Here is a 144179-nt window from a genome sequence, read left to right as displayed (position 1 = left end):
CAAACTTCTTATGCCACAATCTGAATACAATGCCATAGATCTAAATACATATAATGCTATAGTTAACCTTGTGAGCTGTAATAGTAAAAATGAGCTAAAAGTTTTTTAAAGAGTTTAACATGTAATACTATTTCATGTGCAAAGATGTCAGCCAATCACAGCAGTGGGCGTTTACACTGTCTCACAGCAGACACGCCCCTTCAAACAGAGCGTTCAAATCAGAGGATGAAATCGGGGCAGGAAAACATGTCTTTTATTTCTAAATCAGGACAATTCTTGATGTAAAAATAATAAATTATAATAAATATTTATTAATAATTCCACAATTGAACAATTACACACTTCACCTTAAATTATATTAATTGGATGCACATTTTCTCATTGTATTCTGATGTAAAATACATACTTAAAATATAGGAAGTGGCTATTTGCACTAAGTGTAAATCGAATCTAGTTGCTATTTACACTAAGTGCAAAAAGTGATAGATACTATTTACACCAGGATTTAATAGCAACTAGATTCTATTTACACTTAGTGAAATCAACATATTTTCTTAGCAATAGATGATATTTACACTAAGTGCAAATGGTTGTATATTCTATCTCAATTCAATTCAATTCAATTCAATGAACTTTATTGTCCCCAATGGGGAAATTTGTCTTGGACTCTGGTGCCCACATACACATATACAATGATCAAAAACATAATACAAAAAAAAAAAAAAAAAAAAAAAAAAAAAAATTACATACATGCTACTTATTTAAAAGTCTAATTGACGTTGGTAAACGATTTCTTAAAACGATTATATTTGCACATAGGCATCCTATATCTTTTGCCAGAAGGCAACAACTCATATACTGCACTTAAAATATGTGAAGAATCAGATACAATCTTGGTAGCTACACTGATGACCGACTGCTCATATGAATACTCCAATGATTGGTATTGCCTTTTTCCCATAATTCTCATTGCCATTTTTACCAGACGAGCAAGTTTAGCTTTGGACTGAACTGTAATATTGCCAACCCACACAGTATATCCATAGTGTATTACACTTTGAATTACAGCCTGGTAAAAGATGTACATTATTGTCTGTTCTACCCCAAACAATCTTAATCTACGTAAAAAATGTAAAATTGCACACGACAGCATACACTATCCACTTATCTACTAAGTAAAAACTATGATATATTCTATTTACACCATATAAAACGTCCCTGGTTACGACTGTAACCTTAGTTCCCTGAGAACAGGGAACGAGACGCTGCGTCAGCTGACGCTATGGGGAACGCCTCCAGCGTGACCGGTGTCTGAAACGTTTATCCAATCACATCAGTCCTACTGACCGGCGACAGCCTCTGACGTCATAGACGTGCGACCAGGAAGTATAAAAGGGCGCCTTGCAAACACAACCGCATTCAATTCGTCTGAAGGGACTGTTTACAGGCAGGCAGGCCCCGAGGTATGGCAAAAGTGACGCAGCGTCTCGTTCCCTGTTCTCAGGGAACTAAGGTTACAGTCGTAACCAGGGACGTTCCCTTTCGAAAGGGAACTCGAGCTGCGTCAGCTGACGCTATGGGGAACGATATACCCACGCCGCCATGCCGAGGGGAGTGCATGCCTACTGGCAGTGACCACTGTCAGGACAAGCAAATTCAACTGAAATGCCTGAACCACTCCCCCTCTGGTCACATTAGGCTGTCAGTGACAGCATTCCCTACGGTCATAGCCCGAGCTGTGGCCTTGGGGCACCTTTATGTACCCTACCCTGGCCGCTCAAAGGCCTGGAACCAACCTGTTCGACAGAAGGGGTTCCTTTAAGGGAATGTGGCTAGGGGACCCGAGGGCGCCCCAGCCAGTCACTATTCGGGAAGAACTTCACCGAATGCCACCAGGGAGGCTTGACCTGGCGTCACTATGCGGGACGCTTCCGTCTGCCAGCCCAGTCTGCTAACAACAGAGCCTCTGGAAACTCGCCTCTGGAGAGGCATCAAGCTGAGGGACTGCGAACTGGCAGTGTCCGCCTCAGGCCGGAACTCAGAGACGGGCTATCCTGGAGAACAGCGCTCAGCGTAATGCTTTCCCACCCTTGCTAGCGAGGGGAGTCAGCTGCTCAATCCTAGGATCTACCGAGCACATACATTACAGGGGTGCTCAGGAGGCCTGAGAAGGCCTACAGGCTGATCTCACAGGGAGGCCCCGAGGGGCCTACGACCAACTGACCAGGCCCAAGCGGCCGTAAGCTCACAGACAACCCTCCTAAGAGGGGAGCTCTTAAGCCTGCCTGGTAGGTACCATGCTGTAGGCAACCTATGCAGGTCCCTGTCCTGTAAGGACCGCATAGCAGCAGTGTAAACTCGTCGTGCTAGAGTATGCACCTGCCATCAGGTGCTGCCGGCTAGAACCGAAGCCTGACGGCAGGAACCACTAGCTGTCAGCTTGAGTTCCAGTTCTGCTCCTTCCAAGGAACTCGTTCCCCCAGGGAGGCCCCGCAGGGCCTACTACCTGCCAGGCTACTCGTAGCCGGCACTTCGGCCGGGGAATGACCTCAGGGCGGCCTGGTGAGGCCTGCTACCTGATAGCAGATCATGCTAACCGCCCCGGCTAGCAACCATGCTCCCTGCTCACCTTCCGGGGAGGCCTAGCGAGGCCTAACCCCTGTCACCCAGAGGCCGAGGCCCTGGCCCCCCCCCTCAGGGGAAACCCGATGAGGCCTGCTGCAACCCAGCAGGCCCTCCGGGAGGCCTGGTGAGGCCTGCTACCTGCCATCTGGTGACTGGAGCCCGGGAGCTGTTATCCAGCGCTGGTTCCCTGGAGTACCCCCTCAGGGGAAGCCAGATGAGGCCTGCTGCATCCCAGCAGGCCCTCAGGGAGGCCCCGCGAGGCCTACTACCTATCATCCAGTGACTGAAGCCCAGGAACGACCCCTTGGGGGAAGCCAGACGAGGCTTACTGTTACCACAGCAGGCCCTCAGGGAGGCCTGGTGAGGCCTACTACCTGCCGTCTCGCACCTGAAGCACGGGAATACCCTCTCAAGGGAGGCCCGGCAAGGCCTGCTGCACCCCAGCAGGCCCTCAGGGAGGCCTAGGGAGGCCTACTAACTGGGCTTGTAGCCATGCCAGCGATGAATACTCGCTGGCAGGTCGGATGAATGCTGGCCGCTCCATGTCGGGCTAACCATGGCTGTCTGCTTGGCTGACGAAGCCTGTTGACGAGACAATACTGTTTGTGACAACAAAAGGGAGATTTTTTTTTTTTTTTTTACCATCCCGCACACGGGCCCCGATGTCGTCACTCCAACTAGAAGGCCCGTCGAGGCCTCCTGTTCAGAGACTACTGCCTGGACTGTCCGGGCTGGCTGCTCACAGCTCACAGCTGGCTTCATTCGGAGGCTCACAGGGTCCTCCCTGCGAAGCCCAGTCCTCCGGCAGAACCTACAACACAGACCTAATTGCATCGCCAGAGCGGTGTACTCAACACATTGCTCTTACAACCCCTTTAAGTAAGGGGAGTTCATTCCTTACCACACCAGCCCCGGGGAGACCGCTGCTATTTCCAGCAACCCGCAGTTTCCTCCAAGGCGTCGCCGTGGTGATGCTTGGCTTCCCAGGGGAGCATCCAACGCTGGGCCCTCAAGAGGCACACAGGTTGTGCGTGTCGCTCACCCCGAGCCCTACGAAAGGTGGAGCAAAAAAACACAGGGCAAATTATTGCAATATGCGAATAATGGTTACCACAGTCCCACATCCCTTGGATGGGGTAAAAGTATTTGGCCCAGATGACCCACAAACCTTACTTACCGCCTTACAGGCTAGGTTGCAAAACTATAATGCTCTCACCTTTTCCCATCTGTATTACCGCACCCCCGAGCGAAGACCCGGGGGCGGGCCCTGGCCAGGCGACTCTCACATGAGAGGGGGCTGAATAGGGGTTTTTATCATCCTGTAAAAACACAGCCTAAGCTATCTGCCTGTATACCAGTCTCTGCTAAGGCTTTCCACCATAGCAACTTAACATCCCAAGCCCATATCTCGAAGGTTGGGTACACATATCTTCGTTCGTGTGTTAGCCTACTCACCCTCGCGCTTACTTACGTCCGCAGGGGTTAATGCTACAACACTTGCCCTCCGGTGGCCCGGAGCTTTTAGCCGAACCGCTAGGGACACCCACTCTCGCTTAGTTTCCCTCTTGAAACATATTTCCGCGAAAATGAGCGGTAACCGCTCTCAACGCACTGAGAGAACACACCAAGTAACATGTTTACTTTACTGGCTTAACGTGACGGCTACTCTCCACTAGCGAGGCTAGCTCTCACCAGCCGTCTCACGGCTTCCTTAAATAAATCGTTCCGGCCACCAAACGGGGACACCGTACAACACACCCTCGGCGGGGAGCACACAGCATTTTAAGAACATAAAACGTCCCTCATACTGAGGCTTACCCGCTGTCCACCGGCGCGTGATGACATCCGTGCACAGGCATATACTCACAGTATCCATTGCGCGGACCCCGAGGGTTGTTTCCCGATGAGGCGTCCAACGCTGAATCTTCCTCCTCATGCCCACTCAGGGAAGCGGTCGAGTTTACTCAGACGACTCCTTTCACACAAGGAAAACGCCACTTTTCCGCTTCTAGTGCTTATGATAACTTCTCTATAAGCTCATAACGAACGCACCCCAAACCTGACGGGGGCGCCTGCTCACCAGACCAGACGGGCCGTCAGAGTCTCACGTCCGCTCATCATTGGCCCCGCCCGGCCTGATGTCAAGCGCCAAGGAAAAGGGTGGAAGGAAGGGCTCACCTACTACCTCCGCTTCGCCCTCGTAGGCGGAGTTTCCCCCCGCCTACGCTGGTTCCGGTCTTCGGCACCGGCACCCTTCCTCCAGTTCCGGGTGTCCCGCCTCTTTTGCGCCCTACTCCGCCATGGAGGGGGCGCCCGAGAGGCCACGCTCGCTCGTTGGTCTTGTCTCCGGTCCTCAGACCGTGACGTACCAGGGACACCCGCCTGCCTGGGCGCGGCCCGGACCTCAGTGGGATGCAGGTTTTAAAAGCCGCTGAGCGCGCCTTCGCCTCTCTAAACCTTCCCACCACCGCCTCGACGGAGGTGCCGAAGAGCTCAGAGGGCGAAACCGGGGCATCGAGGAGAAAGGACCTCTCTTTCCCCCCGATGTCCGCAAGGTTCAGCCACAGATGTCTCTCCGTGGCCACCATAGCCGCCATCGACCGTCCGATGGCGACTGCTGTTTGCTTGGTGGCCCGGAGAGCTAAATCTGTGGTGCGGCGGAGCTCAGCCATCGCCTCAGGGGGTAGGCCACCCTGGCGTTCCCCCTGATCGAGGTCCCTCAGCAGGTCGGCTTGGTAAGCCTGCAACACCGCCATGGTGTGCAGCGCCGCCGCCGCCTGACCTGCTGACGTGTACGCCCTGCCGTTTAACCGTGAGGTCGTTCTCAACGGCTTAGACGGCAGGGTGGGAGTTCTCAACGTCGATGCCCGGCCGGATGCGAGATAGTTCGCAAACGTCTCATCAACCGGCGGCATCGACACGTACCCCGCCTCGGCCACTCCCTCCACATCAGCGAAATTCGCCCGCTGATGGCGGAATAAGCGAGCCGAGAACGGGGTTCTCCATGCCCCCGCGATCTGCTCGTGGAGATCGGGGAGGAATGGAAGGCTCCCAAGAGCCGGGGGGTTATGGCCGGAGAGAAACCGATCGTCCAGGCGATTTGGACGAGCGGCTTCTCCCCTAGCGTGCCGCCACGGCAACTGTAGCCGCCCGGCAGCCCGCTCCATAACCTCCAACAGCTCCCCGTACACGGGGCAGGATGGCTGGGAGGGTTCGGCCTCGGCCGCTTCACCACCCTCCACTTCCATCCCTTGCTGATGCGGGAGCTCCTCGGCCGACGATAAGGAGGAGTTATCACCCAACTCCTCCTCCGGCGGCCGCCCCTCGTGATCTGGCCCTTCGCCGAGCACAACCTCCGTCTCTAGACGGCGGGCCAGATCCAGCTGGGAGCCCCAGGACATAAGTCGCCGCTCGGCCTCGGCCGAAGCGGGACCACTCCCAGCCGCTGGACCCTCTTCCCTCGAGAAGAGGGCCAGACGAGAGCGGAGCGTCTTCAGTGACAGACGCTCACAGTTCGCACAGGAGGCACTCTCCTCCAGCACCTCCCGTGCGTGCTCCTCACCCAGGCAGAACACGCAGAGTGTGTGTGTGTCCTCAGGTGTGAGGAACCTGGGACCCATATGGAAAAGTCTTGCTAAAAACATATGTGATTCTTATATGTTCCAACAGAAAACTATAAGGATCATATATGCTGCAAAAACCACATATACAAATTGTACAATATTCATGTATTTTCAGTCATATATGTCCTACACTGTAAAAAAAATATATGCTGGATTGTGTTAAATACAACCCCTGCAAATCAGTGAGATTTTACTTTAGTAAATTAATTAGCAAGTAAAACGAATAAAAATGGGTAACCCTAACACAAAGAAAATATTTCCTTATATATGTGAATGATAAATATATTAAATTATTTAACTGCATATTAAAAATATACAGGATAAATATATTACAATATTTAATAATACATGAGGAATTGCTGCTTTCAATTAGAAAATTATGTGACAATATATTTACTTATATATCATAATGTATGTCATTTTATTTGATGTGCATGTGATGATATACCCAAAAATATATTGAACAAAATAATATATATTACAAAATAAAAGGAACTGTAGTCCGTTACTGAGAAAGTGCTATTATATTACAGTTACTTATGAAAATGTTAACAATTACAAAGGGTTATATATATATATATATATATATATATATATATATATATATATATATATATATATATATATATATATATATATATATATATATATATATATATATATATATATATATATATACACACACACACATACAGTTAACAATAACACAACTCAAGCACACTGGCATGTTCCTACATATTAAGCAAAGAGCTGTAACTGCTGAAAAGTGCACCAACATTATTGTTAATAAAAGTAACAGTTTTACAGTTTTTTTTAAATTGAGCAAAACACATGAAATAACAATTAATTTTAACATTTAACCTCCTTTAAATCAGAAGTAAAGCATGATGGGAAGTAGAAATTTGTTGTAGCTCATTCTGTAAAAGTGTTTATGTGTTTGTACATGCATTCACATTAATATGGGAAATTCAATATACAGTAAGGCTACACAATAAAGGATACAACTTAATGGATATTACATGTAATACTATTTATATCTTAATTACTAAATATTGTATGTGTTAAAATATAGCCATATTTTATAAATAAAGTCAATATGCATACATTGCAGTAGCTATATTAAAAAAGGCTTTAGTTTCCTTTATTCCAAATATTTCCTTTAATATAGGCTATTTTGCATATAATTGCAGTATATTCCCATATATTTGTTTCGTAATGTTCTACCCATACAAACTATTTGTTAACAGCAATATCAACAATATTAAAAAAAATAATAATTAAACACTCACTCTAAGCGTTAGGCTTAGACGATGAAGATTTCTGTAACAAAAATAGCCTTAGTTCTGTCATCGCAAACTGCGCATGCGTCAACGCGCCGCGGCCAGGCGGAAATCAATCGCGGGTTCTTGTTGTCCCCGTGATATGATTGCCTCCCAGCGGGACCGCGAAGTGTCGAGCTCCAGGTAAGATTTGTGTTTGTCATGTCGTTCTCAAGGCAAATGTTAACTTATTTAATGGCAAGATTTGCTAAAAGATTTGTAAATTGTTCGTTTCTGTTATCATGTCGGTGCCACAGCCTTAGTGTTAGGTAACGTACAGGTAACGTTAAGCCTAATTATGCTGCGCGCACGTGCAAAAATTAAATTACAAGTATTTAATGTGCAAAAACAAGTGAAAAATGCTTATATTTGTATTAAAGTTATTAAACTATATGATTGGTCTCATCATTTGTTAGTCCCTTTGAATAAAAGCGTCTGCTAAATGATCAAATGTAAAACACAACTATTCTAGTTGTAACTATGTAATTTGGTAACTAAGTTAAACCCTAAAGCTCATGGTTTGCATAGATAACGTTATACAACGATTGTGTGACACAGTGAAAGCTGTGTGACACTGACAAAACGCAAAGGTTAGAATAAATGTAATGTGATTTGTTTACCGGTATGTTCCTTTTGTCATCATTAATAGTCTATTTTGTGCCAATTCACTTTAAAAGAGTTAATGTTTTAGTGAACTTGAGTTTGCAAATTGCTGTAATGTAGTTAAAATATAGCTAAAATATAAACTTCTATAATTTGCATTCATGTAACTGCAACATATATGAATCTAAATGATGTACAATATTACAATTTTGTAATAGAAAGTAAGTAACTGTATAAGAATATATTGTTATACTGGAAAAAACATTATAATGAAACGTGTTTCTAATATTCATGTATGGGGTGGTCAAGAAGATTTTCTTTTTCTTCCACAGAAAGATCTTCATGAAAACATTTGAAGACCAAGCAAGAAGAACAGGTTCAGCCACAGACTGTTTCATCCCATCAGGACTGGTTCAGTTCTGAATGGGAAGTGTTGAAGACGTTTATGTAATGTGAGTTGTAAGACTTGAACTAATGTTAACAAATGAGACTTTATTGTAATGTATTAACTAACATGAACTAACAATGAGCAATACATTTTTACAGTATTTATTAAACTTTGTCAATTTTTAACGTTTAGTTCACCCAAAAATGTATGTTGTTAAAATGACCCTCATGTCGTTCCAAACCCATGAGACGTTCATTTATTTTCAGAACACAACAAATAAAGCTTTAATATGTGTACTATAATTACTATGTGAAATAAGTTAATATAGTAATTGATATAGATACTGATATAGATATCCATATTTATAACCTTATTGACTAAAATAACCAGCTCATGGCAGACGACTTGCGACCAGAGAGTGACCTGAGTGATGCGATGTAGGAGTAGCGTAAGCTTCAACGTCTCTCTGGGCAACAAAATCAAGCGCTTCTCTTTTATCGAATCCTCTTTAAATTCAAATTCGTGACCAGTGTTTTGTTTTCCTCTATTCTCTGCATAACCGCATTCATCAATACATCATGCTTCAGGTCAGAGGTCACTCTTTTGGTGTAAGTAGACCCGCACGGTTGACTGCCAGAAGATAGATATTTTAGTCTAAAGTCAAAAATATGGATATTTTTTTAATAAAAAATGCATAGCTTCTCTTCAGAAGGCCTTCATTAAAAGATTTTTTAAAATGTCCTGATAATTTACTCACCCCCATGTCATCCAAGATGTTCATGTCTTTCTTTCTTCAGTCGAAAAGAAATTCAGTTTTTTTGAACAAAATATTCCAGGATTTTTCATCATATAATGGTTTTTAGTTGCAACCAAAATACTGAAGGTCCAACTCAATGCAGTTCCACCTCCGTGTTTACAAAGCACTCATGTGAAGACTAATACAAATGCCCTCTAGCCAAAAAAAATAATATAAAACAATGATACTGGATGATTTTGAAGTTGAAAATTGAGTGTTTTTGCTAAAGGGCGTTTGTATTAGTCTTCACATGAGCGCTCTGTAAACACGAGGGCGGGACTTCTGCCTACGTCTATGTGACCATTTCCACGTGATTACGTCATCCTTGGCACCTCGCAGAGCTGAGCAGGTTGAAAAGTATATTCATTTTTTTAAATGACAGATCGTTTGACTAGATAAAACCCTGTTCCTCATCCGGGATCACACAGAGGCTATGAAGCCCTTTGAAACGGCGTTGATCTGGACCTTCAACATTTTGGTTGCAACTGAAAAGCATTATATGATGAACAATCCTGGAATGTTTTCTTCAAGAAACGTAATTTCTTTTCCACTGAAGAAATAAAGACATGAACATCTTGGATGAGATGGGGGTGAGTAAATTATCAGTCAATTTTCATTTTGGGGTGAACTAATCCGTTAATTATCTTTGATTGATGGCCATGACACTGTGTTCAGTGTATTTTGTTGTTGTTTTTTGGGTTTTGTTTTTTTCCTGAGCAAAGTTCAGTTTGCTATCAAGTTGGAATTGTAAATTACTCATGTGGAGTATAATTTGATTATTTTATTTTGTGTTGAAATAAAAGTGTTTCCATCACAAATTTGTGTATGTCATTGATTGAAATCATATATGGTTAGTATATGCAGAGATGTAATATTGACTGAAATCATGTATGATTATTATATGTAGTTTATATGTATATTATATAAACTTGAAGAGCTAACACACCATTTCCCTATTAAAAAAATATGAAATCTGTATAAAAACCATATAAACAAATGACACAAAATATAAATAAATCCTATATGACTAGCATATGATTCAGTATAAGAACTTTATATGATTTGTATATGAATATCATGTATTTTCTACTAATACCATATACCATTGCATACAGTTTACATGTAAAACTTTTGCAGGATTCATACATGACCCAAAAGTTTTCTGTGTGTTTTTTAGTATGAAATGGGCCATAAACGGTCTGATTTTGTGTATGACATATATGGGACTTACATTAAACATATAAGATAATTCTGACTGATTTAAGTAAGGAACATATATGGTCGCATATATGAACCATATAGGTTTTTTTCATATGGGGACACGGGTCTGCACACTTTCTGAAGCCGTGCTTTGACTTGTGCGTGCGCTTAGACATGATGCTTTTTTCCTCTCGAATCAGACAAACAGTCCCTGAAGACGAATTGGATGCGGTTGTGTTTGCAAGGCGCCCTTTTATACTTCCTGGTCGCACGTCTATGACGTCAGAGGCTGTCGCCGGTCAGTAGGACTGATGTGATTGGATAAACGTTTCAGACACCGGTCACGCTGGAGGCGTTCCCCATAGCGTCAGCTGACGCAGCTCGAGTTCCCTTTCGAAAGGGAACTAGCAGTTCTTTGTCATATAAATAGTAATTATTACTTTTTATTATTTATGCATCTCAGTTGTTGTACATTAACAGGATGCAATAATAACAGTGTGAATTATTATTTTTATTTAAACTATTAAATGGATGCTGCCGTAAAGGGATACTAAAAGCCCTCCCTACACCTATCCCTACCCAATAAATGCTTTTATTATAATTAAATATTTTGTTAGGCACTTTATTTCCACATTTAGAACATTTTCTTAATTTTTATTGAAAATAAATGCCTTTCCCATGTGATTTGTGATGAGAAAAGAGAGAAGAGCCAGTTCTGCTAAAGGCCGATTCGACCTTTGTTGATCTAGCCTGACAAGCCAGACCCACATCAAGATGTTTGGTCTGGAAACTCACCATTGACAGGGCGCAATCCGAGGGGCGGGATAAACGGTTGTCTTTCAAACTCCGCTCGCTGACAGATTAAACATTCGCTGTATCCGGTCGGCAAAACTCTGAACACATGTTCCCTTTTTAAGAATGACTTCAGTGCCGTTCTTTGTTCTTTTCTCAGAGAAAAGCTTAACTCCAAGTCTTCCAGGATCGCAGTCAAAGCTGATTCGAAAGACCGGCGCCGTTCGCCAGTTTCTGTGTTTACTAGAAGCACGCAAACGCAACTCGGCCGTCGTCATTATGGCCCCGCCCGCCGACTCTATACGATGTGATTGGGCCGTCCAGATTCTGAGGAATACAGCTCAGAAGGGTATTGAGAGTTCCTAGACGACACTTGCGGGCAAATTAAATTTGCTGCCGCTAGGGTGCGTCTAGATTTCTAGGCTAGTGTTGATCGTGACAAAATAATGATTTATTAGCCATACGCTTTACTGATTATGCCAATGAGGATGTTGCATTAAGAGCGATTCTTTAAAATCTTGTTTGGCACAGCCAGGCATTATTAGTCGGAGCTAGTGCGAATAGCACTTGCAAACAATGCACGCTATTTGCACTTAGTGTGAATAGAGACACTCCGTAAAATACATAGCTACACCTTTGTCAACAAAGTCAAAGCAGAGCAAAAACAGAACAAATTATTGCTCTGCTTTGCATCACCAATCTACATCTAAATAAAGTTTAGATGTAGTTCTTTAAAGCTTAAACAAACTCTGATTAAGCAAATGATTATCATGGTTATCAGTACTGTAGAAAATGTCCATTAAACAACATTCTTTTCAACTAACCCTTCATCTACACCTAAAATAAAAGGACTGATAGAAGAAGGACAATGAAAAACCTCCTGGTGTATGGTTAAGGCAGAAGTGTGCAACTTTTTCAAAAAATACATTATCTGAGGTTAATGTCCAGAGACAACTACAAAAACAAGTCATTTGTAGGCTGATTTCCCTGAAGGTTGTAAACAATAACTCTGTTTGTTTGAGCATCTCAATAAAGAAACATTTAGCTCTGTTTGGCTGACCAATGGCAGATGAAGAATGTGCTTACAAAGCTGTTCAGAACAATCATTAGTTTTGCAGAAATTCAACTGCAAACCGGCATCAAAATCTCTTAATAAATTACATTGTGGTCAAATTATCTTGTATTTCCAACTGGAAAGTTGTTTCAACCTCATAAAGCTCATTAGCAAGCAGCCGTATTACCACAAACAGGCCTTTGAGAGGTAATTAAGTAATACGCACAGTCAGTATAGAGACAGTTTTGACACTATATATAATCTGTGCAGAAGTGTGGTATTAATAGTATAGAGCAGTGGCTTTGCTTCCCGCGAGTCCTTTTGTTTTGTGCAGCAAGTCGCTTCTAAAGCGTTTGAGGCTGGTAGATTCACCGCCTCATGAGGTATAGTTTCTGTACCAGCGTGCAGGGAAAAGATAAAGGAGAAAATCTCCTTTGCCTTTTTTAAGGAGATCCATCTCAACTCCTTTTCGCAGGAGATGACCTGGCAAAAACGCTACTATTTAGAGATTAATCTCTTACATTAAATCTAAAGATTAACATTTACAGCTGCATGACATATTCACCGTTTAGCATTCCTGGGAGTGCATGGGACGGGATGCAATGGCTGATGTTGAATGATAAACTCAACAGGGAATTCCCATGATTCATTCTTCAGGGAACGCTGCACATTTTCCCCATCCACTGCTGCATGACATGTGTAAAATAAAAGCAATGATGGGAAAGTGATGGATGCCATTGGGTGGATGGCTTCATTACATGTTGACACTTCCCAGATAGAATGTCCTTAGAGAACCTATTCGGACTGTTTTGCGCATGATTGATAGGTTTTATTAAGAGATGTGGAAATATCATTTCTGAATCTGTTTCTAAAGCAGCACATATCATAAGAAGAGTGAACCAGACAGCATGATTTTCATTATTATTTCATAGGGCAGGTGTTGTGCATTTTTAACATTAACATATAAAGTGTTATGCAGTCTATCTTACGGGGTGTTCAGATACTACAATACAACATATTCTTGTATGTACACAACATTACATTTTCTGTATATCCATTGCATTTGAAAATACAAAAACACATCTTATAAAACAGAGCCCTGAAATACTAAATCCCATAATGCAAAGCATTTGATTCAGTGCTACATTTATTTCATTAGATCAGACTGACAAATAAAAATAGATGCAAAATAAATGGAAAACAACAGCTTATATAAAACATAACTGGAATAGGCCTACTCCATTTTGATTGGGTTAATCATACAATTCTGTGGTCAAATTTTTGTTTGTATAATGATAATAAATTGCATAGTTTACATAATCTTAAAAAGCAAACTTTTTAAAAAAACTAAAATTAACATGAAAATGAAGAATAAAAATGAAGGCTAATTCCAAATTCCAAACTATATCAAACCATACCACTTTATTTCAATGGTCCACTTCAGACATTTTCCTATCTTTGCCCTCACATCCCATTAGAGTATTAGTAGACTGTCTGCTTATTATTTTCTAACTATAATTGCAATATTACAAATATAATTATTTTGATGCCCCCTTAAAAGACATTCTACTGACTAGAAGTAACTTTTCCCAAACTCTCGCCTCACCCGTCTCAGTCTACTAATACTCTAATGAGAGTTAGTTGACAAACAGTTGCAAAGTTACTTATAATTATTAGAATGTTTAAACGGGACAATCCAAATAAATTGTAAAGTGTAAAATAAAAAAACAAAATAGCATTGATGTGGCATAGCATTGAGGTGACATTCAATGCAGCTGATCAAACTATTAAAGGAAGTGTATGTAAGTTTGTGGCCAAAACTGGTACTGCAATCCCTTTCAAATGACTGTAGAGCGGTGTCTCCCTCTCCCCCTCCCCCTGACTCGAGGTTGCCTATAGGCTGCAGGATCAGCAGGAACGTTTGTTGCTGTGGTAACTAGAGCAGATCTGGCAATCCAACATTTTTGAATTTGAATTTGAAATTAACATGATTTCTTAATGTCTAGCGACATATTTTATGATTATTTGAAATACTTTTCTTACATACAGTTCCTTTAAATGCTGTTGTGCTAGTATATTGCATTCATGAGTTAGAGCACCACCAGACAATGCAATGTGAGATTTTTAAACCAACCATTTCTACTTGAATGTAATGTAGAACCGTGGCTCTGCAAAGTGAGCGGAGCTCATCTCTGGCATGAGAATTGAGTTTTATTTAGCTAGCTGCATCCACACAGCCGCTCTTCCCAGACACCAATTGAGAAAATCACATTTTCAATTTGTCTGGCCATTTGTGTCAGAGGCAATTCTGAACTAATGGAGCCCTACAGGTGGTATAAGCGGGCGTTCAAGACATTGATGAATTTGGCTTAGCGGAGGTTTGTGTTTAATCTCAGGATTCTGTGACAGCCATGAGCGCTGGGCCTGCTAAGAACTTGCACCGTGGTTAATGACTTCAGCCTCTGTGTTGACGAGCAGTGGAATAAAACACTACATTTGACATTCAATACAGGATGAGAAATGTTCTGTAGCGTTCAGGTGTCACTCAGTAGAGTCAAGATGCTGACAGTGAGAGACAAAAACGCAATGTATGAATTGTATACAGAACTTACAATGGCCCCAAAAAGTATTGATAGTTGGATGTATATATAATACATCTTTTGACCTCCATGCCCCCTATCAGGACTCGGGACGTTATCTCCTGAAGCCAAATGTCATCTTCACCCTCTGAAACCACTGTGGAACGATGCAACAGCTTCATTGACTTTTTTAGATCTAAAGTCAATAACATTCGCTTTTCAATATCTGACTCTTCCTCCCTGTCTTCAGTGTCATCCAACAACTCACCCAGGAGATTGCCATTCCTTTCACACTTCACTGAGGTTCAGCAGAGCCACGTTGAGGAAACCATCAAAAAATGAAGCCGTCCACCTGCCCCTTGGATCCCATCCCAACTGTTCATTCGTTCCCATTGTCAGCCCAATCATCACCCAGTTTGATAATCTCTCTCTCTCTCAAAACTACGGTACTTTTTGGTTTATTCCCTCTTACCCCTAAAGCTGCTGTCATCTGTCCAATACTCAAGAAACCAACCCTAGACCCGGATGTCCAGGCTGATCTTCAACCTCACCTTCCTGTCAAAGGTTCTAGAGAAGAGAGTCGCCCCTCATCTCCACAACCATAACACAACAACCTATTTGAGATTTTTCATTCAGGCTTCGCTCGGCCCACAGTCTTATTTATCTTCTACATGCTTCCCCTCGGTCCTGTCATCAGCAGACATGGACTATCTTTTCATTGTTACGCTGATGACACGCAACTTAATATCAAAATTGCCCCGAGCCCCTCCACAGCTGTGTCACGACTCACCACATGTCTTGAGGAGATTAAGGCATGGATGGGAACTAACTTCCTCCAGCTGAACTCTGAGGCACTACTGGTTGGCACCCCTCATCAGATCCACTCCTCCCCTTTATTCCAGCTCATCTTTGACGGCCAGGTCATCACTTTTACACAGTCACAAATCTAGGGGTTCGGTTTGACCCACAACTGACCTTCAATGACCACAATAAGCACATTTGCAAAACCTCCTTCCACCAACTTCGAAACATCTCCAATCTTCATCACTTTCTAACCCTTCCAGATGCCGATAAACTTGTCCATGCCTTTATCTCCACCAGGCTGGACTACTGCATTGGACTCTTCAGTGGGATTTCTTCAGTGGGCAGCAGTGGCTCAGTGGTTCATGTAGGTTGTCTACAAACCGAAAGGTTGGTGATTCTATCCCCGGTTCCACCTGACCAAGTGTCGAAGTGTCCATGAGCAAGACACGTAACCCCAGCTGCTCCCGACGAGCTGGATGGTGCCTTACATGGCTGACATCGCCGTCGGTGTATGAATGGGTGAATGTGAGGCAAAATGTAAAGCGCTTTGGATGGCCATAGGGTCTGTTAAAAGTGCTATATAAATGCAGTCCATTTACCATTTCTGGCAGAGCTCTGGAGCTACCATTACCTCCTTCCCACTGAGCTGAGAGCAGTACAGAGCCTGGACCAGTTTAAAGCAGAACTGTAGACTTTTATGTTCAGAAAGGCTTTGATATGTTGATTGTTTTTAGTATTCTCTACAGTATATAAGGTCTCTCATTTGTGCATAAGTTTTAAATATATTCACCCCTGAAGCTAAATTCATATACATGTTATTTTAACACAACACACGTTCATTTTTTCAGGACGTCATATTTTTCCAGATTTTTTTATATTCCCTCTGACATATTTGGGTCCCTGATACCCCCACCAAACAATCTATTCATGTTTAATGTCTGCAAACATTTTTTAGTGAAATTAGGCCATGTACTTGAAACAATATGACTAATACATGGTTTTGGTAAAAGAGGTGAAGACATGCCAGGTTCTTATTATTCAAAAACCAAGCCATTTGCATGAGACAAAATATTACAGTAAGGATTTCTGTGAGACATACAGAGCCACAGCTCATTTATTATTCACCATAAATGCCACATAACAAATGTTCAACAATGCCGAAATTTACTGCCAAATTACATTTTGAGGCTACTTCTAAATTAGAAAAATATTGCGTACGCCTTACAAAAAGGCTTTTGTTTCAATACACTCTACCAAACAATTACCACATAACACTTATCTCCACAGACACACTCCTAAAGACAAATCTCACAAGATGTAATGCACACAAAAGAGCAGGGCTCTGCCCAGCAGTGAGGTTTTGTATTGTGAGTATGCATCATACCAGTGCGGTTTGCAGCTTGGATGCAGTAGATCCTACAAATAACCATATATAAGAGATTTAGGGCCAGATATATTAAAAATGACAAGTTAGTGTGAGAGCGCAATGCCACAAAAAGTATACGAGTGGAAAGTTCTGCGCATTATCTACTGATACAAATGAAAGAATACAGATGCAGTCAGATCATTTCCACAATGACCAACACAATCTACCAAGGGCAGCACAAACTAGTGTCTGGTTTAAGACATGATTTTTATGGACAAATAATGGCGCAAATACCAGTAAATTGACTAACGCAAATTACCTTGCATAAGGTAAATACATGAGTCTGAAATGGGAAAGTCATACAAAAGCATATGCAATAAGGTCAGCTGTAAATCACGTCAGTCTTTAGTAAATACTGACAGGATGTAAGTAAAACAAGCTGTTAGTAAATATGGCCATAAAAAAGAAAAGAGCCTGTCACCTCTTCATGAGTATAAACATATTCAGTTCTCTAGTTTGATAAGTGTCAAGTTTGACTTACTTTTCAGAGAAACACACACACATTTGCATGAAAGGCAATAGCAACACTGGTGAGAAACATTTTTACTGAAATCACTACAAGCTATATGTTACATGTTTCTGTAGTTAACAACCCAGAGGACTGAAATAACCCATCAGGAGGAGGAGAAAGAAGAAGCAGCTTAGCTAGTCTTAATGATGTCATAAGGGAGGCTTAGGCTTATCATGTTGATAAATCAGGGGCGATCCAAGATGGCAGACAGTGTGGTCGCAGTTTCTTAGCAAATTTTACTTTCCATTCCCTATATTTTATCTATATTTAACCCCGGACGGATAAAATCATTTGGATATGCATTAGGCCATCTTTCTGTTTTTTTTTCTAGTGGACAAAACTTTAAAGTTATCTTAATTTTTTCTTAATTGTGCGATCCTTAACTGGCGCACATGGAAACTTGGTGAATGGTGAAACGCAAAGGGAAAAACAGGAACTCTACCTCCAAGATGCTTGTGGAAGAGTTGGAATTTGACGTCCCTGTGGCTGTTGGTAATGGATCTACTCAGCACATCGAGGCAGACCATCAATATCAGCAAAAACGTTCAGTTGCTAGCCGGTCTGATAGCCCAAGTCTCGAGCTCGTAAACGACTCAGACTTTATAGATATGCCTTTGAAACCTCAACAAAAGAAATCTCGAGCTGAAATTTCTCTGACGGGGTTTAAGGCTAAATGTTAAATGTAAGGCGTTATTTCTATTTGCAAAACAGCAGGAGTCTGAATTTTGTTTCTTTCAAGAAGTTCATTCAACTCCCAAAGAGTAAACTACTGGAAAGCACAATGGGGTAATGATGTTTGGTTTGCTCATGGGTCTGAGCATAAGGCTGCTGTTGCAATATTAAAAAACACATTTTCTGGGGACATTTTATTTATGGATCCCCTTGGTCATTATATTATTTTAGTTATTAAACTAGATCTTGTGAGTGTAATTATAATACATTTTTATGGGTACAAGTCTAAATCTGAAAATTATGTTTTAATTAAAAGTTTAGAGAGTCAAATTACATACTGTTTGTCTAAATTACCAAATTCACTTATTCGAATAGGAGGAGATTTTAATATCACTTTAGATAACTCCCTTGACCGGTGACCGCCTCACAATGTACCTTATTAATACACTGAAGACCTTTTTGAAGAAATTTGGAGTAATAGACATTTGAAGAGAAAAATTCCCTTGGATTAGGTCTTTCACATGGAATAATACAACTTGTACTGCTGTCCTGTATTGACTAACTCCCTGCAGTTTACTGAAAGAAGATATTTATGTTAAAGGGTTACTTCAGCGATTAGCATATGGCTTTGTATCAGTAGAAACCCTGGAGTATATTTGAATGATTGTGCCCCCCCCCCCCATCCCCCTCAAATATCGTCAATTTGAGCTATCGGATGAATTTTTGGTCAGAGGCTAAAGACTACAGCCAGCAGAGGGAGACATTTCCACATGTTTTCAAGTCGCGCGTGGGTGATGGGAGATCACACTCACAACACTCAGCTCGCAGCCTCAGGCATTGATGGAAATGGTGCGGCCAGCAGAGCAAAGTAAGTCTTTCAACTTCTCAAACTAACTCCTATGAAAGTTAAGCTTTTAAAGACATGAACTGAAAACGCGCCAGACTGAACACGCGCTGTGAATCTATGCCGCGGACGCGTTTACCTCAGCTCTCATCACAAGCTCATCCATGCCTGTCAATATATCTGACTCCTGCAGCATTTTGGGCTGTGAGACTCCCTCAGCGGCTAAATTACATATTTAACAGACACGTTCAGTTTTTAATTGTAGTCTCTTTTCTCTAACTGAACTTATTTTATGAAAATGAACACAGTTGAGTTGGCGGTGGGCCTCGTAGAGCAGCGAAACATTCTGGGAATTGTAGTCTTTCATCCCCATGAGACAAAAATACATTTTCTGTCTTATCTCAGTCTAGAAGGCACCAAATTCAAAAAATAATTTCACATTTCTACTACATTAATGACCCAGTTTAAATACAGATTCATCTTCCCAGCGCTGAAGTACCCCTTTAATATTCTTCCCACTCCATTAACAGTTCATAAGGCGGCGTTTATCAATATCTCTTTACACTCCTCTTTTTGCTTTAACTTCCATAACTCATATTGGAAGCTCAATACATCTTTATTGAAACATGAATTTGTAAAGGTGACCATAAGCAGTTTGATTGCACAATATTTGAATATAGCTCAGATTCATAATAACTATTGTTCTAATTGGGAACTGTTTAAATTTGAGGTTAGTTAATTTTTTTCTAAAGCTAAAAGACTTGAAGAGCAGATGACCATTTCTAAAATTACAGCTTTTACTCAGAAATGTCCTCTGATTTTTCTGATAGTGAATATTTAAATGATTCACACTTCAAAGCCAATAAGATGATATTTATAAAAGGAAGGCAGAAGGGGTCTTTGTTAGATCGAGACAAAGTTGGTTAGAAAAGGGTGAACAGATATATTTCTTTCAACTAGATAAATTCTATGCAAAAACAAATACAATTCTGCATTTGAATAGCAATAGTACGTTAACACATGATTTAAAGGACATTGCAAATTACTGTTCAACCTTTTATAGGAATCTTTATGAATCAAGGTTTAATGAAAATGATTCTTCTAGTTTTATAGATAGTATGGCTAATTTGAAATCTGTAACTGAAGACCAAAAAGAACATTGTGATAGTCTTAAGCTTGGAACATACTCTGCAAGAACAAAGAAATTTGTTTTCTTGAGGTGGCAAGAACAAGAACAAAGTTCGTTCTTGCCAGTACATTCCATACTTCACGAGAAAAGCAAGCGCCGATCATCTGCATTTCTCCGCATTAACTACGCTCACTTTAAATGTATGACCAATCACACAACTCGGACACCCACAAGAAAAAAATTCTGCTCTGGCGATGTGTCAAGAACAAGCTGCGAGAACTCCCAAACCAGGGCTGCGAGAACAAAATGACGCCATTTTGTTCTTGCAGCCTTGGGAGCGAGAACTTTTTTCTCTGTTCATGTGGAGTATGTTGTAGCCTTTAGACATATAGATGAAGTCCTTCACACCATTTTAGAGCTTAAATCTAATAAGTCCCCTGGTGTAGATGGTTTAACTTCTGAATTTTATAAAACATTTTCAGAAAAACTTGCTTCTTTTCTTTAAATCTTTTCTTATAAAGTATTGAATATGGTAAACTCCGGCCTACCCTGACACAAGGCCTAATTATCCTTGTTCCCAAACCAAAAAAGACACTTTAATTTTAGATAATTGGCAAACAATGTCCCTATAATAATGATTATAACATTTTAGCCTCTATATTTGCTTCTAGAATGAAAAAAACTTTGGATTCAGTAATTGATGACACAAAGTCAGGTTTCATGCGTAACAGACATATTTCTAATACTATTCCCTTGTTGATTACCCACATATATACCCAGATGATAGTTTCGTCCTTTTCTTTGACTTCCATAAGGCCTTCGACACTGTTGAACATAATTTCATATATTCCGCCCTAAAAAAATTGGTATTATTTAATTTTTTATTAACTTCATAAACACCCTAGCCTAGAAATCTAGGCGCACCCTAGCGGCAGCATATCTAATCTGCCACGAGTGTCATCTAGCAACTCTATATACACTTCTGAGCTGTAAAAACCAACTCTGGTCGGGCCAATTACATCGTCTATAGTCGCAGGGCAGAGCTTAACATAATGACGGCCGAGTTGCGCTTGCGTGCTACTAGTAAACAGAAGCTGGCGAACGGCGGTCTTTCAAATCAGCTTTGACCGCGACTCTGGAAGACTTGGAGTTAAGAACAAAGAACGGCACTGAAGTCATTCTTAAGAAGGGAAGATGTGTTAAGAGTTTTTCGACCGGATACGGCGAAAGTTTAATCTTTCAACTAGCCCTGCTTCACCTTCGTTGCTCTGGTTGGTGGTAGAGCTATCCTATCACGTGCAGAGGGAGTTTGAAAGACAACCGTTTATCCCGTCCCTCGGATTGAGCTGTCAATGGTGAGTTTCCAGACCAAACATCTTGATGTGGGTCTGGCTTGTCAGGCTAGAAAAACCCTACATTCTACTGCAAATTGTTCAATCAGGCTGCGTAATTGCACCTCACCCAGATTCAATCTCAGTCGTGATATCAGACAGGGATGCCGTATTTCCTCATATTTACAATAAGAACTGCTTATTAACTCATTAACTGCTTACGATGCTTTGCATAGTTACTTTTGAAGCGATGAAACATGTTTTAAAACTCACATGGTGTGAACTGATTCAAATAAACACAATTATGTTGATAATTCATATCTAAATGAATTATTTAAAAAAAACTGCTGTTCAAAATGTCTTCTGCTCAACAAGGCTGCATTTATTTGATCAACAATACAGTAAAAAGTATAAATTATATATTATTTGAATGTATAGTTCTAAAATAAGTAATGTATTCTTGTGATGGCAAAGCTTCAGTGTCACATGGTCCTTCATTCTAATATGATTTGATGCTCAAGAAACATTTATTATTAATCACAATGTTGAAAACAGTTGTTGCATTTTTCACATTTTTGTGGAACCATGATGGTTCTTTAAAGAATAGGAAGTTAAAATGAACAGCATTTATTTGAATAAATATACATATTTTCTAACATTATAAATGTATTTACTGTCACTTTTGACCAATTTCAATTTCAGTTTCAATTTATTCATATGACCAGTTTAATGCTTCAATAAAAGTAAAGAATTAATTTTGGGATATGTCTAAAATGGTACTTTTAAACAGTAGCACGAGTAAATAAAGAAATACAGCAACATTGATCAAAAATTTTGATTAAAAAAATGCATACGAGCCATGGTTTCAGGTATCAAGTCTGCAGCACAAACATTTTTAATATGTAGAGTTAGTGTTCCCTGTCCCCCAGAAAGTGAGAGTAACAGTGATTCATACCACAGCACCAGTAACTCAACTAGGCTTTAGGTGTCAGCAAATTACAGCACATATATTGTGTTCCTTAGAGAAAAATACTTGTCATCCAATAGCTGTTTCCTGGAGCTAACCAAATGCTCAGTAACATATAACCTGTCCAGAGATCGGCTCAGACATTCTCCGGGTGAGCCGCTCCATCTCACGACACATGTTTTTCATTCTGACACATAAAGGCAGTGACGTAAGGGAGGCCAGAGGTGATCTAATGTCACTGCGGAATCAGATGTGACTAAACCTTTCTAGTTCCCTACAGCACCTGTCCGCTCATGACCCTCAGGTCAGGCTGAGACTTATACTGCACCCTTTCCAAGACACACTGAGGAGTTTGTTTTCTAAGTAGCTTTTTGTCCATGTGGGAGCATTCAAAGAACTGTGACAAAAGTTCAGAGGTCAGCTGCTCAGGGAAATAAGATAGGAAATCACTGAAAGTTACATTCCTAACGACAAGCTGTAGAAAGACTCCCCTCCTCTCTTTTCTCTCTTCGCTAACCCAGCCCTGTCCATCATGTCTAAATGTATCTTATGGAGAGAAAAAAATATCTAGTTTTAATCACATTTTCATTACTCTTTTATTGCATGTTTAAGTAAAATGTAATAAAACAGAACACGAAACAGAATTTAAAAACCCATTTTACTTCTAGAACTTATGTAGCCTCGATCTTTGGGTTCGGACTTTCGGTTTGTATTTCCACAGCATGAAGGTAAGATCTTATGGATTTATGAATGAACTGTCCTTTTTAAAATCATGTGGCATCCAACCACTTCATCCAAAATCTACTTCAACCAGCAGCCATATCACCCTGTGGTCCAAGACTGGTTTCCCTGGATGAGCCTGGTCAGTACCTGGATGGGAGACCAACTGGGAAAACCAGATTGTTGCTGGTAGAGGTGTTAGTGAGGCCAGCAGGGGGCGCTCACCCTGTGGTCTGTGTGGGTCCTAACACCCCAGTATAGTAATGGAGACACTATACTGTCAAAGAGCACCATCCTTCGGATGAGACGTTAAGGTCCCGACTCTCTGTGGTTTTTAAAAATCCCAGGATGTCCTTCGATAAACAGTAGGGGTGTAACCCCGGCATCCTGGCCAAATTTGCCCACTGGCCTCTGTCCATCATGGCCTCCTAATCATCCCCATATCTTGATTGGCTTAATCACTCTGTCTCCTCTCCACCAATCAGCTGGTGTGTGGTGAGCGTTCTGGCGCAATATGGCTGCCGTCACATCATCCAAGTGGATGCTGCACATTGGTGGTGGCTGAGGAGATTCCCCCTTCTATGTAAAGTGCTTTAAGTGCCTAGAAAAGCGCTATATAAATGTAATGAATTATTATTATTATTACCAGCTAATTACTCTTCGACAGTGATGCCATAGAAATATACAGAGTTGTCGTAAAAACAGAAGTTCAAAGACAAAATTCTAAAGATGGCTGCATTCTTGTTTCTTTGGCTCATGTAGTCCATAATGTGATGTTTTTCTGAGTAAAACAGGATGCTGAAAAGGAAAAAAAAATGTAGTGCAGGACATAAAAGTTATGAGTCTTAAAGGACTTGTAAGACTAGGTTTTACTGCTAAGACAGAACACTGAATAAAACACCCAGCAATAAAACAATAAAACTCACTGTAACAAGGTTTGTTGTTCGGGAAAGAAGGAGGCTGGAACTGGTGAACGTTCCAAATATTTTAATAAACACCTTAAATAACACTTTATAAAAAGTGGCAGCCCCTCACGGATGACTGGTGCACACACATAATAAAACATAAACAAAACATTACATTAATCCAGGTCTGGTCCTCTCTTGTCCTTCACTGCCGTTGCTCCTCATTTTATGCTTCCGTAGTTCCTCCGTGAGACACGAGACTGGTGTGGCTCGCAGGTGACGCTCATAAGCAATCACTCCACCGGCCTTGCGCCGTTCTCTCATCGCTCTCAGCCCCGCTTTACCCCCATCCCACCTCGTACTACCATCCGAGAATGTGCTCATGGCCGCTGCGGCACCTGGGGGTTCCAGGTGGTAAAATATCTGGGGGCTAAATATCTAAAATGAAGATTTTGGCTTTAATCCCAAGAAACCTGGTGTCCTCCATATTCTTTCCAAGAGCAAAGCACTTGAATACGACAAGCTTGTAATCATGACTAATAACTGGAAGTAAGAAGTATTTCTGATAGCACATGAAGGCAGCTTTATTCCTTATTTCCTCGCAGGAATCCAGAAAATGTGCTCACCCAATTCTAGATGGAGTCTTACCATCTCACATGCATGAGAGTCACATGTCTTAACTGATAGGCCTACAGGAAATCAGCTGCCTAATAAAATTTATTGAAAATAGTATTTTGTATTTCAAATATGTATATTTTAATTACATTTGTTTGAAATACTGCCCATCCCTGTAATATATATATATATATATATATATATATATATATATATATATATATATATATATATATATATATATATACACATATATATATATATATATGTGCGCTCAAACTTGGCATCACAAAGCTATGCTTTTGTATGAATAGGCGCCATCTAGCGGACGGAAAAGTTACACAGTGTAGATTGAATGTTCATCAGCACCATATTTTCACAAGAAGTATGATTTCAGATCCAGATTTCACATGCAATTCTGCAAATTATTATTCATGAACATTTCATTTTAAAGAAAACAGTCATTGGCAATACATTGTTTGGGTGTAATGACTCTATAATAAATGAAAATAAATTAATATTGGATACAAATTTTATAATTCTAATATAAATAGGAAAACAAAATAACTCTTGTATTCTGTTTTGAACTTTTTCTTTTTTGCCATGAGCCTCTGTAATGTTGGAGCCGAACGTATAGTATCATAAGATTAGATTAAAAATGTCAAGATTACGAGTTTGATTCCCAGGGAAAGAATGTTGGACTGAATTTTTTTTGACAATGACACACGTGACCTGCACACCTGTGATGTTATCCAATACATTTCTGAAATTCTTACATTTTGATTACAAAGATTACCTAGACAAACATTTTTGTCCTCAATAAGACAAGGAATATGTATTAATAAAGTAAACAGTCACTTCTGACTTTATGTTGACTTTAAATGTCAAGCTACTATTTGAAACACGTTTCATATTTAACCTTGCACAGTGATGACTACTGTCCCTTGTAGCAATATAGCAGTAGGCATCCCCCAAGTGTGTATATTTGAAACTGTAATCATCCGAACATGTTCTTCCACCCTTCTGCAATAGCTCAAATAAGTCACATCATGGATATGCTCGGCATACTTAATTACAGAACCCTGTTGCCCAGCCCAGCAGAAGGCTCTCAGAAACTAATTGAGTCATGGTAAAAATTGGCGAGGTCCTGTATGAATAATTAATGAAGGCCAGGGCATGATTTCTCACCATACGGTTGGTTTATTATCAATGCAGATGTGAGACACATCCATTTATCCTGAAACTGGAAAAGGATGTACTCCCAAAAAAGTGTGAACATTATAAGTAAGGATTGGCGTGCCAGTTAAAGGGATAGCTCACCCAAAAATTGTGTCATCATGTACTCACCATCATGTTTTTCCAAACCTGTATGTGTTTCTTTTTTCTGTTGAACACAAAAAACATTTTAAAGAATTTTGGTAATCAAAGAGTTGGCGGTAGCCATTGACTTCCTTGGTAGGAAAAAATCAACAGGCTATTGTCAACTGTCTGGTTACCAACATTCATTAAAGAGGTCATAAACTGCATTTCTTTAATGTTTGATGTTTCCTGTTGTGCACTTATTTTGTTAGTATGAATTTGACATCAAAAAATTGTCATAATGTAAAATAAAAAAGGCATTTTTCATACTCTGAATTTTTCCTCTGATTTAACCCTTAAATGCATACCTCGGGTCGTTAGCGACCCGAGACGTCATTCACTACCCTGCTCCTCATTCATTTTTTAAAGTTAGACATCAACCTCTTTAGTATTCCTCAATCAATCCATTTTAAACAATATAGCAAGAAAAAAATAATAGAATTATAATTGAATGCCTGTTTTTTCACTATTTTTTTGTCAAAATTGTATAGGGTCGCTAACGACCCGAGGTGTGTAGGATTGTATGTATGTATTTTTTGCACTTTTATTCCACAAGGTGGCAATGTCTGATACGCAATGATGAAGTGACGTTACACTCATAGTTACCTCTGACAGAAAACAAAACAATAATTATAATCTGCAAAACTTGAAATGGCTCAGTAATTTACAGCAGAGAGCAAGTACTAAACACAATCAAATATTAGTGTCACTGTCTCTTGATGATGGATGTGGTCAAGAAGCTGTCAGTGATCAAAATATTGATTTTGAAAACATTGAAAATGAAAAAGGAGCATTCTTTGATTGCTTTCTGTATATAATTTAATCCCAGTTTAAATAAACGATTATTTTCATTCTACTAAGAAAAACAATGTGAAGTTGAACGTTTAGTCACTGGTTTGATTTACTAACACATAGAACAAGAATATCTCACTGCACATGAATCATTACATATGAGAAATCACTGATCACAGATCAAGCTTTTGAATTAACACAGTTTCATGTTGGGTCATTACTGTCGAGTCCATATCGTAAAAGTCTGGTTGCAAAGTCTGCTCCAAATACGAATAACGATTTAACAAATAATCCACAGTGAAATGTACCGAATACAAATTTATAATGCTCAACTGAGACATTCACAATTTTTAAAATAATAAAAATATAAAAATAATCCCATTCCTAGCATTGGGATCCTTTAGAAGGTAATGTTATTTATATTCAAGTGATCCTGTATTGCTCTTCTCTTCTCGCCATCTTACTAACACGTCATTCTCATGACCCCTTTAAAATATATTTTATGTTTAACAGAAGAAAGAACCTCATACAGGTTTGGAACAACACGAGGGTGTTGAATAAACAAAATAAGCATCATGCTGCAAGTTTACTCTTTCAGGAAAACAACTGTCATGGTAACAATCAAATACATCGTAGCAACTACAAATCACTCAACACCTTGAAATGAGCAAATGAAAGCAGCACTTGCAGCTTGATTTGTTTAGTATTGATAAAGAATATCATTAATCATAAATCATCATCATCATCACCATCACCATCATCATCATCATCATCATCATCATCATCAAATTGTGTGGAATCCAGATGGTGGTACTGGCTTATTTCATTGTGTCCAGGTGAGGCTTTTGGGTGTTTGGGGAGTAAGAATGTAATTTAGAGTATGAGGAATTAAATTGTTCAATGCTCCAGAGACATTAAGCAGCCAGTTGGACTTGACAGATTCTCTACAAACACACACACATACACACACGTACACACACAAACACACACACACACACGCGCACGCACGCACACACACACAAACGCACACACACGCACACCCGGTTCTGATTCACTATCTTTGTGAGGACTCTCCACAGACTGAATGGTTTTTATACAAACTGTATATTCTCTCCCTTCACACTAAACCTACCCCTGGTTCACAAATATGTAGAATACTTAAAGTCATAGTTCGCAAAGCAAAGAAAAGGTTCATAATAAAAATTCAGTCAATATTTTTCTCACTTCCCAATCTGTAAGTCCTTATTTTTTCCATGCAACGAGAAAGAAGAAATGGCACGTGCTTTCATATAACAATACTCTGTAGAGTGAAATTAAATTTGTTGATAAATAAACTTGGTTATTGACTCCAAACTGAATGTCAGAATGGGAAAGAAAGGTGATTTAAGCCAAGTTGGAGCCAGACGGGTCAGTCTGAGTATTTCACAATCTGCTCAGTTACTGGGATCTTCACGCACAACCATTTCTAGGGTTTACAAAGAATGGTGTGAAAAGGGAAAAACATCCAGTATGCGGCAGTCCTGTGGGCAGAAAATAACCACTCGTTACAACCGAGGTATGCAGCAAAGCATTTGTGAAGCCACAACACGCACAACCTTGAGGCAGATGGGCTACAACAGCAGAAGACCCCATCGGTTACCACTCATCTCCACTACAAATAGGAAAAAGAGGCTACAATTTGCACAAGCTCACCAAATTTGGACAGTTGAAGACTGGACAAAATGTTGCCTGGTCTGATGAGTCTCGATTTCTGTTGAGACATCCAGATGGTAGAGTCAGAATTTGGCGTAAACAGAATGAGAACATGGATCCATCATGCCTTGTTACCACTGTGCAGGCTGGTGGTGGTGGTGTAATGGTGTGGGGGATGTTTTCTTGGCACACTTTAGGCCCTTTAGTGCCAATTGGGCATCGTTTAAATGCCACGGCCTACCTGAGCATTGTTTCTGACCATGTCCATCCCATTAGGACCACCATGTACCCATCCTCTGATGGCTACTTCCAGCAGGATAATGCACCATGTCACAAAGCTTGAATCATTTCATTTGGTTTCTTGAACATGACAATGAGTTCACTGTACACTGAAAAAAATGACTTTGTGGTATGGTAAAATCTATTACATTAATTCATGTAATTATTACATTGTAAAATCAAGTTTAAGTTGGAACTATATATCTTAAGTAAAATGTACACAGTCTATTCATGTAATAACTTAACTGAGAAAAAAAGAGTAAATTTTATCATATATTTACAAATAATATTTAATGTTTTATAGTCACAGCACATTCACCTAAAATATTAAGTAAATTTTATTCTGAAAAGCAAAGTGCATTTGAAAATGCGCACAGATTTTTCGCAAAGATCCAACTTCAGTGGTGGCAGAGACGGTCATTTTGGGATGTTGCTTTTATTTGGCTGATTTATTCTCAATAAGTTTTAACTTTTCACTGAACGTGAGTTTTAATCACAATAACGGTAGCCAACGCTACATAAGTTCTTATTGAGAATTAATAGAGTTTTTTTATGTCACCATTATGGCGATTAGTGTTTTCTTTAGTTGGGCAGTTTGGCGACTTTTTAGTGTTAGTGTTTCTCTCACTGCTGAGTTTGCTATGGCAAGAGAAGCAGAGAAAACATGATCAGATGCTTTTGGCCGCTTGATGATCAGAATATGATCATTGTGTAGTGGCTTAATTCACCAATCTTATACGTGAATATGAGCAATATACTATTAACCTTGTTTTATTCTAGAAAAGATCCAGCACAGTTTTAACCAGAAAAGTTGAATATATTTTATAACAGACTGTACACTAAGCACTTTGAACACCTGAAAGCTTTTCTCACACACAGATATCAAGATTCAGCCTAAGAATCTCAACAATGGTGACATGCTTCATGCCACAATGCATTCTGGGAGCATCATGCAAAACTAAGAAATATCAGCAATATTCACTTGGGTTTGTAATTGGATGCAATGCTAATCTGAGTGAAAGTTACAATCTATAGATAAGTATTGCCAGTGCAATTTACTTGTGTATTTTACATAAAAAATAAGTGGTTCTAGTAAGTAAATATTACTTAGAATAGCCCGAGTAAAGATTACAAGGACTTTCTGTGTGGAAAAAGTTTCCTAGCTTTTTTTAAGTAAATGTCACTCCAAATTTTTTTCAGTGTACTAAAATGGCCCCCACAGTCACCAGATCTCAACCCAATAGAGCATCTTTGGCATGTGGTGGAACGGGAGCTTCGTGCCCTGGATGTGCATCCCACAAATCTCCATCAACTGCAAGATGCTATCCTATCAATATGAGCCAACATTTCTAAAGAATGCTTTCAGCACATTTTGAATGTAGCATTTGTGAATTAAATTTAAAGTCCTCTGAAAATCATACAGAAGAAACAGAAGAAACACATCTAAATTTGTTATTCATTCAACATGAGAACTGGATCATGGAATCTCTTAGAATTTAAAGGTGCAGTGTGTAGTATTTATGAAGATCTATTGACAGAAATGCAATATTATATACATAACTATCAGTTGTGTAAAGTAACGAATTACAAATGCTCTCGTTACTGTAATTGAGTAGTTTTCCTTTTTTAGGCGCATGTAAGGCTAAAGAAGACATACTATATTATCAAATATTAAGCTTATCTTGCCATCTCCTTCACAAATCGCACACACGTTATAATATTCATTCAAATCAGGTGAACTTTGCTGAAGACTGTTCGACTGCAAATTATAATTTCTTCATTTTGCGGCATTCTTGTGATGAGCTGCTGATTGCTGCTTTTTCATAGACAATGTCACATTGTCCCCTGTCATCTTATTCCTTATTCCTATAATTAAAACCCAGTGAAGTGCACAAAGGGGAAAAGGTTAGTTTTGGAAAAATGGACACAATTCAAGAAGGAGTCAGGACCCCAGTTAATCAAAATGCCACAATAGAGATAAAACTCCAATCCATCACTGATATACCATAGACACATTTAACATAGGATGACAGTCTGTTTGTACAACATTATCATTTGGAACTAATTGAGATTGCCAATAGTAAGACTGCCTGCGATATAAACAATGCATTGTCATAATTCTATAGCTTAATCAAAGCTTTTATTGAAATCGAATTATAGAGATGTCAGACACCAGCTTTTCAACAGACTCATTTATTCACTACCTGCGGTAAATGGAAAAAGAGTTCAGTGCTAATGAATACACTGACAACCATATAGCTTTGTTTTACCAATTCTCTAATTAAATACAAGTGTTTTATTTTATTTTATTAAGGTTACCCTCTAATATTTCTTGATCTAAAGGCATGCATCATTGTGCACAGAATATAATAATTATTCTCATGTTATGCCCAATATTAAAGATCAACACTATTTTTTTTAATAAATCACATAAAACTAAAATAAATAAAATACAACTGCTACAATTAAATTAAAATATTCAAATGTTGAACACTATCGTATAAAGTTTGGGAAGATTTGTACAGTTTTAAAAAGAAGCATCTTATGCTCAACAAAGCTGCATTTGAAGTAGATGGTCAAAAAGTAAAACTAGTCACATTATGAATTAATATTACAATTTAAAAGGGACCTATATTATGCAAAATGTACTTTTACATGGTGTTTGGACATGAATGTGTCGGCAGTGTGTGTACACAACCACCCTATAATGGTAAAAATCCACCCGCTTCTGTTTTTTGATCCCCATAAAAGCTATTTGCTAATTAAAGCTTTTGTGACATCACAAATGTCTAGGCCCCACCCATGACTTAACAGACCCCGCCCTCAGTGAGCTGTACACGCCCACCATGTTTATCTCCTCGCCAGAGCATTTAACAGCAGCATTCAAATGAAGAAATGCATTCTTATTAAAGGAACTGTATGCAAGAAATGTATTTCAATTAATCATAAAATGGCCCTGATATGTCACTAGACATTAAGAAATCATGGAAATTTCAAATACTTAGAGAAGCCAAAACTGTCTTTTTTATATTTTACACATAAATCCAACTCATCCGTTCAACAACTGTTCCATTTTCACTACTGATGCTCAAATCCCCAACTCTCATTGAAAACTAAACGAACGACCAACCTCTAGCAAATCATTGTCAATGTAAATATCAACGTGAAAGATATCATAAAGTTAAATCGCCTTGTTTTTTGGTTCAAGAATACTTGACTGAAATGATATGGGTGATACTGGAAGTATCACCTTTGACAAAGCACACCATTAAAGAGTTAAAATGTGGAGAAAAAAACAGGAACAGAACACAATTTATCAGTATCATGCAAGCAGTTCAAGGGGATCAAATTTGATTCGTTTTTTCACCGACACAGGACTGAGGAACTGCAAGTCCTCACGCAGCAGCACACCGGAATAAAAGAGCCGTATCCTACTGCAAAGCTCATGTGGGATCAGGTGTTTACCCCCAGATGGTATTCTCCACACGTTAACTCAACTGCAGACCAGAGCAAATAACCATTTACAGACCCATACGGAGAGACCAGTGAGCCTTGTTGAGTCCTGAGCATCATTCACAGACAAGAACAGCTCAGGTTCTTGTTGGCACAGGAGTACCATGGCGGAACAGACAAGCCAAGCATTGGGGACTGCACACACTATCCAAGAGATGGTAACATTATCCATGAAGGGCTTTACGTTTAGGTTCATTTCTCACAATTTAAAGGCAATATGAAGGCGGAAACACAACCATGCTCAAGATGTTGAAGTGCACCATGTCAAAAATGTAGTACTCTTGTATGCTACAGCTGACTTTTTTTCTTTGAACTTTGCTCTTATGCATATGAACAGCATGTTACATGTATGTACAGGACCTCTAATTATTCCCTCTGAGACCTATTAGTTCTTTGATGAACATATGCCATTGAATAATTCCATCCCAGTTGGTCCTACGATTTTCTTGATATCTAAATCCAACGAGTTTGACTGAGAAGTATTCTGATAAGGTTTAATTGTGAAATTAACTTTACATTTTAAGTCAGCTCTTTTTAATAACATTTTTGGCTATTCTAGTAAGTTCTTGTAAACCCTCCAATCATGCACAGTCAAAAAACTACATAATAGTATGCAGGATCCAGGTGGTTCACTTTTGACGGTTTGCTGATTATGCTAATAAATATGAATTTTTATTCAATGCAAGTATATTTGATGACATGTTTTGGGAGGCTGCATAACAACTAGGCCTCCAGGTACAGACTTTTTATTGGGAGCTGAAAGCATTAGGAAATTAACCAAAATACTGAATAGATTGAAATTCAAGGAGTAGAGGATGTACAGAATTTTGTACATAATAGGGAGTCCAATACTAGATATCAATGTAAAATGTAATTTATGATATGATACCATACACTCTCAGAAAAAAAGGTACAGTGCTGTCACTAAGGTGGTACCCTAAGGTACAAAAGTAAAAAGGTACATCTTTGTACCTTACTAACCCCTAAATGGTACATATTAATACCCTAAAAGGTACATATCAGTTAAGAGTGCGTATTAGTACCTTTAAGGTACATATTAGTACCTTTTCAGTTTTGTACCTTAGGGTACCGCCCCAGTGACAGCACTGTACCTTTTTTTCTGACAGTGTATACTTAAAAAAGTACCTAAAGCTATTTTATAATATTATGAATGTCTTTACTTTTGATAACTTTTCATGCATCCTTGCTAAATAAAATAATTAATTTCTTTTTTTTAAAACTACACAAATGTAACTACAATAACAGATTAGTATACAATCACATATAAGTCCATTTTTATAATAACAATGTTTAAAATGTGTGTGTGTGTGTGGGGGGGGGGGGCATGTTTTTGTGACATATGAGGACACAAATGTGTATAATGACATAGGTATGACATAGGTATTACAAGGAGAAGGTGACTTATGAAGACATTGGCCATGTCCCCACTTTTCAATTTTTTGAAAACATTTTTTTTTTAGAAAGTAAAAATGCAGAATGTTTCCTGTGATGGGTAGGTTTAGGGGTAGGGGCAGTGTAAGGGGATAGAAAATACGGTTTGTACGGTATAAAATCCATTACGCCTATGGAATGTCCCCATATGTCACAAAAATGTGCGTGTGTGTGTGTGTGTGTGTGTGTGTGTGTGTGTGTGTGTGTGTGTGTGTGTGTGTGTGTATGTGTGTGTGTGTGTGGGTCTGACATTCGTGTTTGCAAAAGAAATCTTGCTCCATCATGTATCTTTACTCAAAGTAGTAAGAATGATCTGCATTAATAGGTAATACTGCAGCCCACAGCTGATTTACAGTAGTATTTCATTAAGTCTGTAATAACACGAGTTAGCCGGTTAGCCAGATACTTGCGCAATATTAAATACAATAAACACATTGTAGAGCATCTAGTAGATCCAGTATCCACTGCATAGTTTGAGGTGGTTCAAGGTTTCCCTGCAGTGTTTTTGCGTGCAATAAGCCGACAGGCAATCTGCTAATGTTTCATTGCGACAGCTTGTTTAAAAAACAGTTAGTTTAACTCAAGAGTTGACCCTTACTTTTGAGAGACAATAACTGCACTTTCAGATTTAATACTTTGCAGGATGTTTTCATTCACTTAGAACTATGTTACACACTACATGAAAAGTCCTTTTTAAAAAGGATTTAGAGAGACTGATTCATCCATCAAGTCGTTTAAGAATCATTGAACATTGTGGCGATGTGCAATGTATAATATGAGAAAATTAAAGTGTTTTTTTTACCTTTAATGCATGGAGACTCCAAAACAAGAGCTTCTTGACTGCAAAAAGAAAGAGGTTTTGGATTGGAGCTGACACCAAGAATTGGGGCCAGAATTTTAATATGTCTCTCATTTTGGCATCTGAAGAGAGAACGCGAGATCAGAACTAAGAAACTCTCAAAAATCAATAGCAACGGAGCAACACGAACTGTCCAAGTGATAGCCATTGACACAAGCTAGCTATACCAATGATGAAATAATCACTTTGTTAGACCATGGAGGATACTTGCGTATTGCATGAAATATTCTCTGAGAAACCAAAATAAACCCTATTGCATCCTGGGTAATGTCCTGGGCATGTCTTTCCAGGTGTGTTCATTTATACCGTGAGTAAACCTTCAGGACTTCAACCATGAGCGATTGAACCTAAAATACTGTAAATAACTAATACTGATGGAATCTGATATCATGGGTGCCTGCTATTATAACCGTAGGCTGTTAAGTGGCAGCGAGGATCCATCTATTTCTGGTGCTTTTTCCACATGCAGTTAGATTCCAGATTGGAGACTAGGGCAAACTTGTCTACAAATGATAGCACTCCCTATTAATCCTCCACGGGGTCCCTTTTCTCTTCTCATTTCTCTCCCACAGGCTATAGAAAACACATATTTTCTACTTGGTCACATAAATCAATGTTATGTTGAATGGTTTGGGGGCTAAATAGTAATCAAAAGCCCCCATGATGGCTATAATCTGTCTTTGTCATACACAATGCCCAAGTGTGCCAATTTGAGCTGGGAAACAACACATTATAGACAAAGAAGTATTAAAAAATATATGAATATATGTGTAGTCCAGGTCACACACTGATCAGGCATAACATTACGCCAAAACAGCCCTGACCCGTCGAGGCTTGGACTAATGTAAAAGAAAACGGGATTCAAGTTGTGTGTCACTATATTATAGTGTGTGTCTTATTAGCTGTCTGATTGGAACATTTCTGTTTTTATTGTGTCTGTTTATTTTCGCTCAGTGCCAGGTGTTTCTCCAACAAAGTGCCTGAGCTGCCACTTTATTTCAAGAGAATGTCAGAAACAAAAGCATCCCGAGAAATCAAATCAGAGAGCTCAGGAGGAATCTGGGAGACAAAGTACCGTCTTGTAGGGGTTTCGTTTCCTCAAGTACATTTATTCAAAGATGTTATTTTTGCAGCATACAGGTTTAATCTTGGTAACAAATAGAGGATACAAGAAAAACAAGTTTTTGTCAGAAAATGCCCTGAGTTAGAGGTTTTATAAAAGTTATGGTCCTCTATATTTATTTCTCAGGGGAGGTCATCTCATGAAAAGTGCATTTTCCTTGATCTTTTGAGATAAAATAGTTTTATGTGCTGTTTAAAAAGTCTCACTTTTAGAACTCAAAATTATAACAGCTTGAAGAAACACAATTAGTTGTTATTTTGAGTAACACAATAGTGTAACCAAAAAAAGGTTCGGTGGAGTTCTATATGGGTCTCACGGTATACCGATACTATAGGGTAGTATTAGGCCATGTCCACACTAATAGGGTTTCGTTTTAAAACGCATCTCTCCGTTTTGGCCAACCATCCACACTGAGACGGCGTTTTAAAATCAACAAAAACATAGCTTCCATAGTGTGGCTTGTGAAAATGGAGATATCTGAAAATGATGACGCACGTTTAGACATTCGATGCATTGTACCAATAGATATGTCTGTTTATACCACTATTGTGCCAGCTATGTGCTATTCATTTCACACAGTTGCTAAAATACATGCACACTTCACATCACAGTGCAAGGGTGACAGAAAATTTGTTTGCCTTTGCTGTCCATTGGCAAAACACAAATGGAGTTGCGTTTTAGACCAAACATAATGGTTGACCGAGTGCAACCTGGACGCATCAGTGAATGGTGAATAAAATGGTCCTGCCAGAAAAATTGTGTGATAACTTTAATGATGTCTGTTTGTCTGGCTATCACCAGACCAAGCTCAATTTAAAATTGAACACTGTTCTAGGGAGTCTGATCGTTATTTTCTACTGCACAAGAGGAGTGATAAACGAGCATTATTTAAATGACTCTGTACGCAATTGGATAGTCCTTCAACCAATCAGACCACAAGAGGCGTGATCAACGGGCAACAACCCATTGCTTCTCTAGCTGTCATCGTGTAAAACCCGCCAATAGCGCACCAGGTGGATAAGCCAGTCTGTGATTGGTTCCTGCAAAAGTGGAACAGAAGCAGTATACTGTAAAAAACGTTTGTTGGTTTTTGTTGGTTTAACTTAAAAAAGTAGCCTGGTTGCCTTAAAATTTTGAGTTTATTGAAATATAAAATTTGAGTTGATACAATGACGGAAATTGGTTTAACAAAACCAAAATAAAAGAAATTCAAAATATTATTGTATCTGAACCACATAAAAAATTTGATAAATCATGAAAATAGCACAGTTTGGCATGTTTCACTGCGTCAACACAAATAAAACACACACAATTACACAATATGCTTACAAAATCTTTGAATATTATTTTAACAAAGGTTTCGAATCTCCATTTTTTTTTCATTGTATTAACTCAAAATCTAAATTTCATTGAACTCAAAATTTGAAGGCAACCAGCTAGGTAACCTTCTTTCTAAATATTTTTTTACAGTGTAGAAATGAGTGTACAGGTTTCCAGACTGAGTTGCAAGACATACCGGCCTCGACGACTGTGTAAACAATAACACGGAGATGAAACTGAACGCTTTGCTGACTTTGTGGTCCTTTTTAGGAGCCGTTGTGCAGTTAAATGCCGTATTGTATTATACTGCAGCTGTCTACAAGCTCAAGAGGCAACTGTTTACACGGCCAGTGTGCATGAACTGTCATATGACATGTATTTTCGATTGTGCAGTGTAGACAGATGGTGCGCTCATCCCCTCATGGGATGTTCGTATTTATGTGGTGAAAAGTCTTATGTTGTCTATTTACGACATCATGTGCGTTCAAGTCTCTTTAGTCGGAGCAAGATGGCGGTGTAGGGGAGCGCGGGGCACAACCTAACGCAGGGTTATTTATAACACGCATGGTTTAACACTTTCCACACATGCCAGGATGACGAAACTTTGTGTATTTTCTAGTTGCCAAATCAACACTATATAGAGAGAAAATAGCGCCAAAATTAAAAAAGCTTTGGAAGATATCACTGAACATTTATTTTGCCACAGCAAACGTAAATTTCTAACTTACGTTTATTTTTTTTATCTCTGTTTTTTGTGTTTATTTAAAATAAGACAAATCTGATAGTATTTGAATCTTATATCTGTTATTTAAATCTTTAATGCTGATCTAACAGCAGAAGACGCGAGCCGCGGTTTAAATCTCAGTCGCACAGGTGTGGTGTGTTGTCACACTGCGTTACATGAGCCCCAATTAGAACTATGATATATTCTATACTTTTATGAATTCTTTTGAGAAACCATGAGACAAGGGTAAAAAAGGACTGAGAGTCAATGTTCAGAAATGATTCATTATTATTCTGTTTTTATCTATGCTGTACAGCTGTATTAGCGATGTATTTGTTGTCCAAATCAAAAATGTGTGTATTTTTAATGATAAAGAAGGCATTATTTTATTTCAAAAAGTTAATAATTTTATTTTGTTGAAAAAATATTCGAGTTTTTTTTGGATACTTTTTTAATTATATCAGAGAACATTTTAAGCTGCCATTTGCTCATGTTACAATGTGCCCACCTATGGGTATGTTGTGACATTTCACTTCCATTCTTTCGGGTTAAATCAAGAAAATCCTACCTTCTTTTAATTAATTTTACAAAAATACAGCAAGGTTTGCTGTTTATAGAAAATAAACACCAAAGAATCCGCATCAGGTGAGTTTTAATCTTTTACGTTTTTAATTATCTGTGAAGCCACTGTAAACGGCATTGTTATATATTAAGCTAATATTTTTAGTATTACAATGCTAGCTTACTTTGTTGTAAATAACAAAGCCTGACAGCATCACTGCTAACTAAATACCCGTTATAGTCGACTACAGACATTGCATCAATTGATTCCGCCATGTTTCTCACTAACACATCTCCAACTGATACAGATCGTGGCTCAAAGAAAATCCCGAACTTCCCACTGGTATATAAGACTTTGTGGTGGCGTTCATGCGTGTTCAATTTGCAAATAGGATCTTTAAGACATGACTTGAATGCAGCAAGAAAACGTTTCTGAAACGCAATGGAAATGCCAGTGTGAACAAGGTTTTTATTTTAAAACGAAAACATAGTGTAAACGGGGCTTTTATAGATCAGTGATTGTAACATATTCATTTTAAAAGTAACATTCCCCAACACTTTCAGTCAGAAAAATATGAAGAATAAAAGGGTTTTTGAAACATTGAGACATTATACTAATATCCAGGTTGTTTATATATTTGCCACTTAACTTAGTTTTTTTTTTCATTCAAAGCTCCTAGGCCAGGGTTTGCAAGACAAATAATATAAAAAGTAAAAGCAATAATATATATATATATATATATATATATAAAACAATAACAATTTGAGATGAAAATTTCAAGGACATAAATAAAAAGCTAGTGGACTAAGTGTGAGGAATAGAAATGAGCCTCACACAGGTCTCTGCAGTGTTGATTTCTTGCGTGGCACAGAGGAACAAATCTGACAAAAGCTTATCGTTTATATTAAGAATTTATTCCATCAATCAATACGACATGCTGCCACATATAGTACAGAAAAGCAAGAAACACAGAAATGTTTTTTATTTATACATGACATATCTCTGTAAATCATTGGTGAAATAAAGGTAACAGGAAGCTTTCGTCTACAGAGGAAGCTGCATGCATTGGAAATAAGCTAAAAGTAGACATTTGAAAATGTTCTAAAGAAGGAATTCTCAGCTCCAGTGTCAATCACATCCACTTCAAGGTGAAATAGAGGCCATGTCTCAGTGACATGTACAGAAGCACTAGAAAATCAGAAGAACTGGATAATTTTCCATTCTTCCGTGGTTATAGAAACCTTCAAGCGGGAGAACTGTTACCTCCACTTCAAAAACAGTGGCAGTAAACAACAAACTCAAGGTCAGGTACTGAGAAGTGGGAATTCTTTAAATCTATTTGGTAGGACCCGTGTGCAGAAGCTTGTGGGAAGGAAAAGCCAAGCAGCAAATCCAAGCTCTCGAGAGGAACGCTTGGCAAAGGAAGAAACAGAGACAAAATGAGACCTGTAATGGAGGGATTACAGAATGAGGCATAAACAGGGAAGGAGAAAAGACAAAAGCTCAGAGGTATATGGAAAGGTGAGGCAACACATCAAAGTGCATGATTATATAGCGCTTAATACACTGGAGCTTCCTGACAACACAAACACATATCCGTGATATGGGAGACACAAGATCATAATTTAAATGCAAGTAGAGATGTAGGCTACTATATAGCTTGCATTACCATAGCACAAATTCCACTTCCTGAAAAGGCAATATTTTTTACCCAAATCAACAAAAATAAATACAAAATCATGAATACTGTTTTAGGATTAAAGATAATTGCATTCTGATATAATTTTTATGAGAATGAAAGGCATTCCCCTCAAATTCTAATCTTGTAGGACTTAGAAAATATAGACTACACTGTAGTCCTTTATATCTTTTAAAGTGTAAAATGTTCATTCATAATTACTATAGGCTATTAGCTACTGTTAAGAGGACTTAATTTGAATGTTTGAATCTGAACTAAAACGTTCTTATTTGTGACAGCGGTAAAGGACTCTATTGAAATCGCATACCTCCCTGGAAGGCAAAAAGCTTTGTGTGATAAGATCATGTTCGAATTCACAGAGTAATTCACAAAGTACCTGGATGACTTACTACTTCACTACTTCAGATTCTACTAAATGTTTTACTTCTGAAGGTTTACTCACAGTATAAATGAACACACCTGGAAAGACAAACCCAGGACATTATCCAGAATGCATTCAATATGTTTTTTTTATTTACTGCAGTGGAGAAGCTCTTGGTGACAAATTGTCTAATTAAAGCCTTAAAAAAAACTGTTTCCCATAAAATATTAAGCAGCAAAAAAAAATAATAATAATAATAATAATAATAATAATTATAATAATAATTTATATAACAATAACAATTTATAATTGTTTTTATTTCATAAATGTAAATGGACTGGACTGCATTTATAAAGAGCTTTCATCAGACCCTATGGCCATACAAAGCGCTTTACATATCGCCTCACATTCACCCATTCATACACAGACGGCGATGTCAGCCATGTAAGGCACCATCCAGCTCGTCTGGAGCCGCTGGGGTTAGGTGCCTTGCTCATGGACACCTCGACACTTGGTCAGGGACTGGGATTAAACCACCAACCTTTCGGTTTGTAGACAACCTACATGAACTTCTGAGCCACTGCCACCCCACATAAATGTTTAAATGTTTCATTTGTCAATTTTGAGATTTTGGGCTTTTTGGCATTTCAAAAAGTGTATTTTTCAGACAGGTGAAAAGAAACCATCTAAAATAGACTTTTAAGTGTACCTTTTATGGCACTTTATCTATTTGCGTCAGTAGATTTCTATTAAAGTACATATATTCAAAGGCTGTTTTCTCAAAATGAGTTTTTCTCCTGCACTGAGCCAGAAAAATCACTTACATACAAACTTTACAGATTTATTACTTTCTATATTCTGAAGGTTTTTACAGAGGGGATTGTTCATATATCATTTGCCTAATTTTGAACATTTTATTCCTAATGAACAGAGATATTTAATCCTCTCTGTAAAAACCTCTGACTCTAATATGTCAAAAATATATATATTTTTTAATCTGACTTCATCCAATGTTCAGTTTTTTGATAAATAATTAGATAATGCCTCATTTTGGAAAACTTGTAATATACTTTTTTGTTGTTGTTGCAATTCTTACTCAATTAACTGGGAAAGTATGGTGATATCCATTCGTTTTTTATTTAAATGTTTTATTATTTTATTCACCCGAGTTGTTTTGCCTTAATATGTGAATAGAATTGTTTGTTAAGTTCTTGCCCTTGAAAATGAGAAAATACCATAGAAGAAAAGAAAGGAAGAGGAAGATTGAGACAGAGAGAGAGAGAGGATTTATTTTCTCTTTGAACTGAGTATGACATTGAATCAGTGCTGTGCTTCGATTCATCTCTTGTTTATCACAATGGACTACGAAATTGATCCACCGGCTGCAATGAAGCACTAAAGCACTATTTAAAGAGAGTCAAGCTCCTTTCTGTGTGTATTAATTGAGGAAGCTTCACAGCTACATAAACAACTAGTTTGTTCAATGTTAACCTTGTGTATTCTTTGAGATTTAAGTCATTGCCTCTAAACTCTGTTTTTCTGCTCTTCCTTTTCTGTTGTTTCTTTCTTCTCTGCAGTTTACCATCAGATATCCATTAAGTCAAATCCAAAAAATTCGCAAACACAGAAAATTCGCAAACACAGAATTGTTGACATATTCGCAGGTTTATTAAAAAAGAAAAACTGAAATATCATCTGGTCCTGAGTATTCAGACCCTTTGCTCACCCTTTTGATCTAATACTACCATGAGTCGTTTTGGGAAGGATACAACAAGTTTTTCATGTCTGGATTTGGGGATCCTCTGCCTGTCACGATTCATAATATCATAGTCTCTTTCCTCTCTATAGCTGTGTCTCATTTCAGAAGGCTGTGTCCACCGGAGGTCGCATTCGAAGGGTGAATACGTCATAAGGCCGTCTCATTTCAAAAAAGTGAGTAGGACACTCCAAACGCGACCTTCGAATGCGTCCTTCTTTCACAGGAATTCGGAGTGTACATGAGGTGTAGCCTTCACGGCTGGAGATAACCCACAATTCTTTGCGTCTCCGTTAACAACCGTCATTTTTTTTCATATTATATGAAAAAATGGCACCACCGCCAGATATACATGCGAGCGTAGGTGTGGTGTTTAAATTAAGTAGTTCAAGCTTTTTTTGTTGTTTTAAGCTCTATTACCTCAAACAGATGGTTTTGGTAAACAGGATTACAACTGTTTAGTGCATTTTAAACGTTTAGAACAGTACATTGCTGTCAAGACAAGAAACATTTCATAGTCATTTTCAAGTTATAAATAATTTTCATTCATATAACTGCCGTGAGAGCGCAACGAGGCTGAACTTGTTGGAATAGCAACGTGATACTTCCTGCCTGTGTGTCCTACGAAGGACGTCTCGTTTAATTCTGATTGAGGACACTTCGTATACTGCATCCTACACGGACATTTTCCTGGACCGTTCCCACCTGGTGGAATGACCTGCCGATCTCAATTCGTGCTGCCGAGTCTGTAGCCATTTTTAAAAAACATCTTAAGACACATCTTTTCCAATTGCACTTTTTCTATTGCACTTGACCAATACAGAATAGCACTTACTGATCATATCTACGTCTCTCATCCGGATTTGTGCCTTCAGGCGGGTATGTTACATAGTTATCATAGCTACCAAAATCCAGTGTTCTGTATTTTGCGTACGTGAGTTTTTGCTGTCGATGGCTATTGCTGCGCGTTTAGCTAGAATGCCATACAAAACCAACCCATTGGGCCACTGAATCCGCATTAACGACAACGGTTGGGGCATCAGCCTTAGTCCTAATGGGTTGTTATCATAGCTATCAAAATCCAGTGTTCTGTATTTTCCGTACGTGAGTATTTGTTGTAGCTGGCTATATAAAAAAAATAATAATAATAAAAATAAAATGTTGTGTACTGTGCTAATTAATTGAGATTTCTTACAGCTCTTACAGGTTGTTGGCCTTGTTTGTTTCGTTGCTTCTATTGCTCTACCCTTTTTTGGTAAGTCGCTTTGGATAAAAGCGCCTGCTAAATGATTAAATGTAAATGTAAATGTAAATCCTACACAGAACGTGTCCTCCGGAGGACGCAGCCTTCGTAATTTAACGAAATGAGACACAGCGTATGTGTGTGTGGTTGTGTTGGAGGCGGGGTCACTGATTACTGGGATTGGATCACCGTCACCTGCTGCACTCATGATCCACTGCATATATACACGGAGCTCACATACCTTTGTTGTCGGTCGTTGCCGTTGTCCAGCGGGTTCCTGGCTGTCGGTGTGTCTTTTTCCTGAGTGTGTGCTTCGTTCCAGATTCCAGGATTCCTTCGGTTCCGTGTGCCCATTGCCTGCCTGCGCTGCTTTGCCTGCCGCCATTCATCTGGATTTATCTGTCTATCCGCTGGATTGGACCTGTTTCCAGACGCTGCCGTGACTTTTTGTGCTTTATGCATCTGTATCACTGAGAGTAATAAATCCTTGTTCTAACTTGCATTTGGATCCTCTGTTTTCTGCCTACGCACGTAACACTGCCATTCCTCCTGGCAGATCCTCTCCAGTTCTGTCGGTCTTCAGGATGCAAGATGGCGCCGCCGTGTTCGGTCGCCGTTCAGGTCGCTCCTCTGAGACTTTGCTTTTATTTATTATTCTACACTCTTTTGTTCTCGATTTTTACTAATCTATCATCAGCCTTGGTCTGCTATGATAGCAAAACACTTTTGGATATAGGTTATCGCTACACTGACCTGGTTCAAGACGCTTTCATCAATCCTCTGTGGCCACCTGAGATTCTTCGGAACGCCGAGTTGAACAAAGGCCACCCGACTCGTAGGCGAAGATTCAAAAAACACAGCGGGAAACGCGCTGGGATCCGCAACAGACTGAGGAAGAGAGCATTCAGTCCCCCTCTCCCGAGCATTCTGCTCGCAAATGTCCAATCCTTGGAGAATAAGATGGACGATCTTAGAGCCAGGATAAGTTTCCAACGGGACATGAGAGACTGCAACATCTATTGTTTGTCCGAAACATGGCTCACGCCCGCGGTCCCGGACACAGCTGTGACGCCGTCTGAGAACTTCTCTGTTTTCCGGATGGACAGAACAGCCGAAGCCGGTAAAACCAAAGGCGGCGGAGTGTGTTTCATGATAAACAAGAAATGGTGCGATCCCAGAAACATCTCCATCCTTTCGCGATCCTGCTCGCCTCACCTGGAACATTTATCAATAATTTGCCGCCCATTCTATCTGCCTAGGGAGTTTTCTTCAGTCGTCGCCACTGTGGTTTATATTCCACCACAGGCAGACACGGGACTGGCTTTATCTAGCCTCCATGATGCCATCAGCGGCTCCACAAACAGCCACCCCGATGCGGCTTTCGTCGTCGCGGGTGATTTTAACAAAGCCAACCTTAAGAAAGTATTGCCTAACTTTCACCAACATGTCTCCTGTCCCACACGAGGAGCAAACACACTGGATCACTGCTATTCTCTGTATAAGAATGCCTACAAGGCTCGTTCACTACCAGCCTTTGGTAAATCGGACCATGCCGCCATTTTCCTTACACCTGAGTACAAACAAAGGCTCGTTCAGGAACCCCCGGTGAGGCGGGAAGTTAAACGCTGGTCGCCTCATTCAGAGATCACACTACAGGCAGCTCTTGACGACGTTGACTGGGACATGTTCCGAGCGAGTTCATCGGACGTCAGCGAGTTCACTGATGTGGCGCTCTGCTTCATCAACACACTGACAGAGCAAGCCACACAAACAATAACTATAACGTCCTTCTCTAATCAGAAACCGTGGGTGGACAGTTCAATCCGCGCTGCAGTGAACGCCCGCACTGCCGCATACAACGCCGGTCTACTAACAGGGAATATGAGGGATTATAAATTATCCTGTTATGCTCTCCGACGCGCCGTTAAAGCCGCAAAGCTCCGTTATAGGGATCGCGTGGAGTCTTATTTCCAACTCAACGACTCCCGGCGGATGTGGCAGGGACTGAGGACCATCTGTGCTTTTGGAACGAAATCCTCTGCAGAAGTGAGAGCTGATCCGTTGCTTGTGAACGAGTTAAACTCTTTCTACGCTCGCTTTGATGGCAATCGCGGCAGCGCGACACCGCCGAGTGACGCGTCAGACAGAATCACTCAGAGCTGCAACAATCACGTGATCTCTGTCTCGGAGGATGACGTTCGTAGGACACTCAAACGTGTGGATGTTAGGAAAGCTGCTGGTCCGGATGGTGTTTCAGGTCGTGTCCTGCGGTCCTGTGCTGATCAGCTCGCTGGACTCCTCACATCCATCTTCAATGAGTCCCTTGCTACATCTGTGGTCCCAACCTCATTCAAAAAATCCACCATCATCCCTGTCCCTAAGAACAGTAAACCCTCTTGCCTAAATGACTATCGCCCAGTGGCTCTCACGTCTTTAGTCATGAAGGTCTTTGAGAGACTCATCAAAAACAACATTTGCACCTCCATCCCTGACACCTTGGACCCTCTTCAGTTCGCTTATCGTCCCAATAGATCGACTGAAGATGCCATCTCTCACGTCCTCCACTCCTCCCTCACACACATCGACAGCAAGAATGGGAACTATGTAAGACTGCTATTTATTGACTATAGTTCAGCCTTTAACACCATAGTTCCCATTAAGCTAACTAACAAACTCCTGGATCTCGGACTGAACTCTTCTCTCTGTCACTGGATTGAAGATTTCCTCACTGGCAGACCTCAGGTGGTGAGAGTAGGACAGTTCACCTCCACCTCCATCACCGTGAGTGTGGGAGCTCCACAGGGCTGTGTCCTCAGTCCCCTGCTCTACTCTCTCTACACGCATGACTGTTTGTCCACACACAGCTCCACCTCTGTCATCAAGTTTGCGGATGATACTGTTGTCCTGGGCCTCATTTCCAACAACAATGAGACCGCATACTTGGATGAGGTGGAGCAACTGACATCATGGTGCCAAGACAACTGTCTCCTTCTGAATGTGAACAAGACCAAAGAACTGATTGTGGACTTCAGGAAGAGACAGCAGCGGTCATATTCCCCTCTCATGATCAGCGGGACACCAGTAGAGAGAGTGAGCAGCTTCAAATACCTGGGTGTCAACATCTCCGAGGACCTGACCTGGACTGCACATATCCAGTCTCAGGTGAAAAAGGCCAGGCAAAGACTGTACCACCTGCGCCAGCTGAGGAAATTCCGGGTCTCACCAGCTATCCTGAAAACTTTCTATTCAGGGGCGATAGAAAGTTTACTAACTCAGTGCATCACAGCGTGGTATGGTAACAGCACCAGTCACGACTGCAAAGCCCTGCAAAGAGTGGTGCGCTTGTCCGAGCGCATCTCAGGGTCAGCTCTCCCGTCTCTGCAGGACATCTACATCAAACGATGCAGAGGCAGAGCTACAAAAATCATCATGGACATTAATCACCCGGCCAACCCCCACTTCACCCGGCTGCCTTCTGGTAAGCGCTTCCGTAGCCTGATGGCCAAAACTGAGAGACTCAGGAGGAGTTTCTTCCCACAGGCCATCAGACTCCTGAACGCTGTCACTTAACTACATGTGACTTCACCTCACTTCAGTATTAACAAACTCACATACTGATATTGCACTGCACTTTATTCTTGTGTTCATGTCACTACTCATTATAATGCTGTTTGCACATTACACTCCTGCACTTCTGTTATCCACAGATTTATTTTTATAGTCTCCAGTTTACTTTATCTCACTTATTTTATTCCACATCTCTTATTTCTTTTACTTGATTTATTCATAATTCTACATATGTATATATATATAGCACCTTATCCTATTCCTATTTTATCCTATCCCTATTTTATAATTTATTGTGCTTTTTTTGTTAATTGTTATTTGCTGTCCATGGAGCGGACCTGTTTACATTTCACTGCCGGTTGTATTCTGTATAACTGTGTATGTGACAAATAAAACTCTTGAACTTGAACTTGAACTTGAACTTGATGTCAGATGGTAAACGTTGGTGGACAGCCATTTTCAGGTCTCTCCAGAGATCCTTAATTGGGTTTAAGTCAGGGCTCTTTCTGGGCCATTCAAGAACAGTCACGGGGTTGTTGTGAAGCCACTCCTTCATTATTTTAGCTGTGTGCTTAGGGTCATTATCTTGTTGGAAGGTGAACCTTCGGCTCAGTCTGAGGTCTTGAGCACTCTGGAGAAGGTTTTCGTCCTGGATATCCCTATGCTTGTCCGCATTCATCTTTCCCTTAATTGCAATCAGTCATCCTGTCCCTGCCATGATCTGTGCCTTGCCATACTTCTGTCTTTGAGCACTTCAGGCAGTTCCTTTGACCTCATGATTTTCATTTGCTCTGACATGCACTGTGAGCTGTAAGGTCTTATATAGACAGGTGTGTGGCTTTCCAAATCAAGTCCAATCAGTATAATCAAACACAGCTGAACTGAGTTAAATATATGAGTGCCACAGCAAAGGGTCTGAATACTTAGGACCATGTGATATTTCAGTGTTTTTGTGTCTGTAAAAATGTCAACAATTGTGTTTCTGACAATTTGGAGTGCTGTGTGTACATTATTGAGAAAAAAATGAACTTAAATGATTTTAGCAAATGGCTGCAATATAACAGAGTGAAAAATGTAAGGGGGTCCGTACCCACTGTATTTAGGCTTGCCGATGCGCACTAGATAAACTGGTACTTATGCTGCATTCATGTTGCATTTACTTATGATGACAACATGTGACATTATATTCAGAGCTGTTCACGTCCTTTGACTGTGAATTATTCATTACTATACGTGTCTGACTTGAAGCAGCACTGTACTGCGCAGACCGATCAGTGTACAATTTCTTAAAAAACAATACCCCATAATGAAAATGGGATATATATATTTATATATCTATATATATCTATATATATATATATATATATATATATATATATAGATATATAGATATATAGATATATATATATATATATATATATATATATATATATATATATATATATATATATATATATATATATATATATATATATCTCCCATGTACAGTACATAAGTAACAGCCTTTGCCATGACACTCAAAATTCAGCTCAGGAGCATCCTGTTTCCACTGCTCATCCTTTAGATATTTCTACAACTTCATTGGAGTCCACCTGCAGTAAATTCAGTTGATTGGACATGATTTGGCAAGGCACACACTTGTCTATATAAGGTCACACAGTTAACAGTGCATGTCAAAGCACAAACCAAACCATGAAGTCCAAGGAAGATCTGATCTGATCTGTACACAACAATTTCTGCAGCATTAAAGAAGCACAGCAGCCTCCATCATCCATAAAGGGAAGAAGTTTTGAATCACCAGGACTTTCTAGAGCTGGCCAAACTGAGCAATCGGAAGGAAAGGGGCTTAGTCAGGGAGGTGACCAAAAACCTGATGGTCACTCTGACAGAGCTCCAGCTTTTCTCTGTGGAAAGAGGAGAACCTTCCAGAAGAACAACCATCTCTGCAGCACTCCACCAATCAGGCCGGTATGGTTGGGGGTATAACACTTCTCAGTAACAAAGAAACAAAATTAAAGGAAACTAGACACCGCTCACCATCTGGTCAATACCATCCCTACAGTGAAGCATGGTGGTGGCATCATTATGGTGTGGGGGTGTTTTTCAGCGGCAGGAACTGGTAGATTATCAGGATCTAGGGAAAGATAAAGGCAGCAATGTACAGAGAAATATACTGTTCCAGAGCACTCTAAAACTCAGATTGGGGTAAAGGTTAATCTTCCAACAGGACAACGACCCTAAGCACACAGCCAAGATAACAAAGGAGTGGCTATGGGACAACTCTGTAAATGTCCTTGAGTGGCGAGTCCAGACTTGAACCCGACTGAACATCTCGGGAGAGATCTGAAAATGACACAGATGCTCCCCATCCAAAACTGATGGACCTAGAGAAAGAATGGGAGAAAGTGCCCAAAAATAGGTATGCCAAGCTTATAACATCATACTCAAAAAGATTTGAGGCTGTTATTGGGGCCAATGGTACTTCAACAAAGTATTAAGCAAAGACTGTGTGTGTGTGTGTGTGTGTGTATGTGTATATATATATATATATATATATATATATATATATATATATATATATATATATATATATATATATATATATATATATATATATATATATATAATTCCCATGAACAGTACATAAGTATAAGCCATGACACTCAAAATTCAGCTCAGGAACATCCTGTTTCCATATATATATCTTTCTTCTTTTTCTTTTGGCTGTTCCCTTCAGGGATCGCCACAGCGACTCATCTGCCTCCGTCTATTCCTATCCTCTGTATCCTCTTCTCTCAGACCAAATACTTTCATGTCCTCCTTCACTACATCCATAAACCTAATCTTTGGTCTTCCTCTTGACTTCATGCCTGGCAGCTCTAACCTCAGCATTCTTTTACCAATATACTCTCCCTCCTCTGAATATGTCCAAACCAGCTCATCCTGACCTCTCTAACTTTGTTTCCAAAACATCTCACATGTGCTGTCCATCCTCATCACTCCCAAAGAGAACCTCAACATCTTCAGCTCTGCTACCTCTAGCTCTTCCTCCTGTCTTTTCCTCAGTGCAACTGTCTCCAAACCACACAACATCACTGGTCTCACTACTGTCCTGTACACCTTTCATTCTTGCTGGTACTCTTTTATCACACAACAGACCTGACACTTTTCTCCACCCATTCCAGCCTGCCTGCACAGGCTTCTTCACCTCTATTCCACCTACCCATTGCTCTGGACTGTTGACCCTAAGTACTAAAAATCCTGCACCTTCTTTACCTCTTCTCCCTGTAACTTCACTATTCCACTTGGTTCCCTCTCATTAACACACATGTATTCTGTCTTGCTGTGGCTAACCTTATTTTCTCTTCTCTCCAGAGCAAACCTCCACCTCTCTAGACTTTCCTCCACCTGCTCCCTGCTCTCACTACAGATCACAATGTCATCCGCAAACATCATAGTCCATGAAGATTCCTGTCTGACCTCATCTGTCAGCCTGTCCATCACCACCGCAAACAAGAAGGGGCTCAGAGCTGATCCTTGATTCAGCCCCACCTTCACCGTGAAGTCCTCTGTCTCACCTACGGCACACCTTCACTGTCCTACTGCTCTCATACATATCCTGGACCACTCTAACATACTTCTCTGCCACTCCAGACCTCCTCATACAATACCACAGCTCCTCTCTTGGCACTCTGTCATATGCTTTCTCTGAATCTAAAAAGACACAATGCAGCTCTTTCTGACCCTCTCCATACTGCTCCATTAACATTCTCATAGCAAATAATGAATCTGTAGTGCTCTTTCTTGGCATGAAACCACACTGCTGCTCACAAATGTCCACTTTTCCCCTTAGCCTTGCTTCCACTACTCTTTCCCACAACGTAATTGTATGGCTCATCAGCTTAATACCTCTGTAGTTTCCACAACTCTGCACATCTCCCTTGTTCTTAAAAATCGGCACCAAAACACTTCTCCTCCCTTCCTCAGGCATCCTCTCACTCTCGAAAACCTTGTTGAACAACCTAGTTAAAAACTCTACTGCCATCTCTCCTAGACACTTCCATACCTCCACTGGTATGTCATCTGGACCAACTGCCTTTCCTCTCTTCATCCTCTTCAAAGCTCTCCTAACTTCACCCTTGCTAATACTTTATACTTCCTGGTCAACAATATGTGCCTCTACAACTGTTCTCTCCCTGTAATTTTCTTCATTTATCAGTTTCTCAAAGTACTCCTTCCATTTTTCCCTCACACTTCTGTTACCTGTCAAAACATTTCTATCTCTATCTTTAATCACTCTAACCTGCTGCACATCCTTTCCATCTCTATCCCTCTGCCTCGCCAACCAATACACATCCCTCTCACATTCCTTACTATCTAACATTGCATACATGTCGTCATACCTCTATCTTAACCTCACGCTGGATCACCCTATTTTCCTGTCTACTTTCCTCTGTTCTCTCACTGTCCCACTTCTTCCTAGCTTCCTCTTCCTCTGGATACTCTCATGGACTTCCTCATTCCACCACCAATTCTCCTTGTCTTCTTTCCTAAAGCTTGTCTCGTCTCCTCCCTGAAAACCACACAGCACTCTTCCTTTTCCAACTTTCACCACTTTGTCTTCTGCTCTGCCCTTACTCTCTTCATCTTCCTCACCACCAGAGTCATCTTACACACAAACTTCCTATGCTGTCTAGCTACACTCTCACCTACCCCTACTTTACAATTGCTAATTTTCATCAGATTACAGCGTCTACATAAGATATAGTCCAGTTGTGTGCTCCTGCCACCACTAACAGCAAAGTCTACCAACCTGTGTCCTTCTGGGTTCCTTTCCTGTAGACCACACCTGCCCATCACTTCCTTGTTCCCACTATTCCCTTCCCCAATCACTACCTTCTCACCTCTGGGTGCAGTCTGCATCACTTCCTCCAACTCGCTCCAGAATCTGTCTCTCTCATCTTGCTTACAACCTACTTGTGGAGCATTGGCACTAACAACATTCAACATCACACCTTCAATATCCAGCTTCAGACTCATCAACCTATCTGACACTCTCTTTACCTCCAGAACATTCTTCACAAACTCCTCCTTCAGGATCACTCCAGCTCCATTTGTCTTCCTGTCCACACCATTATAAAATAGTTTAAACCCTGCTCCAATGCTTCTAGCCTTGCTCCCTTTCCACCTGGTCTCCTGGACACACAGAATGTCAACTTTCCTCCTCTGCATCATATTTACCAGCTCTCTGTCTTTACCTGTCATTGTACCAACATTCAAAGTCCCTACTTTCAGTCCTAAACTCCTGCCTTTCCTCTTTTCTATCTGCCTACAGACACGCCTTCCTCCTCTAACACGCTTTCCTCCTCTCCTTCTTTGACTAACAGTAGCCCAATTTCCATCAGTGCCCTGTAGGTCAACGGCACTGATGGCGGTTGTTGATAACCCGGGACCCAACCGATCCAGTATTCCTGACACAACCCTCTCTATTTATCCGGGCTTGGGACCAGCACAAATGGTTCACTGGCGTGTGACCTCCTGTGGCTGGTTTTATATATATATATATATATAAAACCATCTATTTTGCCTCATTTCATTTCAAACCACCAGCATGCTGTTCGCGTAGAATGCAAAAGAAGAATTTGGAAATTTAAAATATTCAGAATTGTACATTTTAAGGGGTCACTACATTTTTGTACCTCTAGAGGAAAAACCTCTAAGAGTTGGAAAAAATTGTATAATTGTACCCTAGGACTCAAATTGTGTGTCTTTAAAGATACAGTTATATGCTTTGTTCCCTTTTGTACCTTTTTTCTAAGAGTGTTTAAAACATCAAATATTTAGTAGGTTATAATGACTGCTGTAGTTTGGCTCCATTATTTAATTTATAAACTTAAAACTTCTCTTTTAATGATAGGCCTCCCCACCAGTGGCTAAAACTGATTCATCTCTGTGCTAGGAAAAGAGGAAAATTGAACAGCATAAAGGGAACTGATATGGAGTCTTTTGCTTTGGATTGAAAGTGAACTTGACAGTGTACCAGAATTAGGAAACTGATAGCATCATATATCTAGAACATGTGATCAGTAAACAGGCAGGTTATTCACAGAGATAAAGGGATTTTCATAAGAAAGAAATCTAATATGTCAGATTTGTATTGAGATCAGGATTATTTATCGTCACTGCAGTAAGATGTGGCAACATGTGATTGTGATTATGTCAAAGGATTAGGCTACAACAAACGTATCTAATTCTGGCAACGAACTGACAATTATGATTAAAAAAAAAACTCCTATGATTAAAAAGTTCCAAATGAAATTATGACTAGGCACTTTCCTGTGACTAGGGCTACTAAGCCTGTTTCCACCATGGAAAAAAAATAAAAAAAATAATAATAATAATTTTGACTTTTGCGAGTTTCAAGTTTATATTTCACAATTGTGTTTTTTAGAATTGCAAGATATATACTGGCAATTCTGAGAAAAATAATTTAAATTACACTAAACCCTAATGCTCAAAATAATTAAATGGTTTGAGTCATTTAACAAACTAGTTCAATTAAATAAACTTTTATGAGTATTTGGAACTTTTGTTTTCTTTTGAGTTCACAAAACTGACACATTTTAAGTAATCTCCCTTTTGTATTGTTTTGAGTTTTATGAACTTGTTTCTTTTAATTAGACACACCTAAATTGTACCTTCATGGTGATGAGTTGAGAATAAACTTAGTTTCAGTTCTTAGTTGGAGATCAGATATACAGTATGTTAAATGTTCTATGTTGCTGTACTCATTATGCTCACTATACTATTTTATGCTAATGCTATCAAAGCATTGTCTTACCAATTAGCAAGGTAGCAATTATTGAATTGACTAATGCTAGCCAAATGTTCCACTGAGTACAAATGTTGGATTTGGATGTTGGATGAGACTGATGTTGGATGAGAAGGCCTGGCTCACAGTCTCTGCTCTAATTCATCACAAAGGTGTTCTATCGGGTTGAGGTCAGGACTCTGCAGTCCAGTCAAATTCCTCCACAACAAACTCCCTCATCCATGTCTTTATGGACCTTACTTTGTGCACTGGTGCGCAGTCATGTTGGATCAGGATGGGGCCATTCACAAACTGTTCCCACAAACTTGGGAGCATGCAATTGTCCAAAATTTCTTGGTATGCTGAAGCATTAAGGGTTCTTTTCACCGAAACTAAGAGGCCAAGCTCAACCCCTGAAAAAACAACCCTACACCATTATCCCCCCTCTACCAAAATTTACAATCGGCGCAATGTAGTCAGACAAGTACTGTTCTTTTGGCAACCACCAAACCCAGACTCGGATTGCCAGACAGATAAGAGTGATTTGTTACTCACGTCTCAACTGCTCTATAGTCCAGTGGCAGCGTGCTTTACACCACTGCATCTGACACTTTGCATTGCACTTGATGTACCTTTTGGATGCAGCAGCTCGGCCATGGAAACCCATTCCATGAAGCTCTCTATGCACTGTTCTTGAGCCAATCTGAAGGCCACTCAAAGTTTGGAGGTCTGTAGCATTTGACTAAACTGCAGAAAGTTGGCAACTCAGAATGCGTTGAACCCCGGTCTGTGATTTTACGAGGCCTACCACTTCATGGCTAGAGTTTCATAGAGTTTCTGTTGTTCTCAATGCTTCCACTTTGTTTTAATACCCCAAACAGTTGACCACAAATATTTATTAGTGAGGAAATTTCATGAATGACCTATCACGGTACCACACTGAATTTACTGAACTCCTGAGAGCGACCCATTCTTTCACAAATGTTTGTAGAAGCGCCTGCATGCCTATAGTGTTTGATTTTATGGAAGTGATTGGAACACCATAATTCAATGATTTAGAGGGGATTCCCAATACTTTTGGCAATATAGTGTATTTTGACATAATCTGTTGAACTAATTTTCAAAAGTTATTTGTAATTAAAAAATTTGTATCACCAAAAAAGAAAATGTTTGCATCCTGAACTACCTTACCAATTACCAAAATGTATTTGTATAATTATTATGTTTTTTAATGTTGTGTATTTACTTTTAATTTTGCATTAATATTTATTAGGAAAATGACACAAATCAATGTACTTTTGACAATGTTAAATATTGGTAACAAGGTTGCAAACTGCAAACATTCTATATATATATATATATATATATATATATATATATATATATATATATATATATATATATATAATAAATATATATATATATATATATATATATATATATATATATATATATATATATATATATATATATATATGTTTTGTAAATACTGTATGCAGGTTGCATTTTGCAGAGTGCAGTCTGTAAATGAATACTTGTTTTTAAGTTTCTTCTTCCAGTGTATTTTGGTATCATCTTTATTCATTTGGAATACAGTACAATGTCACAGGTGGATACATAGATTTTATGCACTCGGTAAACACTTCACAAGGTGAAATTAATGTATAACGTTACATTGACCCTCCTCAGAGAGCACAAGTTACACTAATAAACATAAGTATGGCACATTGATTATCCACTTTCAAAAATAGTTCATCCCCAACAGAAGTATATTCAGACCTGATAGGAACACCATAGAAATGACATTACTGTAAACAATATTCTTTATGATCTGATATGAAAAACAGCATAAGGCAAAGTAAGAAATGTCACAGGACAACATTCAGCACGCTTGACGTCTTGAGTATCGAAACAGGCCGAAGGGCGGCCAAATACTTGATTACATAAATTAAGAGTGAGCAGCATTTGTGTGTACATCTCTTTAGAAATACACAGAAATGTGTCTCACATCTTCAATAAAGCCTATGTCATATATTGCCATCTCTTTAACAAAAATAATGAAGCTCTACATGTACAAACGTAAACATCTTGATAATTCATGTAATACAAAAAATCTGCCTATAATAAAAATGACTTCAATGCAAAATTACTAAAAATCCTGGATACTAAAGTGCTTTACAGATAATAAACTACTGGTCTCTATGATTAATGAGAAAAGAGAGCCATCTTCTTTTGCACAATCATGTACAAGTCAACATTCTCATCCACAGTACTTAGCATTTGTCAACCCACATTTCCTAGTCACTGTCATGTATTGCTTAAATATACACTCGATAAGTTCCTCTCCAGGAAACAACAAATCTCATAAAAATGTATACATATTTTAGATACCCTTTTTCATGATGCCAAGTAGACATGAAATACTTACATATAATATATGCTTTATATAGTATATAATGTACATTATAATGAACCATATACTTTGAATGTTTCATTTGAGTCCCAACTGAAAATGGAACATAAGATTAATATACAGGTGTCCCCCAGAAACAGGCATAATGCGTGCCTTGTCTAAAGGCAACATCAAGAAGGCATCTGTTTGAATTTCATGTCTTGGGTCATTTGCCAGCGCTCTCAAGAGAAGAGTGATTAAGTCTTTACCAGTGTTGGGGAAACGCATCACAAGTATTGTGAGTTTCATAATCAAATGACTTTTTCCAAGTAATTAGTAAAGTAATAGCCTAGAAATCTACACGCACCATTGCAGAAGCAAATCTATTTAGTCTAGCAGCTCTGAGCTGGAAAAACCAAACTCTGGTCGGGCCAATCACATCTTGTATAGAGTCGGTACGCGGGCTTCACATAATGACGGCCGAGTTGCGCTTGCGTGCTTCTAGTAAACACAGAAACTGGCGAACGGCGGTCTTTCGAATAAGCTTTGACTGCGACTCTGGAAGACTTGGAGTTAAGCTTTTCTCTGAGAAAAGAACAAAGAACGACACTGAAGTCATTCCTAAGAAGGGAGGATGTGTTCAGAGTTTTGCCGACCGGATACGGCGAATGTTTAATCTATCAACGAGCTCTGCTTCACATTCGTTGCTCTGGTTGGTGGTAGCGCTATCCTATCGCGTGCAGAGGGAGTCTGAAAGACAACCGTTTATCCCGCCCCTCGGATTGAGCTGTCTATGGTGAGTTTCCAGACCAAACATCTTGATGTGGGTCTGGCTTGTCAGGCTAGTAAAATAACACATTACTTTTAAATTTACTTTTTATAATAAAAAAACCTTATAAACCTGTAATAATTATGTTACACAAATAAATTAATAAATGACACAAATACTTTATGTATTTAATCTCCCTTTATTAACCAATGACTTTGCTTTTGAGCTTCAATTATCCAATTCAACCATACTAATAAGCAAAAATGATTTTAGGTAAACATACTTTTTTCCCCCTTCTGAATAACTATTGACCTATCTTCTCCAGCATCCTATCCTCCTGCGATCCAGAATAGCAGCACTACTGAAAGGTTTGTTTGAGCTGCCGCCTCTACGGTACAGACGTGCATTTGCATTTCCTTCAGCCTAAGGCCTGTTCATTTTACTTTTGGTGAAAACAAACAGTCATACTTTATTTTAAGGTATAAGTATACCTTATAAGTACTAACATTAATTAACTAGGTGTAATTACAATAGAGTTACAGTTAGGGTTTGGTTTAGGGTTAGTTGCGTGTAATTATGCACAATTTTTTGTTATAACTATAGTAAGTAAATGTAGTAACGTGCAACTGTGTCATCTTAAAATGAAATGTTTAGCAAACAGCCCATCCCAGATGAGAAAATGTAACACAAAAGTAAAGTAACGCTTTACTTACCACAAAAAGGGACTAATACAACTTTCCCCAACACTGGTCCGTACGGCAAGGCAAGAATACGGTCATCAGCTAACCTATATTTTTTAACACCTTACATTTACTGTTTTTATTCATGTCAAAAATCGAATCTCATTTAATTTAATTTAATTTAATGTTATTTGTTTTATTTAATTTGATTTAATATTAAAGTTACATTTATTAGATCTGATTATAATAAGTTATGCCAACAATAGTATTTTTAAGGACTAGAGCAAGTGGAAAGAGATCCAAATTAACACTATTCAGAGTGTGATACATCTAAAAAAAAAAAATTAAGCATTTAGCAAGGCTCTGCTTTTGTTCTATTTCTTTAATTCTACTTTCTTTCTTTTATTGTGAATAATTAATTATGTTGGATCTGATTCACTAAGCACAAATACAACTCTGAGGCAGATGGGGTTACCAGCCAATCGGGTAATGATATAATGAGAATTTCCTTATCAGCCAAGTGCTATTCTAGACGAGCCTTAATAATAGGCTATTCTCTGGTCACAGCGACTGCGGCTCGGGAACATTATTAGCTCTCCCATTTCTATTAATGAATAAGTAATCGTGCCTGTATAATAAGGAAAACCTGTATACTGTTGTCCTGTGACTCCTCTTTGACTGTCACTCGATCGTAGTGCTTGTGTGCGCGCTGACACTGGTGTTTCCATCCATTGCATATTTCATTTATACCTGGACATCCAAATGTAAGAGTTTCATGGTGCTGTAACTAACAGCTAAATCAATTCAGGCTCTGGGCAGAGTTGAAAACTAATGTTGTACCCTGGAAAATGCCCTTTAACAGAATGACACACTAACAGCTGATACAAATTCAAACCCTGACATTCATATTCATACCATTACCCACACCTTCGTGATCATCAAGTCAACCTGCTCACAAACTTATTATATGTTTCCCAGGAAAACACTGAACGACGTCACAAATGGACATTCATATGGACATTTGAACAATATATATTTTGAAATAGAAGTGAAACACTGATATACCACAGTGTTTGCTGTCAGGTTATATTAATACACATATTCCTTACACTGCAAATGAATAGAAACATCATGATCATCCATTTAGGTTAGGCCGTAAGCTTAAATGGACATCGATTTGGTTCAAAAACAACCATTAAATCATTTCCTGATATGTCAGAAACCAAATACTCATTTTATCCTGTCTTACGTAATCATTTGGTATAATTGCCTGCCATTCGTGTCACTTCAACTCAAAAGCTCCTCATTATCATCTCTGTGTGATAAGTACAGTGCAAATGTTTGCAAAATGTAACGGTTACATTTGCGCCGACGAGCGTTGTTGACCATTCCAAACAGAGAGCCTGAAAATGCATAGTGTATTTCAGGTGAAAAGAAAAGAAAATGTATACACATACTACAAACCTCTTAATACTGTATGTCACTAGTGGTATAGCATCACTTTTGGGTTGTTTAACGCCTCCTTTGACCATACGGAGTACTACTACAATCATCTCAGGCGTGTGCAACAGGTAAAAATCCACGATAGTTACTCGACAAACACAAGACTAACATTGCATGACATGAGCATGCCCTAAACAGCCCTTATTCTCATGCAAAGGGATCAGTATACTGGATGTAAAATGTCAGAAACGGCCTCCGCTCCATATCCAACTCTTCACAAGTGTGAGACGGGTCTTTCTCCGGGAAATTGGTTTTGGGATCTTATATATAGGTGAATGGATGCACAGCTGAGCTCTACTGGTAAGTCCAGGCTATTGTAAATCCATGCATCATCATGCATTGAAGAGTAGGATCCTCGGTTGGAGATGTCCATGCGGCTAAACTCGCCCAAAGCACTCTGAAGAGGGAGAGAGCGGCTGAAGGGGAGTCCATTACAGTATGCACTTCGTCTTTCTCTCTTTTCATGTACTTTTCATTTGCGGGTAAGACACGGCACGTGTGCATTTATATATTTGTGTGCGTTAGGTTTTGAAACTGCTGTCAAATATGAAACAAATCTGTCCAGTGGAAGCTGTAGCTCGTCTCAAAAATATTTCAGTCACAACATTTGGATTTTGCGTAAATAAAATGAACTCTTCAGTTGCTCCAGTTTGTGCGTGCATGTGTGCATGTTTTTTTTTTGTTGTTGTTTTTTTGTTTTTTTGCCATTTTTGTAAACTGTCATATGTTGAATTGAATCTACGTTGTGAGTGGTCCATATGTTACTTCATGCCACTGCGAAGCACCTGATTGGCTGCAATGAGCATGACACTGATGATGAAAGCAATCGCGAAGGCGCAGATCAGACTCTTCCGTACGCATGTTTGCTTCACCTGCTGGGTTGGACTCTCCGCTGAAGAAGCAGGGAAAAACAAATTAGGAGATCAGAAGAAATACGGTGGTAAGACAAGGTTTGGGGATGATGACTTGAAATTAAATGGAAAATGGTGTAGGTGAAAAAGTGTTTGAAAGATAGTAAACATTACTAGATGCTTCACAACAACAACAACAAAAAATATGTTTAATACAATTATGTGAATAAAATTGTGAATATATTGGACTCCAAGAAACCCCTAGTGAACCTTGTGAGCTGCCTACTTAGACAAACGTTCCTGAAAATCCATGATCCAGAGATTTATCCAATTGAGGGAAATGTACAAAATGTACATTTATTTAGCCAAGTACTAAAAAGTAATGATAAAAAAGTTGAATTAAAAATAAATAAATAAACATTTATGTATTTTTTGTTCTCATTAAAGCTGCACTATGCAACTTTCCGTCCACTGGAGGGCGCCTATTCAAAACAAATCGTAGTTTGATGACGCAAAGTGTGAGCGCAGCATCTTGGGAGATGTGGTCTTCACCTCACAGCCGGTGGAAAATAGGACTCGGGCAGAAATCACGTTCATGTATGCGGTTATAAACGTTACTGTAGTCTAAAGCAGAGCAGGACCGAGTGCTGTGGAGCTGAGCACAGCGATTGTTAAACAAATACCCGCCTCGCGAATACCGGGACTTTTATTATGACGGGACGGGACACAGTCGCCGGGCGCCTGCACTGATGTGCTCTTCCGGTTATGATTTTGAGGTAATGGAGCTCTGTTTATCATATTAGATACATTTAAGTGTGTTTAAAACGATGTTATGACATTACTCCGTGCGTTCACTTGTTCACACTGCTAAGAGTAAAGCGCTCCTGCCAAATTAAAGCCAAAACCGAGGGTAACGCAGATATGACGCGATTGACAGGCGACTCCCTCAAATGCTATGCTGAAACGTCCCGGTCCTTAGTTAAAATAGCAATTTTCTCACAATTTACAAATAGTTCGAAACAGCTGGGATATTGTAAGTACTCAACTGAACAAAATATATAACACCAGCCTAGTGGTTTTTGGATATTTTACTGCAAAAATACTACATAGTGCACCTTTAATTAAATGTGAGTTAGTCAAGTCTCTTTCATGTTTTGTAAGAAGCATAAGATGTCACACAAAAACTATTTGTTCAAAATGTAAGGGTCGGTAAGATTTCTAATCATTTACACAAATACATTTTGAAATGTAATTTCCTGTGATGCTGAAGCCAAATTTTCAGCATCATTCCTCCATTCTTCAGTGTCACATGATCCTTCAGAAATCATTCTAATATGATGATTTACTGCTCAAGAAATATTTCTTATTATTATCAATGTTGAAAACAGTTCTGCTGCTTAGTTTGGTTTATTTGTGGAAAATGATCATTTTGACAGGAAAGTAGCAATAATTCAACTTGTATCTCAGCCAGAGCTGTGCCTTATAAAATAAAAATCATTCTTACTGTCAATGTCAACCTGGCAGTCCTCGGGATTTTCGATGTGATTCTCCTCTGTCATGATGATATTCTCAATGTCCTTCATAGACAGGTGGTCACAGAAAGTGTCATATAAGAGTCTCTTCAGCTCTTCCACAGTCAGCTTCTGCATATCACACTAAAAATAGACACAAAGCTGTTTCATTTTATTCTGAAAGTCTTCATGCGATCTTCAAATACAAATAATAAGATTAATAATAAGATTAAAGAGTATGCATATTTTGACCTCTCCCTGGCTGGGATGGGGAATCATACAAGAGAGTGGCACAAAAGAGAAGAGATTGTTAAATAAAGTCTTTTTTTAGTCATATATGTTTTTTTTGCGCACAAAATGTATTCTCGTCGCTTCACAACAATAAGGTTGAACCACTGGAGTCACGTGGACTATTTTAAAGGTCCCATGGCATGAACTTTTTATTTTATGAGATTTTTTCAACATTAATATGATTTCCCCTAGTCTGAATATTGTCCCCAAGAGGCTAGAAATTTTGATCGGTGTAAACTGAGTTCTGGCTGTCTTTCTCTGCCTTTGAGAAAATGAGAGCTCAGAGGAGCTGATCTTGAGTTCTCCTGTTATGACGTCATATCAGGAAAGGTTTCCTCTCCTTCGCCCGCCCAGAGAATTAGTAGAGAATGGATTCAGGTTATTCGGATCGCCAGCGTCACGTGATTTCAGCAGTTTGACACGTGATCCAAATTGCTAAAATCATGTGACATTGGTGATCCGAATCATTGATCGAATCATTGATTCAAGGCCATTTGAATCATTATTTGGGGAACTCAGAAGAGAAAACAATGCTGAATAAAGTCGTAGTTTTTGTTATTTTTGGACCAAAATGTATTTTCAATGCTTCAAGAGATTCTAATGAACTAACTGATGTCACATATGGACTACTTTGATGATGTTTTTATTCCTTTTCTGGACATGGACAGTATAGTGTGCATACACTTAGATACGGTCTGGGGCTAAAATATAAAATATCTTAAACTGTGTTCCGAAGATGAACGGAGGTCTTACAGGTGTGGAACGAAATTAGGGTGAGTCATTAATGACATTTTATTTTTGGGTGAATCACCAAGTTCACACAGACTTTCTTTCTAAATCGTTTAATACTGTCAGTCCCGCCGCTGGCCGTCTTGATGCATCAGTGAATCAAGCCAGTGACTAAAACGATCAACTCCACGTCGTTTCTGTTAGCAGCATGAAACAAATCCGTTATTCAAATGATTAAACTACAGAGCGCGATCAAAGAACACTCTTTATAATGTTCGGTCACACATATATCTGCAGTGCACACTTGTCCAAACTGCCGAAATAATGAATGCACGTAATCTCATTTCAAATGCAAAGATGTCAGCCAATCACAACAGTGGTTGTCACTGAACACTCACAGCAGACACGCCCCTTAAAACAGAGCATTCAAGCCAGAGGGCTAATATCAGTATAGAAAAATGCCTTTTATTTCTAAATTATGAAAGTTTTTAATGTAAAAACCATAATAACAATATAAGTACACCTCAGGAAACATTTTAAAACAATGAAAAAAACACATACCATGGGACCTTTAACAATGTCTTTACTACCTTTCTTTCTAGGCCTTGAAAGTGGTCATTGTGTTGCTGTATACAGGATCACAGATTTTATCATAAATATCTTAATTTGTGTCCTTAAGATGAATGGGTATGGAACGACATGAGGGCGAGTAATTAATGATAATTTTCATTTTTGGGTGAACTAACCCCATAAGCAACCAATTTAACTTCTATAACATGACACATTTCAGAGTATACACGTGACACGTTTTCAGAGTATATATTCAATATAAAATACATTTTGCAAACATTTAATTAACAAAAACAAGTTTCTTTTCTCTAAAATAACATGAACTGATGATCCGCTTACCAAGAATAAGTAGCAAGAAAATAGTAAGGGGTGAATTGGATTTCATTGCACACATATTAATAGCACTGAACTCATAATTACACAGCGAGACGTTTAAGAGGGAGACCCCTGTAGCTATTTGGGGTCAAATGCACTGCTAAAAAATGCATCAGCAGCAAGCCAAGATTAGAGGAGCACGCCCTTTGGGGGAATCACAATATGGCCCTTACAAATCTCTTCTCAGTTGGAGACATAAGCGTAAGAGACACAGTTATAAAATCGATGAATGAATCTTGCTAAGTGATCATCATGTCACAAAGCAATATTATATATGCAAGTGTACTCAGAATCAACACCTTCTCACTTCCAACTCGTCACATATTGATGCTTGGCGTCACTTTTTAATGCATAGGATACCCCTTTAGCGTAATTTTTTTACAAAAAGTACAAATATCCCAAGTGTTCCTAGGACAAATTCCACAAATTCCCCAAAAGCGATCAGCGTCTCCATCCACCGAAGATCATACACACATTCTGTTACGTCAGCTTTGATAGTGAAATTGCATTTGCTCTCGTATATCTCTTGAACAATTGTGTCTTAACATCAGCTTTGACTGTAAAATGTCATTGGCTCTCACATAGATATGAATATGCATAGCTATCTATACATAGCTTGTGACTAAATGTGTCATGCTATAGAGTCGGGTGCATCTTTTGAACGCAATATAAATGAGTGTGTGCGTGAATATTTATAAAATCATGTCTACTTTTACAAATGCAAAGAAGTAAATGTGCCTTTATCTGATTCATTGGGCAAACAACTGAACTTAATGGAGTACCCTGCGTGTTGAAGAATGGCGTACTATAATGGGTACTAAAAATTGACGCTAAAGGGTCCTGACCAAGCATCAGTGTGTGACGAGTAGGGTGTGAGAACATGTTGGTAGAATTGGAAACACTATTTCAATAGACATTATAATAACTATAAGAAACTACATGTCAGCTAACTCTCTCAATAGAGTATTAGTAGACTCTCTGTTTTATATCTACTAACACTTTATTTTGGTGGTCTACTTCTAACATCTTAGACATACTACTACTGACTAAAAAAGTTTGCAACATGTCAACCTATTCTATAATTAGTCAACTAATACTGATGAGACTGAGCTAACATATAAATGCAAAGTTATAAGTGGATCATTGAAATAAAGTGTAACTGTAGATTTTACTCATGTTTAAAAGAAAGGAGTCCAATTTTTATAAAGCAATTCATGTCTGTTTGTGTGATTTCCCTTTTCCACCAAGGCAGTGCTGGTGCTGGTTCAGAGCCAGAGCCTAGTTTCAAATCGGTTCTTTGTCTTTCCACACCCAGTTTCCATCAGTCGAACCAACTCGGAACTGGCACTAGCACTGGCTCTGAACTTGCACCAGGTTCATTCTGGTGGAAAAGGGGTAATAAAGAGCAAATTAACCCTCTGCGAGGACCAAACGCGAGTAAAAGTCTGTTTTGGCGAGTAACAATGCAATTTTGTGAGAACGTGATAAACCATGAATGATGCGCGGGACAGTTGACGGGCCAGTGCTGCATGGTCATGAAAGTTTAAGCCTTGCAAATTTAAATATTTAAGCACAAGAAGCAAAAGGGAACACAGCTTGGAAACTTGAACTTGAACAGACAATCAAAAAAAACTAAATGATATCAAATAGCTGAGGAAAACCTTGACAACTTCCGGCAAATTTAGATTTGCTCAAAGACTCCTCAATATTATTTTACTTTCAAAATATTGCAAATTGCATTCTAATCGCGATACAAATGCCTTACAACGGGGGAAAACGCGATCAGAGCTTGATGTTTTCTGTTCAACCCTCAATCCGAGATGTTTCAGTCGGTCTGCGATGCCATTAGGTTTTCCAAATGTAGCTAAATTGCTGATGGAGTGGCGGTGGACACCAGCTATTATCATATTTCTTTTACAACAATGGCAAAAGTCGTCAGAAGCCATTGCAACATCTTCCTCGTAATCACAAACAGAGAATTTCTGTCTCAGATGTTTCTCCGTCGCTCTGCATACGTCATCGTCCGTTGGTGACGCCCCTTTGGAAATGATTTGTCTATGATGATTTGTCAGACCATAACTCAGTTACTACTGAGAATGCTCTGGTTTTAACCAGGCTAGTAAACATAGTCAGTTTTGTCTTTAATGTACATAAACAGCTGAGGGGAAAAAAGCATGTGTATTAGTATACGGGATCCGTTAGTTCTTAAAGTCGCAGCAACCTAATATTCAAGCCGCTATCTGTGTATTTAATGTTAATCAAGCTAAAAAAATTAAATAATCACTTACTGCTCTTGACTGAATAACTTTTGTAACATTATTAAGGATTAAACCATGTTTAATTTATAGTGAAGACTATGCAGTGTTATTTTGGATTTGATTGCTTTATTCAATTTTTGTAAATGAAAAGTGAATTTTAACTGGCATCTAAATTTCTTTCATTGCTGTTTGTTTTTGCAAAAACAGTTGCTGGTAAAGAAAAATATTTATGGCCAGTAAGGTTCATTTGACATTGGCAGGCGCGGTAAAAAGTTAGTTTCAGGCCCTGTTTGAAAGTGTCTGTAAAGTAGTTCGGTGTGTGTCAGGGACAGACAGATGCAGCAGACGTTGTGCCTGTTGTCACTTGAAATAAAAGAGAAGTGGCTAATAATCACCTTCCAGAACACGGAGTCAAAATCAGTTCCGTTGAACTTGTCAGGCATTCCGGCAGCTGAGAGTTTGGGCCCCAGGAGAGTCACGAATTCTTCAAAATCCACCTGGCCGTCTCCTGAAAAACAGACCGTGAACTATTAGATGCAATCTAGCATGATATTAAATTTCAATTGTTGGCTCTATGAAACAAGTATAGAAATTGAAAAATATATATGTTCTGTCAGGGCTGTGTGCTAGTTAGAATTGAATTGAGAATGCCTACATAAAAAATTCCTGCATTTGAATCAAATTTGCATTGAGGTGATGTACTGTGTGTGATGTGGAATTGTAAAATGGGATGAAAAATGTATTTCCCGTAAACATGTTATCGGGGGGTGGGGGGTAGGGGGACTTAATTACAATGTAAAAGAGTTGAATTGTTGTGCTAAATATGGCCAAAAATTCAAGAAAACGAGCTGGACATATGAGAGTATTTCTTTGCCAAATACACTCCTTGAGGATTCAAATACATTTGAATACAAATACAAGTTTTTTGTTTTTTTTAGTATAGCCCTGTATGACATCATAAAGGGTGAAATTCCTTGTATGGGCACTTCTCCCGGATGAGTGTGTGCGCACATCAACCAGAGCGAGAGAGAGAGAGCACATCCATCAACGATCTTAGACGGCAGCACTGTCTTTTTTTTTTTGAAACCACAAAATCGACAATGTCACTAAAGAAGTGTGTTTCTGGTTGTGAGGGAAAGATATCCTTGTTCAGCTTCCCAAATAACCCAGCATTAAGGAAACGGTGGATGTAGTTTGTTTTTTCGGAGCAGTAACAGAGTTGTGCAAGTGTGTTTGTTTGTCCGCGGTCATGAGTCGAATCCGCAGATGGTGAGTGAAACTGCATCAAATGTCTGTGTTTTGTTGGCAATCGGCGCACAAGTGCATATAATGTCGAAAGTTATGCCATGATGTATTTTGTGTGTGTGTGCGTGTGTGTGTGCGTGTGCGTGTGTGTGCGTGCGTGCGTGTGATCATGGTACCTCGGCCCTGCCCACTGCACACTGCAAGAGCTCGGCTATCTCGGGTATCTGTCTTTTATAAATCTGATAAAGACTCTTTGGAGTTATGAAGGATGCAATATACTTAACAGGTACTGTGTGTGTGTATGTGTGTGGGGGTGGGGGGTGGGGGGGGGTTAAATGCGTATAATGATATGGGTATGACACCGGTATTACAAGGAGAGGGTGAAATATGAGGACATTGGCCATGTCCCCACTTTTCAAAATGCTTATAAATCATACAGGATTTGTTTTTTTTGGAAAGTAAAAATGCAGAATGTTTCCTGTGATGGGTAGGTTTAGGGGCAGGTGCAGTGTAGGGGGATAGAAAATACGGTTTGTACGGTATAAAAAACATTACGCCTATGGAATGTCCCCATATGTCACAAAAACAAACGTTTATGTGTGTGTGTGTGTGTGTATCCTTTAATTAAATCCTGAAAATAAAAAATAACAATAAATTAATTTAAAAAAAAATCTAAATCAAACATATTTTTAATAAAATACAAATTATTAAGATATATATTAATTAAAATAATATTTTGAATATTTTGAAAAATCATATTTATGACAAAATCTGCTTTGCTGACTGTTTGCTGATGTATGTCTAACCAGTTGAGAAAAATATGTGAGAGTGAGCAACTGTATTGATGATAATGATGAATAATTATGCTAGAATTATACTATATTTATAAAGAAACTCTTCTGTTACATAATTTTACCGGACTGCAGTTCACAAATATTAATCAGTTACTGTTCAATATTTGTGAACTGCAATTGTGCAAAATCATTTCCTGTCATTCCAATTCAATGTTCTGTATGGTGTGAACAATTCACATTCAAACTCATTCATTAAAACAAAACCATTTCTTAAATGTTGCATGAATTTCCATGCTGGTCAACTAGTTCTTTACTGGATTACATCGATTCTTTTTTTATCGATTATCAAACAAGGTTTGGTTACTTTTAATATTTTTAAGTGTCAGACTTTATGGAGAGGGTTTTATCGAGCTGAAAGGCCCTTTCTGAGACGTTCTTTAAAGCACCGCCACTACAGCCATCAAAGCGCCGCTTTCGCATTCAATTAATTTCAAGACAATTACTGTCAAACTTCAAAACGCCTACTGTCAAACACTGTTCTCATTATCAGCCCATGCATAATTTGTATGTCTGCATGCGTTGTGAAGAAAATGATAGTTTGGAGCAATAAAAGGTTACCGTTAAGCTTTTTTATTTGTTGAATATCTGTCAATTTTGTTTAGCATCCCCACAGGACAGAGAAATACATCTGATCGGTGTCTGTTGGACTTTACTTCAAGGGATAATTCACCACAAAATGAAAATCCAGTCATTATTTACTTGTATGACTTTCTTCTTCAGCAGAACACAAAAGGTTTCTCAAAATGTTGTGGTCTAAGAAGAAAAAAGGTCATGGAGGTTTGGAACAACGAGCAAATAAGCACATATTGATTGAATATTATTGACATACACTTTTGGGGGGGTATGAACCATATCTTCAACTCTGTTCCCAGCATTGACAAGACTTTCCATCATTTATGACACAATTGCTGTGTCCCAAATCCCAATTCAAAAGCTGCATCCTTTGAAGGATATATACACTGTTTAACTATGTATTATTGCATCTTAGTAAGATATAAGTCAACTTTGAAGAAGCTTTAATCTGTTATATTTAGGGCTGTCAATCGATTAAAATATTTAATCGCGATTAATCACATGATTGTCATGAGTTAACTTGCGAATAATCGCAATTTAATCGCACATTTTTAGCAACTGTAAATCTATTTTAAATTAAGTTTTTAATACTCTAATCAACATGAGTATGGACAAATATGCATGCTTTATGCAAATGTAAATTTATTATTAGTGAAACCATACTTATTCAATAATAATCAATACAGCATGAAGACTAGACATATCAAAGATCACAGATGTTTATCTAAGAAATTGTTCATGTCTCTTAAGCCTAAACTTAAAAAATAAGAGTAAGTAGTGATTTCTCTCATTTTAAGAATATAAAGGAAGTTTTTACACTGGCAGTTTAATTCAGAGCAGGGCATTTTTCGTATGAAAAATTGGTAATGTGTACCAGTGAGCGCACCAGAACCACACCATACCTGGAGGAGGTCCATATTCCACGAGTAGGAATATAGTGCGGCCCCTTTAAGAGATCTGCGTTCCCTATTGAACTGCCGGTATTTTGCGTGTGCGCGCCGAACTGGGCCGCAATTCACGTGGACAGTGTGAAGAACACGGACTCGGGAGCGCGCTTGTTCAGGAAAGTAACCTGTGCATTAGTTTTAGCCGATTGTAATGTATTTAGTTCAATAAAACATGTGTACTGTAAGCGGTGATGGTGTTAACGATTTACCTCAGACATGAGCGAGAGTGAGCTGCAGTGCATCGCGCTCAGACTGCAGAGAATGTGCTCAGTGAAAAAAACGCACTTTTCTTTCTGGAGTCTAATAAAGTTAAACAGAAAATATGGTATCTTATGTAGGCAATAACTGCACTTTTGGTTTAGAATATTAATGTCAACCCTTTTCTTTCCCTATTAATGTTTGCTGCTGCATCCTTTGCCCTATGCCACGGACGGATCAAACAGAAAATGCGCACTGCGTTAACGCGCGTTAATAAATGTAGTGCCGTTAAAATTAATTTGCGTTAACGCCTTAACTTTGACAGCCCTATTTTTTTGGTTAATTTTTTACATCTGTTGAATCTCTCATTTCACAGGAAACTAAGGATCTATTTGGAGGCCGCATGTGAAGGAGCCTTTGAATTGGGCCAGCCTTTGTCGCGGTGTGGTGACGCAATCGGCCTTCAAAGCGCCCTTCGAAGAATGCTGCCTCTAAACTGGAATGCACCAAATACTTCCGCTATTTACAGTTTTTCCGCCAATCAGTAAAATCAGTTATACAGCAGGGAGCGCTGTTATGGATCTTTTGAAATAGTAGTACATCTCCGGATCAATAAGACAGGCGAAGAAGAAGATACGCATAAACCGGGTCAAAAATTGCTTACACACTAGTAAGCTAATGCGACCAAACATTTAACGGCATAGAAATCAAAACTGCCTAACGTTAGCAAGCAAAATGTTGAACCCACCAAGAGGTATTTGACTGTGACGTTTTGGTGGTGTTGATGGACTCAATCTATTTTTTCATCATTGTTCTGAATCTGATCCGGACAAAGTCTTTGACAAAAACCTGATTTTTGTGCTGGTGACCTGAGACCCAGCAATCGACTTTTAACATTTTAGCCAATTTCTCTGAAACCATACTGTGGCAAGCAGTATGAGAGCGAGAGCCGTGAGAGAATGGCACAAGGCCGGTGGCGTGATTGATAATGAGCGCTTGCTGCGTGCCATTCTCTCACGGCCCTCGGACTCGAACTGCTTGCCACACACAGGCCCTGTCTCAAATGGCACACTTCTTGTGCACTTTCGGTCTTGTGGACTTAAATGACTGCTGCGTGCAGTTGTCAGTTAAATCCGCAAGATCATAGAGTGTCCCATTCGTCATTTAAGCTTAAAGAAGGGTGCTCGTGAGCGCCCCCTTTGTGGCTGCTATGCACCCTCGATGCACACTTCAGCTGAGCATGCAAGTTTGCGAGCTACACCCTTAAAAATAAAGGTGCCAGGAAGAACCAAAAATGGGTTTTCACAGTGATGCCACAGAAGAACCTGTTTTGTTTTAGTCTAAAAAACCTTTTTGTGCCATGGAAAGGTTCTTTGGATATGAAATGTTCTTCATGGAACATACACCCTGCCAAAGAACCATTTAAGAACCTTTATTTTTAAGAGTGTAGGCTACAGAGAGGACTTCTACCCGGCAGTCAAAGCGGCATAAGGTTGTGAAAGTGTGGACTCAGTGGAAGACCTTGAGGGTTTAAACGGGGGGTGAAACACTCAGTTTCAGTCAATCTTGAGTACCTATAGAGTAGTATTGCATCCTTCATATCTCCGAAAAGTCTTTAGTTTTATTATATTTATAAAAGAAATATAGGCTGTACCGAGTCTTTCCGGAAAAAAACAGAGCGCCTGGAGGTGTATCGTGTGGGCGGAGCTAAAGAATGACGATCGCGCAGAAAGCGGTGACGTACTCAAGCGTGGAGAAGAAAACGCTACCCTAAATATACCATGGCTATCAATCAGATTCAACTAATACAGATATGATCTAGAATCAGATTCGGAGGCTGAAATAAATTGAACAGGAGAAACAGCAGCAGCAGGACGTCCGTCTCTGTGGTATGTACTGTATTTAGTGTCCTGTCAACATTTGTGTGTGTTTACTCGCAGTTTATGAGGACATGATTCGGTTTATGGACTATTGTATGCGACTAAACCTTAGCAGTAGCAAGCAAAAACGGTTTTGCACGTCAGACTAGTGTAACGTTATACATAGAACAACAATGGAGTAACCTTTAGCTTATTTGAATGATGAAGCACGATTTGTGAGAACGCTAGGTTTATGTTTGGGTGGTTTTACAATAATCAAACTGACACCTATTAATACCTTAAAAGGTACATATCAGTACTTTAAGAGTGTGTATTAGTACTCACTGTCTTTTTTTCTGACAGTGTATAAAATGTCTTTATTCAGTTTGTTTCTTATGCTCCAAACAAAGCAATGACCTAAAACAAATTAGGGGATAGTATGTAGTGTGTAATATGGCTATTTGTGAATGTAAAAGGTCTGCAAAGTTATAAAGATTAAAGTGCACAACAAAGAGTTATTGTCTCCCAGAAAAAAGTACTGATTCTGAGCTGCCTAAATCGGTCCTCTACAATTCCAGTCTCACTTCCGTAACATATCAATGGAAGTTTTTTTTCTAATGTGCATAATAGCAACTTATATTATTCATTGGGTGTCCACAAACAACAACTACTTTGACCTGCCCTCAAACACTGTAGTTGTAGCTGAGAAGAAACATGTTGTAGCAACATGTTGTGTTGTCTTCATGTCACAAAGATGCTGTTTTCTGCACAACGAATCCACTTTGCAAGCAGGACTCAGGCTCAAATGAATACAGCAAAACCAGCACCATTGTTACTGTTGGTATGAGTGTGTATGAAGTACTAAGGAAGCATCCGGAGCTGAAATTCAGTCATGCTAATGGCCGTTTGATTTCAGACACATGCTGTATTTCACAGCAGATTGGGCCATCTGACCAATCAGAGCAGAGTAGGCTCTCAGAAAGGAGGGGTTTAGAGAGACAGAATCAGAAAACATTTAAGCCGAGCTATTGATCAAACCATTAAAGTAACTGTGAGTAAAGAGGGGATGCTGCAATATGTATTTTATAGAAACAATTGTAACCTATTGTAGGAGACCTTTAAAATAGCATACTATGGGTACTTTAAGCAGCCTGGTGGAAACATTAGCACACCAGCATCCCATGGACGACTAGTTATTCAGTTCTTTCCTCATGGCAGTCTATTCACAGTCTTGTGTAAGTGTCTCCTCACCATCCATGTCGAGTCTCTGAATGATGACCTCTAGCTCGACCTCATTGGGCATGTACCCTAGAGAACGCATGGCCATGCCGAGCTCCTGCTTTGAGATGAAGCCATTCCCATCTCGATCAAACACCTTAAACGCCTCCCGGATTTCTAAGGGAAGAGAGTCACACACAGATCTGTAAGACGGTGCTTTATACTTCCAATATTAAAGGTATTACTCTGCAACATTGTTATAAGAGACAGATATTAAAATCATCACACCCAAGTGACTCAATGAAAAAGGATGATTAGAGTATATTGATTTCTCCCCACAATAATTCACTTTCTGCTCTTTAAAAGCATTTAGCAGAGCACAGCCCCTCTTGACTTGATTGATTTTAAACAAAGGAACAGGATGATTTCCGTTCGTTCGCATAGGTTTGTTAAAAGATGGGAAATTGCTAAAACGCATATGGTCGGTTGAGCCAACTTGTTTCACTGTATATGCATTATACATCATCATTAAGTCATTTGTAATTTTCCACTTGTCACGCCATGATGCCATATTCATAATTATGAAATATGAACCACACAGGCTGCAATATATTACTATAAATTCAGATAATATATTCAATTCAGTGTATGTACTGTGGCTTGCTCGCTGTGCTGTAGGTGTGATAAATGGCTATTTGGACATGGGGTCCAAACAAAATCAGCACATTAAATCTATCGCTACCCTGAGTGAAGGAAATTAGGGGGGGGATATAAGAAAAATACAAGAAATGCGGTCCAAATAAGCCAAACGCAACAGATGGAGAAAGCAACTTTATTCCTCATTACGGTGGAAGTAAGCAGATTTCAAACGGAAGTAAAGTGTGGCTCTAATTTGCTCATTTCAAAGCAAAACTATTTAGCTGCAAGCAACACATTTGGAAACCCCCCAAAGAATGAAGTTTAAGGAAAATAAGATGGTTCCAAGATGCCCTATCAACAAGATGAGAGAAAATCAAAAAGGATATTCAGACTCATTTACAGATTTTAATGATCATAAACATGTTTCTGTTATCACACATCACTCAAGAAGCTCAGCAGTAGATCATTTGTGTATGAAACACTAACAACCAATAACAACTGGACTGAAATTCAACGATTCTGCTTCCAATAACTTTTCACAGACTTTATAGAAGTGCCATGAATGCAATCCAATAATAGGCCTTAACCCCTTAATTGTCACCCCCCTTTTTGAGAATACTTAAAGTTCTGTAATTCATGAATGCTTTGGAATATAGACTTAAGTTTGGTCTTGATTTAAAGATGACAATCAGCAGATTATTGGCTGAAGTGAAATCATTTTAAAATATGAAGTATTAGAAAAGTTATGGAAGTTTAAATTTATTGAAAATGAAAAATACAGTACTAAATATTTCATATTTTATATAAAATAAATATTTTACAAAAAATGTTTAATCTAAAATTACTATGAAATTAAAGCCATATGTCTAACCAAATTGTGTTTCAAATTTGAAGTTGATATCACAAAAATTGAAGTCCCCATGAAATTTTGTTTAGGTGCTATACCAAAAATAGCCACCGGGTGTCATTCAATTTTCATTGATTGTTTATTTGATGTATTTTCCTGTAAATTACTGTCCAAATATCACTTCCATCAAAAAACAGTCACCAAATACGGAACATTGAGACTCAGACCTTTCAAATGATGTGTTTTGTCAAGAAATTATGTGTTTTGTGAAGATAAGAAAAGATTTTCATTACAAAGTAGTTAAAGATTTTTTTGAGGGGCACTCTTGTCATATATTACTATTTTACTGTCATCATGTAATTTTTATCATAAAACAATGGACAAGTATCTCTTCAGGAGGGTTAGACCTTTCCAACAATATATAGTTTGTCATGATTACATTCATATTTAATTGAAATATAGTGAAGTAAACGTAGGCGTCCCGTATACGGTTAAGGGGTTAACTATATATTAAATTGCAATACTAAAACATAAATGTGGTAACATATACTTATTAAATAATATAATGCAACAAACTTTTAAATTTGAACTGAACTAGTTACTGAGTCAATGAGGACATCTTAAATCTGCATAAATGGAACAAGACAGCAAAAGTGTACCTATTGTGTATCATCTACAACAAAAAACTATTAAAAATAATTATCTATTAAATCCCCTGTTATATCTGTACCTGTTATAAGTTAATTTATCTTTATTGATTTTTATATTTTTATTTTTATGATATTATAGTTTAACAGCGTCAAACCACTAACAATTTCTTTAAAAAGTATTTCAAACAACGCCAACAACCAAATGCATTAATATGATGCACTGTATTTTGAAAAGCAGCAAATATCAGAATAACTGTGAAATCATTACATGTAATTGTTTAGACATCCAGAACTACCATTGAATACTTAAACTGCAACTAATAAAAATGTATTAAACAAAATGCTACAGGACTGATTTCAATATTATTTGAAAATTATTTTATTAAATAGAGTGCGATTTCAGAGTGTTAAAACATTGTAATGTACAAATAAAATAATATTAATCTTGAAATAACGTAGCATGTCTGAGCACATTGCAAAAATGATCATTATTCAAGTCACCTTTATTTATACAGCGCAGATTGTTTCAAAGCAGCTGTACAGAGATCAACAGGAAAATTATGATTCAGTGATGTAAACAGAATTCAATCTAAAAAGACAATAGTAAACAATCATTATTCAGTTGAAATCAGTTCTGTATTAATTCAGTTCGGTTCAATAACTGTAAAATACATTAATTATGAAATGTTAATCAAATTCAGCTAAAAAGCAGCTCTGCAGAAAACAGGTGAGTTCTCATTCAACAGTGTCGGTGCAGTCAGATCCGTAATATTGCTTATAAAGAACACAAAAACAATAAAACTTGAAGTCTTCAACTGAACAAATAATAATTTCTTAGTCTACTACATTACAGAAATAGACAACAGGTCTCTTATCTAAATATATCATTGACTGGCAGTCAGGTAATTACTGCTATGCAAAGCAAATGTGATAATTATATATTATAAAGACTTCTCAAAGTGCCCCTATTACAGTTTTTCGAATATCCCTTTTCAAACAGTGTGTAATATAGCCGTTTGTAATTGTAAACGTTCTGCAAAGCTGAAAATTTGAAAATGCACAATAAATAGAGTTATTGTCTCTCAAAAGAATCGAATTTGAATTTCCTGGCTTTCACACTTCACTAGAAAATCCATTCGCATAATACGCATCTACACCATCAAACAACTTGTCCCGCCTTCATTTCTCTGAAAACTGCTTCACAAATCGCTAAGTTCAACGCACGGTTCGCAAACCGCTTGCTCTGGAAAGATGGGTCAGTACCCAGCTGGTTATTTGGACCAGCTTGCTCCCCAGAATCACAACCTGTAAGTATGAATAATTATTGATGTTTTCTACCGGGTGTTCAAAATACTTAGTTTTGTGTTTTGTATTGTGCTTCCAGCTAACTCACGTTGTTGAAATACACACAAAAAATGCACTTTTGTTAATTACACTCAAATCATACTTGTTCACATTACTTAAAAAACTCATGTAACGAAATTAACTTAAGTTTACCAAGTTGTTTCTACTAAAAATCAGTATTTTCAGCTTTACTTAATAAGTGTTTGTTCGGTCAGTTTAACATTGTTGAGTGAAACGAACAAACTGGCCAGTGGATCTACACTGTAAAAAATGTCCCTGTAAAAAAAAACGGTAATCTACTGGCCGCTGTGGTTGCCAGCATCATACTGTAAAAATACGGAGCACTGCTGTTTTTTAAATTAACAGCTCAATACCGTTTTTTCAGCTACAGTAGGCAACTGTAAATTACAGTTGTCTACTGTAGCTGAAAAAACGGTTATTCCCTAAAACTGTGTCTTTTAATGCAGATTGCATGTCATTCTTACATTCTTAAAAACCTTAGGAATGGATAAAGGAAGGAGCAAGATTTGTTTTACAAACTAATGGAACACATGCACAGTTATTGACACAGTTCCTGTACGTGCACCGCAATAAATTAGAAATATACACATGGGTTTGTTGATGTGCATACCCTTGTTAATGCTGATTAGTGAGGAATTACAGTTCAACATCTCGTAATATACCTCAAAATGAGTATTATATTCCTGAGATATGTCCTAGTCCCCTTGCGATAGTTCTTCCGATGTTTGCGCTCAGATTGATATGGTAAAATCATCATCATCATCATTACTGTCTTTACAGAATCTCACTGAGGACTGAGGAATATGTTTAGTCTCCAAAACACATGGTGTAAGAGGTAGACCAATCACAACAGACTGGGCTATCTGGCCAATCAGAGCAGAGTAGACTCGTGGAAAGGAAGGGTTTAGAGAGACCGATTCATCTGTTGAGCCACTGGAGAATCATTGAAAAATGTGGTGATGTGCAATGTATATTACGATAACATTTAAGTTTGTTTTTTTTTTAAATGTTATACCTTTGATGAATATAAACCTGTTGTAGTAGACCTCCAAAACAAAATTAGGAAGCTTTAAATATCATAACAGGGACACTTTAATTTCTCTAGAAAACTGGTAAGCCGTGTTAAATGTCAGTTTTCTGTTGGGTTGAGTCGCTACAGTGGTGGTTCCTAAAGTTGTCCCTGTTATACTATTTTAAAGGCTTCTAGTTTAATTTTGGAAGTCTCCTACAACAGGTTTCATTTTCTCATTATATGCATTGCATGCCAGTGGATGCCACTGAAAACACGGTAAGTCCATCCCTCACAGCCTCGCTTTCATACCCGTCATGGCGCTGATCTGAATAAGGTCTATAGTGGACTCGCCAATATTCATTGTGCAACAAAGCTTTTGGGAAACCCACCTCTGCCTGTTGCTAGGCAACTACACAGCGGTTCCAGCCTACTATTGTAAGGGTTGTGATTAGACCACAGCCCTTCCAGCATGATAGCGCTCGCTTGTCACAGCAAAGATCAAAAGTTACTCATGAAAATAGCACTCTCTATAAAAATAATAATGATATCATTGAAAGTCAAGCATGCACCTAACAATGAAGGTTTAGGGTTACTTTTAAAACAAATAGATTTTAAAGAATTTAAGCTCATTGTTGATGACAAAAAAAAAAAACTTTAAAGGAACACTCCACTGTTTTAGAAATAGGGCTTATTCAACTTCTTTCCTACATTTAGATATGTGGACAAATGCATGTTTTGTCTCAGTGCATGCATTGTTTTAGTGTGGCAGGGTCGCCGCTACACTGTAAAAAAAATTCAGGTCTCCAATTTAAAATTTTCAGGTGACTGATCACATCTAAATTTTTCAGTTGGCCAAATTGAATTTCTGTGAATTAAATTGCAACAATTGACAGAATTTCAATTCGGCCAACTGAAAAATTTAGATGTGATCAGTTACTAGAAAATGTTCAATTTATTTTTATAAAAATATTATAAAATTTTCAAAGACTTAGACTAGCGTAGGTTAGCATAATGAATTGAATCATATGTTGCCTGCTAGCATGTCCCAAGTCAAAGTGATCCATTAAAGGTCCCATTCTTCGCGATTCCATCTTTCAAACTTTAGTTAGTGTGTAATGTTGCTGTTAGAGCATAAATAATACCTGTAAAATTATAAAGCTCAAAGTTCAATGCCAAGCGAGATATTTTATTTAACAGAAGTTCCCTTTCAAAGCCTACAGCGAACGGCCGGTTTGGACTACACCCCTGCCTTCCTGCTGTAATGACGTCACTAGAACCGTTTGTTGACTAACCCTCCGTCCACAAGAACACGCAAAATAGGGGGCGTGGTCTCGTGGCTCTCCCACGTGGAGAAGAGCGCGCATTCAGCGCTTGCATCTCCCCGTTATGGTAAGAGGCGGGACCTTTCCGGGCAAAGTGCGCTAAGCTGCTGTCCAATCACAACACGGGAAGCGCTGGCCCAATCAGAACTCGTTACGTGTTTCTGAAGGAGGGACTTCATAGAACAAGGAAATCATCAGGCCGTTTTTAGGACAGAGGACACAGCGCTGTACAGATAAGTAAATTGTGTAAAAAATACAGTTTTTTTACACGCGAAACATGAGCTCATGTTATATTGCACACTGTAAACATAATCAAAGTTTTGAAAACACGCGAAGAACGGGAACTTTAAAAACCCAGCGGATTCCCAACGAGTACAAATACCAATGCAGATTAAGACTAGGCAATTTCCTAGATATTGACTTGGGACTATATTATCATGATATCTCTGTGCCAGTGCTTCGACTGTGCTTCCCCATAATATAGTCCCAAATCAATATCTGCCTAGGAAATGGCCTAGTCTTAATCTGCATCGCTATTTGCACTCACTGTGAATACCTAGGCCACAAGAAGTAATTAGGTGGGGTTTTTAATGGACACCTTTTACTTGGGACATGCTAACTGGCAACATAGGATTCCATTCATTATGCTAAGCTAAGCTAGCGGCGACCCTGCCAAACTAAAACAATACATGCACTGAGACAAAAATGCATTTGCCTACACATCTAAATGTAGAAAATGAGTTGAATAAGCCCAATTTCTAAAACAGTGGAGTGTTCCTTTAATATGCAATTTATGATGTCTTACGCTGCTTTGCATAATTTTTGGAAAAAGTGAACGACTTGAGTATTTTTCAAACTTTATCTTTTTGTGTTTTGCAGAAGAAAGCAAGCCATGCAGGTTTGGAATGATACAAGGGTGAGTAAATGAATGAGAAATTGTGCACTTTGCATCAGTGAGTCTGGTTTTCAAATGACTAGATTTTAAAACATTCATCATTCAACTTCATCAACCAGGTAGATCTGAACAGCTCTTATTTTTTTATTTTTTTACTGTTTTGTTCAAAATGAACCAAGCACCAATGTGCCTTGACGCATCACCTGCGGTATAATTAACATAAATTACAACTTTCAGCTCATTGCATGTGCGATGTTCATAAATACAATTAGCCTACACTTTCTTTTGTCTGACACAGAAGATGGTTCCTGCGAATATAGAGGCATAAGCCAACATCAACAGCACAGAGATTTTACGTCTTGGGAGGAACAGATAGCAATCCGATTATGGGATTTCCACAGGTTTCCTTGGAGTGAAAAACATTTCGATTGGGAAAGTCCATGCCAGAGCACAACACGCTGCCAGATGCTGTGCTGCTGGCAATGATTCAATTTGTTGGGAAACCTCAGTTCTTTGCCAAATCCTCGTTAACCTACCATATGTGTTTTGCTATTATTGCGACTATTTTATTTATTTATTCTTTCTCAAACCACACAAATTCATTGAAGCCTAAGGGATCTCCAAAAAGACTTTGCTAGCTTTACTCTAAATGTGTCATTCCCTGATGTTGTTTACTTCTGAATATGTGCACTAACTTTAGTGCAAAATATGAAATAATTAAAACAGTCAAAGCCTCCCCGACATTATATAACTGTCATCCAGTCCCTATACTCAGAACCAGTTAAAACACTGTTTTTCACTAGGGGAAAGAGATGTGTGTATATATCCTAGTCCTGAAGAAAGAGTAGCTATAGAATAGAGATTAATAAAGTGTTCTTCAAAGAAAGCTAATTAATCACTTTCCAGTGTTAACTTGCTCTTTGTGAGAGCCCCTTATAGAGGGATTAAACTGACATAGTCATGACAGCCGGTCCAAATCACTGCTCAGAAAGAGAGAGATAACATATCCATATTTTTTCTGTCCTACAGTGAGATAACGGTACAGAGAGAAGAGTAGGAAGGAATCAGTTTAAAGTCCCTCTCACATGGCATTCATATCTGATGACCACATGCTCAAGGGTGTGCCACTGCATTACGACTTTAAGAATTGGTGTCAATGCAATTATTTTACAGCTTTAATTTTAGAGACCAAAAATTCTTCCATTTAAAGTCAACTTACAATTTACATCATTGATTTGTTCCAAAAATATATTTGATGAAATATGTGACCCAGGCAGGCAAAATGAGTTGCCATGAGCAAATTTACAAAAAATAAAAAAATAAATCAAAGTAATGTAATTTGTTTGAATAGGACAATTTTTTTTTTTTACTGAGCTAGGGTTCCAACACAACATCTAGCAACCATTCCTTAAAATCCCTGGTAATAATCAAATTTGAGTCAACACCTAATATCTACAGGTCCTTCTCAAACAATTAGCATATTGTGATAAAGTTCATTATTTTCCATAATGTAATGATAAAAAATAAACTTTCATATATGTTAGATTCATTGCACACCAACTGAAATATTTCAGGTCTTTTATTGTTTTAATACTGATGATTTTGGAATACAGCTCATGAAAACCCAAAATTCCTATCTCAAAAAATTAGCATATCATGAAAAGGTTCTCTAAACGAGCTATTAACCTAATCATCTGAATCAACTAATTAACTCTAAACACCTGCAAAAGATTCCTGAGGCTTTTAAAAACTCCCAGCCTGGTTCATTACTCAAAACCGCAATCATGGGTAAGACTGCCGACCCGACCCTGTCCAGAAGGCCATCATTGACACCCTCAAGCGAGAGGGTAAGACACAGAAAGAAATTTCTGAACGAATAGGCTGTTCCCAGAGTGCTGTATCAAGGCACCTCAGTGGGAAGTCTGTGGGAAGGAAAAAGTGTGGCAAAAAAACGCTGCACAACGAGAAGAGGTGACCGGACCCTGAGGAAGATTGTGGAGAAGGACCGATTCCAGACCTTGAGGGACCTGCGGAAGCAGTGGACTGAGTCTGGAGTAGAAACATCCAGAGCCACCGTGCACAGGCGTGTGCAGGAAATGGGCTACAGGTGCCGCATTCCCCAGGTCAAGACACTTTTGGGCTACAGAGAAGCAGCACTGGACTGTTGCTCAGTGGTCCAAAGTACTTTTTTCGGATGAAAGCAAATGTTGCATGTCATTCGGAAATCAAGCTGCCAGAGTCTGGAGGAAGACTGGGGAGAAGGAAATGCCAAAATGCCTGAAGTCCAGTGTCAAGTACCCACAGTCAGTGATGGTCTGGGGTGCCATGTCAGCTGCTGGTGTTGGTCCACTGTGTTTTATCAAGGGAAGGGTCAATGCAGCTAGCTATCAGGAGATTTTGGAGCACTTCATGCTTCCATCTGCTGAAAAGCTTTATGGAGATGAAGATTTGGTTTTTCAGCACGACCTGGCACCTGCTCACAGTGCCAAAACCACTGGTAAATGGTTTACTGACCATGGTATTACTGTGCTCAATTGGCCTGTCAACTCTCCTGACCTGAACCTCATAGAGAATCTGTGGGATATTGTGAAGAGAAAGTTGAGAGACGCAAGACCCAGCACTCTGGATGAGCTTAAGGCCGCTATCGAAGCATCCTGGGCCTCCATAACACCTCAGCAGTGCCACAGGCTGATCGCCTCCATGCCACGCCGCACTGAAGCAGTCATTTCTGCAAAAGGATTCCCCACCAAGTTTTGAGTGCATAACTGAACATAATTATTTGAAGGTTGACTTTTTTTGTATTAAAAACACTTTTCTTTTATTGGTCGGATGAAATATGCTAATTTTTTGAGAATTTTGGGTTTTCATTCAAATTAAATATACTCCTCTCGGAAAACTTACAAATAAAGATAATTTTAGATGTTAGTTGCTATTTGGAGCATTGGGATCGCTAGACAAGGACTTAACACATTTTTGTGAAAACCACAAAATTGACCAAAATCTAAAAATGTTACGTTTTGCCTGTAGCTTGAAATGATTCTCTGCGCACTCAGACTGCTTTAGACAGCACAGATGCTCATTTCCATTCAGTGAAACTAATGGGGACGTCATTGGTCAATGAGTCATTTGGACCAAAATGTATACTTTTCCACATTAATTTTTCACAGTATGAAAAAGAGCTGTTTGAACAATCTTCCTAACATCTCTTTTTATGTTCCCGAGAAGAAATGGTGGAACAGGTAAAAACGGATTGAGGGTGAGTAAATGATGTTCTGACTGTATAATCAGATCATGACATCACACTAGCAACAAATCACAAAGAGTTCGGATCAAATTCTGCCATCATCTACAAATACACTTTGCTGTCCCTTTGTTGTCCTGGGATTTTTACTGATATTGAACCTCTGTGTTTAATCTGCTTTCACCTTCCTTTTAAAAGTGCCGGGAGCTTGAAAGGGCTCGCAGGATCTCTATCATGTCAAGGCAGGGTGCTTCTAATACACGCTGAAGCCCTGTTTGATGTATGAAGGTGCAGTTGCACTTCAAAGCTGTAATGTGTTCTCACAGTTCTCATACAGAGATGCTATTGAAAGAGAGAGACATGAAAGTGCATGTGTGGGGTTAAAGAACTGTCAAGTCTTCAACACAAGCCTTCTTCTTTCTCTCAAACACACCTGCAAACAAATTATCTAAGGACAACTAGGATATAATCCATTATGTATGTCACTCATTCGTTTTTCATTCACCTATGGATGGATGGATGGATACAGACAGACAGATCTATGATTGTCTAATGTGTTTAATATGTTTCATCCTTCATAACAAAAGCATACATTCATTCCTAGCAACACTTTTAATGACTCCAATCCCACACTTGGCAATTCCAGTCAGCTATATCCCATAATCTCTCATTTCCCAGTCCGTCCTGCTTCCACAACAGGCTTCCCTTAAATGAGCTCTTTATGTAAAACTCTTAAAAATCAATTTTTTTCAGGGACAATCTTCAACTTCACGGGTTGACAATGAGAGCGTGCCTTTATACAAGCATGTCTATGCGCATCTACCGCCTGTGTGTTTGTGTTCTCCGGACTATTTTTAAACATCTGTGGCAGGCTTAATCCATCTTGTGTGGCGAGGCGGCCCAGCAGATCTGAATATTACAGTAACTATATTTTAACAAGACTCTGGAGTATTCACATAAGCATTAAATACATCGCTGGGTGTTGGCGGGGGATACTCTTGTTTTGAATTCTGATCCCTTAAACCTCCAGAGGAGCCTAAATCACACACGGATTCAGGGGTTGTGGCAAAGCGGTTGCATTTGCCTCCCGGGCCACCAGAATAAAGGCCACTAAAAATGGGAGTTAAGGAGGGAGACCGTGGCAGTGAAACTCATCTTTATATCGTGTTTTACCTTTATGTTTCAAGATGTTTTTGAAAATGAAGAGTCCTTAATGATTAATGATCTAAACAAAGCAATTTTCCAGATTGCACCATAAATAAAGTATGATAAAGGCTCTGTTTATTTGCATGCACTCTCTGCATTGTTTTATTGTCCGATTCACTAAAGGAATTATGCAAATCAAGTGACAGCAAAACGTTGCACAAAAATCTGAATGCACTTCACACAGCACAATTTCTCCATAAAACTGTCCACTGTCAGAGCCAGAGCGCAGAGGTTAGCACACGTGTCATGAACATCACAGTGTCCAGGTGTTTTTTTTTTTTCTGTCACCATCCGCTATATCTTTTGAATAAAAAAAAGAGAGGCAAAAGTCCCCCCAAAGATTTAAGTAAAAGTTCCAAAGGTTTTGTAGGAAAGAAAAAAACGCACTAATAAACATACATTAACCCTAAAAAGAGCAAGACCATAAAGAGAAATCAGAAAATGTATTTATTGCTGTTTTCCATCTAATTAGGACACAAATAATACAATGATTGGTTTTGGTTTTTTTAAACATGACTTTAAAAAAAAAAAAAAAATTATAGTGTTTGTATCCACAAGGATATGTCGCTCCTTTTGGGGTATACATTGACTTTAAAAAAAGAATGCTTGCTTGAAGTTATAAAATAATACTTTTTTTTATGGCTAAAATACGGGGCGGACAGTAGTGGAGTATTTTTACTTTCAAAGTAATTTAATTTTCAAGTATATGTACATTATCTGTGTTCTCCTTGGAAAACTTTTACTTCAGAACATTCCAAAACATAATATTGTAATTTTTACTGCACTGTGTTTCATATTGAATATAATTTAATACTTTATCACATTAAAACAACTTTTACTAATACTTTTACTTTTACTTAAGTACAAGTAAGAAAGTACTGTATGTTTAATGTAATTAAGAGTTAAAGGTAAAAAAAAAAAAAAAACTACTTTAATTGATGAAATGTAGTGCAGTAAAATGTATGGCATTATATATTATGCTTTGGAATGTAGTGGAGTTAAAAAAAAAATCCAAACAATCATTATTTTTTCAATGAAGGTATACCCCTGAAGGTGCGAAGTTTCCTGAGGGATACAAACATTTTCAGATTATGAAAAGAAAAATCATTATATTCATAAAACGTCAACATAAACATAAACAAATACTTATTAACAGCTTTTTAAAAATGCAAGTACCCTCCAAATATTGTAAATGTGAAATATATGAACTTTTACCTGAAGGAGAGTAGATTTGCCACTTACAGTTGGTCATGCTGTTTTTAAATGCTAAAAAAAAAAAAAAATTATGAATGAAGTCAGCAGACCTAAATATTCAACAACAACAAAAAAAACTTTCTAACTGAAACCAAGAAATGACACCTACACTTTCCCTGCCTCTCTCCGCAGCCTCTCAAATGTTTGTATTCCCCAGAATATGTCACCCCTTTTAGGGTTAAAGGAGGGATCCTAGGAAAATATAATTGCGAATGAAGTGATTTGGGCCTGTAATAACCCCCTAGCAATCAATCAGGAGGCCTTAGCAACTGCATAACAATATCATGGTAACCATTCACAACACTCTAGCATCATAACAATGACTTTTGCTTGGCAATCATAACTTACATGTTCTTCAGCCACAAGCAGCACCAAACAAACATGCAAAAACCTGCATGCAGTTGTTTCTCAACATGTTTCCCAAATACATATGTGATTGAATCAAAAACAGGAAATCATGCCCCAAACTCTGTTGCCAGGCAGTCACTTCCATGTGTTCTGATTGGCTAAGAATCTCTGTCTGTCAGGTAGTATGGACATTTTATGCATTGTATTAAAAGCAAAAAACTAAACAAAATAACAAAAAAACAAAAAAAAATGTACAAACCCAATATCGCTTCACTAGACCTGCATATGACGTGGAAATATATAGACTATATCGACCATGAATGAAGAATTTGTTCTCAGCAATTACAAATTTGTTCACTTGCTTTAATAAATCATGACATTTTGAACTAATTTTGATTGGTCAAGATTTACTAATTAATTTACTCGGTTTAGTTCAATCGTGGCCACAAATTAAAGCTACACTGCGTGATATTTTCCCCCATCTAGCGGTGAAAAGGTATATGACCATCCAGTTTCTGTTCCTCTCAATTCTGATTTTGTTTTAACTCCTACGGTGGCCGATTTAGTCCAAGATTAACATGGCAATCCCCCTCTTCACATTAGACACGGTGCCATCGAGTGTTAAAACGCGAAAGGCGAAGCTTGAATTTACGGCTATGTCCCTCTTTAGCTAATGTACTTTCAAGATGGAGGGGCAACATGGCGACCGGCATTCGAACCCCTCATCCGTATGTATTTTCAATGGCATATTATAAACTTAAGAGAATACTTTATTACTTGAAAGAATTAAATATACATTAATGAGCACATATATTTTTGAAAGAACTAAGTGTTTTTAGCTAAGAATAAACTAAAAAAGTTACACAGTGTAGCTTTAAGAAGTCTTATTGAATTCTTATAGTCTAATTTGTTCAATCGTTTTAGTAAATCGTGGCCATGTTGAACTAATTTGTTCCCTCGTTTTGATTGAACTAAAACAAATGAACTTATTATTACAACATGATAAAATTTATTAAAACGAGGGAATGAATTTGTAAAATGCGTTGATGTATTAGCAAGACATGGGAATGAATTGTTATTTCGGGACCACAATACACTTCTTTTTCCCCCTACATTTAATTTGCAGGGTTTCTTATTTCAAAATGCAGAATACAAACTTTAAGACAGAAATCATGGTAAAATGGTTATGAAATGTTTAAAAAAATTAAAGAAAAATTGAAGATTGAAAAAAATGAAATTAACACAAAAATGGGTGCATCACTATTAGTTAAATGAGTAAAAATACATAAATACAAATAAACAAATAACAGCATACTGTTTTGGAACAACATGAGAGTAAGTAAATTATTTTCATATTTAGGAGAACTGTCCGTTTAACCTATTGTAAAAGGTGTGTGTATTTGGGATAAAATATTTAATGTACTTGAATTATCAAATATCTACTCTGATTTGCTTATAAAAAGTGTCTAAACCTGATCACATGATCTGTGGAAGACTTCAGTAAAATGAGATTCTCTTTTGTTGGTTCTCGTCCTGATAATTGCAGGATGACAGAAGTTTGACTCAGGGCGGAAGGCGGATGTCTGCAGTCATTGTCAAACATTCACAAAGGAACGCTGATCTGCTGTCTGAAAAACTGCTCCTAAAATCTGTCACAAGATTTAAAAGAGAAGAGAGGGAGAAAAATCAGGCACGTGCACACATAGACCCTAAGTGACAGCCAGGTAACGATAGTGTCACAGTATTACATATTACAATATCTACATAGAGCCAGTCTAGCTATGTAATAACCCTACATTAACCGCCCTTTTCACAAGATGTAATGTGTCTGATGTCCCCAGAGTGCGTGTGTGAAGTTTTAGCTCAAAATATCCCAGATATTTTTTTATAGGATGCTAAAATTGCCACTTTTGGGGGTGAGCAAAAACGCACTGTTTTTGTGTGTGTCCCTTTAAATGCAAATGACCCAAAGAAGAGAATGTAGCTTCATGAGATGATGCGCCGGAATACCAGCAATAATAAAACAGGATAATGTCACATACAGAAAATGTCATAAACTGTCAGTAGTAGTGTTCAGGTTGGTTTTGACCTGACTGTTTCTTCAGAACATTTCCCTTATTTAACCACAAGGTCCTTCTGTAATTCAGATGGCGGGAGTCTCTGGAGATTGAAGACTCTTGCATTGGTACATCCCAAAACGCAACACTTGTAATGCCTCTTTGGTGCAGACATTGTACAACTCTGCTACAGTGAGGATACAGAAATGGTGGATTCAGTGCTTCCCACTAAAGACTAATAGACTGCAGACCGTCACCAGCGGTGGGCGGAGCTACTCCTTATGATAACGTCATTTTATGGGGAATCTGATCAGCTTGTTTAAAGAAAACTTTTGATTTATGAATTAGGAATTATAAAAAAAATATAGATTTTTACCATTATAGGCTTGTTCATGCACACTGTGGACACACAGTTTTTAAACGCCTTATAAAAGTGAATTTTGCATAATAGGTGCCCTTTAATGAGTCTGGCGTTGGTGTAAAATAGCATCGCGCAGGGACAAAAATACCACCAAAATTAATAAAAATTCTATTAATTTAAAATTCATGACTTTGTCTTATGTTTATATCATGTGATGTAGTTAAAGCTGCACTATGTAACTTTTCCGTCCGCTAGAGGGCGCCTATTCAAAACAAAGGCGTAGTTTGATGAGCTCAGAATCTTGGGACATGTGGTCTTCACCTCAAAGCCGGTTGGAAAGAATCGGGATGGACTCGGGCAGAAATCATGTTCATTGATGCAGTTATTATTAAGGACCGAATGTTGAGGAGCTGAGCAAGACCGCTGGAGTTATTGTTACGCAACACACGGCTCGCGAGCAGCGGTACTTTTAATATGACGGGACACAGTCACCGGCGCTACTTCCGCTTTTCCTGTCACGAGTATGAGGTAACGCAGCTGTGATCATCAGATACATTTAAGTGTGTTTAAAATGATGTTATGACGTTACTCTGTGCGTTCGCTCAGCGGCTGCTGTGACACTTGTTCACACTGCTAAGAGTACACTGTAAAAACAAGGCAAATTTTAAACTTTTGCAGTACAATCGACTTGGATGTTTAAGTTATTTTAACTTAAATTATGTTAAACTGACTTTAAAAAAATGAGTCACATCTTGTATAACTAATAAAAACAAGTTTAACATTGCTTAACTTATTTTGATGAGTTAAAACAATGTAAAAACATATGTTGTCATAACTTATTGAACATATCATTTTTTACAGTGTAAAGCGCTTCTGCAGAATAAAACCGGAAACCGACGGTAATGCAGATATGACGCAACTGACAGGCGACTCCCTCAGACGTCCTGGCTCCTTGGTTAAAATAGTTTTTTGGTTAAAAATAATTTTTGCACAATTTACAAATAGTTGGGAACATTTGGGCTATTGTAAGAACTCAACTGAACAAAATATAAAACACTGGCCTGGTAGTTTAAATGCAAAAGTAGTCCAAGGCACTCGATGGGTATATTGAGAAAGTTAAAAAGCCTTTATTTTTTCATGGCTTTAAACATTTAAAAGATTGGTACAGAGACACTGGCCTGGTAGTTTTTGTATATTTTATTGCAAAAATCCTACATAGTGTACCATAGTGTGCAATATCACACAAGCAAAAGTGGAATTTTCCCGTATACGATCGCACAGTCACAAATGTAATTTTAATATTTTCTTTTTCATACAACAGTTTATTTTAGCAGTTCAATGAACAATATGCTTGATACTCATTTAGATTTTTAAACACATAATGTTAAGTCTGAAGTTTCTTTCTGTTTCACCAATGAAAATACAGAATACTGAACAAAGTTGCGTCTCCCTGAGGGGTGTTTCTTTCATGCATTAATTTGCTGGTTTGAATGAATCAGTGAATGAATAATTATTTGACTCGCATATTTACACTTGCCGCCACTTACTGGTGGTTTCGGTTTCATGTAAAAGTATTATATACAGAAAAGTATAATTCATTTCTATATACAAAATGTAACATTTAAAACACAAATTTCATTACATTATTCTATATATAACTAATTACAGTGTAAATGCATCTATATAATACACTGTAAACAAAATATTTAAAAAGTAAGTTACCTGGTTGACTTAAAATTTTAAGTTCATTGAAATTAAAAATTTGAGTTAATACACTGAACATTTTTGAGAATTGACATCACACTTTATTCATAGTATTAAAAGATTTTGTAAGCATATAGCGTAATTGTGTTTTATTTGTAATAATGCAGTGAAACATGCCAAATTTTCATGATTTATCAATTTTTTATTTATTTATTTATGTGGTTTAGAAACAATAATATTTTGAGTTTCTATTTACTAAACCAATTCCCTTCATTGTATTAACTCACTTTTTTTTCAATGAACTCGACATTTTAAGGCAACCAGGTAACTTACAACTTACTTTTTTAAGTTAAACCAACAATATTTTTTACAGTGTGATAATGTAATAATAAACAGTAATTTATGTCAGTAATGCACAACCAATTCCAGCATAATGCCAACAAAATAAATATGCAAGTAATTTAAAAGTGCTCAACAGTACACATTATTTTATGCATTTTTAATAGTATTTATGAGAGGGTTGCCCTTTTTTCTCACTTAAGCACCTGAGCCGCTAAACGTGCACAGCCCTGGAGAGAATGCTAAAAGCTTCATGATTCCATCTCATGTGTTACTTTCCCCTCTTTGACACCATCTGATTCTGTGTACTCCGAGCTCCCAGCCTGCATACATTTTTAGATCTTGCTCTGTAAATCCTGAGCCAAAATTTATCACAACTTCGTCTCTGCTCCTACCGCTTTGTGGTATTGTGTTACAGTGATTTGAGAGAGCCGTATTTGACCTATATGAACTTACGCCCCCATAACGCCTACCCTCCAAGCTGAGCCCTACATTACAAGCACAAATGTGAATCACAAAGCTCATGCAGACAAACCGCTCTTCTAGATAAGCTCCTAAAGTGCCCATCCCGATGCCAATCAGGATTTCGGCTGACACAGTAACATTCTGTTGAATGTCTTACAAACATAAAGATAAACACTTTGCATATTATTCAGATTGTTGGTGTTTCTCAAAGATCTTTGTAGGATTTTATTCAATACAAACAGTGTGTGACTTTCACAATGGCCTTCAGGGTGGTCAGAGGGTTCTATATATACATGGTCACTGTGATTTTGCAAATTAAAAAGTTTTTGAATCAACATATTTTACCCTTTAAAATGAAAGCTAGAAATGTGTCTTCAGATTTAGAGGTAAAATACTTTATTTGACCCCCAACATTTGGGGGAATCAAGACTTCTTTAGGGGTATCAGCTTATTTTAATTAATTAACATTGCATTGAATTCTGCATATTGGTCAAATTATGCACACGAGCAAAACACTTCACTTTATTTGAAACGTCATGTGCATCACGTCACGTGCGTTTGAAATCCTTTTCAAATGAAAAGCAAAAACTCCTCTGTGTCTTATACACACTCTAAAACATGCTAGGTTAAAAACAGCCCGAATTAGGTTGAAAATGGACAAACACAGAAATTGGGTTGTTTGAACCCAGTGAATGGACCCATTCAAACAACCCAATTTCTGGGTTTCTCCATTTTCAATCCAACTTGGGTTGTTTTTAACCCAGCATTTTTTTTTTTTTTAGATGTAGTATATACTGGTCTATTTTTGCTCTGTCAACGTAAATAGTTCCAAGCAGAATGAGTTGTTGCATCTCAGCCTAACAGACTACAGTTTACTGGCGCTGCTAATGAATTAGTGGTTTAGAACGAATCGTTCAGTGAAGGATTCAATGACTCGCCCTGCATCCCAATGTGTGCTATCCATCCTTAGCTGTATGTGAGGTTAGAATAAAACTATATCCAGTAGATTTTAAAAGTGTAGACCCGTGCACACTTCAACAGCTAATATTGCGCACAACCAATAGTGTTTTGGAGGAGTTTTTGATTCCGAACTACAAACATGAATAAAAAGTGTTAAGAAACTACAAACATGGGAGATGTGTGCGACCAACGGTTAAGTAAAGAGGTTTAGATAAAGGTGTTCGAGAGACTAATAATCACCATTTAACCTGATAAAAACATTTATTGAATGTTATCTGTGTTATATTTCATCTGTGACAACAATGTTAACTGTTATAAAGATCTTTTTGGCCATTAACTAAAGCATTATTTGCCAACATTGTATATGCGGAGAGTTGCATGAAAGACCCTCGATGTGCTATTCTCCAATACGTTAGGAAATTAAATCAACTCAAGTGTGAAGGAGTTTATTTGACAAGTTGATTGACAGGCCAGTTTACGGTGACAGGATGCATGCAATAATGCGAAAAAGTGTACATTATAGACGCAAATTTTATGATGTGGTATGTCCCTCAGTACATACTTTTAGGGCGTAGTACAGTGTAAGTAGGGGAATTGGGACACAGCATCACTTTTCATTCCAGAATAAATCTGGGTAAATAAATAAAGTTAGAAATGTGTATGTCTGTAATTTAATGTTACCAATGTTTTGGGAATGTAAAGCTTTTCACTACTTAAACCATTTACTGGTGTAAATATTATATATATATATATATATATATATATATATATATATATATATATATATATATATATATATATATATATATATATATATATATATATATATATATATATAAAATGTAAATACTGTAGCCATCCTTCTAAGGGACTATGAAGTTACCATTACCTCCAATGAACCAACTAAACAGTCCGTTGCAGTTTTAAACATATACAGTATTAGTATTAGATGATTTCTAAAGCAAGCCTGCAATGGTATAGTTCTGTTATGGCTTTTGTTAACAGCTCATTTGCAATTTAATTGTTGTGAGCACAAACAGCTTCAATCTAAAATTAAAATGGCAAGCTTGATCTTGACTACAGTTTTCTCAACTGCCTGGACATGTGGCTGCACCAGGATCCATATTTCACCCCTCCCGAAAGAGTTGAAACACAACACAAATAACCAAAGACTTTCAGCTGTGACTATCTACCAGCGGTAGCCTATTGTCTCTCGAGCACCTTACCTTTAAAATTACAGTCCAAGTGTCCACAGCACTAGTTGGTGCCCATCCCAGAGGGCCATTTGTTGAAAGAGCAGTGCCTTCACTTAAATGTCAAGCGTGTTGTTTTGAGGTTGGGTATGATAGTGGATTAATGGTATAGGTCAGTGTCAGGTTTTTTATATTTGATTGAATGTACATTCAGTTTAAAAAAAAGTGCATCTCTCTCTCTCTCTCTCTCTCTCTCTCTCTCTCTCTCTCTCTCTCTCTCTCTCTCACACACACACACACACACACACAGACAGTCTAGTCAGAGGATCTTGTATATTGTAGTCTGAAAACACCATTTATTTTTGTTCCCCCATAAAACAAAATGGCACCCTTTTTAAAAAAAATATAGGGGTTTGGAACACCATTTTGGAAAGCCGCTGAAGCAGAACCCTCGTCTAGTTCTCGCCAGTGGATATGTTAGTAATTGAAAATCAAAGTGTGCGTAAATTGCCCCTGCTGTCCATGCACCACGAAACAAGCTTCACTCACAGAGAAATGCATGAGCAGCAACACACACACATACACGTTTCCATGTTTTATGGGGACTTTCCATAGACATAATGATTTGTACAGTGTTCAAATGTACAATATTTTTTAAAGGTTACATTGAAAATGGTTAGGTGAAAGTTGGGGAAATCAAAGGGATAGTTTTCTCTTTCTTATAAGTATTATGGGAACTACTTTTGAATGTTATCTAAACCATCTGAGAGAAGTAGTAAGTAGCAATGTTTATATGTTTATATATATATATATATATATATATATATATATATATATATATATATATATATATATATATATATATATATATATATATATATATATATATATATATATATATATAAATAAATATATATATATATATATATATATATATATATATATATATATATATATATATATATATATATATATATACACTAATGTCCAACTAAAATGTTTCAGAAAAACATTACAAATATTGTGTAAGCAACATTTTTATGCTATTTGTGTTTTGATAATGTTATATTAACATTACTGGGAGAAAACGTAAGACTTTCTGTATTTAATATGTGAATAAAAAGCCAGTTTGTCATATAAAGTGATCGCGTCTCTTCACAAAATTTGGAATAAACTACTCATATAGATATAGATTTGTTTTATGATCTCTTTATGAACTTTTCGAAGCATCAGAGTTGCGTAGCTGTCAGTGGAGGGACAGAAATCTTCATTTCCTGAAGATGAACAAATGACATGAGGGTGAGTAATTAATAACAGGAATTCATTTGTGGGTGAACTATCGCTTTAATAATGATTCTTGCCTGGCTGTCTGGAATGCTTTATTCTGATTGGTCAGTCGTGACATTCTGCAGTTGGTTTCTTTTGGCACAATAAAATAATTGAACTGAATATTTCAGTCTATCTATTTATTTGTGTGGTAATGTAATAAGTGATAATGTACTATTACAATTATATTGTTTATTCATTTTAGACACTGTACAAAAAAGAAAAAGAAAAGAGAAATAATGGATATATGGAGTTTTACAGCAAACCAAGCAAGCATTCTGTAAATTTAGCCAGAGGATTTAATGGATTTCATTCGACATTAACTCTCTGCATCCCTAATACATTTACAGGAAAAACAAGCATTTTTTCCATTTCTAACACTCAAAATATTTTCGCCGTCCTATTTTTAGCGACCTCAGACTATTTAATTTCTCCGAAATGGAAAAATATTTCTTGCTCTGCAAACAAATCAGATCACAAAAGCGTGATATGAAAAATGAAGTTATTCAGAATTTGCATCAAATAAAAGATCCAAATAGGAGATATGCCATTGTCCCTCCGTTTCCTCTCATTTGCGATCCTGCACAACAGGCAGTGTGTGGAAAGAGAAAAGTGATGGAGGGAAAAGACAGGAAGCAGGCCTAGGCTGGTGGAAGGTTTGTTTGCTCTCCTGTACGTCTGTCAGTGAGATACGCTCAAGTGAATCACTCCTCTTTCTGTATGTCTATTTCTAAACCAGTCTACCTGCCAAACAGCCATTTGATCTTTCTTTACCTGCACTGTGGCAAGAAGCGGGTTTGAACCTTCTGCACCGCGTGCTGAGTTTACGCAAACCGTGATTTTACTCCTACAATCTAGACAGAGAGAAGTATAACATAATGAATGTGTTTATTCCAGTCAGAACATCATTGTGGTCCAATGCCAATTCAAAATGCAGGGTTTCCAAATCATTAAGTAGGATATTAGTAGCACATAAGTAGTATTTAATATGTTTTCCATTATGTATTCCTGAGTTACCTGAGAAATATACAAAATGTACATTTCGTAATTGACAACTAGTATTTGTCATTTAATGGATCTTTCCACTTGCTTTCACATAGGGTTCAGGTCAGGGGACTGGGCTGGTCATGGCAGAAGCTTCATTTTGTGCTCAGTGACACATTTGTGTTGATTTTGATGTTTGTTTTGAATCGTTGTCCTGATGGAAGATCCAACCACGGCTCATTATAAGATTTCTAGCAGAAGCCGTCAGGTTTAAATTTTTTGTCTGTTTTTTTTATTTACTGGAATCCATGTTGCCTGAACAAGATGTCCAGGACCTCTCTATTTATAGTTTCATCTGATGACTGAACTAGGTCCCTTTTTGAATTTCCAGTCATGTCTGAAATCTGAATATGCTGGAGTTTATGGATGAAAAAGAAGGATTTTTTTTTTTTTTTAAAGCCTTCCCAAACTACATGTGGTGATGTATTGGCAGTTTGGTTTTTTGAAGGCTTTCTGACTCCCTGCAATTCTCCAGCTATGATCCTTGGAGAGTCTTTGTCCACTCAAACTCTCCTGCTCGCCCTTCATAAGTACAATACAGACACCCGTGCTCATCCAGGCAGATTAGTAATGTCTTTAGTTGATTGGAAATTGATCTGTGTGTATAACTTAAAAAGTTATTGAATGTTTGCCGGTTCCCACCTCCTTCCTTCCCATCTATGAACCCCGTTACACTGAACGTGTCTGTTCAATATAAAGTGATTTAGCCACTGAGAGACTGTCGAGCCCAATCTCACGAAAATGCGTATAAATAGTATAATAGTATATGTCTTTCACAGCGCGTTTTCAGTTCATGCCTTTGGAAGCTTAACTTTTAATAAGAATTAATTTGAGAAGTTAAAACACTCCCTTTGCGCCGAACAGTCTGCTCCCGAGCGGAGTTGTCCTGATGGAACTTGCATTGAGATGTCCTCAATGCAAGACAGACAGACAGACAGACAGACAGACAGACAGACAGACAGAGTGCTGTGAGTGAGATCCCACTAGAAAGCCATATGCTAAACCCTTTAATTTAACTACATGGAAAAGTTTTTTTTGTTAGTGAAGTGTTACTGAACATGAAAAAATTGAGTGAGGTTCTGGATGCACAAAATAGTCTACATCATTCTAGAAATCCACTTTAACAGCTGTATTTCTATGCATAGCCACATCTGTAACGGTTATATGGCTTCCCTATTATGCAAATAATCAGTACAAGTATTAAACAAAGAAAGAGTATTTCTCATTAGTGAGAAGGGTGTTAGTTACCATTACGGGCTTTTTTTTTATGTGTAGAGACCAATTTCCTACACTATGGTTGTAGATCACTAGAAAATTGGTTGAATTTCCCCCAGTATTGAAACCATCTGTCAGATTATTCAGTTGGTTACACTGCTGTCAGCCGGATCAGACAGATCTGCATCCATCAGTAGATGTCACACTAACAGTACAACACATCCCCTCTGTAAGATACATCATGAAAAGTGTAGAAACCTAAAAACACACTTCACTACTGTCCGCCTCTGGAAATAAATATATGACTACAAGATATCTGACAAAGTGTTTAATATGTATAAGTGTTAAATATTTAATAACTACAATACCATTGAAAGAAGTTCTTCTGCTTACCAAAACTGCATTTATTTGACAATACAGTAATATCAGTAAAATTATGAAAAAGTTTTACAAATCTTTTTACAAAATCCAGCATTCCATGAACATAATTCAGTGATTCAAAAGAATAATATTTGTTTAAAATATAAATGTCCTTATAGTACAAATAAATAAATAAAACATTTATAAAGGTCAATTTCAGTCCAAACATGAAATTTAAATTTGTGTTTTTAAATTAAGTCATTATTGACTATTTGCTACAATCTTTCCCATCTAACTTCAATAAATTAGTCATCTCTGTTCAGGGACGCGTTTCCCATAAAACTCGTAATTCGCTAAAGAAATCAACTAGCTATCAGGATTGTTTCCTGAAGCCATATTGTATTGCTGAGATCAAATTAATGTTAGATTTTTTATTTTATGGTATAAATTATAGAGATGGGACTGATTCTCCTTTTTCTCAGTTATTTTTATTTATTTCCAGATTCAATCATAGGCTCATTCTTGTAGAGCACTACGCACATGCCCGTTCGTCAAAAATGGTGCTTTAAATCTCTTGACAAACTAAAAGACGAAAATGTACTTTGTACATTTGTGAAAGCTATAGATACTGAACGTCAGCTTGCTTATTTTGCTCAAAATAAAGATTTATTAAGTCCAAACAAAACAAGAAACTAGGCTTCTAACCGCACTGTTCGAGAGCTGTTGCTCCAACCAAAGAACTTTGCCATGCCGTTTAAGAATGTTTGTTGGAAATATGGTTGTGAAACGCAGACTAGCTGAACTATGCTGACGGAACTTGCAACCATAGTTGGCTAGCGATGCTTAATGCACAGCGAGAGAGGTTAAAAAAGACAGCCATTGACATGGTCTTGCGACCAAAGATACTCTGATACTTTTCTGACAGTGTCAAAAATAGATCATGATCATCTCACAAGCCAATAAAAAAACAATGCGATTGGCAATATACAATATAAGCAATATACAAAAACAATTCCCAAAGTACGAATCATCTTGCTTCACTTGCTGAGCACTAGCGCATGCTGATGCCATTTTATTCTTCTGTACTACTGAGTCGTAGCATACAATTAAAACATATGTCGTACATGTCGTACCCAAGTTTATTATATCTATGTGGTACAGTGTGATTTGTAATGATCTTATTGCAAAATCACAGTCTGTAGCAGGCATAGGAAGAACAAGAAAAATCTTGTTTTCCATGATACACCCTCTTTACTTTTATATTTTTTTGACTGAGAAGTAGCTTTGACAGTTTTTTGGACCCTAAGGCTTAATGTGACTGTGTAAAACATCAGTCCAGCATGTGCTGTCAGTGTGGTCTTAATCAAGAGGGGCTGGCGTGCTCTCAGAGGCAGCAAAATGGTTCCCTTACCATCTCTGTGACAATGGGCTCTGAGATTGCTTTCTGAAATCCATCCACAGCCCCAAATTTAATCACAGCTTTATTTGCTTCCGTCACCGCAGCCAACCTCTTTTAATGAAATTCCAAACAAGCTTGATGTCTGATTGTCATGCACTGCCATAGAAATGGCATGTGGTGCCTGACGTCGGGAGCGGTTAACAGCTGGGTAATTCCCGGCCACACGGAGAACCCTGAACATTAACTGAATTTCGCTCTCACGAAACTGTGCGGCTGCTGGTTTGTATTGACTGTGCATTCAGTGAAAGCCTTACCAGTAATGGATGTTTACTCAGTTCATATGAATCATATGGGTAACTGAATAAAGGCCAAAAAACAGCTTCCTGCTTCTTGTGAATCATAAAGGGCAAAAGTAGTAATAGAGGGTATGCATAAGAGTGGGCGGCAGAAAAGCTGCTGCATGACTGGATTTAATAGGGGAAACTGTGAAAACGCAAGTAAAACTAACAATTATCAGTTTAAACTTTTACCGCCAAAATGGGTTCATTTTCACCCGTTTTGTCATCACCCGGGTCTAGAGCCAGAAGACGCGAGAGAGAACTCGCGCACTGAGAAAAGATTTCTCTCTGTGCGCTCAATAGGGGCGGCAGTGGCTCAGTGGTTCATGTAGATTGTCTACAAACCGAAAGGTTGGTGGTTCGATCCCCGGTTCCACCTGACCAAGTGTCGAAGTGTCCATGAGCAAGACACCTAACCCCAGCATGCTCCCGATGAGCTGGATGGCGCCTTGCATGGCTGACATCGCCGTCGGTGTATGAATGGGTGAATGTGAGGCAAAAATGTAAAGCGCTTTGGATAAAGGCGCTATATAAATGCAGTCCATTTCCATTTCAATCGAGAGCGCGCAAACGTCTTTCAGCGCGCGAATGTTGAGATATCTTTCAAGTCTTGTACTTGAACGAACAAACTCACACAAAAAGTATGTCATGTCCATCTTGATGATTATCCTAGCAGACATAGTCTGAATATGCCTTAAGTGAACTGTATACAGTCGAAAAAGACGACACATATCCTTGCATAAGTCTTAAAGGGGCAGCTACCTTTACTCTGTTTAAATGTCAAACAAAAGATAAGGACATCACTCAGTGCTCTTGATTGAATAGATTGTGTAAGTTTAATAAGGATAACTCTTTCATTTAAACAGTGAAATATGCAATTATTTTACATTTGATTACCTTTTTCAATTTCTGTACCTAAAAACTAATGTTAGACCTACCAGAAAAGCATTGTTTATTTTATTAGTATCTTTGCTCAATAGTATTTATTTGTGCTGCTGCTTGTATTTAAGTTATTTGTTCTTATTTTCTTTTCTTTTTTTTGACAGTAGTCCTTTTTTCCCCTGAACATAGTAAATACAGAACCGTACCAAAACCGTGAACCTAAAACCGTGATTCCATCCGAACCGTGAGCATTCTGTACCGTTACACCCCTAGCGCAACTTATCTGAGAGGGTAGCACACACATTCTAAAAGCCTTCCGACAGAATTCAGATGAGCCATTTGAATCTAGATTTAAAAAATGTACCTGTTTTGCAATCATTCAGTCATATTTTATGCAGAATATAATATTAAATATTTAATTAATGAGTTGTCAATACAATATACAACAATATAATTGTTGATAGATAGAACAATATCTATGGTATGATTTTATCCCAAAATTTAACGTATTGACACGAAAGGATAACTGTAAATCCACGTTTCAATGCCTGGAGTCCAGTTGTTTCTGTGAATTGTAGTGATCCACTAGCTTTTTTTTGCTTTTGGCAGTCTGTAAAAATATACCTCAGGTTTATTGTCAAATCTATCTGTACAGTCTTTCCTTTATAAACTCATTCCTGTTTAAGATGTGTTTTGTGTGTTTTCCGTGGCATTCACGTTGAACACTTGTGCTGCCACTCAGTGGGTGTAAACTCAGTCACTCCGCCTGACGGTGATGTCACATGCATACCCTTTATTATCTCTTAAACACAAACGCTGACCAACAAACAAGAAGAATGGAATACTCTGACTTTTCAATGAAAAATAACAAAAACACATCATAAAAAGATCATAAAAGTGGTTAATGACTGTTGTGCTACATTTCAAAGCCTTTGCATGAGGAACAAACTGAAATTTAAGCTGTTATCCAATAAAAATACTGACATCTGTCCTTGTGAGAGAAGTAACAATGGGTCGGGTCTCATTGACTAATAAACGTGCACAAATGTGTGCATGAAATTTACGTACGAATGAACAAAACTTTATGAACAAAACAAGATCCGCCAATAACTTTCATATAAAAATTTGGAACAAATAAAATATTCCCAAGTCAAGATGTGCCGAGACTCCTATCGAAACAGACGTTGAGTGTTGAAATAAAATCAAAGGGTGCTTCAACTAGTATTAATTACAGAGTAATTTAGAGAGAGAAGAAATTCTCTGAGTTTGGTTTTTATTAGCGCACCTCTTGATGGATATAAATGTTGTGATGTTATTACCACCAAGAAAGGTGTCAACATTTTATGAACAATGCAAGAATCCAGCACTCTGTAAAGTCTCCTCCAGCACATCCCAAAGATTTCCAATGAATTTAAGCTCTGGACTCAGAGGAGCCAATTCATGTGTGAAAATGATCCTTCATGCTCCCTCCCAACCATTCTTTCACAATTTGAGCCTGACGAATCTCGACATTGTCATCCAAAGCTACACACTCCATCAATTATGGTTAGAAGAACTGATGCCAAACATATAACATGCTAGAAACACTGCAATAATAATCCAATCATACACTCTTAAGCATTTGCCTATTAAATCCAAACAGAAACTTTTTGGGGGCCAGGCAGTGATAAGTTATTCAGTGAGAAGTTCTCCTGTGCGTATGATTATTTGTGAATGAAACCCAATCATTCTTTTGAGTCAGAGCTTTTCAATGAGTCAATTGAACCTGTTCATTAAACCAGGCGGAATGATTTGCGATTTGTGACAACTCAATGACTTGATTCCCAGTGTTTAACAGCCAACTGGAATGGAGGATTATCATTGATTATTACACGGCTCTGTGAAATACTTGATTCTGATTGGTCAATCGCGCATTCCAGCGGTACGTTATTTCCAGATAACACCCGCTCATACGGGTACTACGAGTTATCTTGACCGGTACTACTTCTATGCTTAACGCTGGCGCCATCTTGTGGCTTAAACAGCCGTGGGTTACAATGGAAGACTTCAAGGCAGGTTTCCTTTATAATGTTTTTAATATAGATATTTTTCTTACACAAACGCATCGATTCGAATCAGAAGGCTCTATTAACCCATCGGAGCCGTGTGGAGCACGTTATTTGACGGACAGCTGCATTTTTATGGACTTCAAACACAACTACTACTAGGCTACTGCTTGGATTAACGTTAGCCTGGACTTTTTAAATATAACTCCGATTGTATTTGTCTGAAAGAAGAATGTCATATACACCTATAATGACTTGAGGGTGAGTAAATCATTGGCTTGGTTTCATTTTTGGGTGAACTAACCCTTTCAGCATTCATTTTCAACATTTAGCAGCAAAAGGCTTAAAGCAGGTTGGAACTGTTTTTCTTCGCGGAAGCTTTGCGTAAGAACTAATAAAATATTTAATCTCAAGACAATATTTTGTGTCAAATAATTATTTATTTGAGAATAGTAGCCGTGTAATAAGCGGGATAATGTACACCCAGCCGGTTGTTATCGCAGAATAAACCCCTTCAGAGTGATGCAAGACCCCTCCGCTTCGCGTCGAGGTCCTGATCACTCTGTCAGGGTTTATTCTGCGATAACAACCGGCTGGGTGTACATTATCCCTTACATAATGATGTACACTGCAGTTAGTTCTTCACACAAAGCTTTCGTATGGCCTCGGAAGACTTGGAATATAGCACACAAGTCAACTGAATGAGTTGGAAAGCTTCATTCTCAATTCATCTTGCTTTATTGTTCCACTGAAGAAGAAAAAAAGTCATACGTGTTTGAAGCGAGTCAGAATTGTAATTGTGCGTGTTTGAGAAAAATAATCCTTTAAGGGACGTTATCAGTGGGTTAAGATGTCCAGTGTGTGTGAGCATAAAGTCAAGAGATAATTTTAGATGAACCAGATGAATCTTCAACAGAGAGTAATAGCAAATTCTTCGAGCTTCAGTCGAGGCTTTTGTCCTCATTCTTCATTTTGAAAGGACAGGTTTAGGATGGAATATAACTTGCTAACTAAAATAAAGATGCACTGATCTAGCTCACAAATTACATCTCAATTTGTGCCCCTAGCGTGCCATACAAGTTCAAAGCAAAATATAAAAACCTGGCTCAAACTCAAGATTCACAAATAAACAACTACATATCCTAAGGATGAGAAAGAACATGGCCTATTTTGGCAGTGTAAAGCACTTGAACCAAAAGCTGGGTTCATGAGCTGTTTATATTTGCTGAGCAAATCTGTGTAAAAGTTAAACTGTTACGGGAATGAAACCCTATGCTTTGTTCGTTCATATTTACTCTGTTTTCCATCTCTGGAAATGAGACTACTGTATGTGATCTGGGATGACCACATGTGGCACAGTTTTCCTCTGTGAACGTGTAGGCACATTTGCAAATAGATTGACTGGCACAGTTACACTTGGATATTTGTGTCTCATCGTGCACACACTCATGTAGTACAAGAAACAATATGTGATCTTCTCTCATCTCTTGCATTTGTCACTTTGGCCACATTCAGACAGGCAGTGAAAACAAGACTTTTTGCATATCCAGATTTTATCCAGATGGGTTTTTGAAAGTCTGGACAGCATTTGATTCCTCTCAAATCTGATTCAAACCACATTTGGAGGTGGTTTGAAATGCGATTCCAATCAGATTTTTACAGATGCACCTCCGTCTGGATGCTCTGGCTGCTCAAAATGGATTTCAAACTGTCTTTTTTTGCATCTAAACATGGCAGTGATTGTGAAAATGGAGATGAAATGCTGCATGTATTCGTACTGTGTTTAAATGGCATGTTAAAAGATTTCAGACATTTTTCTGTCCGACATAGGAATTCTGCACCATAACTTGACAGGGCGCTTTGAAAAGTGAGATGATGAACCTCAGTTTTTCCTACGTTTGCTTTGAAAGCCTCGTCACATACATGGATAGGTTGATTATGCCTGGACACACAAATCCTATTTGATCACTTGCAAGTAAAAGAGTATGCCTGATTTTTATTTTATTGCCTGCAGTCTGAACATATACTACATCATTTTAGCTTGTGTTTATTCAGACCATCAGGTTTCTAAGTGTTAAGAGCATGAGAATCAGCCTTGAGACAAACAATTTTGTATTTAACCAGCTGTACTAATTGAAAACATCCCTTGATGAATGGAATTGCAATGAGGTCCTGAGATACTCAATTAAACCTTAAATCACAAAAGAATGATCTGGAAAGACACTTTGAACTGCGCCGACAATCACACCAGTGAGATGTCAATATACAACGTTTAAGAGAAAAACTAAACCAGAAAATCTGCATGAATGTGTTTGATTGCACATTTTGCCATTCACAATTACAGACCCTCACAAAATTTTTGCAATTAAGAAATATTGATTTTAAATTTGAAAAAACACCGGATTATGATGCAATCTAATTAAACTGAGCTGTTTATGGTTTGTATTTCATACATAGTCTAACTAAAGCATTGGAGGTGGAAAAAATAAATAAATAAGACATTTATTTTCCAGTATTGAACATGTAGACTATAATGTGTCTAGTTCAAATTACTTTAACTGCTTTCATTTAATTGAATACTTTTCAGGATAAACCAATTGTTTTCAATCCTGATCCTGGAGGTCCGCAGCACTGCACATTTTGGATGTCTCTCTATCTGACACACTCATTTCATGCTGCTACTATTAATGTGCTAAAAAAAAAAAAAAATCAAGTGTGTTATTTAAGAATCATTCAAAGTGTGCAGTGCAGATATTTCAATACCATTATCGGGAAACTCATGGGGTAATGTAATTTATGAAAAATAAATAAATAAGTCCATTCATTTGCATATGCAATAGTGCAATATGTTTCAGATGCTAAAAATGAAAACTGTTGGTTTTATTCTTAGAATGACATGGTATTGAAGACTGAGTCATTAAATGAGAGGATCACTTTAAAGAGAGATCTTATTTGCTGCATAACAGGTGTTTGTGCTGGCTTATCTCTCCATAAATCACACAATCTTTTAATCAGAAAAGCCAGTTGTATTAAAGGCATAAAGCATGTGGACTATAATGTGACTATTTGTTTTTATACTAATTATATTCAGTTGGACACACATTAGGGTAAACTTTCTGACAAAGATGAGTAAGATCATGGAGCTTCTCAGGCACATTGCATATTTTGTTTAATATGTTTAAAGAATGTAAAAACTACTATTATTCGCTTTATATAATGGCTTTTGTCGAAGACTACATATTTAGATTCACTTCTGATTTGTTCACTTGCTTCAAAACAGTCTCAACTGCAGTCAGTATGTTTCTGTTGGCTTGTTATAGACCTACTTTCCATGAATCAAACAAACAGATTTATACACGTGGTAACCGGATTTTCACGCGTTTTAAATTAACTGTGCTGAATCCTTACAAACTGTTCTAACTAAACAAAAAAATTACAGCGTTTCACTTCACTGTTTTCTAACAATAGCTATATTTTTAATCGAAACTGGGTCATTCAGATGCAGAAAAAAAGAAGAAACAAAGCAACGAACAGGTGCGCAAAACAACGAGTTTTTGACCAAATCAATACAAAAATTCGTAAGCATTTCGTCATTTTATATAGAATTCAACAGGGGGGGAAATCTGGACACTCTCACTCACCTTCCACCTCATCCTCAGGCAGGTTGACCGGTGCCCGGTAAGAGAGGATATCTGGAATGGTGCAGATCCCCCGGTACATCAAAGTGGAAGTCACCGGATGCATAGGCATTTTTGCGTTTTGTGTTGACCAGCACGTGTGTATTGATCCTCATATAGCTATGTGGTTCACTGTCCAGAAGGCAACTTTTTACCCCACATCAGACCGGACCGAAACCCTCAGTGGAGATCACGCGTGGAGTTGATTCCATGGAAAGCGCCGATAGTACTCTAGCAGCGTGCGCAATTGCACAGCCCTCTCCAAGAAACCAGGTGTACGGATTTACAAGTCTTCGCGCAGGTCACGGGTGAACTAGATGTAAGGCTTTAGGGGTTCGGAATGTCCAAATATAATCAAACCGTCCGGTCTCTAGATTGTTGTAAAACGACCAAAACAACGAATTACGGCGGCTCCATCAGTGGGGAAACTAACAGATCCACATAATCCACCAGCTCACTCGACGCGCATCAAACAAACGCGCATTTTTATCACTGCGACAAAGTATGTGCGTGTTGGCGAGGTTGCTTGGATCGATTCGAGCTCCGGGTCGTTAGGCAGGCATCTCCATCTGCTTTCTCTTCATTTGCTTCTCAAGACACAGCAGTTGAGCTTCGAGCATGCACTTGTTGGATAGCGTATGCGCACCGCCAGGAACAAGGAGTTAAAAATGCGCTTTACGCGTGTGTAGTTGAGCGGCTTCTCTAACGAAATCCTGTGTATTTCCCTTGAGCAAAAACAGTATTTTAGAAATGGGGAAAGATGACACCGACACAATCAAACTTTCCAGTTAATCGCAACATGCAGATTAACACGCCGTGCGTGGCGAGGCGCGGTGTCCGGGTTCCCTCGCGATGGCTCTATATTTAGTCTGAGTGTAAACTGCTGCTCTCTACAAGGTATTTCCCACGCAGGTGTCAGGAGGCATTCATACAGGACGCGGTCTTGTGTTCAACAGCCAGATGGAGCGTATCAGATTCGACGCGTTTTCAAAAGTTTGTTTTTAACTTGACAGGCTGTCTTAAAATGCATCTGCCTGACGCATGTTTACAACAGAGCTCTATAGACATGAACTTTTATTTAACATCAACATTAGGCTATTTTGCTTCTAGTGTTGATTTTAAGGAACATCCTTAACATTGTCCTTAAAGGCCCACTGAAGTGTTTTTTTTTTTTTTTTTTCACTGAAGTGTTTTGAACCACAGCATTATTCATTCAATGTGTTGATGTCATTTCCACTGACTGGAAGACAGGGTGGGGCAAATTGAACAGCTCCTCCCCTCTTTTTAAATATCCAATGGAGTTTTGCTTATATTACAGGTCTGCCAGAACTTTTGAGCTTGGTAAAGCCGCAGTTTCCTCCTAATCTCCTCCATATCCCTTTAAAATATAGCATATTGTACAGAATTCAAATGGGTCTGATATGATTTGTGGTCTACACCAACTCACACAAATGATCCACTTTATTTGGTTTCTAATGATTCTCTGGCTCAGAGTAGGGGTGTGTTTCCCAAAACAATAGTTGCTAATAACTAAGTTAGTAACTTTGTTGGTTGCAATGCAATCTTCCATTGCTATGGTTTTGGGAAACGCACCCCAGACCGTGTGCACTATGGTGATTTGTGTGTGACACTAACATGAAACCAGACTTCATTCGCCCTAATGGAAAACATACTTATGCTGTGAGAATAGTTCCCTATCCCCTATTTAGTGCCATTTACCATGTAGAAAATAGTAAATGTGAACAAGTGACAGATTTCAGCCATTATAACAGCCTTCAGCGTGTTGCTTTAGATTCTAGAGAGCATTTGATTGGACAGAAAATCTGATGAGACGTTGAAGTGCAGTGATGATGTCATCAAAATCATTGATCCAGACAAAATTTTGAATGCCTATATTTTCTAAGTGTGAATTTTATAATTTTTTTGGAACACACTAGCTTATATAACAGTAAGACTAGCATATTTATACTAAAAGACAAAAAACTTCAATTTCATGAAGAATTTAAATACATTTCTGTCTGAACACATTGCTACCCATTAAATTAAACATGCTACCGATAAATTCCTTTAAAGGGGTGGTAAAACACGATTTCACTTTTCTAACTTTAAATAGTGTGTAATGTTGCTGTATGAGCATAAACAACATCTGCAAAGTTACAATGTTCAGAGTTTAAAGCAAAGGGAGATATTTGCTTTTAAAGAAATCAATTTCTAAGGAATACAGCAAACGTCCGGTAGGGAACTACAGCCTTTTCCTCCAGACTCGCTGACATCAGTGGGTTCAATATTTACATAAACCCCTCCTCCAAGAACATTAAAGGCTTGTTCGACATCACCCAGCAATGCGCAGACCGATCGGCGGCTGACTTGAAGCAGTTAGAAATTTCTGGTTAGAAATTTTGTCCGACTTGAGGCAACTCCTCCCCGCCAGCACTCGGCTACTCTCGCCGATCGCATGCATCCAGCCGCAGCCGATGTCAAACACACCTTAAATAAGGGGGGCAAGGCTATTTTTCAATGCAGATGAAAAGCTGTTATTTTCATCCGGATTGTAGGTCCACTTTGTTCAGCCTTCCTAGGGATGGGGGAGTTAGGGATCAATGGTTAAAATTTAAATTTCGCTCTCTGTGCTGCACATTTTCACGGAAGAAAACTCACAATCGTCGCGAGTTCACAGCAGGATTCGCACAGCGGCTTGTCCTGAAAGTTGGAGCAGTTCAAACTTTAAAAACGGGCCACAACCTGTAAGTATGATTTATTTTTCGTCGATGTGTTTTCCTGTAATAGTTTGTATTGTTAATTGTACGTTTTTATCAAGGAAGTAACATTAAACAAAAATCACAACGCTGTTTGCCTCTGCAAACCAGTTTGTTAACCCTTTGACACGTACGATCACATTATATGCTGGTCCCTGCAGCGTACGATCACATGATTAAAACATTCAGCGTTCAACTGCCAAATTCAAAATTGTAAATCTGCTTTAGCGAGTTGAGTGAGTGAGTGAGTGAGAGAGAGACTGACTTGAGCTCAGTGTCTTTTAATGTTTATTTTAAATTTCATACACTAAAAATTACATTACACAATCAAAAAAGGTCACATTATATCTGGAGAAGAGTATTATACTCTACCTATAGAGTAGCATTGCATCCTGCATATCTCCGAAAAGTCTTTATTTTTTTAATAATTATATAAGAAAGATGCGCTGTTCCGAGTCTTTCCGAAAAAAGCCGAGCGGGTGGGGGCGTGTCGTGTGAGCGGAGCTAAATAATGACGTGTGCTCGCTGCTGCTATGTTGAGTCGAGTGCGTAGTAAAGCTGTGTAATCCCTAACAGCGGGAAAAAAACTTTATTCAAAATAAAAATATGGCTTTTAATCAGATACAGCCATACATCTATGATCCGGAATCAGACCCAGAGGCTGCAGTTGAACAGGAGCAGCAGCAAAAACGACTAGAGCAGGACGTCTGTATGTGGTACAAGTTATACACTAACTATATAATATGCTTAGCGGCTTGTGTTATTTACATATTTATACTTGAATTATATCGTCGTATTTTTGTCTTTGAAGGTGTACATGTGGGAAGTGCAGTTGTGCACGTGTGTTTGTGTGTTTACGCGTGGTTTGTGTAGACAGTAAGCGGACTAAAAAAAACACAGACATTTGAAGCAGTCTCACTCACCGCCTGCGGTACTAACGTTGGGACTGCTCCATCCTTCAGCATTAGGCGATCGGGAAAATCCGGCGTCGAGCTGGGCCTTGTTTATGAAACAGTCGACACCGAAATGCAGCGAACAGATATAAACATTCGCGCAACTCAGTTGCTGATCTGGAAAAGCAAATTACATCCACTGTTGCCTTAACGCGGGGTTTTTGGGGAATCTGTGCAGGACTGTCTTGGTCTGGCAACCAAAAACGCACTTTTTTGGTGACATTGTTATGTGCACATCACCTGTCCAGCATCCTTCAAGCCAGCGCTTTGATGGGCGTAGCCTGTTACTTTCGCTCTCTCCCTCTCTCTCTCACGCGCTTCCGGTAGAATTGTCCGTAAGGCCCATACAAGGAAATTCCGCCCCCATTAACGTCAAAGGGGACGCATGATCTCAAAAAACTTGCCGAAACTTATGACTAACCGGAAGTAGTATTTTTGACAAAGAAATACTCCCATCAAACGTCCACCTTAACTTTTGAAACTTTGTCTATGTTTAGTATGGGATTCCAAGTCTTTAACAGCGTAAAAAGATCAGTATGCATGAAACAGCATTTCACCCCCCCTTTAACTGTGGTTAATGCGGCTGTGTAAGTTACACTACTGACATCCCCAACCACACACACACACACCGGAGACAGACGTTACTCCTAGGGCCGCGAGTGTGCTTTTATCTGTATTTAATTTAGTTGTGCTGATGCACAAGACCTCATAAACGTGCTAACGCAAAACGTTCACTAGTATCACACCAGCACAGCAGAATCCAATGCCGTCACATGAGCACCATTAAATACAGATAGAAGCACATTCGCGGGCCTAGGAGTTACTGTGTAACGCTGCGTTTAAGCCGAACTAGCGGCTCTCCTGTGTGTGTGTGTGTGTGTGTGGTTGGGGATGTCAGTAGTGTTACACAGCCGGCGCCCTGCTGATTATCATGTCAGTGTTAACGTCACAGGCTATGTTACTGTTAGCCACTGTTGTGATGTACTCGACAGACACCTAACGTTAATTATTTTTTGCCAAACCGGACTTTTAGCCTTATTCTGTGCATATGGTGACCGGTGTTTATATTTGACCCTGCATTAACCACAGTTAAGTTAGCCAACACGGCGTTAGTAATTTACATGTTTCAGTTGACGTCGGGGGGAAAAAAAACCAGCATAACGGCCGTTAAAAGTTAAGCAAACCGGCCAGGTTGCACGTGAATAAACATGTAAATGGCAGATAAAAAAAAACAGACTTGCGGCTTGGAAGTTCCCGGTAAACTGGACATCTGTCATGCGGCTTCAGAGCTGGTGACGGCTTCAGTATACCTATATGCAATGATATGCAAACTACGCTCTACTTACCCCTCCCCTCAGACCCCGCCCCTCTCCACGCCAAAACAGTGACAGAAAGTTGAAACTGAAAATCAGTGACATTGAAAAAAAACTGACATTGTAAAAAAAAACTGTCACTGAAAAAGAGTGACATGAAGAAAAAATCTGAAGATTGTCATTGAAAAATACAAATAAATCCCAATTCAATAAAAGAATACGATTGTAATATTTTAATAATTTTATTTTTTCAGTGCCAATACTTGTTTCAGTGCCAATACAACTGTTTTCAATGCAAATGTTTCAATGCCAATGTTTCCTTTTTCAGATCTGCTTTTGTTTTCAATGACAATTTTAATTTGTGATGCCAAATTTTAAAGTCACCATTCTGGCTCCATAGATGTGTACTTATTGTTAGTATGGTTTTTACATCAAAAAAAGTCATAATTTAGAAATAAAAGGCGTTTTTTTCTATACTGATTTTAGCCCTCTGGCTTGAATGCTCTGTTTTAAGGGGCGTGTCTGCTGTGAGTCTTCAGTTAAAACACCCACTGTTGTGATTGGCTGACATCTTTGCATTTGAAATGAGATTAAGTGGCTGAGGGGGCGTGGTTTAGTGAAGCGGGTGCAGCTGCAGCACTGCCAGTCCAGAGGGAGAGACGGAGAGCTGGGGAAAGATTGCTGAGGAAGTGTTATTGTACCGAGTTGTTGAGAGCGCAAGTTTATTTTGTTTGTATCTGAGAGCTCTGAATAAACACGAGAGAACTTTGCAACATTATTTCTCTCACAAAATGCTTTCACCACAACTAACAGCAAACATGACATGAATATAGTAAGAGCTTCTGTTGAGCAGCTTCATTAAAACAGCAGTTTGGGCAAGTGTGCACTGCTGATAAACGTGTGATAGACCAATCCGAACATTATAAAGAGTGTTCTTTAATCGCTCTCTGTAGTTTAATTATTTAAATAACAGATTTGTTTCATGCTGCTAACAGAAATGACGTGAAGTTGATCATTTTAGTCACTGGTTTGATTCACTGATACATCAAGACGGCCAGCGGCGGGACTGACAGTATTAAACGATTTAGAAAGAAAGTCTGTGTGAACTTGAATGATTACACATCAGAACTCACTGATCCCAGGTCAGGCATTAATGAACACTATTACTCACTGTTTGTGGAGCAGCTGTTGAATCCATATGGTAAAGCCTGTGCTGACATCGCGACTGATAAACTGAATCCATTCTCTACTGATTCTCTGGGCGGGCGAAGCAGAGGAAGGAGAGGAAACCTTTCCTGATATGACGTCATAACAGGAGAACTCAAGATCAGCTCCTCTGAGCTCTCATTTTCTCAAAGGCAGAGAAATTTCTAGCCTCTTGGGGACAATATTCAGGCTAGGGCAGTGTTTCTCAAACTTTTTCTGCCATTCCCCACTTTGGAGGTAGGGAAGGGCTCCGAGCCCCACCTGTCCCCAATCACCCCAACAAAATGGTAATTATCTAGGCTTTTAAGTTTGCCTGTTAACATTTATTTTATTAACATCACATTTAAACCTTTCATGCGTACAGTCAAAATATTTTAGCTGACTAAAAGTGTCAGCTGACTAGAGTGTGAGTTTTATTTTAAGGCAACGTTATTTTAGAACGTTTCACCTTAATGTTTCTATGGCAATGCGTCATGTTTATCACGTGACTCACCACAACCAAAAAAACGCTGTATGACAGATGTATCGCTTTTATTACGTTATTGAACCGTTTGAACAAATGCACTGCAGTTCAGAGTCCTGTCAATTGGATTTACAGCACATATATTCATCAGCATCTCCTGGAATAAGTGACCGGTGAACTGGGAGAAGAATCGAGCAAACTTTATAGTTACTTACACTATGTGTATCTGATATGAATAAAACATGTCAGCCAATTATATTTGAATGGATTGTTATTGCTGCTTCCATAGCCACTAGTGTGTATTACAAACTCTAACATTAAATGTATTGTTTTACTTGTACTTGTGTATTTAAATGTTACCTATTAAATTAAACCTAAAATAAACAGTAAGTGGTTGAAAACTGCATGATGTATGTCAAGAGCTGAGCGCGTCCGCATTTGGCTCAGTGCCAGCCGAAGCGCGTCCCACCGTTTAATTCTGGCAATGATGTCACGTCATTGAACATTCTAAATCCCTTATGTGGGTCCGTACTCTCAGGGGCATAGACATAAAAATCCCATGTGGGACCGCTCAAAAGGAATAGAGATGGGCACAAAAAATTAACACATTTCCTCCTGTTTGTCGCGCCCCACTTGTCATGTCTCTATTCCCCACCAGTGGGGCGCGCCCCACACTTTGAGAAACGCTGGGCTAGGGGAACTCATATTAATCTTGAAAAAAATCTCATAAAATAAAAAAGTTCCTGCCATGGACCTTTAAGCAATATATTTAGAACAACATCACAACTGCAAATGCTGCTATTAAACAGTAGTTCAATACACAAACAAGGAGTTAGTACTGAGTAACTTACATTTTAGACAGTATTTTGCCAGTTGCTTTGTATAGCCTGTATTTGTTACACCAAAAAGCGAAAACTAACCATTTGTATGTATGTTGCCAAGAACAGCAGTATCATTCCTGAACAAATCAATGTTGAATCTCTTGAGTGAATGAATCAGAAACTCACCAATAAAAGGCTTGTTCCTCAATAAATCAGTGTTTTTGAATGTATCAGCTCAAATAACTCAGTGACTCACTTATTATGACTGTTCAGTTCCTGAATGAATCATTGTTTTTGCCCCTTATGGGTATATGAACATTTCATTGGAATTAAAAAAAAGACTGATATATACAGTCAAACCATGCACAGAAGAAAAAAAAGAAAAAAAAGGAACACAGCTTGAGTGAAAAACAGCACTGAATGAACATCCTTTGTGAACGCTTCATGTTTCATTCATCCTCAATCATTTCAGTGCATGCATTTCTCCACGGACTACGATCGACATGATTCCCAGACCCCTCTGAAACAAGAAGATAAAACATGTTTTCACAGGACAGGGGCAGATCTCATCCTTTTTGACAGTCACATTCAGTTTGATAACCACCAGTGAGTTGGGCTACTGCTGTTCTTAAACTCAAAGGCTTTGTCAGATTTGTCCAAACAAGAGAGACTGAAAGCATCCCAAACCCCAGTGCGAGACAGCATTCCAACATTTCAGAAAGAGATGCTTATTATTTTGCATGTGCAAGAGCATCCTGGTGGAAACGCATTGCACTTTGCAATGCAAACATATTAATCAAAAGATGCTTGGCATGGCGGAAGTCATGCACTGCACACTAATCTCAGTGTGGGTGGGTTATCTTTCTTCGCTTTTCGAAAATTTCCTTCCCAGATTCCTGACATATTCACAAGCAGGTGTTCGGTTCCCTGGCAGGGGATTTTCTGCATGCATCCATAGTCAAATGCACTTAGTAAAAACATGTGCTTTCTTTCCGAGACACATGAGCCTTAGTTATCTGGGGCTGTGATGGATTTGAGTTGTGTAATGATACCATTGTCTCCTCCAGCTGTGGACCGGAGCACTTGCGACAGGACCCAGGTGCACACATCAAGACCTGATGGCCTATTATGACTAGTGGACTGAACCCCAAACACCCAGATTTTGAGGCATTTTCTACTCCCTCAGTGTTTCCACACAGTGACAGGTGTCCTGTGTTGTGCACACACACACACACACACACACACACATGCGTGAAACCTCTCAGTGGGAGTGCATAAACTTTTCACAGTGTCACCCCCGTCTAACAATGAGTGACGGAAGAAGAGAGAGGGGCTTCTTTCCGTCTCTCTTCACTGCTCATGACTCTCTCTTGGGCCCATCACCTGCTTAGACAGAGAAATACTCCTCCGAGAGATTTATCATATTCTATTTAGATTATGCCACTGGCTGCATGGAGACATCGTCTATGAGCTTAATGTTTGAGGTTAAGGTGGTAGCCATCGTTTTTAGTCGGATTAAGGACGTGTTCACACTTGTAGCTTGGTTTTTAACATTTAGCCCTGGTCCGCTTAGCGTACACATTGGCATTTCTAACACCGAACCTAAAGGCATAGGGATATTTTCACAACCTGATTGGTCAGCGTTTATGGCGTATATTTCGTGACAGAACTTACCGAACATCCAAAACAATGCTGTGTGCTGGGTTAAATGTGCTCGTTGTATGTTGAGAACTCATGAAGAGCAAGCCTCCCGCACTCGTGTTGAAAACTGAAGTGGACGCTTGATCGCGCCCAGGTGGATGGTCCCAGTACTGCTCATAACCCCACCTCTCCATGTATACTAATGGGAACGAGACCTACTAAACAATGAAATTACACTTCAAATCATTTTTTTCCAAAGATCTCATTTTAGGCAGTTATCATGATGATTTCACTTCAAATGTTTGTTTTTTTTAGTTCTGTAATGAACTCACTTTTATGATACTTTTATAAATGCATGGAAAATGGGACTTGTTACATTAAAGAAATACAGCTCTACACATTTGAAATGATGTGAAGGTGTGCAAATAATAATTTTCCCTTTCTTATTTTTCTTTAAGTTAGCATAAATTAGAATGTAGAAATGCTTTTCAATTGCAATAATATTTTTTAAACAATATTTTAACCACTTAAACTCAGTGGACCCTCCGGAATGACATATATATATATTTTTTTAATTTAAAATTAAAAGCACTGACCTCATATTTGGTACCATTTAAAAGCTTGGAGTCTCTATTTTCTGTAATATATACTTATATGTTTATCACTTTTAGCAGTGTTGTTATGTAACTTCATAGCCTGGATGCCATCCGAACCTAGCCCTAACATTTTTAGGGTCGGGCAGTTCGGTCTGGCATCGCTCCATAGAGTAGTAATTATCTCCGAACAGAAACTGTTCGGACCAATGAAATCATCAGGGCGGGCTTTAGCCGATGACGGACAGATGATAAACAGTACCGTAATCATGCACGTCATCAAAGGGGCTTGGATTATATTTGTTCAAATCCTAAACGGAGAGCTTGTTTGTATATGCATTCACCTTCATAATTTCTCTCAAAGATGATGATCATATTGGGTAAGTACCCTGTGTATCAATAAAATATATATATATTTTTACAACACCAGCTAAGATCGTTTATTCCAGTGCGTGCAGACAGGGTTGCCAAGTTTTTACAACAAAATCCGCCAACTACTAGCCCTAAACAATAGCTTCTCGGGGGGTTCTTCGGGGGAAAAATTACGTTTAGGGGGTAAAATGTGTGTTATTTTGGCAAGGTTGCCTGCTAAAATTCGCACTCATGGGTCTATATATCACATAATAGTCGCTTCAACCCATGAAAAAAAAAACGCAGAAAAAAATCGCGGACTTGGCAACACAGTGAAGTTGAGCTCTGTTGACATTTGACAATGTGTCCCTTCGTTGCTCTGATTGGTTGAAGGTTTATCCAATTGAGGTCTTTCCTGGTTCGGTTGAAACACGCCCCATAATCACAGCCCAATGGAGCAGTTTCAGACTCATATTCTGACTAGAATTAATGATGACATCAGGCTAGTAACTTCAAAGGGTTTCCTGTAAAATGATACCAACATTTTGAACTTAGACCACTATGCATCCCATACATGAAGCTTTTCAATTTGGGTAGGCCAAATCCAGGCAGAAATCCCAAAAATGGTCCCAGATCTTAAGAAAATAATGTATAAATTATAATAAAATTTAATAATAGTAATAATAATAATTTAGTAATAATAATAATAATAATAATAATAATAATAATAATAATAATAATAATAATAATAATAATACTTTCATTTATTTCTAAAAAAATGGTATGGCTGTAAAACAAATATTACTAGAATGTGTAAACACATTTAAATTATTTTTATTTAATAATAAAAAATACCTTTTCATTAAAATAAGGTCAAAATGCATCTAAAAAATCTTAAATGGTCAAAAATGGATTCTTTTCATTGAGCAAAAGCATTATTATTATTTATTTTTTGCTTTTCCTCAATTTTTTTCTTTCATCTATTCAACAAATATTACTGTAATGTTTAAATACTTTTATATTTTTATAATATTTTTATTTGATAAATCATATTTTTTATTAAAATAATGTCAAAATATATTTAAAAATGTATTTTTGTCTTTTGATTTTAAGGTGAACTATAACTCAGACAGGCTTCCTAAAATTCACCCTATTGTATCATTGTTGCATAAGCCTAATGAAGTTTGTCCAAGAAAGCACACAATGCCTTCAGGGAGAGCCGGACGAGCCCCATGGGTTCCCTTTCACTCCGGTCCGTATTGATCCTTGTATTGGCAGTGCCCACTAAATACAAAAAGCAAATGGAACCCCTTTGAAAACTTCATTCAGACATCAGCACAAAACATCCACAGCACGGAGCAGCATCCAAAAGGTCACTCGATAGCTTCTGCTGGACTTTAGTCAGACACAGACCAATGGTTCTGTTGTTCATAATAAGGAATGTTTCATTCATAGTGTACAGAATCGAATGTCCCCCCAGAGGGTCTGTCTGGAAGGCTTTAGAGCTCATCCTTGATCTAGTTTGCATGTCCGTCTCTAGAGGGCAATATTGAGTGCCTGTGGCTCCTCTCTGCTGGTGGTCTACTCTAAACAATGGATTCAGAACCTGTGGACACAGATGAACTAGAAAAACAGCATGTGCCTGTTTACATGTTTTATTCATCATCTTAAATTTGCTGTATGCTCTCTGAAATGTGAAAACTTAGAGCTACGCTGTGTGATATTTCCCCCCATCTAGCGGTGTAAAGGTATATGACCATCCAGTGAATAATAGTTTCTGTTCCTCTCAATTCTGATTTCGTTTTAACTCCTATGGTGGCCGATTTCGTCCAATATTAACATGGCAATCCCCCTCTTCACATTCGACATGGTGCCATTGAGTGTTAAAACGCGAAAGGCGAAGCTTGAATTTACGGGTATGTCCCTCTTTGGCTAATGTACTTTCAAGATGGAGGGGCAACATGGCGACCGGCATTCGAACCCCTCACCCGTATTTTCAATGGCATATTATAAACTTACGAGAATACTTTACATTAATGAGCACATATTTTTGAAAGAACTAAGAGTTTTTAGCTAAGAATAAACTAAAAAAGTTACACAGTGTAACTTTAAGAGAGAACAAAAGTAAAATATTGATTATAGGGAATGATTTCAATCTGAAGCTGAAGTTTACACATCACCATTTTCAACTAAAAACTTTGTATGCGTTTTACCCATTTATTTAGTTGACATCAGCGTTTTTGGGGCACAGTTTAAAAAATGATTTCAAAATGCAAGTTTTAGAAAACGATACCGTCTTTAGAGTAAACTACAAAAATTTGAATTTGTAAAGATGGTGATGTCATGCTTATTACAGTCTATTAGCGCGTTAGACAGGGTAAACCCAGCCTGATCTGCCGACAATTTGATTTCGCCCGGCAACTCAGTTTGGAAACCTATACATTCATTTCTACTGCTTCTGTTACACATTTTGCGGGAACCAATCACAGACTACCTTATACTTGGTGCACTATTGGCGGGTTTAAGACAATGACAGATAGAGAAGCAATGGGCCACTGCCCGTTGATCACGCCTCTTGTGGTCTGATTGGTTGACGGATTATCCAATAGAGTAATTTAAATAATGCTCATTGATCACACCTCTTGTGCAGTATAAAATACAGAGCAGAATCCCAGACCAGTGTTCAATCTTAAATTGAGCTTTGTCTGGTGCTAGCCAGACAATTGGCATGTAGTGTTTCTTTACACGGTTACATCACCAACCACTGGCCTTGCAGTTTACACGGATCAATGTGAATGGGGATCGTTTTGACAACATTGTCGTCAGGCCAGTTTAGAGAACCAAGCCTGGCTGGGCCAAAGAGTCACAACCAAAAGGACTTGCACCTTGTCCTCCCAGTTCCTGTGCAAGAAGTCTCACTGGGGGAAATGCACACGTGCGGCGGCCCCGTGGACAGCACTAGTGTTTCCCAACCGGGTTGCCATGAGCAGGGGTCATCACTTTCACCACGGTTGATCTCACATCTCATGATGCATCTTTAATATGGGTTGTAACTTGAAAATAATGTTTTATGTATGTTTCTGTCGATTGATACACATGCTGGCTCCTCAGTGATACACTACAACTTTTTATTTTTTAATAAAAAAAATGTGGGCAAAACTTTCTTTGTAAACTTTTTTCAATGCATGCGAGTGCTGCTGTATGTTCAAATATGACCAGTGGTTTTCACCGTCATCACCCGGGTGTAAACGCGAATGAGAACTGGTGTGCACTGTGAAAAGATTTTTCTCTGTGCACTCTTTCAAATCTTGCGCTTGAACGGACAAATTCACACAAAAAGTATGTCAACATGTCAATCTTGATGAGTATCCAAGCAGACATAGTCTGAATATGCCTTAACTTTATACAGTCGAGAAAAACGACGACTATCCTTGCATTAGGTCTTAAGGGTTAGTTCACCCAAAAAGGAAATTGATGTCATTAAGGACTAACCCTAATGTTGTTCCACACCTGTAAGACCTCCGTTCATCTTCAGAACACAGTTTAAGATATTTTATATTTAGTCCGAGAGCGTATTTAAGTGTATGCACACTATACTGTCCATGTCCAGAAAGGGAATAAAAACATCAAAGTAGTCCATATGTGACATCAGTTAGTTCATTTGAATCTCTTGAAGCATCGAAAATACATTTTGGTCAAAAAAAAACAAAAACTACGACTTTATTCAGCATTGTCTTCTCTTCGGGGTTTGTTTTCAATCCTCAAATAAAGATTTGAACGGCTATGAATCAGCGTATCGATTCATGATTCGGATCGCCAATGTCATGTGATTTCAGCAGTTTGGTACACGATCCGAATCATGAATCAATCCGCTGATTCATAACCATTCGAATCTTTATTTGAGAATTGAAAACAAACCCAGAAAAGAAGACGATGCTGAATAAAGTCGTAGTTTTTACTGTAGCTTTGTAAATTTGGTTCAGTTTTGTTGGCAAATTGAACTAATCCTTTAAAGGGGCAGTAGCCTTTACTCTGTTTAAATGTCAAACAAAAGATAAGGACATCACTCACTGCTCTTGATTGAATAGATTGTGTAAGTTTAATAAAGATAAATCTTTAATTTAAACAGTTAAATATAGTTATTTTACATTTGATTACTTTTTTCAATTTCTGTACATAAAAACTAATGTTAGACAGACCTGAAAAACCTGAAAAGCATTGTTTATTTTATTCTTATCTTTGCTCAATAGTATATCTGTGCTGCTGCTTGTATTTAAGTTATTTGTTCTTATTTTCTTTATTTTTATTTGACAGTAGTCCTTTTTTCCCTGAACAAAGCAAATACTGAACTGTAATGAAACCGTGAACCTAAAACCGTGATACAAACCAAACCGTGAGCAATCTGTACCGTTACCCGTACCATTACCGTTAGTATGTCTGTATTAAGTTGCCTCAAAAATGTTAATTAACTGGGATAATTCAAAATGTTTTCCGTCATTATGGAATTTACCTGCTTTAGAAAGATTTCCTTTTTTGATGTCCTTTTAAAAGATTTGTATTTACCTGCTTTAGAAAGATTTCAGTGGACAATTAATAGGGAATAGAAGTAAAAAGGGAAGACAATTACATTTTAAAGCATTGTGTGAAAACAAACCTGGAAAGAGACGTGAGGATTTGGGGAGAAAACAAGAGATTGTGCATTCCGGTGAATTATTCATATCATAAATTAAATTGGGAGAGCAGACCACAAATGCGCAGTATGTTGTCCTTTTTCATACTGTTACAATGGAATACAAAGAAAAAGCAACTGAAAAGAGCTTGTGCCACAGATAGATTTGTGTCATACCACGTCACATTAAAATTATGTTTTACTTTTGAAGCCTGAACAGGACATTTTACTCATTCAGTCAATCTGATGGATAAGGATTCTCTGTAAACCCTAACGCTCAAAATAATTAAAGTAGAGCAAACTCAAATTAAACAAACTCATTTTGAAATCAATTTTGAGAGTATTTCGGAAAGAAAAATCTCTTTTGAGTTTAGAAGACTGACACATTTTAAAGGTGAAGTGTGTAGAATTGCAATATAATATTCATAACTATCTTTTCAGTGGTGTATAAAGACCCTATATAATGAACCGTTATGTTTTTGAATTAACCTTACAGTGAAGTCGCCATTTTGCGCTGCCATGTTTCTACATAAGCCCTACAGAAGTGCTAGCTACTAGTAATGTAGTACTTGAGTCCGGACTCAATCCTTATGATTTGTTTCAGTCTTTTTAAGTTGAACTTTCCTAAAACCGGAAGTGCCACCAATAATTAAAACACAGTTGGCTCATTAGGAATAAGGTGGATAACTCCCCAGGATATCCCCAGAATCATCTAAGAATGCCCTACCAACCACTTAAAACATCCCAGATATAGCAACAAGTAAATAAACACTTTTTAGCAACCACCCACAGTACATGCAAAAGAAAAAAACACAGATTTTCTTCAGAAATGCTAAACCTTGTTTGAAATGCTATGTGAGGACGGATGGTGCTTAATGCTGCAGGCTGCATGCGGGTATCCAGGGAATGTTCAAAGTCAAGAATATCACTGATGTCTCTCCTGCTTTGGCTGGGCACACTTGTAATAGACTGGATAAATGAGAATCTGCCATCTTGTTTACATACGTCCATGCCCTTATAGACATCATGAATTAATTTGAAGGAGTAAAGAATTTGGAGTGTAAAGCTTGCAATAGTTCTCTTTATAAAGTAGCATTGTCAGTGGCATTTCAGCAGAAGGCGTGTACCTTTTGCCTTTGGTTTGTAAAAAAAAGACAATGCAATGTTTGTAACAGGTGCACAAATCAGCCTGGTGAATATTTATCATTGGTTAAAAATCATACATTTTGATCATGTCTGAGTAGCAAACAACCAAGAATTTGACAACTAATAATTAAAAAAGACGTTGGCTATTAATAATGATAAGTGAACGGCTAAACAAGAGTAAGTTAAGGTATGCAAAATATTGTTGCTTAATTATTGTAGTATTATTGTTGTTGTTTTTTCTCATTTGATATAAAAACATATTTTAAAAAAAACTATAATCTATTGTAAAAGAGGAAGAATCTATTGCAGAATTTACATATTTTATTATTGTAAAAGTTTATTTATAAAAAAAATTTATGTATGTTTATTGATATAAAAATGGTATGTAAGGGATAAGGTTACACCTCCGCTTCGCGTCGGGGTCCTGATCACTCTGTCAGGGCTTATTCTGCAATTACAACCGGCTGGGTGTACATTATCCCGCTTATTACACGGCTACTAGTCTCAAATAAATAATTATTAGACACAAAATATTGTCTTGAGATTAAATATTTGATTAACTCTTACGCAAAGCTTCCGCGAAGAAAAACAGTTCCAACCGGCTTTAAGCCTTTATCTATTGCTGAAGATTTGCCATATGCCCTTGCTAAATGTTGAAAATGAATACTGAAAGGGTTAGTTCACCCAAAAATGAAACCAAGCCTATGATTTACTCACCCTCAAGTTATTGTAGGTGTATATGACATTCTTCTTTCAGACAAATACAATCGGAGTTATATTTAAAAAGTCCAGGCTAACGTTAATCCAAGCAGTTGTTGTAGTTGTGTTTGAGGTCCATAAAAAATGCAGCTGTCCGTCAAATAACGTGCTCCACACGACTCCGATGGGTTAATAGAGCCTTCTGATTCGAATCGATGCGTTTGTGTAAGAAAAAGATCTATATTAAAAACGTTATAAAGGAAACCTGCCCTGAAGTCTTCCATTGTAACCCACGACTGCTTAAGCCACAAGATGGCGCCAGCGTTAAGCATAGAAGTAGTACCGGTCAAGATAACTTGTAGTACCCATATGAGCGGTTGTTATCTGGAAATAACGTACCGCTGGAATGCGCGATTGACCAATCAGAATCAAGTATTTCACAGAGCCGTGTAATAAAAATAAATAAAATACAATATAATCTATTAGAAATTATAAAAGTTATAAAATTAAACACATGTTAATACATTTAAGGTTAGCAAAATATTATGAAAGTAAATAACAAATAGAACTAGAACATGAATATGTATTAGACTGATAGAGAAGGTGAGATTTCTTTCTTTATTTCAGAAGAACACCTTGTGCACAACGCTCCAGGTCTTACGTTATAGTTTTGTGTAAGAAATTGCATTTCCACTCAGTTCCAGGTATTACTGTCAAGGACAAAAAAAAGGGAGACTAAAATTTTCATCCAAGAAACAGCTGATAAAAAGTTTTTGAAAACGAAGAATGACTTGAAGGACACTTAAAAAAGCCCTGTTTGAACGACACAAATGTACCCAAACCTTTTTTTTTATTGGCAGCAGTGCTGGCTGAGCATTGTGTTTGAACAGACAGGGGTCCAACAGCAGTGACCTGCTTAAACGAGATTTAGATTAAGCCACTAAACCACTCAGATGTATAATGTTTACAAAGAGAAGGAACACTTGGTGTGTTTTGAGGAGAAAGAAACAGACCTTTTCTTTTTCCGAGATCAATAGCCAGCAGAACAAGGCACGTCCAGGGGCGAGGTTGTGTCCTTGAGGCTTTCTAACCAAACTTTCTGAAAGCAGCAGAGCTTGTTCGTAAGCATCTCTGCTTCCTACAAGCTGGCCGGTCATGCTCACAGAAGGGATGCGGGGAGATAAAACACATGAACGAGTGCGCCTAGAAGAAGCATGGAGCTGCCAAGCGGTGCTAGCCTGGGCTGAGAGCCTGCACAATCCTCTGCAATCCATGCATCCCTTTCCAAACACGTCCAAACTTCCGCTTTTTTATCTTAATGTGGTCCTTCCTCTCCCCGAGAGAAAGAGTGTGGTGTTTGGCTGGCGTTAAGATCTTTTTGAAGTTTTGCTCAGCTGTTATGGGACCTCCACAGAGAGAGGGGGAAAAATAAGAGAGGGAGGAAGGGAGCAAAGAGATAAAGATAGAAGGTCTTACAAATGAGAGCGCTTTCATCCTGGTGCGGAAGGAGAATGGCCCTTTACAGGATGCAAGATGAACAGAAACGCCAACAATCAAAAAGGAAATTCCCTTATGAAGACAACTTCAGCTGCTCATCTATCATAGGATAAACTTAGCAAACAGGAATCTGTGCCAGTTTTTTCCCCCTTCTTCTTCAAAGCTTAGTCATTAACACAGAAACTGAGACTTCACAATTGCTTTTTATGTAAAACAGCTCTGACATTTATATTGTTTAACAGCTACTATACAATTAAAGGTCCAGTAAGCAGTTTCTGTGAATCATTGTTGAACACTGTTAATATTTGAAATTAACCTAAACTAACACAACCCTCCCTTCATTACTCCTCCCCCAAAACAAATGAACACACAATGCAAGAGTGGATGTCTCTATCACTGCAGAAGCAAGGCAAAATAATGCTTTGCAAAAAAAGTGAAGATGATGAATGAACCTCAAGGAAGAAGAAAAAATAAACATATGGTACACAGGGGTTAAAGGGATAGTTCACCCTGAAATGAAATTAAAGCCATCTTTTACTCGCCCTGCTGTTTATTTGCCCTATAGGTCCTTCTATCCCTTTCGGACCTCAAAAGCAGTCATTTTAAAAAATATTTCTGCATGCGCTCCTTCCTATTATGGCAGTGGATAGCGACCAGGGTAAAACAATCCAAAAATGATACAAAAGTATGAAGCAATGATACAGTGAGATGCCCGGCATATTGTAAAGTGTTACCACAATTTTTTTCTTTTGAGCCTGATTTCTCAAAATGTTGCATGCGTGTTTATTCCTCGCAAAAACCTTATAGTATGCCTCCTGGACACTTTTCATATATGGCGGGCATCTCACTGTATCATTGCTTCATACTTTTGTATCATTTTTGTATTGTTTTACCCTGGTCGCTATCATAATAGGAAGGAACGCGTGAAAGACTATTCAAATGACTGCTTTTGAGGTCCGAAAGGGATAGAAGAACCTAGGGCATTAAATAAACAGCAAGGTGAGTAAAAGATGTGTTTCGTTTCATTTCAGGGTGAACTATCCCTTTAATCGCAACCAGAATAGCAGCTCCAGACAAACAATAAAACTTTCAACTGTCCTATTATACAGCTAACATTACAACAGCATATCTTGGTTCTATGAAACAGCAAACAACCAATGTAACTCACATACGGAGCAGAAAAAAAACATCCTCGACGTCGAAACATTTTCAGGCCTTCCGGCTTCGGACTCTCCAGCGCTGGAAAGCTTTACTAATATGCTCCTAAATCTCTTGCCTGATCATAACCACTTCCCCCCAGTGATATTCCTCTGACCTTTTCTCTTTTGTAATGTTGTTTTGTAATGTCTCAAAAATATGTCAGCCCTATCTCTTTCTACAGTCTTTGTTCAAATCTCCCTCTCGCTCACTCTCCTCCCCCATCATGAGTAGACGTGCACCCTAATGCTGACACAAGTGTGTTGTGCTGCTCGGTCCAATCCGCTGTTAAAAAAAGTGGATTGGACTGATATTATAAAACATTTTTACACAAGTCATATCAGTGGCCTAGAAAAAGCCATTTTATTCTACATGGTGTAGGTGGCCTCATGGAAGGTCTATAATACCTGGAGAAAGCATTAGCTCTCACATTCATCTCACTGGCAGGTGCTTGGCAGGAGCAGGACCTTTGATAATGGGACCAGAATGTTTCAAGCCAATCATCTGAGCTGTAAATGCATCCAGTAAAAAAGTAACCTAGCCTACATGTGCTTCACATGGTAAAACATCTCTAATACACTTAGATATATATTTCTGGAGCTTGTTCAAGTTTCCTAATTACAATGGGCTGAAGCAACACAATTGCTGAACATTTTGCCACTACTTTATTTCATTGTTTTCAATCCACTTAACTTTTTCCCCACCGGCGTTTTTCAAAAAATATGTTGCCAGCCACCACCAGGGTTTTTGACAATTTTCACAAAAATGGAAAATCCCATAGAATATTTAGTTTTTATGAAAATCTGAGCATACAATATAACAAAATAAAAAGCTGACCCTCTTATTTTAAACAAACAAACAAAAACGTTTTATAGCTTCATGCATTCATTTTTATCAACACTTGAATATGGGCAAGTTTCATAAAAAAAGCAACATTTTGAACAAAAAGCTGAGAAAGACTGTATCCAGATCAGATTCAGAGTGATGATTAAGCACAGTGAGTAGATCGAGTCCATCAACACCCCTGATGTTTGCACAGTCCTGTAGCTCATCCTGGGTCCACATTTCATTCACTAACATTATAGCTGATTAATCTTTTTAATGTTGATGATCACATTATTTTGCATATGCATCTGTTTACATATGATCGCTTGTTCTACTGCATCTTTCTCACGCGTTTTGTTCAGGAGATTCAGTACTCATTCAGGAGATGTGTAATAGCGCCCACTAGGATCTGGCAGTGAAAACACGGAAACCCGGAAAATTCCGTTTTTGGCCGGGAAGGGTTTTCTCCCAAATAACGGAAAATTTCGTGTTTGGCAGGGAAAGAGTTAAAGTGGTCATCATGCCCGTTTTTACAATATGTAAAATAAGTCTAATGTTTCCAGAGTGTGTATGTGTTTTAGCTTAAAATAAGCCACAGATAATTTATAGCTTGTTAAAATTGTCACTTTTTGAAGTGAGGGTAAAAATGTCCCGTTTTGTGGTTGTCCCTTTAAAAGCAAATGAGCTGCTGCTCCTGGCCCTCTTTCTAGAAGAGCTCTTGTTAGCAACTTTAATAACCTCAAACAGACACCCACTGAAAATCTCAGAAACTAATCTACCTAATATACTGGAGAGATTCATGAAGTGACAACAGGTAGATTGCAAAAGGACGTTAATGAATAATTGATGAATTTAGGTAACTGATGTGGAGTTAACCATCTTTAAGTCAATGATTAGCATATTCTGTCATGATAATCAAGGGGGTAATCTAGCGCTCGGAAAGCGTTCCACCCCTAGGGGCTGCCATTGCTAACCAAGCCATCACCTGCTGTTAGCATCCCATTGACTCCCATTCATTTTTGAGTCACTTTGACAGTGAATAACTTTACATCAGAGGCGTTTAAAGACTCCATTTGTCTATTGTATATTTCTAAAGAAACACGACAATGTATAAAAGGCTCCATTACCTTGTATCTTACACTATCGCCCCGCAGAAGCTGTTTTTGTAAAAATAGGCTAACGATTGCGTCATAACCAACGCGACCCTGTCGCACAGTTGAGAAATTACCGTATAGACCTGAGGAAACGCTCGCAGGCAATCTTTTACTGTCTATGAGACAGTCGGGGGGACGTGGAGACATAAAGTCTGATAAAGTCAAGGGGGAAGAATGGGGAGAAGCCCATAGTGAGCCAAAAGCAACGGGAGAAAATATTTAAACAACGTGATTCAGCTTTCGCTTTCCACATCTACTAGAAGACTCACAGCTGTCAGACAGGAGGCTCACGTCACATCTACGTCGTCAAGCTCAGTCTGAGCCTGCGCAGTTCGCTCAGCCATCAGGAAGTGAGTGCCCCTAGGTTGACTTCATTATTTCGCCGTAGACGTCAATGGGGTCGCTGTGTCCATTTCTTTTACTGTCTATGATGATAATCTATACATTGATTGTGTGGAACTGTTGTGAATTCAGTTGTTTTCAGAGCCAGAGAATATATGCTGCATGAAGATAGTTATAAGATGGTTATAACTTATGTTGTCATCTTGCTAAGGGGCAGTACTATTATAATAAGATCCCCTTCTTAGGTCACAAAGGGAGTAAAATCTGAGCGGCTCATTCTTCATATGCTTGCAGAGAAAAGATTACCAAAATTAAGTTACTGGATTGTCCTTTTTCACACTTTCTGGGTTGGTAGAAGCACCGGGGACCCAATTATAGCACTTAAACATGTACAAACTTTGTCATTATGTCCCCTTAAAGGGAAAATTCTGTCATTAATTACTCACCCTCATGTTTCTATGGAACACGAATGCCGATCTTTTTTTTATTTTTATGAAAACCGAGATCTTTCTGTCCCTCCATTGACAGCTACACAGCTACCAGTTTTTTATACTTCAAAAAGAAGAGACTTAATTGCGAACAGATTGGATTTAGGTCATGAGGCCATGGGAAATAATTTGTGAAAGGCAGTGAAGTAACGCAACTGACGTTGTTAGTTACATGATAATGACAACAACATGTGACAACATTCATACAGGCCATTTTAACTTTTTCAAAGCTTGCATATTGCTTCAAAATAGAAAGCATTACAAAAGAGTATGGGATTTCTGTCTCAGCCATGTGTCATTTCCTCCTGTATTTCAACTATTGTTATATAAAGCATTAAGCAAGCACCACTAATAATGAATGATCAGATAACTTAACCTCCTCAAGATTTAATTAACCATGTCAGTTAAAATGTAAAAAGAACTGGTGGTTGATAGCAGAGAAAGGCCAATTTAAGTTCTAAATAATAACTTTTACTGCTCTGTAAAGTGCTTCTGAAACACTAAATATTTGCAGTAAAATAATCAGGGTGATGATGGTGCTTTGTAGAGTGCTTTCTCATTAGCAACAACTGGCTATGAATCCGAGTTTTATCCTCATCATAAATCTGTGCACAGTCCATCAAGCCATAAACCTGCCACAGAGCCAATGACCAATAATTGAGAGTGAACTCAAGGCTTTGCAGCTCTAATGGGATTCTGATACTAGAGATCAATCTCGCTCTTTTCCCACAGCTCATTAATGCTCATCTTCCCACATTTGGAATGCAGTAAGTGTCTGCTCTCCGCTCTCCTCTCACCTGCAGGCCATTTCCAGCCCTTCCTCTGCATCTGTCAGCCCACCGTTAAGAGGCCTACATGTTGCACATCCACCACGTGCACTTCTTTATCTCACGAGCTCTCGCTGTGTAACGATGGAGACAAGCTGTGCGCTTTTAAAAATATATTAAGCATCTGCCCCGGGAATCTCGCCCCTCCGGCAGGGAACAGCAGAATGACCGTTATGCATGGCAGCTGGCTCACAAGACTCGGATGGGAAGCCAGGCTACGTGAATAGGATGGCAGTTTAGATACATCAGGGGAAGAGCTAGATCAAGAGTGTGTCGAACACAGAGCAATCTGTGTGTTGGTAAATATAACCTGTGTATTTGCACTCCTGGGCATCGGCAGCAGAAAGCTGAACATGTTCCAGAATATTAATCGAGGAGGGAAAAAAGGCCTCCTTCACATCAAAGTGGGAGAAAAAAGGACAAGACAGGATGGCTGTGTCATGCACTCATACACCCTCATTCTCTCTCCATCCTACTGGATCTCGCCTTTCATCCATCCACCCGCTTCAATCTGTTTTTGGATGTTTTAGTGCAAGCGCTTATGACACATCAGATGACTTCTCATTTTTGTTATGTAGAAAGCAAGAGGTAAATTGAAAAAAAAAAATCTTTGCATGATTCTTTATTTAAACCTAGAATGCATATGGCCATTCTGTACTCATATTGCATCTTAAATCGCGTACTCTCTGTGTAGGTTCTACATCTGAGAAATCTATGATTGTTAAAAAAAGTGTGCATGTGCATAGTACAAATTAAACATATATATATATATATATATATATATATATATATATATATATATATATATATATATATATTACGCAAAATTCTCTTTTATAAGGTGTTAGAACTGTAAATGTGTGTCCACAGTGGCCCTCATTTATCAAAAGTGCGTACACCAAATTTCCAGCGCACACCTTGCGTACACCCAAACCCACGGTGACTTTGAGATTTATCAATATGGACGTTGGCGTACGGCACGCTCAAATCCTACGCCAGCTCAGGAGGTGGTGTCCGCACGTTTGAGTTAGTGCAAAAATGCGCAGAAAAACAATTCCTAACACCACAAAACGCACTGACAAGATATGCTATATGACCCACTGTTAAAAACCACAACAACAACATTCAGTGTTTATTTTTGTGCAACATGAACGTCAATGTTTAATTTTTGTGACTTTACCAAAGCTTTTGATTTATGTATTCCTCCAGTCGCGAGCCTGTGCGCGATCTGACGTTTCAGGCCCGCCTGGCCTGGCAGCTGCGCACGGACTGGGACTAAAATAATTCAGACATACAAAATAATAAAAATTACCTTCTTCTTTTAAATAATAATAAAATCAATAAAAACGACATTCTTCTTCTAAATAACAAGCGTCATTAAGAATAATAATCATAATAATAATAAGAAGAAGAATCTTACAATTTGTCATGTAATTATTAATGTGAATGAATCTTACTCCACATATCATCATCATCAATATTGTACACCCCAATACATGTGCCATGATACGAAATTAAATGCTATTTTTTTCAAAACGTGCTGTAAAATAATGCAGTGATGGTAATTTATCATTCAAACAGCTTCAAACTGCTGGAGTGCGCTTCTCAACCTCCACACTATTAACAGTACTTGTTATTTGTGTCCATATTTTGTTTTTTAAACTCCCAAATAAAAAAAAAATTCTGTTTTTTTTCCCACTTCCCTGGTGATGGTCTCGATGGGCGCGTCTCAATCATCTCACTAGTTCAGTAGTCAGGACACTGATCAGGGAGTCAAGCCCATTGACTTATGCCCTAATCAGTGCCCTGACTAGTGGACTAGTGAGATGATTGAGTGCGCCCGATCTCCACGTCGGAGAAGTTTCGCTTCTTTGCCGTCTTCTGTTTGTCCATGGCGTAAAATGAGGGCGTGGGGGAGGCGGAGACTTGAATATATAGGGGCGTGTTATTCTAATGCCGATCGTTTTCAGCCGCCGCATTTATCAAGGGCAAGTATTGCGTACACCTGGATTGCAGAGGTACGCACAGCTTCATAATTCAGGCGGTGAGAGGATTGTAAGCATAATCTTACGCCAACATATACACCAGTTTCTACGCAAGATTGATAAATGAGGGCCAGTGTGTGTAAAAAAAAAACAATCAATGGTAAAAATCCAGCCACACCATTGTTTTTATTTTATTTTTTATAATCCCCATAAATCTTAAACAGTCTTTCCAAAGGAGTTCCAGATTTCCCCCTATAATAAGCCCCACCCATGACTGTTGAAAATCTGCCTTATTGGCACAGATCCCGCCCGAGTGTGCCACAACAGTCCACCATTTCGGTTTCCTCTCTTATATAGTAAGGAGATATGTCTATTCAGGCATGGGGTTGGTGTCTGAGGCAAATTTAACTGATTTTAAAGTAATTTATAAGGTTTTAAGAGAATAAATATTATTATTGAAAAAAATATATATCCAAAAATCATGTGTTGAGTCATAATTCCATTGGAAACAAATATGGGTCTATTTGACCCCTTTTGTGCATTATTGGGGTAGTGATAAAAACAAGAACTATGAAAATACCTATTGATTAGGTCAGTTGAAGAATTCATGGAATATCACAACAAAAAAACATTTTTGATAAATGTTTCAAAAACACAGCATGAAACGTCAATGTGACTCTTCTAGGGTTCAAAATAGAAACGTATAATAAGGTTCAAAGGTCTGAGACCACCAGTGCAAATGTTTATATCATGCACTCTCTTTTAAATGTCCCCCTCTGTATTCTGAGGCATACACACATACACGGTCAGCATAGCAAATAAAATAAAAAATTCACTCTATAACTATGCTGTAAAAAGTGAAAATGTGTTATACGTTAAAGAGCTATATCTGCCTGACCTCACCCTTAAAATTACTTTCCTCTGTCGGTTCTAAAATCAAATCAATAGTCATTTTTTCAAAACAGTTTTTCTTGGAAAGCAAGGATGGCTTCCATGAAAATGCCAGCATACAAACTGCAGGACAAAACCGCATGCTTATCGCCTTGCAAAACAACATGAAAAGTGTTCAGAGAATGAACTCTCTACACCGATAGGAAAAATCAATGACCATTCTACTGAATAACAACAAAACACTAGCCAATAAAGTTAAAGGGAAACATGTCATGTGATGTATTGTGAATGGAGGACAGAAAACAACAGCAAGTGGAAATGCATGCCATTCACTTGCTAAACAATTTTTGGGGGGCGATAAGGGCTTATTAGAAAGTTGTTAAACCATCAGTGACACCACAAGCGATGATTGTTTGAGAACACAGTGCTTAATACAGAAGTATCATTTTTCAAACTCTAAATACATGCCCTTCCTTTCAAATCTTAAACATGGCATCGAGTGTTCGGGCAGTATTGAGAGGTTGGTAGCCTGTGCGGAGGGTACGAATACATTTGTTGAGGATGTCTAGTGTTGGGACGGGTGGGCTGGGATGTTTGAATCCCTTTGATCAGGAGGGAGGTTTGAGAGTTATTTATCTCCTGAGAAGGAGCGCCATACATCAGTTTGTGGAAAGTTAAATGCCCCTCAGGTAACCTTTAGTTTCTCCAAGCGGTCACATAGGATTGGAGGGTCCTAGGAGACACCGCTTGGAGGATGGCGACGATGAACGTTGAAGAAAGGTTTTAGCGGGTGGGTTACGGGAATATTAGATGCGAATAGTGAGGTGCTGGAGTTGGGAATTTATCTGCCTCTGGAGCCAGCGTCCTGAATTTCTTAAACAGAAAACGAGACGTGGAATCAGCGATTTGGTTCTCTAATCCTGGGACGTGTTTAGCAATTATAATAAACTATCACAAGCTGAAATCCAAGTGAGGCGCCTTAGAAGTGGCATCATGGCAGGAGCATGGGAATGAACTTTATGCAATGCACCGTTGCGTCATTGTCGCAATGCCCTAAAATGATTTTAGTGGCCCATTCTTTCCCCCACAGGAAAGCCGCTACTATGAGCGGGTAGAGTTCGAATAGCGCTGAGGACTGTATTATGTCCTGGAGCTGTGGTGGCCATGGAGAAGTGAAACAACGACCTTGATAAAATCCCCCAAAACCGATTGAGGGGGGCAGCGTCTGTGAACAATTGGATTTCAATGGGGCACGAAACGAGATTGCAATAGAAAAAAGATAAGCCGTTCCATTGGTTTAGGAATGTTAGCCATAACTTGAGTTCATTGCGACATGCTTGAGTTATGGAGATGGGATCCTCTAGCGAGTGGACGGAGGACGTGAGCGAGAGGAGATGCGATATGAAGGCACGACCCTGCGGAATGATGCGCATTGCAAAGTTTAAATGGCCGAGCACAGATAGAAGTTTGCGTTTTGAACAGTTGGATTTTTCAAGGAGAGTAGAGGAGACAAGAATTATTCGATAGATTTTCTCTTTGGGCAGGGATGCCTGGAATTTGGTTGAATCTAGATTAATTCTGAGGAATTTGATGGATGTAGGAGGGCCCATGGTTTTCTCCTGTGCTATGGGAATTCAGAGCTCAGAAAAAACTGTCACGGTTCATGAATTCATCGTCTCATTCTGTCTGTGTTGTGTGGTGTTGTTGGAGGCGTGGTCACTGATTACTCATCACCGATCACTCTCCCCTGCTGCACCTCATTACCGGGCCCATATATTCCGGTGTCTCACTCAGTCTTCTGTCAGATCGTTGCAGTGTGTCCTATGGGTTTCCTGTGTGTTTCGTGTTCGTCGTGGGATTGCTTCGCTCCGGTTCCGGTTCCGGTTCCGGTTCCGGTTCCAGCCGACCGCGTCTGCCCGTTGCCTCCCTGCTTCACGGAGGATCATCTAGTGCCCTGCCGTCTCTCCTTCATGGACTGAGCTGCCTTTCTGCCTTATGAGACATTACTGTTCTGATCAACCGTGAGAGTAATAAACTATTGTTCATTCACAATTGGATCCTTCTGTTCTTTCCTACCAGCGCACACGACAAAAACGTTTTAGACAGTGAGGATATGTGGGGCTTGGATAGCATCGGGAGGCGAGATTATTAAAAAAAATCTTCTAGTAGGTGAATGAGGTGAGGAATGGCGTAATTGTTTGACAAGATCCAGCAAACCTGCTTCTGATAGCATAATCTAAAATTAGGGCTGCTTTTGCAACCAAAGGTTAAACGTACTGCAAAATAGTATTCCCCGTGCCAGTGAACTCCGAATATGTGCCAAGCATCTGGATGGATAGGCATTACTTTGAAAGCAGATTAAAATGTCGATTTTAGCTAGCCAAGCACCCCGACCTGCGATTTTAATCGCAGTATTTGAGTGAAAATTCATCGAGAGGAATCAAGCCGTTTATGCTCAGGAACGGGGAATTGTGCGGGGCTGATAGATCAATAATTAGACGGGGGTTTTTTTACCCGAGAATCTTCTTGTGGCTATTCCAATGGGGATGATACGAAACAAATTAAACGGGTGATTGTCAAACGGGCCAATCATGAAGCCTGACTCTACTTCTTTTCTAATCCGGTTCAATGAGGGAAGATTATTAAAGATGGTGTTTTGGGTAATCGGACATTCTACGCCGGGGTTAAAGCCGTTTGTTTAGGCCTGATAGTAGGTAATTAGTAAATTCAGCATCTGGGTGATGAGCTGAATACTTTTTTTAATATTTTATTTACAGATTTATATACTGGACATACAATGTCATGAACACCGCCACAGAATTTACAAATGTGCAAAAACCGGCAGTGCTGTCTGGTACGATTACCAGAATTAAATTGATTGCAGAGCTGCCCATTTCCTTCGAAGGAGGAGGTGGTTGCTGTACGAGGTACATAACTGGTGGATCGGACTGTGTTTGTTTCCGGGCAGGGTTGAGATGAGGGGTTAACCTGCGGGCATGATGCTGTGGTGTGCGTTACTGTTTTTACAGCATAAAATTTACTGTTTTTACAGGGGAAAACTTAGCAGATTTCAGTAAAACGAGAAAAGGCTATTGAAAACTCAGAAAATGAAAGAACACAGGATGGATGCCCAGATAGCAGACAAACAGTGAATCAGCGTTGAATCAATGTTAATGCATCAACTAAAATATCATTGAATCAATGTTGAGATGTCAATGTTGAGAATGTTGATTTTTCATCAGGTTTGCACCCTGAAATAATGTTATTTCAACGATGAAAAATAGATCAAGATGGGCTTAAAATCAATAGTTTTCCAACTAAAATTAAACCACTTATTTAAGTGAATCAATGTTAATGCATCAATCAAAATATCATTGAATCAATATTGAAATATAACATTGATTTTTCATCAGGTTTGCACCCTAAAATAATATTATTTCAACAATGAAAAATAGATCAATCTTGCTTTATGTACAGCAGGATTCTATGCCAGTTCATTTGTCCCTTTATTTTATTCATTTTAATCAGACCATGTGTGGCTGCAGTCGATATGATTTTGCATCAAAAAGTCACTCAAAATAAACATTGACATGACAATTTTTATCAGCATTCACAGCATCTAAAACAACAAGAAGTTAGTAAATATTTGGAAATGTGATTAATTATACATTACAAATATCACCGACTACAAAAAGATGAAACTTGAAATTTTATCAAAATCTTGATATCCCAGTTAAAACGGTAACATTAAATTCAGGACTATTTAATGCATTTTAAAATAGACTTATACATTTTAAAATGAAACAAGTAAATGAATGACCAAATAGCTAAATTAAGAAAATAAAAGAGGAGCTGTATAGGCTTCATGGTGGTTTGGAAGAGATTTTTTTTTCCATTTACAACACGAACTGGAGGCACAACTGTTTACTAAAATTTCTGTAGTTTGATATAGCTGCCTACAGAACTTAAAGATCTCACTCTTTTCTTTTTTTTCTTGCTGCATTAAAGATTAAACTGTAATGATGTAATAGGGCTTGGGCGCCGCGTTGCATTCTGGGACGTCGCGGCCATGTTGATGGCCTCGCGAAAGTAAACATACAGCAAGTCGAATGAGGAGAAGCAGAGTTGGGAGAAAGAAAAAACATGTTAAAATCCCGAAACGGATGTGGAATTTACCGGGATACATTAAATAGGGAAGGCAGGGACCGCTATAGAGACAAAATCGGAACTATTAAAGTTTTGGATCCACATGCATTTCCAAAGAAAGAGCGGAGCACCGACGACGACAAAAACTTTATTTTGTTGGTCCCCAACAGACATTCTACTGACTATAAGTAACTTTGCAACTACAATTCAACTTATTCTACTAACCCGAACCCAAACACATATAACCATAACCTACAGTCTACTAATACTATAATGAGTTAGTTGACATGCTGTTGAAAACGTACATAGTTAGTAGAATGTTTAAAGTGGACTATCGAAAAAAAAGTCTAACCGAAACGTATATTATTATTATTATTATTATTATTATTATTATTATTATTATTATTATTATTATTATTATATAAGAAATTGCTCTGCCTCCGTTTTTATTTGTTATTGCAATGTTATTGTTTACTATATTTGCACTTCCTCCATTTTCTGTGTCTTTTGTTGTTATTTTATAGATACCTATTTATTTGCTTATATAGTATTGAAAGAATTTATTTTAAAAAAACGTGTATTTGTTATTGTTATATAAAGTGCACTCCGTTATATAAAGTGCAACAACTTGGACTCCGTTTTCTGTGTTCATTTGTAACCTTTTACCTTGAAGCATTCCACATTTCTGTGTTCTCAGGTTGCACTACTTGCAAATAAACACTAAAAAAAAAAACATCTGATTGTGTGACAATTCTTGCTTTTTGCACATCGTACTGTTATTACTTCTTGTCCGTGGTTGCGCCTCCAAGCATGAAAGCGGTGGAAAGTTAATCCATTTTCGACATTTCCCATGGTGATTATGTGTTGCGCTGTTACACCCCAAAATGCAGCAACGGTTTACCATAGTTGAAATAACGACAAAATAATCAAATTAAGACACACGACTGAGAGGGAGTACGTCTATAAACAGTGCGCAGTAGTCCGAGTAGCAGTAAAGGATGCCATCAACATGGCCGCCACGCAAGTAATGACGTCATGACGCCCAAGCCCTATTGTGATCTGCTCTCGTGATATCTCACGGCTGAAACAGAGCTACGAGCTGATTGTATTTCCCCTCACCGCGCTAACAGGTCAATCAGTTCTAGTTCTGCTTCAGCTGTGAGATACTCTCACGAGTGGCGAACACAATAACTGACAAGCCAGAAATTCATCTAACCTTCCGATCGCCTCTCATTTATACACTGGACGAATATAGGATGATTCAAAATGATTCATCTGTGTGTGCAACGAGTAAGATACGTTTGTGGATCCGCGCCGCGCATTCATTGACTTGTGAGTCGATCCTATATGGCCTCAAAATCCAAATGAATCAAATAGGATCGACTCACAAGTCAATGAATGCATGTGCAGCACCGTTTCAACAGATGCACATTTTACTCGCACAGATGAATTATCTTAATACTAAAATCATCTCATAAAATAGATGAACACCTCACAACAAACGACGCACGACAAAAAAAAAAGTTGCACGAGTCAGAATTCGGACGCAATTCACAGTGTATATGCCAATCTTAAGAAAAAAAATGAATACAAATATGATATGGTTTGGTGAAAAACAAACTGAAACTCAATGTATTAAGATTATCCTGGCCGTTGGTTGTGTAACTTACGAGGGCGCTCATGTGACTATTATTAACATTGCAGTTTACTCTAACACGCTGAGAAGAAGCACACAAGTTGTAAAACATAAAGATGAACAAAAACACTAAATTAAAATTGAGATTAATTTTATAATTATATTTTTGTAGGCCACTTACCTCTAAAAAAATATGGTCGTTGTCCTGTCTCTTTTTCGCGATTGAAGTCTGTTCAGCTGCGCTTGCTTTGGTTGATTGGTGGATGTCTTGAAGGTGCATTACCGCCACCTGCTGGATTGGATTGTGGCGCATTCCATAGGGACCTGATAGGGACACATATTCTAAATTCTTCATTAACTCTGTATTCTTTAGATACATAATTAAATGCATGTACATTCTACATGATTTAAATCATAATAATAGGCTACATTTTTATTTATTTTAAACTGATAGACTAAATTTATGGTAGAAGTTCTTTTTTTTCTTTTTTACATTTTTTATTATAATAACATGAAACACAGAATGACATTACATGTCAGTAAGCAGGAAAATAATATACCTTTTAAAAAGATTAATAGTTTTTACAGCTTTCTTATTAGAAGAGTCAGAAATCAAACACGCATACAATTTTAACTCTTCCAGAAAAATTTAAAGAAAGGCTTACAATTACAAAATTTACATTTATGTATTCTTTGTGAATCCACATACTCGTTGGTGTACTCATCGTATCCTTTGAGGATAATAAATGTGTTCACATTCACACAAATGTAGCCAATTGATTTGGACTTGCCTTAACATGTTGAATAATGTGACAGATAGATTGACCGTAAGCCTCACCGGTGGAGAATTAAGATGACCAAACATCAGCATTGATTCAATGTTTGTCTTTTCAACACTGAAAAGCATGGAATTATCAACATTGATCCAATATTATTTAGCAGTGAATTTTCAACATTGGTCCAGTATGGTTTTAGCATTGAATTTTTAACATTGATCCAATATTACTTAGCATTGAAATTTCAACCTCAACCAAAATGATGATTCTGATGGAATTTCAACATTGAATCAATGTCACCATGCTATCTGGGTGTGTATTTGTAGTTGAGAGTAACAGAAATCCTTGCAATCTATTTGGCGGACTGGTTTGGCTGCGTGGAGCATGGAGAGAAGAGAAGAATGGTCTATGTCTGCACCTGCGAGGATCTGCGCAAGGATGTTGTGCCACTGGTGGCGGTTCCATGGCGAGTGCGTTGGATGGCATGCCCATCAATGTTGCTGTGAAGAGAGTGTGTTGTGATTTAGCCTGCAAGGAAGAGCTGGGAATGGTATAAGCTGGGGCTGCGGATACCAGTGGCAGCCTCACGCTTTGATTACCCTCTTTGGCTTGGGAGAAAAAGTAGTCAGAGGAAAGGAAGTAAATGAAGGTTGATAGAGTGAAGTGTGCGCTTGAACTGCAAGCGGGGGCATGCTCACGCTTGTTTGCGCCACTGAGGCTGCAGGCCACTGGACGTGGGCGAGGTTATAACCTGTTAGGTAGAATTGTTGAAAAGTTTGGGCCTGTGCTGCTAGCTGATTTAACCTCGTGTTAGCATCTGCTACAGGCACTGGAGGTCAGTGGAAAGGAAGAGGGTTATGAACCCAAGAGCATTGAACTGATAAGCTGTGGGGAGGCCGCTGTGCCCGGCTGCACACGGCGCTGTGACAGAAGAAGCCGCGGTGAAGAGCTGAGTCGCGTCGGGCATTGGGAGTGACCCAGCTCCCGCGTGATCTGGAGTGCGGCCCAGGCTAGCTGAAGGCCTGTTGTCGTGACTCACAGGGCAGAACGAGCCGGATCTTGTGCGAGAAGACGATGGTGGTGTTTGCATACTGCGGGCTCTGCTCTGCTTTTGGGTCGACTTGGGACCTTGTGTACACTTAGGAGAGAGGTTAGTTACTTGCAAAGACACAGCGATCATACAGCTCCACTTTGTTCAATTTTCGAAGCCTATATGTCTGAGTTACCCCGCTCTTGCCTCAATCCTGCTACGGTCCACTTCCCGATAGGTTGGATTGTTGGGACGGCCAAGCGGTAGGAGGAGGCTGGGGAGGAGGATGGAAGTCTTGCCGGGGGTAGTGAAGATTGGCCTCAGTGTCTTGGCGAGCGCAAGCCTGTTCGAGCAGGTGAACAAGAAGCCTGGGGCTTGATGCCCATGTCCGGCGGTGGATGGATGTTACTCGTGCCGAATGGATGCATCGGCGAATCCCTGGGGATGTCGCTTTCATCGTTAGGCGAAGGGTTCCTAACCGCTGGTTCCTGGTTTTGCATTTGCTTTGTTAAACCTGTTAATCTTCTCATAAAAATACATTCTGATTCACTCATTCATACCTGTTGAGCATCTGTGGTAGCCTATTTATATTCCACCATACAAAGAATGAAAGTGACTTTAGTTTTGTAAACCCATCTCGATTTCATTTATAAATAAATTCACCATTAAGTCTTTCTCTTAGAAAGATTCTCTATGATTGTGCCAAGACTGTCAAGATGTGTAACAGAAAAACAAACTCAGGTGTCTCATTAAAGAGAGGAAGATACTTTTCCAGCTTTTTTGTTGTTGTTTTTTTGTTTTGTTTTGTTTTTGTCTAAAAGTGAATCAATGTAATAGCTATTTTGATAATATTAAAGGAACTGTATGTAAGAAATGTATTTCAATGAATCATAAAATGGCCCTGATATGTCACTAGACATTAAGAAATCATGTTAATTTCAAATACTTCTATTACTGTCAACAGTAGTCCGGTCAGGATATTGTCATTTTAAAGTTGTTGTTGCAGCCCTCAACTGATGTTGATGTTGTCATGTTGTGTTTTGGCCTGAAGCTCCGCCCTCCACCTATCTACCAATCACAAAGTCAGTAGTGTTTCGGCATCTAGTTACCACAGCTGCCGTTACAAACGTTCCTGCTGATCCTGCAGCCAATCTGGCAACCTCGAGTCAGGGGGAGGGGGAGAGGGGATAGTGATTGCAGTGCCAGTTTTGGCCACAATCTTACACTTCCTTTATTGATATTGCTAAATGAGTCAAAATGGGCAAAAAGCCATAATTTCACCATCTGGGTAACAACACCGCATAGGAGCAACCCACTTTTAGCCAAAATAACACTGAATTTAGTTGCATGTCTTTTTTTGCCAAAATAACTTGTGAGATGTATGATATTCCATAATGTAAGCAAAGTCAACAGTGCAAAGTCATTATCAGGTGTTTGGTTTCATTTCTTTGACATGTTTATTTTCTTTTCAAAATGATTTCTAATTTTTCTTAGTCTATTCTTGGGCTCTGGTAAGACGGGCTAATTAATTTTCACTGACAGCCCAAATTTTGCCTTACATTGTTCGACCTGTGTTTGGACGGCTATTAGACGTCTTAAATGCAAAATTGCTTGCTGGGTAGAGTTTGGTGTCACGCTATGTTTCTATCCAAGAGTAAAAAGTTTAACTGATGTGCAAAATTGGAATACCCTATCGCATAAAACATTTGCGAATAAAGCACTGTGTCCAGAGAACAAATGAGTTGAAGAACAAAATCATCACTTCCTGATAAACTGGCACCAAATATCACTAAGAAAAGTAGGAGAAAGCCACTGTATGTAATAACTTTATGATGAATGACTTGCGCCTGAGAGCGCACGGATGAAACGCAATAAATGCAGTCGCGTTATCTTGTTTTTGGAGGTGGATGCCTGCTGTTTGGGAATGCAGACAGACAGTTTTGCCAGGTAATTATAAGAACCACAGACGTTGCTCAGGCATTTCGGAACAACCAAAAAATGCATTTCAGATGCTGTGCAGTTAGATCAGTCTTGTTAGTCTAGTTATGCCATCGCATTAAGGAATATTCGGCAAATATGTTTCCATCGTAGTTTATGCGCATGTTTTCTTTATTTATATGACTCAACTGAGCGCATACATTTTGTGCTTTTTTATTTATGCACATCTTGTCATCACCATCCAGTGTTTTATTTTTATGTGATATCTCTACAAAATAGATTAAAAAAACTCGCCAAAAAAGAAAATAGCAGGAAAACACTACTTTAAAACCTAGCTTATATGGCAACCATCTTTACACTTTTCTATAGGACCATGCTGAGCATACAGTCTCAGGTTTACTAGCCACAAGGCTTTTTTCTAAGATATAGACAGAACATTCAATCACCAGGACACAATGCCATCTAATATCACATCAGCCTTCCAGTGACTGAGTATGTTAGACTTCTCAATTTGCCACATTCGGACACTCACATTTGAAGAATGTCTGTACGAGCAGAAATGTGTTCTGTTGCTCTTGATGTTCAGTAATAAGGACTAGATGTACTACAGGAACTAGAATTGAAAAGGGAAAAAAAAAACACATTTGTATCTTCTAGTCAAGATCCATATTTATATATCCAAGATGTATCAGGGAAAGAAGTGCTCTGCAATTGAAAGACTGGAATTGCATCTCTCCAGTTCTATGATAAGGATGATAACAGCACTGTATACAATAATAAGCCCAAAGCAACATAGTCAAACATTCTTCCCCAAATTAAATGAAGAATCCTCAAGTTCTAATGTAGTCTCCTATGACTTGAAAGTAAACAATTAAAGTAGAGTTTTTTTTACCGATACAGGCTTGCAAAAATATTTACCAATAGATAAAAGCTCTAGCATTGCGCATCCTTGTATTGCAGACTGTGCTTTCGAGTTTATCCTGGACTATATAAAGACAAGAATAGAACTCTCTATAAGAATAGTCTCTTCTTCACTCAAATTGCCGCGCTTTCTTTCAGCATTTGACATTTTTCCTCTCAAATGCTGAATTTACTATTTATAGAAAATGTGCAGTGTTTCTGTGACTGAGTCCACAATAGGTTGTCTCTGTACGAGTTTAACAGGTGCTAACACCGCTTCTAAATTACAAACTTGTTCCTTTACCCGGGATTAAAAGCGGTGTTTAGAATGAGGATAACCCAGGGTTAAGCAGAGTGTGAAAAGCCCTGGTTGCTTTTTGTATCACATTTGCTTTTGTTAACACTATTGGGTAAGTTTAGGGTTTAATTTAGGTGTGTGTTATTTTAAAACACAATGGACCAATGACCTTTAGCACCACTCATCGGACATTTCGATTATTAGCTGCTAAGATACATGAAAATAAATGTTGCCAGTTTAACATTCATCTGTTTCGGGATAAAACTGAACACTCTTTCAGTTAAAAAAAAAGCTTGTGAAAACGTGCATGACGCAATGTAATATAATTATGCAGAAATGTTGCCACATAGGCACATTTTCCAATGACCTTGGGCTGTTTTTTTTCGTTTCTTTACAATTTCAACATTCTTTAATGTGTAATGTTGCTGTTGCTGTTCAAACTCAGCCATCTTGAAGGGCATCTCCATCCTCTAATTGCACCGCGAGGATCATGATCGAGGTTGCACAGGTGTATTCTTCCCTCACGAGGATGCACAAATAAGAAATAAGAAGCACCCTTGGTGACAGACTGAGAAGAGAGGTGCTGCAACAATGTGAAAAATGTGAAGTAACTTTCTGGGTACATATTGAATTAAAACAGCGTACAATTGGACCTTATGTGTATAATTAGCCGCCTTACTCGTGTTCAGTGGATGTGATGAAACTTGCTGATGTTTATCTAATCGATGTTCTGTTTCTGTTTCCAAATCCTGTCCTTTGGGCACTGACCTCAACCAATGATCTGTGTTGCAGCCAGCTGGAGAGAAACTGCTGTTTTCCTCTCCAGTCATTCCTGTATGCATGATCCCAATTTGACCCAACAATACTGGAAGCTTATTACCATGACTTCATCATTTACTCATCATTTGCTGCTTTTTAAATGCCATTTATGCAAAGATTTTTATTTTACTCCACCCCGGTGGACTTTCAGTAACAAAGTGCCCCATTATGCCATTTTAACGGCTCCTAATTTTGTCCTTACTTCTACAAAGTTTGCATGTGTTCAAGATATAGATTAAGTTGACCGTAAGTACATTAAACTGGAATAACAGAATTGCAGAATGCTGAAATAAAGCAAGTTAATCATGTGGAAATACTTTCCATGATATTTTTTATGTTCATTCAATATATCATTCAGCATAAATTTTTTATCATGATCAAGAATTGTCCGGGCAGTGTGTGTGTGTGGGTGTAGAGAGCATGTATACATACAGAATATTGTCAGAATAATCAGAGATAGTATTTTGTTATTGCTCAACATTTTCTCAAAAGTGTAGTGGGATGTTTACATAAAATAATGCATGTATATACACCCCTCGGTTTGCTCTTCAATAAATTGCCCATCACACTGGAACACTCTTGAAAGGATGTGGCTGTACTTTTGGGTGCAGTATGGGTTGAATTAAGCTCAGCGAAGCATGAAAAGCGAGAGGCAAGACGTACATCGGTGAAAGAGCACAGTTTGTTATGCATCAGCCTGTGGCTGCATGGAAATACACCTAAACCCTGTTCTCTGCTGGTTTTGGGTTTGTACAACAGCATATTTGTCTGCACATACGCACACACAATCACATTTTGAAAAGTGCATACACATTTACATTTACATGCACACCCACTTTAGAATTACTTTGAGATGAAGACTTCCATTTTAAATTTGCCTGAAGTGTAGAAGCACTTAAGTGGAAAACTAATCATAAAATCATTGTCTGCGCAGATTGACATCATTATAAAGAGTTCTCAATCTCAAGCGTGAATTATAATGTTTTGTTTTCTTGTTAGAAAGAGGATATTAAACATATGATTTCTGCTGGCCCAGACTTTATGCTCAAATGAGAGTTTTCTCAGTACAAACATTAAATACAGCTGCAAGTGTGTTAAAGGAATCCTATTTTATACTGGAGTATTAATCTTTCCCCCTCAATTCCACCAAAAAAACAGCCAATTTTCCACCCGATCTCTGACTCTGAATTCATCAGGTTGTTTCAACAACCAAATCATTAAGGCCCCGTGCACACGAAGCAAGCGCTTTCCTATTCCGATCTTTTTTTTTTTCTTGTTTCAAGAAATATCTGCGTCCACACGAGATTAAGAAAACGGACTAAAAACGATGTAGTTTGCATACCAAGCCAGTGTGTGGCGCTGTAATTCGTCCACAGAAATACACTAAAAACGGAGAAGAAGAGTTGTGGCTAGAAGGGGTATAGCAGTGGTCGGAGGTGAGGCAAAATCTAACAATAAAATAACAATAAATACATTTGCTACCAGGGCCGGCCCTGACCAATTTACTGCCCTAGGCAAGATTTTACTTGGTGACCCTTGTATCAAGGTTTTTATATGTTGTGTTTTTATCATTTTTAAAAAATAAATAAAAATAAACTAACACACACACACACACACACACACACACACACACACACACACACACACACACACACACACACACACACGTCTGGTTCACTATCTTTATGGGGACTCTCCATAGACGTAATGGTTTTTTATACTGTACAACCCGTATTTTCTATTCCCCTACAATGCCCCTAAACCTAAACCTACCCATCACAGGAAACATTCTGCATTTTTACTTTCTAAAAAAAAAAAAAAAAAAAAAACGTATCCT

At 38.5% G+C, this 144179-nt stretch overlaps 1 protein-coding gene across 1 annotated transcript; it reads right to left on the bottom strand.

Annotated features, from left to right (window-relative positions):
- Nucleotides 1-58202: 58202 nt before the first annotated feature.
- LOC137071477 (calcium-binding protein 7) lies at nt 58203-105992 on the bottom strand. Its single transcript, XM_067439512.1, has 5 exons — nt 104947-105992; nt 72872-73015; nt 66340-66452; nt 61715-61865; nt 58203-60251 (listed from the first exon to the last, which is right to left on the bottom strand). The coding sequence occupies exons 1-5, from the start codon at nt 105053-105055 to the stop codon at nt 60121-60123; spliced, it is 648 nt and encodes a 215-aa protein (XP_067295613.1). The 5' UTR covers nt 105056-105992; the 3' UTR covers nt 58203-60120.
- Between the last annotated feature and the right edge of the window lie 38187 nt (nt 105993-144179).

The sequence above is a fragment of the Pseudorasbora parva genome, chromosome 3 (genome assembly GCF_024679245.1).
Source record: "Pseudorasbora parva isolate DD20220531a chromosome 3, ASM2467924v1, whole genome shotgun sequence".
NCBI classification, from domain to species: domain Eukaryota; kingdom Metazoa; phylum Chordata; class Actinopteri; order Cypriniformes; family Gobionidae; genus Pseudorasbora; species Pseudorasbora parva.
The sequence above is the reverse complement of the archived record's forward strand: the minus strand, read 5'-3'. Positions and strand labels throughout refer to the sequence as shown.

Excerpts from the sequence above, each read along its gene's own strand:
- LOC137071477 (XM_067439512.1), bottom strand. The coding sequence starts at position 105,055 with ATGCCTATGCATCCGGTGACTTCCACTTTGATGTACCGGGGGATCTGC. Across the intron at positions 66,453-72,871 it reads TCAGAGACTCGACATGGATG|GAGACGGCCAGGTGGATTTT; the intron begins GTGAGGAGACAC and ends TCTGTTTTTCAG. Across the intron at positions 60,252-61,714 it reads CTGCCAGGTTGACATTGACA|CGGAGAGTCCAACCCAGCAG; the intron begins GTAAGAATGATT and ends CTGCTTCTTCAG.